Source organism: Chlorocebus sabaeus, chromosome 16, assembly GCF_047675955.1.
Source record: "Chlorocebus sabaeus isolate Y175 chromosome 16, mChlSab1.0.hap1, whole genome shotgun sequence".
In the NCBI taxonomy this organism is placed as follows: domain Eukaryota; kingdom Metazoa; phylum Chordata; class Mammalia; order Primates; family Cercopithecidae; genus Chlorocebus; species Chlorocebus sabaeus.
In genome coordinates, this window is record NC_132919.1 from 66,280,272 (window position 1) to 66,421,597 (window position 141,326).

Here is a 141,326-nt window from a genome sequence, read left to right on the forward strand (position 1 = left end):
GAAGCGTATTAGACAAGTACTGGGTCTCAGCCCACAGCTCAGACCTACTGAATCAGTGCCTGCAGTTTAAAAAGATGCCCAGGGCCAGGCATGGTGGCTCATGCCTGTAATCCCAGCACTTTGGGAGGCTGAGGCCGGCAGATCACTTGAGGTCAGTAGTTTGAGACCAGCCTGGCCAACATGGTGAAACCCTGTCTCTCCTAAAAATACAAAAATTAGCCAGACATGGTGGCAGGCACGTGTAATCCCAGTTACTAGGGAGGCTGAGGCAAGAGAATCACTTGAACCCGGAAAGGCAGAGGTTGCAGTGAGCTGAGATCATGTCATTGCATTCCAGCCTGGTTGACAAAAGCGAGACTCTGTCTAAATAAATAAATAATATTTCAGATAGTTTTTTGTGCCTATTCTGCTTATGTAAATAAAAAAAATTTTGAGACATGATCTCACCGTGTCACCCAGGCTGACATACCATACTGAATTCTCATATTACTTCCAGTAAAATCTTAGTTGATTCTCTTAGGCTTCTTTGGCTGTCTAACATTTATCATTTCATATGCAAATAATGATAGTTTTGTCTCTTCCTTTTCAATACTTATACTCTTTCCTTCCTTTTCTCTTTCCTTTCCTTTCCTTTCTTTGTTTTTCTTTCTTAGGGCCTTGTTGTCACCCAAGCTGGAGAACAATGGTGTAATCTAGCTCACTGTAACCTCAAACTCCTGGGTTTAAGGGACCCTCCTGCCTCAGCTTCCTGAGTGTCTGGGACTACAGGCAAGCAAATAATTAAAAAAAATTTTTTTGTAGAGATAAGGTCTCGCTATGCTGTCCAGGCTGGATTTTGTGCCTCTTTAGAGGAAGGACTCAGGTTTCCTTTTCTTCCTACTTTTAAGAGTTGTTTTTGTTTTTTTTTTTTAAATTGGGAATTGTCTGTTCAATGTTAGCTAAAACAGTCAATAAAAGGTATTAAATGCCAGCTGCATGAAAGACCCTAAGTTAGACACAGTCAGCCCTCTTCATGAGCAGGTCCACATCTTCAGATTCAACTGAATGAGGCTGAATATTTGAAAAAAGAAACAATAAAAATACAAATAGAAAGTACAGTATAACAACTGTCGCCATTGTACAATATCTATACATTTTATTAGTGATGACTTAAAGTACATAGGGCCAGGCACTTGTGCTCACACTTGTAATCCCAACACTTTGGGAGGTCAACCTGGGCAGCATAGTGAGACCTTGTCTTTATTAAAAATAAAAATTAAAAAAATTAGCCAGGTATGGTGGTATGCAGCTGTAGTCCCAGCTGCTCAAGAGGCTGAGGTGGGCAGATCACTGGAGCCCAGGAGGTTGAGGCTGCAGTGAGCTGTGATTGTGACACTGCACTCCTGCCTGAGCGACAGAGGGTGATCCTATCTCTAAGTAAGTAAATAAAGTATATGGGGGATGTGTGTTGGTTATATGCAAATACTGCACCATTATATGTAAGGGATTGAGCATCTACAGATTCTGGTAATGGTGTGGGGGCAGTATCCTAGAACGAGTGCCCCACAAGATAGCAAGGATGACTGAACTGTGGAAGAGTCAAAGCTCTGTTGAACAGCATACAATTCCTGTCTTCAAGAAAGTTATCTCATTAGGTAGATGAGACTTATAATGAATAAAAGGATTGAATACAGATTTGGAGATAGCGGTTGTTGTGATGGATAATCTTAATTGTGCTTTCTTCCAAAACAGATCCATTCTCATAGAAGGGCATCAGAGGAGGATAAAGAAGGACCCTCGGCCGGGCGCCATGGCTTACGCCTGTAATCCCAGCACTTTAGGAGGCCTAGGCAGGTGGATCACAAGGTCAGGAGTTAGAGACCAGCCTGACCAACATAGTGAAACCCCATCTCTACTAAAAATACAAAAATTAGCCAGGCGTGGTGGTGGGCACCTATAGTCCCAGCTACTCGGGAGGCTGCGCAGTGTGCCACTTCACTCCAGCCTGGGCGACAGAGTGAGATTCCATCCCCCACCACCACCACCCCCCCCCCACAAAAAAAAGAAGGATCCTCAGTGTCAGACATCTGAGCCCAAGCTAACTCCATCATAACCCCTGTGACCCACACATATACATGCTCCACTCCAACTAATCAATCGACCTTGTGACATTCTTTCCCTGGACAATGAGTCTCATGATCTCCCGACCCTGCATCTTGTGACCCCTCCCCTGCCCACAAGAGATAATCACCTTTAACTGTAATTTTCCACTGCCTACCCAAATCCTATAAAACTGCCCCATCCCATCTCCCTTTGCTGACTTTGTGGACTCAACCCACTTGCACCCAAGTGAAATAAACAGCCTTGTTGCTCACACAAAGCCTGTTGGTGGACTCTTTTCACATGAACACACATAACAGTTAGGAGTTCGAGACCAGCCTGACCAACGTGGTGAAACCCCATCTCTACTAAAAATACAAAATGAACCAGGCATGGTAGCACAGGTCTGTAATCCCAGCTACTTGGGAGTCTGAGGCAGAAGAATTGCTTAAACCCAGGAGGCAGAGGTTGCAGTGAGCCAAGATCGCGCCATTGCACTCCAGCCTGGGCAACAAGAGTGAAACTCCATCTCAAACAAAACAGAACAAACAAAAACCATGAAGCTGCACAACAAGGAGTCTTCCAACGAGGATGAGATCTTTAACAGGGACGCTGGGTAAACGACAGGGCCCTCAGGGTTCCCATCTAAAATGAGGAGGGAGTGAGAAGCTTAATTGCTCCTTTCAGGAATCAAAACCTTGGCATTGTTATTCTTATCCCAGGGACAGCGAAGGCCCAACAGAGAAGACCCCAACAGGAGAATCAGCTGCTGAGGGGGAGGAGAGTAACCCCAGTCCACCTCAGGGCTCCTGCAAAATTACATATTTTTCTTTTTTTCTTTCATAATTGAGATTTTATTGGTTGAGGATCAGTGTCACGCGCGTCCGTGTGAAGAGACCACCAAACAGGCTTTGTGTGAGCAACAAGCCTGTTTATCTCACCTGGGTGCAGGCGGGCTGAGTCCAAAAAGAGAGTCAGCAACGGGTGGTGGGATTATCATTAGTTCTTATAGGTTTTGGGATAGGCGGTGGAGTTAGGATCCAATGTTTTGTGGGCAGGGGGTGGATCTCACAAAGTACATTCTCAAGGGTGGGGAGAATTACAGAGAACCTTCTTAAGGGTGGGGGAGATGACAAAGTACATTGATCAGTTAGGGTGGGGCAGAAATAAATCGCAATGGTGGAATGTCATCAGTTAAGGTTATTTTCACTTCTTTTGTGGATCTTCAGTTGCTTCAGGCCACCTGGATGTTTACGTGCAGGTCACTGGGGATATGATGGCTTAGCTTGGGCTGGGAGGACTGACAGTACAGACATTTCAATTTGTACACAATTCTTATTATACGTAACGAAAATCTAAAAAGCCAGATATTGTAATTCTTTTTTAAAGTTCTTCCAGTGACTTTCCAGCTTAAAAATTGGAAGCAAATTTTCCTTAAGAGGCTATCAAGTACCAGTATCTTCACATGTTGATAAGCTGTTATATACGGCCCACAGTTCACAACTGAATAGCACATACACTACATATTCCAATTTTTAACCTTTCACATCACAGTAACAAAGTTATTAGGAAAACAGGACTACCACAGCCAAATATGTTACGGACTGCACACAATTCCGACAGGGAGAGTCATGATCAAGGAGTGGTTTTCTTTAGGAAACAATTCTACTAAAAAACAAGATGGGAATAGAAGTAATTTAAAATGGTCAAGACATTAAATGCAGGACTGACTCCATATTGCCGTTTAATATGCTTTGTATTCTAGGATATAAAAACTAACCCCCCATCTATAGAATGTTAAGCTGACACCTGAGACAGTCAAAGTCTCTCAGAATTCAATATCCTACACTATTTTCTGGTTGTACCAAAAAATAAATAACCAACAAATGATTTCGCCTTTTAAAAAAAAAGCATTTACACTTAAGAAATGGGATGAGGTGGGATTCCCTCCTTCTCAAAAATGTTTCTAGAGCTACTAAAAAAACCTGTATTTACAAAATAGTTGATGAAAATATTCCTCTGGATTGTACAAGAAGGGAGACAGGGACCACTGATAAGACATGGTATATGGTATTAATCAGACTTGGCTTCTTTCTCTCCTGCTTCATCAGAGGCTGGACTCTCCTCAGTTTTCATTTCCCCATTCATTTTCTGCAGGTAAATCTTTTTTCTTTTCTTTTTTTTTCTTTCTTTCTTTTTTTTTTTTTTTTTTTTTTTTGAGATGGAGTCTTGCTCTGTGGCCCAGGCTGGAGTGCAGTGAAGTGCAGTGAGGCGATCTCAGCTCACTGCAACCTCCGCCTCCCCGATTCACGCCATTCTCCTGCCTCAGCCTCCCGAGTAGCTGGGACTACAGGCGTCCGCCACCACACCCGGCTAATTTTATGTAATTTTAGTAGAGACGGGGTTTCACTGTGTTAGCCAGGATGGTCTCAATCTCCTGACCTGGTGATCTGCCCGCCTCGGCCTCCCAAAGTGCTGGGATTACAGGCGTGAGCCACCACGCCCGGCCACTGCAGGTAAATCTTTAGTTTCTTGGTTAGCCACTTTGGCCTGTTTTCCATTTGCTCCCTTTCCCTTTTGTTTGCACTTTTTTGTCTGAAGATTTACCCTTAGCTGCTGGCTTTTTCGGCTTTGCTTCCAGTTTTGCAGGAGGTTTAGCTGACAACCGCGCCTGTCTCCTCTTGGGCTATTCCTTGGCGGCCCCTTCAGCGGAGCTGACCTTCCTTTTGGGCATCTTGGCGGCGGGGAAGGCGCGTGCCAGGTGCCTTCGGGCCGCGGTGTGCCGAGAGCCGTCGAGAAGCTGGGCTACCTGACCACTGCCACTCCTTCGGCAGCCAAAGCTGCTTTTATTTTTCTTTTATCAAAGAATATATATAACTAATTATAGACATGCAGTAAGACATTAAATGTGTAGTTAAACATTTATGCATAAATAGCAAAAGCCATCAGAAAGAAAAGCAGGACTGAAGCCAGCGGCCCACACATCCACAGAGGCAGCGGGCAGAGGAAGCACAGGGCCTTGGTTCCCTCCCTTGTTTCCCAGTCTAATTAGTCACCCAGACCTGAAAACATATCCTCAGGGGGTGGAGATTTTACAATTAAATACCGTTGTTCTTGGTGCCCTCTCCCTTGGTTCATCAAGCACCAGTCATAAAATACCACATACTTGACCTCCTGCCCACAGGCGACCTCCCACCTCCTGGCCCCTCTCATGGGATCACCGGGCCTGCCTGCACTGTGGGGCCAAGCCCCGTCTTTTTCCCAAGCCCTCAAGCCCACGCATGAATGTTCATCCAGTCTTGGTGGGGGCTTTTCACCCTTACAAGATGGCAAAAGATTCACTTGGTTTTTTAAAAATTTGTTCTTTTTAAAAATCCCAACCTAGGCCGGGTGCGGTGACTCACGCCTGTAATCCCAGCTCTCAGGGAGGCAGAGGCAGGAGGATAGCTTGAGCCCAGGAGTTCAAGACCTGCCTGGGCAATATATCGAGACCCCGTTCTCCACAAAAAGGAAAAAAAAAAAGACAAAAAAAAAAATTCCCAACCCTTGGATAGCAGGGAGGTGCTGGAGGGGTAGGGTCAAAAGAGTGTGTGAGAGCAGTAATTTCCCAAGACTGCCCTCCGCGGGACTGTATTTCAGAAAACATACTCGGGGGACTACCTCTCCATTCACGTACTGCCCTAGCCTCTCCCCATCCCCCACGGATGCACATCCATAGCTGCACAGTTCCACAACGGCAGTAGAATGTTGCAGAAGGCGCAAGGATTCCTCCACTCCATCTTCAAGGAAAAAGTCACTAATAAATCACATTTGGTAGGTTAGTGAACATTAAATACATTATTGAGCAAAAGAAAATCAGAATGAACAAGAATTGGTAATCTACCTAACTGAACACAAATGAACTCAGGCAGTTGGTAATAGGAGGTAAAGAACGGCGCTAACTGCAGAACAGCTGCCCCCCACCTTCCCAGGAGCAGTGTGACTGGGAAGCAGCCCCGTCACACTGGGCTGTTCTTGCTGGTGTGCATGCATGCTGGTGGGATTTCTAAGCAAAGTGAGCCATCCATCAGTTCCGATGAGTTTGCTGATGTTGGACAAAAGACACCTGTTGTCTAGCTGCCTGCCCCAGTTATCTCCCAAAGTTCTTTACTGAGAATGAAAAGCATCTTTCTCTGTGTAGTGACTTCAGTGGGCCAACAAATATTTGAGTTTAAAGCACAAGACTAAATAGTCATAGGCAGAGCAGCAGCTAACAGTTACAATTTGGCTTCTTGATGCCAAACCCTGGGTTAGGCCTTTTACAGTCTTATATCATTTTGCCCAGCAATCCATGGAAGCATAGTTTTTTTTTTTTTTTTTTTTTTTTAGACGGAGTCTCGCTGTGTCGCCCAGGCTGGAGTGCAGTGGCGCGATCTCGGCTCACTGCAAGCTCCGCCTCCCGGGTTCACGCCATTCTCCCGCCTCAGCCTCCGAGTAGCTGGGACTACAGGCGCCCGCCACCACGCCCGGCTAGTTTTTTTGTATTTTTAGTAGAGACGGGGTTTCACCATGTTAGCCAGGATGGTCTCGATCTCCTGACCTCGTGATCCACCCGCCTCGGCCTCCCAAAGTGCTGGGATTACAGGCTTGAGCCACCGCGCCCGGCCGGAAGCATAGTTTTTAAAATCATCATCTGACTTAGGTGACCTGCCCAAGTGTCCAAGACCACACATCCAAATGACAAGTTAGGGTTTTAAGCCAGGACTGTTAGACTTCAAAGCCTCTTAACCATTCCACTGCCCTGCTGTAGGGCACAGGGAAATAGAGGGGGATAAGCCATGGTTGCCATCAAAGATTCAATAACGATAACATACGGATGGTGAGGATGATGGCAGCTGCTGTTTATTGGGCACCAGCTGTGGTCAGGTACAGTGCTGCGCACTTTAGTTCCACTGTTAAGTCACCAGGACAAAAACTCCCCACACCAGCTCTGTAATAGGGGTGAGTGTTGGACATAAGCAGGGAGCTGACAAGAAGCCAAGATCAGGCTGGGCATGGTGGCTCATGCCTGTAACCCCAGCACTTTGGGAGGCTGAGGTGGGTGGACCCAGGAGTTCAAGACCAGCCTGGCCAAGGTGGCGAAACCCTGTCTCTACTAAAAAATACAAAAATTAGCTGGGGGTGGTGATGCGTACCTGTAATCCCCGTTACTCAGGAGGCTGAGGCAGGGAGAATTGCTCGAACCCGGGAGGCGGAGGTTGCAGTGAGCCAAGATGGGGCCACTGCACACCAGCCTAGGCAACAGAGCGAGATTCCATCTCAAAAAAAAAAGAAGCCAAAATTAGAGATCCTTGCACTGCTAGGCTCCCAAAGTCTGGATTCTGAGCACCTCCAGGTTCCTATTTTGGCATATTTACATAATTTCACATTTTAATGCCTAGGTAATTTTTTTATATAACAAAACATTTTTTACGTATCTCAAATGTGTACCTTTTTCCTTTGAGATAGGTCTTGATCTGTCACCCAAGCTGGAGTGCAGTGGTGCATTCATAGCTCACTGCAGCCTCAAGTTCTAGGGCTCAAAAGATCCTCCTGCCTAAGCCTCCAGAGTAGCCGGGGGTCTACAGGTGTGTACCACCATGCCTGGCTACAATTATTATTCCCAAATGCTATCCCACCATATTTCTAAAAACTCCCAAAGTAAGATTCTACTTTGCCCAGTTTGTCCTTAATTGAGCAGTTTTGTCTAAGCCCAGAATTTCTGCTGGGCCAGCCTGTGTGGATGAGCTCTCTCTCCCAGGCGGGTGCCCATCCCTTTCTGTAGCCTGGGAGGGGGAGGGGCACCCAGGGTCACGTGGAACAAAACAAGACTGCCTAGGGCTACCTCTGTCTCCATCTCACTGACGGCAAACCACAGCTCAGAGGGCCAGCTCTTAAATGAGACCTGAGTGCCAGAGAGGTGGACACAAGGCCAGCAGCTACTAAATGAATTAAAATTCTGATTCCAATGAAACCTACTAGAAAAATAAAATATTTTTTAAAAGATGGTTAAATAAGGCGATATCTGATTAGGGCAAACTTGATGCAGACAGGAAATGCAGCGGTTCAGAGGAGGGAAGGTCAGGCCACCTGGGGAGAGTCCATGAAAAAGATGGAACGTGCCAGACGCTGTGCCTGGTGCTGGGAAAGAGTTGACTAGGACAGCATCCCTTTCCTCAAAGGGCTCCTAGACTCAGGGGAGGGCCGGACATCTGAACACATCCTGAGGAGACAGTGTGGGACGGCACGGTGGCAGTGGAGCCAGCCCTGGTTCTTCTCTTGGTTGGCTGGAAAGGAGTAGATGTAAGGGATGGCTTAGAAGAAGGGAAGTGGAAGAAAAGTTTTCTGAGCTGACAAGAGGAAGGAAAGGCCTTCTAGACAGGACACTACAAAGGCAGAGAAGCCCTAAGCAGAGTGAACACCAGACTCCACAGGTTAAGGGCTCAGTCACACAGGACCACCCCCACATCAGACCCCAGGTGCAAGGCCAAGCATCACCTATGCATCTGACCAGCTGGCTATAAACTAGAGGTCCCAACAGCTCCCTCCTCAGGTTTGAACATTTGCTAGAACAGCTCACAGAACCCAGGAAAACAGTTTTCTTACTATTGCTGATTTATTACAAAGGATATTTTAAAGGATACGAATGAACAGCCTGATGAAGAGATACACAGGGTGAGGTCTGGAAAGGTCCTTGTGGAGTTGGGGTGCACCACCCTCCCGGCACATGGATGCGTTCGCCAACCCAGAAGCTCTCCAAGCCCTGCCTTTCAAAGAATTTTCTGGAGACTTTATCACATAGTCATGATTGAGCTCCCGCTCCATTCCCTACCCCGGAGGCTGGGGAATTGGTCTGAAAGCACAAAGCTTCCACCCATAGTTAGGTCTTTCTGGTGACCAGACCCAAATAAAGAGCCCACCAAGAGTCACCTCATGAGAACAAAGGACGCTTCTATCACCCAGAAAATTCCAAGGGATTTAGGAGCTCTGTGTCAGGAACCAGGTTCAAAGACCAAATGTTAGAACAAAAGATATGCAACCATAAAAAAACAGCAAGATCATGTCTTTCGCAGGAACACGGATGGAGCTGGAGGCCATTATCCTCAGCAAACTAAGACAGGAACAGAAAACCAAACACTGCATGTTCTCAGTTATAAGTGGGAGCTAAATGATGAGAACTCATAAACAAGAGACACTGGGCCCTACCTGAGGGTGGAGGGTGGGAGGAGGGAGAGGAGTAGAAAAAACTATTGGGGACTAGGCTTAGTACCTGGGTGATGAAATAATCTGTGCAACAAACCCCCATAACACAAGTTTACCTATATAACGAACGTGCACATGTATCCCCTAACCTAAAATAAAAGTTTAAAAAGGAAAAAACACCTGGGAGAAAAGAAAAATGAAAAATTAACAACAAAAAAAGAAGACAATGCTCTTAGCGCCCCCATCATTCAGGAATTTCCAAAGGGTTTAGGAGCTTTGTGTTAGGAACTGGGGGCAGAGACTATATATATATATATGTCTTCTTATGTTACACTACCCCAGATAGGAAAACAGAAATTACTCTAGCTATTTCAAACAAAAAGGGGTTGTATATAGGCAATTAGTGCTTATCACTGGAGGGGCTAGAGGTGGTGAAGGTTGGGGAGGAGGAGGTTGCACCACTGGCTTTCAGGCTGCTTTACCACAGCTGATTTCCAGAGGATGGAAGAAGTCAGGAAACTCGGGAAACCACTGCTGAGGTCCTTGCAGCCCCAGGGTCCCCAGGCTGGTGACTGGTGGGGGAGTATGGAGTCCAGCTGACCAGAGCCTGCACATGTGCTGCTACGGAGGAGGAAAGGATGACTTCTACCTCCCTTCCACATTCCAAATCCCACGTGACTCCATTTTATTGGCAGCACCCCGCTGGCAAGGGAGCCTTGATGTGTGCTTCCTGGGCTTCCAGCAGCTGCACACAAAGGGGTGAAATGAGTGTCACGAGCAGCCACCACCCTGCAGCACACTTCCACATTCAGGCATGCTGGGGAACCCCACTTATAATTGGATGTGTCCTGGCACTCTACTCACTTTTGGTAGGTGTTTGGATGTCCGAGGCTTTGCAAAAGAAGAAGGCGGGGAGTCTACGGTGGAGTCACATGGTGGAGACCTAGCTAAGTCAGAGGCCTGGAGAGGTGTCACTCTAGCTGGGCAGCAGGTGACACACAATCATGCCCTGAGTTGATTGGAGAAACACCTGAGATTGACCTGGAGTTTGTTCTAGAATGTTTTCACTGGAATGAAAGCTAAGCAGTCTGCAGGCCATATAGTACTGGAGGAAACATAGCCCTCATCGAAAAAGGCTGCCAGAGAAAAGGTGTCCACAGGGAAATTCAGCGGTTTTGTTTGTCTGTTTGTTTTTTCTTTTTTTTTTTTTTTTTCAGATGGAGTTTTGCTCTTGTTGCTCAGTCTGGAATGCAATGGCACGATCTTGGCTCACTGTATCCTCCACCTCCTGGGTTCAAGCAAGTCTCCTGCCTCAGCCTCCCTAGTAGCTGGAGTTACAGGCATGCACCACCACGCCAGGCTAATTTTTATATTTTTAGTAGAGACGTGGTTTCACCATGTTGGTCAGGCTGGTCTTGAAGTCCTAACCTCAGGTGATCCACCCGCCCCAGCCTCCCAAACGGCTGGGATTACAGGTGCGAGCTGCCGCGCCCAGCTTGTTTTTTTGTTTGTTTGTTTGTTTGTTTGTTTTTTGAGACAGTCTCACTCTGTCACCCAGGCTGGAATGCAGTAGCATGATCTCGGTTGACTGCAACCTCTGCCGTCTGGGTTCAAGTGATTCTCCTGCCTCAGCCTCCTGAATAACTGGGATTTTTCTAAAAACAGATTCCACCATGTTGGCCAGGCTAGTCTTGAACTCCTGACATCAAGTGATCTGCTCACCTTGGCCTCCCAAAGTGCTGAGATTACAGGCACGAGTCACTGCGCCCCGCCAGCAAATTCAGTTTCTGAAAATACACCTGTGGATCTCTAGCCTTGAGCATCCTTGGATGCTGCTTTAAATGACTGATCCTCGATGCCTCCCTTCTAACTCACACGCGCACTCCCCTACATCAGTCTCCCAGAAAAAGGGACTTCTTTTATTTTATTATTATTATTTTTAGAGACGGGCCTCACTTTGTTGCTCAGGCTGGTTTTGAACTCCTGGCCTCAAGTGATCCTCCCGCCTTGGTCTCCCAATACTGAGATTACAGGCAGGAGTCCCTGCGCCCAGCAAATCCTATATTAAACCCTTTTATGTTCACTCTGCCTGCGGTACTGCAGAGAGGGCAGGGAGGAAGCAGAGGTGCCCCGGCGTCTTCAGCTGGAGGTGAGCAGGGCGCTGAGGGTGGGAGAGGCCGGGCGCCTGGGGATGGGAGGCGGGACCGCACCTTCACAGGAACGCTGCCACCCCTATCCCGGAGGTCAGGGCCTCTTGCCCAGCTCTGGCTCTGAGGTCCTGGAGGGAGGGAGATGCTGTTGCGACTCCGAAGACTGGGGGAGGGCCACCCCCATTCCAGAAGAGTGAAAAATCCTGGGCCTGAAGCAGAAGTGGAAGCGGTTGGAGCTGAGGCTTTAGAGAGTGGCTTTCGAAAGAGGGTCTGGCGCCGCCCTGTGGACTGTTTGGGCTCGCAGGGCTGAAGGCTCCGAAGACCCAGACTTGCGAACCGTGGGGAGGTTCCACGCGGATGGGGGCCACAGACCCCGCCGGAGCCCCCACACGAGCCCTGGACTTCTCCACCGACTTAAGACATGAGAGCTCAATAAGCTCCTTATTTAACGCACTGTTGTATCAGGTCCCTGTGGGAGCCACTTGCCCTATACCTAATAAAGGAGCGGGTGCACGCATTGGGTTGGTGAGCTACCGCCACAGCAACGCGTCCTAATCAACCATCGCAAACGGCGGCTGGAACAAGGTTCTAGCAGGCCTGTGCTTGGGCTTCAACGCTGGGCCGGCCGCTGCGCTCTGCGGCTCCCTGAAGGCCTGCGGATCGGCCAGGGGGCTCCGTTCCTTCTGGGCCGAGGCTGAAGAAGCAGCGGCTGCACCAGAGAAGGGTTTCTGGGTGAAGGTGGAAGCGCACGGGGCCCGCGGAACGGCCTAAGGCGTCTTCAGACGTGGGCTTGGAACTGGCAGGCTTTCGTTTCTGCTTCATTCCATGGCTAGTGCAAGCCACGTGGGCAAGCCCGAAGTCAGGGGGCGGGAAAGTACCCTCCACCCACAACGAAACTATGGCAAGCGGTGGGTGCAGGTAGGGCTGAGGAATTGGGGCTAATAGTCTATCTATCCTGGTGAGTGAGGAGACCTGCTTTGGGGGTTGCACAGCCTGGGTCTGCTTTTACAGTGGTGTCTGTCACTATGAAGACTCCACCACGGGTCGCCATCAGGTCAGGGACCCTGCAAGGCAAGAACTACATCTTCCTCTGCACACAACCCCACTCCCTTTCCCCCATACCTAACACCACACTCCCTTCCCCCCATGCCTAACCCCACACTCCCTTCCCCCCATGCCTAACCCCACACTCCCTTCCCCCCATGCCTAACACCACACTGCCTTCCCCCCATGCCTAACCCCACACTCCCTTCCCCCCATGCCTAACCCCACACTCCCTTCCCCCCATGCCTAACCCCACACTCCCTTCCCCCCATGCCTAACCCCACACTCTCTTCCCCCCATGCCTAACCCCACACTCTCTTCCCCCCGTGCCTAACCCCACACTCTCTTCCCCCCGTGCCTAACCCCACACTCTCTTCTCCCCGTGCCTAACACCAAGCCCCGCCCTGAGGGATGACTCAGGAATAGTACTGAGAGCATTTTAGGCCATTCCTGCGTTATCCCCATGTGACTTGTTATGAAATATAGACTGACTTCCTGAAGATCAGCAAATAGTGCGAAGTATTTGGCTTGTAATCTGTAAAGAGACTCTGCCATTTGGAGCTGGGATCTGTCCCCAGATCTGTCAGACACCAAATCCCATATCTACTGCCACCCAAAGGGAACTCCAGAAGAAAGGGGTTATACAGGGTCAAATACCAAGGCAAGTTAGTGAAATTTCTCTAGAGGCCATTTAAAGCTGGAGTCTCACCACCTGAATTGCCCTCAGAGGAAGACTGTCTAGGGCGCAAACCTAGTCAGGGGTCCACATGAACTTAAGGACAATGTTTTTGTTTTTGTTTTTGTTTTTGAGACAGTGTCATTCTGTCGTCCAGGCTCGAATGCGGTGGTGTGAACCCGGCTCACTGCAAGTCTCAACCTCCTGGGCTCAGGTGATCTTCCCACCTCAGCCTCCTGAGTAGCGGGGACCACAGGCTCATGCCATCATACCCAATTAATTTTCTTTTAAATTTTTTGTAGAGATAAGGTCACCCCGTGTTGCTCAGTCTAATCTTGAACTCCTGGACTCAAATGATCCTCCTGTCTCTGCTCCTTAAAGTCCTGGGACCACAGGTGTAAGCCAATGCACCTGGCCTTATTTATTTTTTTATTTATTTTTTTGAGACAGAGTCTTGACCTGTCGCCTAGGCTGGAGTGCAGAGTCGCCATTGCCATCTCGGCTCACTGCAAGCTCCGCCTCCTGGGTTCAGGCCATTCTCCTGCCTCAGCCTCCCGAGTAGCTGGGACTACAGGAGCCCACCACCACGCCCAGCTAGTTTTTTGTATTTGTAGTAGAGATGGGGTTTCACCGTGTTAGCCAGGATGGTCTTGATCTCCTGACCTCGTGATCCGCCTGCCTCGGCCTCCCAAAGTGCTGGGATTACAAGCGTGAGCCACCGCGCCTGGCCACCTGGCCTCTTAAGAATAATTTTGAAAACAATGAGGTTCACCGTCACAGCCCCTGCTGCTCTACTAAGTCCTTTGGCCCCTCTCTCAGGGCAAAAGCAAGCTCAGCCCCAGATGTTCTGCTTAATGGCCACCTTTCCCAGGAGACTTTGCTCTATGAAGGAGAACCACTTAGAGATATGAGCAACCTTAAAGAATGCCACCAGCACTACTGAATGCCTGGCATGGGCCACGTGGGTGGAGAGTATATTTTAGGGCAGTCATTCATGGTAAATTATTTCCGCCAGCCCCCAAAAGTGACTACTCAATATCCAACTATGTCAGGCCCAGGCTGATAAAAGTAGAGGCATGAGGAACCTAGGGTTGTTTTGATGTGCCTTGGTTATGGTATATGTGGAAGATTTTAGAGCTTGTTATAAAAAGGGATGACCCATGGCTCTCCAGGCTGGGTCTGGGATTGCCTTTGTGGATTACAAGAGGATATTATGCAGCAGTTTTTTTAAAAATGAGGCAGACTGGGACAATCTATCTCCAAGATACATAGGCGCTGTTAAGGGAGCAAAGCAAGATGTAGTAGGGCATGTATAGTATGCACTGTATGCTGTGTGCTATCTGCATAGAACTGTGAGGTCTGATACAGTAGCCACTAGCCACATATGGCTATTAACATAGAAATTTAGGTTGAGCCTGGTGGCTCACGCCTGTAATCCCAGCACTTTGGGAGGCCAAGTGGGAGGATAGCTTGAGGCCAATAGTTCGAGACCAGCCTGGGCAACATAGTGAAACCCCTTTTCTACGAAAAAAATTATTTATTTATTTATTTATTATTATTATTATTATTATTATTATTATTATTTTTGAGACAGGTCTCACTCTGTCACCCAGGCTGGAGTGCAGTGGCTCAGTCTCAGCTTATTACAACCTCTGCCTCCTGGGTTCAAGTGATTCTCATGCCTCAGCCTCCAAGTAGCTGGGTCTACAGGTGCGCACCACCATAGCCAGCTAATTTTTGTATTTTTGGTAGAGACAGGGTTTTGCCACGTTGGCCAGGCTGTTCTTGAACTCCTGACCTCAGGTGATCTGCCCGCCTCAGCCTCCCAAAGTGCTGAGATTACAGGCATGAGCCACTGCACCCGGCCAAAAAATTTAAAACTGTAAAAATTAGCCAAACGTGGTGTCTTGCATCTGTAGTCCCAGCAACTTAGGAGGCTGAGGTGGGAGGATTTCTTGAGCCCAGGAGGTCAAGGTTGCAGTGAGCTATGACTGCACTGCTGCAATCCAGCCTGGACAACAGAGTGAGGCCCTGTCTCAAAAAATAAATAAACAGGAATTTGAGGCCATGTTCACATATGGCTGCAGACCAGTCTGGTAAACAGAGCAAGACCCTGTGTCTTCAAAAAAAAAGAAATTTTTTTTTTAAAGTCAGCTCCTAAGACACACTGGCCACATATGAAGTGTTCAACTGCCCCGTGTGGCTAATGGCTACCAAACTGGGCAGCACGGGCGACCATTTTCATCACCAAAGTTCTGTTAGACAATCTCTGGAAGCACACACAAGAAACTGGTAATGGTGATTGCCTTCGGGGAGGGAAACTGGGAGGGTGCAGGGCTGTATGCCCTTTTGTACCTCTTGAATTTCATATCATGTATTTGTATTAGGTGTTTACAAATTATTTTAAAAACAAACTGGGAATTAGGAATCCCTATATGGAATCACTGCAGTGGGACAGTGGTTCCCAAAAAACTGCTTTGCAATTTGCCTAAAACAAATTAAGGTAATAGCTATCATGATTTCATATTTAATATTTTTTCACAGCTTAGAGTTTCTTAGCTCCTGTTGCTCTCTCTCTGCTCTTATGAGCTCACAGGGTGACAAAGTGAATTAGTAAGTAGCAGGATAACATTAAAGGAAAAATTCCTGGGAAACATGGCAAAACCCTGGCTCTACAAAAATACAAAACATTAGCCAGGCATAGTGGCACGCGCCTGTGGTCTTAGAGACTTGGGAGGCTGAGGTGGGAGGATCGCTTGAGCCTGGAAGGCAGTAACTCAATCCCAGCAGAATCCCAGGGAGCGAAGGTGACTTATCCCAAAAGAAAAACAAGAAGGAAATTTTATTACCAGAAGACAAAGGGATGAAATGAGGGATGGAGAATCAAAGACTGAAGCTACTAGGGTTTGTTTTTATTAATTTTTAATTTTTTCAGAGGCAAGGGCCTCACTATGTTGCCCAGGCTGGTCTTAAACTCCTGGCCTCAAGCTATCCTCCTGCCTGAGCCTTCCAAGTTGTTGCATTCAACATGAGCCGCTGCATTCAACTTTGGTTTTTGTTTGTTTGGTTAGTTTTGTTTTGTTTTTTTGACAGTTTTGCTGTGCCACCCAGGCTGGAGTGCAGTCAGTGACTCAGCCTCGGCTCACTGCAGCCTTGACCTCCTGACCTCAAGTGATCCTCCCGCCTCAGTGCCACCCCTCACCACCCTCCAATATCTGGGACTACAGGCGCGCGTGACCGTGCACAGCTAAGTTTTCAATTTTTTATAGAGATGGGGTTTCGCCATGTTGCTCAGGCAGGTCTCCAACTCCTGGACTAAGCGATCTGCCTACCTTGGCCTCCCAAATTGTGAGCCGCCGCACCCACCATTTAAGATTGAAGCTAGACCAAGCAAACCCTTAAGCCTAAACCAGTAACAGTTTTTCACAAGTTCATAGATGTGACTGTGATAAATAACACACAAATTCACTTAAAAGCAGGTGTGTCCACGTGGTAATTTTTGGTCCGTATTTTTATTTTTATTTTCAGTTAATGGATATTACAGATACAACTTTTTTTTTTTCTTTTTTTTGAGATAGGGTCTCACTCTGTCGCCCAGGCTGGAGTGCAGTGGCATGATCAGAGCTCATTGCAACCTCTGCCTCCTGGGTTCAAGAGATTCTCCTCCCTCAGCTTCCTGAGTAGCTGGGATTGCAGGTACATGCAACCACACCTGGCTAATTTTTGTACTTTTTGTAGAGACAGGGTTTTACCATGTTGCTCAGGCTGGTCTTGAACTCCTAAGTTCAAGTGATCCACCTGCCTCGGCCTCCCAAAGTGCTGGGATTACACATGTGAGCCACCATGCCTGGCCTAAAGATATAACTTCTATCATGAGGAGGTCCAAGAACTATTCTCTTTTTCTTTTTTTAATGTTAGAAAGGGATTCTTTTTTTTTTTTTTTTTGAGACGGAGTCTCGCTGTGTCACCCAGGCTGGAGTGCAGTGGCCCGATCTCGGCTCACTGTAAGCTCCGCCTCCCGGGTTTATGCCATTCTCCTGCCTCAGCCTCTGAGTAGCTGGGACTACAGGCGCCCGCCACCACGCCCGGCTAGTTTTTTGTATTTTTTAGTAGAGACGGGGTTTCACCATGTTAGCCAGGATGGTCTCAATCTCCTGACCTCGTGATCCACCCGCTTCGGCCTCCCAAAGTGCTGGGATTACAGGCTTGAGCCACCGCGCCCGGCCAAGGGATTCTTAACTGAGTATGTGCTGCAGCAAAGGCAGGGGAAATTAAGCAAGAAGAGAAGGGAGCCAGGAAATAAAGGCCCCAAAACAGGAAGCAGTTAAGCAAATTCCGGGATGACCACATGTGACAAGTTTAGGGGATAACTTGAGCACATGGAGGACAGAACTCGGAGAGGGCACTGTGGGCATGGGCCCCACCCACTCTGCCAGAGCACTGGAGGAGAACGAGGGCATGATAATGGTAGATGACACTGAAAGAAAAGGAGAGAGCATGAGGCACCCTTGGGGGAAGCAGCCATCATCAGAGTGTATTTTATTTTTATTTTATTTTATTTTGAGATGGAGTCTCACTCTGTTGCCCAGGCTGGAGTGCAGTGGCATGATCTCGGCTCACTGCAACCTCCGCCTCCCAGGTTCAAGTCATTCTCTGCCTCAGCCTCCCGAGTAGCTGGGACTACAGGGGGGCACCACCACGCCCGGCTAATTTTTGTATTTTTAGTAGAGACAGGGTTTCTCCATGTTGGTCAGGCTGGTCTTGAACTCCTGACCTCAGGTGATCCGCCTGCCTTGGCCTCCCAAAATGCTGGGATTATAGGCGTGAGCCACCGCGCCTGATCTCACAGCACATTATTAAGCTCTGTGGTGAATAATATTTATATAGTCACAATTCTGTAAACACTGTTAATTTTCTACAAATTGTGGCATAACCAAACCTCAAGAATGGACAGGGCTAGGGTGTCAAAGAGCTAAGGCCTTGCCTGGTTTACTAGGAAGGCAATAGATAGTGTCTAAAACTATGAGACAGCTGGGCACGGTGGCTCACGCCTGTAATCCCAGCACTTTGAGAGGCCAAGGCGGGTGGATCATGTGTGGTCAGAAGTTTGAGATCAGCCTTGACAACATGGTGAAACCCTGCGACTACTAAAAATACAAAATTAGCTGGGCGTGGTGGCATGTGCCTGTAATCCCAGCTAGTAGGGAGGCTGAGGCAGGAGCATTACTTGAATCCAGGAGGCGGAGGTTGCAGTGAGCCAAGATGGCGCCACAGAACTCCAGCCTGGGTGACAGAGCAAGACTGTGTCTCAAAAATAATAATAATAATAAAATAAAAACAATGAGACGTGTAGGAGATGCAGGGAGAAGCACCAGAAGATTCTGCTGAAAGCCTGCTCCCCCAGAAGGGTGGGGACAATGTACTGCTGTTTTTCGTTATGTTTCATCCCCATTCCGCTTCATTTGATTGAATTGTAAACCATGTGTATAATAACACTTTTTAATCAAATTTTTTTTTTTTTTTTTTTTTTTTTTTTTTTTTTTTGAGACGGAGTCTCGTTCTGTCACCCAGGCTGGAGTGCTGTGGCCGGATCTCAGCTCACTGCAAGCTCCACCTCCCAGGTTCCCGCCATTCTCCTGCCTCAGCCTCCTGAGTAGCCGGGACTACAGGCGCCCCACCTCGCCCGGCTAGTTTTTTGTATTTTTTAGTAGAGACGAGGTTTCACCGTGTTAGCCAGGATGGTCTCGATCTCCTGACCTCGTGATCCGCCCGTCTCAGCCTCCCAAAGTGCTGGGATTACAGGCTTGAGCCACCGCGCCCGGCTTTTAATCAAATTTTTTAAAAAGAGAGAGTGGAAAGAAACAGCTTCCTACAACAAAACTGAAGAGCACACCAGTGATTCCAGGGTCCAGAGAGGAGGGTGCATTAACGCTAGTTTTATGATTTCAATCAGATGCCAAGTAAGGATGTATCTGGGGTTCAGACAAGAAAGGCTCTCATTCAAGTGCTTAAAAGAGCAAAGGAAGGCAAGGACCTGCCCAACTGGCAGGGTGAAAGTTAGCCAGAACTGGAATAGTAACAGCTGTTTGTCTTTGAGCACTTAACTACAGGCCAGAACTTGCATTAAGGATATCAGCTTTTTCTTTTTTTTTTTCTTTTTTTTTTTTTTTGTTGGTGGTTGTTTTGGAACAGAGTCTCACTCTGTCATGGTGGCTGCAGTGCAGTAGGGCAATCTCAGCTCACTGCAACCTCCGCCTCCCGGGTTCAAGCGATTCTTGTGCCTCAGCCTCCCAAGTAGCTGGGACTACAGGCATGCACCACCATGCCTGGCTAATTTTTGTATCTTTGGTAGAGATGGGGTTTCACCATGTTGGTCAGGCTGGTTTCGAACTCCTGGCGGCCTCGAGCAATCCACCCACCTCAGCCTTCCAAAGTTATGGGATTACAGGCGTGAGCCACTGTGCCCAGCCAGGATAGCATCATATTTGATCCTCACATCAACTGACATTAGCCCCAGTTTACAAATGAGGAACTGAGGCTCAGAGAGGTTTTGGCACTTGCCTGAGGTCACACACTCTGGGCTCTCTGCTTGGGGCTGAGGGCCAAGGGGCGTTGTGACTTACTCCTCTCTCCTGAACATCAGTAAAATTCAATTTAGAAATTTCTGTCTTAAGTGCTATCTCAAGGGGCCTGTGAAAAATGCTGACTCTGTGGCAGCTGTCTTAGCCCCATACTCATTGGGATGCCCTGGGCCCCACACTGTTTTAAGGAAGTCCCAGCAAATAATATGGGGTAGAGTCAGATTCAAACCTAAGCAGCTCTGGCTCTAAAACCCACTGAACAAAGCTGCAACTAGAATCAGAAAGAACTAGGTAAGAATCCTACTTCTAGCACTTACTAGATCTGTGGCTATGGCCCCCCACAAGTTACTTAACCTCTTTTTTTTTGTTTTTCATTTTATCTTTTTAGAGACGAAGTCTCACTCTGTCACCAGGCTGGAGTGCAGTGGCGTGATCTTGGCTCACTGCAACCTCTGCCTCCTGGGTTCAAGCTATTCTCCTGCTTCAGCCTCCTGAGTAGCTGGGACTACAGGCATGTGCCACCACACCCAGCTAATTGTTTGTATTTTTAGTAGAGACAGGGTTTCACCATGTTGGCCAGGATGGCCTGGATCTCTTGATCTCATGATCCACCCACTCATGATCTCGGCCTCCCAAAGTGCTGGGATTATAGGCATGAGCCACCATGCCCGGCCACTTAACTTCTTTTAAACCTATTTTCTCATCCATACAATGGAGATAATGGTAGCACACACCTTTCAGGTGGCTGATAAGGAATATAAGGTGAACACAGGTGCCTAAGTGGGTTCCTCCATTTTCCATAAATGTTAATTCCCTTACCCCTCATCTCCTAGGTTAGTCCCGGAGGACAGACTTGAAGTTTGAAAACAGAAAGTAACTGCCAAAAGGGATTATTTAAGGCAGAGATTCCCCCCTTTTATTATCCTTTAGGTCCCCAGTGGTGAGGGCAGGGGACAAGAGAGGTGGGGTCAAGTCCAAATTCTTGGACCTCATCCTAGAGTGATTCTTTAGGGTTAGTGTGGGGTTAGGAATCTGCATTTTGGACCTGTCCCCAGGGCATTCTGATGCTTGCAGTTCTCCCGTCTGGCTTTGAGTAACTCTGGGTAGTGCTTTAAATCTAAGCTGACAGACCAGTGGGATGTGAACCGTCCTTGCAAATGTTTTGAGCCCTTCCTGCACTGGCCTCCAACTCTGCCTTGCTCAGTCTGTCTTCAGCTCCCCTTCCATTCCGGCCCTCTCCCCTTACCCTTTCCTTTCTCACTTGCTTTTATTTTTATTTTTTATTTTATTATTATTATTTTAAAAATTTTTTGAGACACGATCTCACTCTGTCACCCAGGCTGGAGTGCAGTGGCACTATCTTGGTTCACTGCAATCTCTGCCTCCCGGGTTCAAGCAATTCTCATACCTCAGCCTCCCTAGCAGCTGGGACTACAGGCACACACCACCACACCTGGCTAATTTTTGTATTTTTAGTAGAGATGGGTTTCACCATGTTGGCCAGGCTGGTCTTGAACTCCTGACCTCAAGTGATCCAACTGCCTCAGTCACCCAAAGTGCTGGAATTACAGGCATGACCCACCGCGCCCAGCCTCCTTTTCCACTTCCTACCTTCCTCCCCACCTCTGGGTGCACCCTCCCCTGAGCACAGCCTGTATTCCTGTCTGCTGGCCACTTACCAGCCAGGCTCTTCACCTGTGATGCCCTTTACTCACCTAGAAAGCTCACATCAAAAGTCGCCTCCTCTGGGATACCTCTCAAGTTCTCCTCTCTGGTCCCTTGGCCCTTTGCGGGTACCTTTTTTCTTGTGTAAGTCACATGATAATGTGAGGGGTTTTTTTTCCCCATCTGGAGTCTGCCTGGTGGGCTCATGGTCCATTTGTGGAAACATGCATTTCCCTCTTCTCCGCTCCCCCTCCTTCATGATCCATGCTTTATGCAGCTTCCCCAAGGCATGCAGAGCAAGCTGAGAGAAGGTAGACAAGCCTGCAGACCTTTCACAGAAGCGAGGTGGCTTGGGAAGTAAGAGAAGACGAGGAGATAGGGGTTCCTAAAAAGCAGACAAGACATTACCGAGGGGTTCCCCACAGCGCCAGCACACAGCCGCTGCACAAAAACGCAGTGGAATTACTGAGGGACATTATGTGCTTGATGGGGGACAGGGAGTGATTGTGCCAAGCCACCAAGGATCATGCTGTGCCAGTTGTATACTATCCTTTTGCCAAGGTGAAATGATTTCCCTACTAAATCCCTTACTTTCCACTTCGTTTAAAATGAGTTTAATACCAAGAGAGTAGTTTGTGTCTATGTCCTTATTTCTAATCTTCCTGCTCAACCATTAACCGCACTAAACACACTCAGACCCATCTAGTCTAAAATTGAGAAGGGGAGGTTCTCACTCCTGGAGAGAGGATTACTGAAAGGGTGGCCCTCATACAGTCCGGAGTCACACTCCCAAGTGCTGGTTTTATACTTGAAAGCAGACAGCAGGACTCTGACCTTTGCAGAGAAAGGAGGGACACCTTCCTACCCAGAGAAGCCAAAAGAGCACAGGACGCCCAGGCCGAGGGTAGTGAAGCTTGCTTCCAAGAACTGGTCCGTTCCCCAGCCAACCCCTGTGCCCACTTAGGACTGGCATGTAGCAGCACCTCTCCTCATCCACACTGAGGCCCTAGGCTCCCAATTGACCAAAGCCTGCAAGTATAAAGTGTCCAGAGCATGGGTCCCTGCCAACACTCCCTGCCCTGCTCTTCACTAGCTGTGGTCACCACTGATGACATTTTGTCCCTAGTTCATCTGAAAGAGCAATGTCACTTTTGTGTTAGAAAGGAGACATACAGGCCAGGTGTGGAGGTTCATGCCTGTAATCCCAGCGCTTTGGGAGGCCGAGTCATGAGGATCGCCTGAGGCCAGGAGTTGGAGACCAGGCTAGGCAACACAGTGAGACCCCGTCTCTACAAAATAAATAAAGTTTTTAAAATGAAAAAATTAGCTGGGCGTGGTGGTGCACGCCTGTAGTCCCAGCTACTTGGAGGCTGACGTGTGAGGTAGTGAGCCGCCACAGCACTCCAGTCTGGGCGACACAGTGAGACCCTGTCTCAAAAACAAAAACAGAAAGGAACAAAGAAATCCTCTACATGGCTAGAAGAGAATAACCGGGCCCCTAAGCTTCGTGCCAGGCGGTGCTAATGGGCGAGTTACACACGGGAGAGTGCCCAAGGGGACCTCAAGGCGTTCCCTTGGGATAAGGCATGGTCAAAACAGCTATGTTTATCCTGAAGCGAAAGGCGGAGGCTCCAGTTTGGGTCCCGGCTCCGCCCCACGGGCTGCACTGCTGCCCTCGGGGAGGCAAAGATAGGGCAGGCGTTGTTAGTCCCACTCACAAGTGGGAACTCTTCAACTGAGGGAGGCGAAGTGACAGCCCCAATGTTGCATAGATGGTTCTGAGGCCAAACGAGGTCAGGAACCCAGAAGCCAGGATCTAGTTTGACGTAGACCTGCGGGAGGCGGGCGGTAACAGACTCGTTCCCCCTGACACCGGTGCCTTCGCCTATTTGCGCCCCGCAGGCGCTCCCGGTTCCCCAGCCTCCTACACCTCGCATCTGCCCTGGAGCTCAGCTCCCAGGGACTTCCGGGAGCAGCTGGCCCCGCCCCAAGGCTCCTTCGGGCCGCGCGATTGGCACGGCGGGCCGGGGGCAGGGCCGGAGCGCCGAGCCAACGTGATGGCGTCAGGGGCCGCGGGCGCCGCTTCCTGTTGTCAGTGGCCGAGAGGCCGCATCGTCTGCTCCGAGTGCTGAGGAGCTGCTGCGGCCGGGAGCGTCCCCAGCCTCGCTCCTCGCTCCGCTTGGTGAGTTAGGGGGTCAAGATGCGAGGAGGGCGGCGGAGGGGCGCCGGGGCCGAGGCGCGAACGGGCGGTGGGCCTCCTGCTCCCTCCGCGATCCCCAGCGCCTGGTTACCCTGAGACTGCCCGGCTTCAGAGCCCTCAGCTCTGCCCAGCCCGCGCCCGCCCCGCTCCCACCCAGCCTTCCCCCTGCACCGCCGCTGTGGCCCCGTGCCCCACGTCTGTCCAGCCCCCAACCCGCGCCCGCATTCCTTCACCGGCGGTCTTGCTTAAATGCAGCTTCACTCGTGACCCCACTTTACCTTAGTTCCAACCCCGATCTCGGCCACGTCTCTTCGCCCCGCCCTGACACACCTCGTCGTCTCTCCCGAACCCTCTGGTAATCCCGATGCTCCTCGCTCACGTCCCCAAGACCCACCATTCAGGTTTCCCCTTCTCTGGCTCAGCTTTCTTATCCCAGTCACCCCTATCCCCTGTCCAGCTCCCCAAGATCTGCTCATCTCAAACACTCTACCTCTGCCTTCTCATCTAAGACCCACCCCCAAAGTAAGTGCCCTGTTGAGCTCACCGCTTTCTTCCGGATAACTCCGATCTCAGCCTTATTCCAAGTCTTAACTGTGTCTTCTCGTCCTTAGTCTCCTCGCCCTCTGTATACCTTCCTTTGCGTCTCCTGCCGTACTGAGGACACCCCATCCCTAAGTCTTTGCCAAACTATCCCTAACTCTTGCTGCCTCCTTTCCTACCACCCTCACCCAGTCTTGTTAAAAATGACATCTCCATGTCCTTTCACCCCCGCTGACCGACCGCAACTCTTCACCCCAACTCTGCGTCCATTCCTTCCCTGGACCCAACTCTCATTCAACCTGAGAACTTTAGTGCAGAGTCTCCTGCCAACTCCACCAGCTGCCCCTCAACAGCCAAATGTAGGTGTTCACTCAGACCCGCAGTTAGAGACTGAGCAGCATGATTGGCGGGTGTAGGGGCTCAGATGGTAAATAAGGGTGGAGGAACAGTGGGCTCTCCCCAACTCTTGGGTGGGGCCAGGGTTTTTCCTGGCATCTGGTCTCCTGTACCTGTCCTCAGGGACTGTGTTTCTGGCATTTATATTAAATGACTTGTGCTGGCTGCTGGAATGGTAGGTATCATTCAAATATCTGGAAGGTGAGAGATGGCCACTTACTCAGCTCACTTAGCACAGAATCATGGAAGCTGTCACTTCCTTCTGGCTGGTGGAGAGCCTCTGGGAAGTTCTGCGTGGTGTTGGCTGTGGTCACAGAACATTGTTCATGTTCCTTTTCCTGGCACTTGTCAGGGCCTCTCCCTGCCAGAGCTGATGGCAGATCAATCCTGATGCTGAATTCAGGGGATATGATGGGTGTCAGAGGCAGTGTTACCTGTTGTGAAGAGTATAGGTGAGTAGCTCCTGGGGAGGCTGAGGTCTAGGTGGGTACAGAGGCTCTTGAATCGCTTTCTTTTCTTGCAAGTGCTGGATCATTGACTTTTGGTCACTTAGGTTCCATGAACACAGGAACCACGTTATCTCAGAGTAGCTGAGGGAGAAGGACGTTCCAGAGGCACCCAAGTCTCATGCTCAGCGTTTATAGTTTCCAGGGGGCTTTTTGGTACACATTTTCTCTGAATCGCGAGGACCCGGCATCAGATGGGTGAGCCATTTGATTGCAGTTTCTTTCTTTCTTTCTTTCTTTTTTTTTTTGCAATGGAGTTTTACTCTTGTTGCCCAGGCTGGAGTGCAGTGGCACGATCTCGGCTCACCGCAACGTCTGCCTCCCAGGTTCAAGTGATTCTCCTGCCTCAGCCTCCCAAGTAGCTGGGATTACAGGCATACACCACCATGCCTGGCTAGTTTTGTATTTTTAGTAGAGATAGAGGTTTCTCTGTTGATGAGGCTGGTCTCCAACTCCCGACCTCAGGTGATCCACCCACCTCGGCCTCCCAAAGTGCTGTGATTGATTACAGGCGTGAGCCACGGTGTCTGGCTGATTGCAGTTTTAAAGGGCCCCAAAGAACATTGTCTCTGCTTGCCATTTATAGTCGTACTCCTTTGAAAAAGTGAATACTGTTTACCGTCAATGTCCTCCCATTAATATACAGTATATTTAAGTTGTTTTCAGCCTTATTGGCAGCTTGGCTTAATGACAGGAGCTCCACAGTTGCCCCAGCACTTAACAGTTGTTATACCCCAACTTCCCACATTGGGTGAAATCGAGATACCTGCCCTATGTCTTGTTTTTATTAATCAATTTATTCAACAGCTTATTTTTTGAGCACCAGTGTTTGCCAAGCACTGTTCTAGGTACTAGAAATACATTGGTGAATGGGTGAGGCAACAGTCCTGTTTTCATTCAGAGTTTGGTCCTTGTTAGAATCCTCTGGGATATGGGACAAGAATATAGGGAAGATGGGTGTTATTGGATGGAAGGAAGGAGGGAGGAAAGAAAGATAGCCAGTGTTCACTGACTCCACAATTCTGCCCTCATCCACTAGCCCTGAGTCTGGGAATCACAAGCTAGAAGTTTCTCACCTTTCATCTGGTATTTAATTGCTTCAAAGCTCCGACCCCCACCACCCCACCCATCACAGAAATCCAGCTTTCCTCAGGTGGACAGGGGTGCAGTTTCCTCAGTCAGCACTCACATGCCTGAAAGATCAGCTGCCTTTCTGAATCAGAGGATAACTTTGTCATTCTTTTCCAATTGAAAAAACATGACTCATCAATTGGTACAGCAGTTGGATGGCTTAAAGCCAGGCTGTGGCTCTGAACAGCCAGTTACACAATTCAGGCAGTGGAGAGAAGGCCTTGGGGGAGTGGCTGAGAAGTCCCTCGAGAGAAGAGGTTGCTGTTCACTGATGGTGGAGTGTTTTGAGAGTGGTGAAACCAAGTTATACCTTTCTTCTTTTAATGTAAGTCTCATCCAAGTCATTCTCTTTTTTTGCTTCCTTGATCTCTGGAGGAAGTGAAATTGGACATATAGAGAAGGCCAGGTAGTATAATGCAGGAAACCAACCGGAACTGTTCCTTCCTAACTATGTTGGAACATTTAAGAAAGTATAGCTCTGAGACTTCAGGAGCATTGGTAGGACCTGGGCTCAGCTGGTTGGGGCTATAAATCTGATTGACAGAACTGTTTCTTTTTGGTTTTAGACCTTCTGTGATGAAATGGAGCTTCCGAGTACCTCTGAAGAATAAATAATAGTTTGCCTGAACTTGAGCCAAAGACCTGAGGCCTTTTGGTCCAGGGAAAGATGCAGGAGTTGGGATGAAGAAACCAGAGAGTTCTGTCCTTTACCCGAGACCCATTGCTACTGAGCCTCAGTTTTGTCTTCTGTAAAATAGGGATAATTACTCTTTCACGGGATTGCTGTAAGAATTAAATGAGGTTAGAGAGGAACATCAGAGAAGCCTGCTTTCTGCACTCTGGAGAGCTATGTGAGGGTGAATCAATACATAGGGTGGCAGTAAACTTGGTGTGGTTTGGGACTTCCTAAATGGCACCAGTCACCTTTCCCCTGCTAAGCTTTCACCGGTCATGTTCAAGGGCCCTTGGGTAGTGTTGCCCAACTTTGCCTTACTCCCTTCAGGTAGGTCTCCTTGAAGCCACGCCTCTCTTCACTTTGGTTCTTGGTGTCAATGAAGAGCATTTTGAGGACAGAAAGTGGAACCAGTTCCATAGGATGGTAGATTCAGAGTCTGGGCCACCAGGGTGGGTGACGCAGTGCTGTCCCCACAGTCAAGAGACACAAAGCCTCCTTCCGATCCCGCCATGAGTTCTTATGTCACTGACCATCTGAGCCCTGCCTCCCTGAGCATGATGGAACAGACACGGATAGGTAGGGTGCTATGACTGCCTACAAACAGAGGTGTCCTGCATTGTGGGCGGAACCCCAGAGGCTCAGTCCTATCTTGTGAATTTTCAAGTGGCTCTTCTGCTGGATTTATCTGAGCTCTTGTCAGTCATTTTGTGGCATTTCTGACTCTGTTTTAGGCCAAGTGACCCTTCTCTTGTCTGGCCCTGTCTCTCTTAGCTTCAGTTTATTTTATTATTTATTTATTTAGAGAAATAATTTATTTATTTATTTATTCTTGCTTTGCTGCCCAGGCAGGAGTGCAGTGGCACAATCTCGACTCACTGCAACCTCTGCCTCCTGGGTTCAAGCGGTTCTCCTGCCTCAGCCTCCCGAGTAGCTGGTATTACAGGCATGGGCCACCATGCCCGGCTAATTTGACCTCAAGTGATCTTCCTGCCTCGGCCTCCCAAAGTGCTGGGATTACAGGTGTGGGCCATGGCAACTGGCCTACGGCACCTGGCCTATTTTGTTTTCTTAGCATACAGTTACTTGGCCAGAGCACCCACTTACCAATGGCCTGTCCCTCCCAGTGAATACTCTGTGAATACTCTATTATTCTCAGCTAATTAGTTAATGAGGTTGTAATGGGCCTGGGCTATTATTCAAATTATTGGGTTTAGGCCCTTAGGGTCCCGCCCTGTAGCTGGCTAAGGGAAGGGCAACTTTGGGGCTTTGGGCTCTGTCTAGAAGGGTGGGCCTGAGGGCCTTAGACCATTGGAATTGTGGACTGGGATTGGAGCCCAGGGTTTTGGAGCCAGAGAAGCTGGATGTGGCCTGCTGAGCTGCACAACGGTGGCCTTGACAGAGCCTGACCTCAAGACCAGGCCTGTTTCTGGAAGTGACCTTAGATGCAGAGTCACCATAGCATACAACCCCCTTTTCCTGTCACCCCGTGGCCAGAATGGGGAACTGGTCTCCGGAGGAGGGCCCTGAGAATCCCTGGGTAGCTGGGAGCAGACCATGGTGAAGGGTGAGGCAGTCAGAGGGGGCTGTAGTCAGGACTGAGGGCTCTTCTGGCCGTCTGCAGCGCCTGGCCCGTTACTGGGTCTGCAGGAACCGTCCTCCACACACGCCTGCTTCCTCCTAAGGGACCTGACTTAGGGAGGTTGGCTCTGGGTCCTGACTCCCTGTGTCCTGTTTGCCCTCTGCTATCCCCAGAGGCCAGAGATCCAATCAGAGCACCTTCCACCATTTAGGGCCAGCCTGCCTGTCTGCTTTCCAAACCTCATGCTGCTCCAGCGCTGTCCAGGAAACCTTTCCCGCCACACTGGCCTTAATGTCCCCCTGCACCCCCTGTTCCCGGCCTCCAGCGAAGGGGTCTTCCCAGACTACCCCTGGAATCCTAGCTCTGAGGTGATGGCACTGTTGATGAAAAAGCCAAACTCCGTTAAATATTGGAAGAGGTTTATTCTGAGCCAAATGTGAGGACCATGACCCGTGACATAGTCCTGGGAGGCCCTGAGAACATGTGCCCAAGGTGATTGGGTTACAGCTTGATTTTTATCCAAGTTACAGGCAAAGACATAAATTAATACATGTAAGGTATACATTGGTGGGGGCAGGGTAAAGTGGATTAAAAGATTTCCTGATTGGCAACTGGTTGAAAGAGTTGAACTTTGCCTAAAGAGTTAAAGTCAGCAGAAAGAAAAGCTTGGGGTTAAGATAAGGTGGGTTGTGGAAGCCAAGGTTCATGTTATGTAGATGAAGCCTTCAAGAGAATAGATGGTAAATGTCTCTAAGGTGTCAGACTCTTAGTTAAATCTCTCCTAGATCAGGAAAAGGCCGAGAAAGGGAAGGGAATCTCTGCAGGATATAAATTTTCCCCACAAGAGATGGCTTTGCAGGGCCATTCCAAAATATATCAAAGAAATACACTTGGTGGTAAAATACTTTGATTTCCTTTAGGGCCTGTTATCTCCCATGTGTTGTTAGACCAGAGTCAGGTTGGAGTTGGTATCTTAATTGCTGAGAGTCTGCTCTGTCAGTCTTAGTCTGTTTTAATGTTAATGCTGCTCAGTTGTGTCTAAGCTCCAAAAGGGAGAGGCTAGGCTGAGGCATGGCCCACGCCCCACTTCCTGTCATGGCCTGAACTCAGTTTTTAGGTTTCTTCGAAATCCCTTTGGCCAAGGGGGGCCCATTCAGGCAGTTTGGGGGCTTAGAATTTTAGTTTTGGTTTACAGCACTCACTCAGCAATCTGGTTTTCCTAGGGCTGGGGTTGACCTCCTTCTGGAGGCTGGTGGTAGAGTCAGGCCGCTTATCAGCCCTGGGACCTCAGGAATGTTCTTGACCTGGGTCAGCTGCCATTTCCTTATCTGTCAGGTGGAGACAATAAAACAGCACTCCTAGGGTGCTTAGGAGGACCATAAATTAGGCAATATATGTAAAGAGAATCGAGCCCATTTAACTTTTCTTGGTTTTGTTAACTTCTTTGTGCGGTGATTGTTTGAGAGCCGAGACAGCTGTGATATCACCTTCCCCAGCGTTCCCCTGATGCTCAGCCGGGCGTTCACTAGAGATTTGTTTACGTGTGAATGTGCCTGCCTAGCCCAAGTCTGTCCAAGTTTCTGGGGTGGGGCCAAGCCAGCCAGCAGCCCCCTCAGGCTCAGGCCCTACCCCACCCTACCCCACCCACTCCCAGGAGGAATCTGGCAGCCCTGAGGGATTTAACCACTTACTGACTTCAACTCTTCCTGCATACTCATTTAGGCGATGACATTCTTGGTCTGTAGGTTTAGGTGGCCATATCCACTGGGATGACAGATACCAGGTACAACATATCAGGTACAGGTACGTATCAGGCCCCGTGACAGGCGTTTACACATTCTCCATCTGAGAGGTCTGCGCATGCCTACCTGGTTAGTGGCAAATTGCGATGAGACCTTGTGGTTGTCCTGATTAGACAAGTCCCTGTCTGTGCTGCTCACACCAGACCCTCGAAGTCCTGTTGAGAAGCAGAAGTGTAGCAAGGGAGCCCTTCCCTTTTGAAGCCATTACAGTTGTACTTTTTACTGCTGAGCTGGCAGACGTTGGACTGGAACAAGGAGTGAGGGGTGGGGGCAGGGTGTTGCAGGACCCAGCCCCTGAATGTGAGCCCCTGCTTCCTGGTCCCAGTGGGTTCCTGCCACTTTCAGCTGCAGCCTTCGCCTCAAACCCGCAGCTCCGCATCCGAATCAGCCTGTCATTCCCTGCCTACAGGTTTCGATCCTACAGAGCCCTGGCTTTCTGGGCAGCATTTGATGTGAAGCGCCCTTACCACCCACTCCTTGGGGTGGACCCACCCCCGGCACCCAGGACTCCTTGCCTCCCAAGGACTGAGCCCCCTGGACTTTCCTTCCTCACTTCCTTCCTTCAAATCCATTATCAGTTTTAACTTTTGTGCTCTTCAAAGGCCTTTCGGCTGTGGTTTGAGTAAGAGAGGCTGACTTCCTGCTGCTTGCTGGGAAAGGACTCTGGCTGGGGGATAGTTGCCTGCCCATTCATCTGGCTGCCATCTGTCTCTTCAGGTGCCATGTGATTCTCCGAGGGAGCAGCTGCGTGAGTGGAGATGCTCTCGGTGGAGAATGGACTGGACCCCCAGGCTGCCATCCCGGTAGGTGGGCGAGGGAGGATCAAGGGTAGGGAAGGGCTGCAGGGGAAGGTCATTTCATCTGCTTGGCTCACTTCAAAATGAAGGGCACTGTCCTGCAAGAGAGGCCAGGCTGAGAAGAAGTTACAGCACAAGCAGGCTCCAAGGAGACCCTGTCCTTTCTAGATCACCTTATTGGTGATGAGATGGAGATTTACAAAAAGCAGTGGGAATTTAAGATCAGTAACCTGAAGACCAAGGATTTCCATTCAGCCCTTCAGGCCTCTGCCCTTAGGCCATGATTTGGTCACAGTCTGGCCAAAGCACTGAATTGGTGGGAAACAGGTATTCCCAGGCACTGGTTTGTTGTTTTAGTAATGGGGGTAAATTGGTAACTTACATGTATCTGAATGAACACTTACCATTTTCTAGGATATTCTAAATGTAATTATTTTTGAGCAGTTCACTGGAGCCCCCTAGGACCTTTTCTTGGAGAGCCCTTTGCACCCTCCTGGGCTGTCTTGGGTACTCTGGATGGAGCTCTCTGTTCCCTTGGAAAGGCAGGAAGTCAGATAGCTTTGGGGCTGGTCCCTTAGCAGCATCTTGAGGTGGCTTTTGGGGAGAAGCCAGGATTTCCCTTTCCTCCCTACTGCTGCTTCCCAGCTCAGAGAACTCTCTGCTTGAAAGAAACTATAGCCCTCAGAGATGTGCCTTTCCCCGTCCTGGCCACAGGAGAGTCCAGTTCCACCTGTTTCCCAGCTGGCTTTCATGCAGAGGCTCTTCCCTCCCCTCTGCACCCCCACTCTCCCACCCCTGGCCGAATCCCACCCCAGGACCCTTCAGAGCTAGGGCAGAACCCTGGCCAACTCAGCCTTCTAACAGCTGCATAAATTGACTCCATGAGGGTATGCGTTTCTTGAGGGTATGCCTTACTTCTCCCTGTATACCCTAACCCAACACCTAGTAGGTGCTCAGTTGAACGAAGTGTGTATGTGCTTTTTAAATATAATATACTAATAACATCTTGCATTTAAAAGAACATTTAAAATTAAACTATTTCAAGATTAAAAACTTTTGAGCTTCAAAGGATACTATCGAGAAAATGAAAAGACAACCCACAGAATGGGAGAAAATATTTGCAAATCAAATATCTGATAAGGTTCTAGTATCGAGAACATATAAAGAACACTTATAACTCAACAATAAAGAGACAAATAATCCAGTTATAAAATGAGTAAAGGATTTGAATAGACACTTCTCCAAAGAAGATACACACATGGCCAGGAAAGATGCTCATTATCATTAGACATCAGGGAAATGCACATCGAAACCACAGTGAGATACTACTTCACACCCCCTAGGATGGCGGTAATAAAAAAAGCGACAACTAGTGTTGACAAAAATGTGGAGAGGTTGGAACTCAGATATTGCTGGTGGGAATGTAAAATAGTGCAGCCACTTTGGCAAATAGTTTGGCAGTTCCTTGATAAGTTAAACATAGAATTATGTATACAATTCCACTCCTAGATATATACCCAAGAGAACTAAAAATATAAGTCCACTCAAAAACTTGTACATGGATGTTCATAGCAGCATTATTGATAATAGCAAAAGAGTAGAAACAACCCAAATGTCTATTAACTGATGAATGGATGAATAAAATGTGGTAAAATTCTGGCAATGAAAAGGGATGAAGTCCTGATACATGCTACAACATGGTGGAAAATATTATGCTAAGTGAAAGAAGTCAGATTCAAAGGGTCATATGTTGTGTTCATATCTATTCATGTGAGATGTACAAAATACGAAAAACCACAGAAACAGAAAATAGGTTAGTGACTTCATTCACTTCCTATTCCCCTTTCTCCCAGCCCCTGGCAATCACTAATATATCAGTATTTCTTTTTGGGGTGATGAAAATCTTTTTTCTTTTTCTTTTCTTTTTTTTTTTTTCCAGTCTCACTCTGCCGCCCAGGCTGGAGTGCAGTGGCACAATCTTGACTCACCACGAACTCCACCTCCCGAGTTCAAGCGATTCTCATGCCTCAGCCTCCCAAGTAGCTGGGATTATGGGTGCACACCACCACGCCTGGCTAATTTTTGTATTTTTAGTAGAGACAGGGTTTCACCATGTTGGCCAGGCTGGTCTCGAACTCCTGACCTCAGGTGATCCACTTGTCTTGGCCTCCTGAAGTGCTGGGATTACAGACGTGAACCACCATGCCCAGCCAGAAAAATCTTCTAAAATTAGATAGTGATGATGGTTGCACAATTGTGTTAATAGACTAGAAGCAATTGAACTGTACACTTTAAATGGGTGTATTTTATGGTATATGAATTATATCTCATTAAAGCTGTTATATTTTTTCAAATTTAACTTTTCAAAGAATGTTAACATAGTTTTGACTGAAATCAAAATAAAAGATTAAAATATGTATCCATAATCCTATCACCCAACAATTCAAACCAGTTTTTCTTTAATCCCTTCCAGTCCTTTTCCAAACACTTATGTGATTTTCACATACTTATAATTATGCTCAGTTTTTACTGTATATTTCCAAAAGACTATGTACATTTTGTGGTGTCTTCATTTAACAAACATTTATTATTTCTATGTGCCAGGCACAGTGCCAAGTGTTGACACAAGGATGAATAAAACACTAGTCTTAGTGCCACACTCAGCTTATATATATATATATATATTTTTTTTTTTTTTTTTTTTTGAGATGGAGTCTCACTCTGCCACCCAGGCTGTAGTGTAGTGGTACGATTTTGGCTCACTACAACCTCCGCCTCCTGGGTTTAAGTGATTCTCCTGCCTCAGCCTCCTAAGTAGCTGGGATTACAGGCGCTCATCACCACACCTGGCTAATTTTTGCATTTTTAGTAGAGACAGGGTTTCACCATGTTTGCCAGGCTGATCTCAAACTCCTCACCTCAAGTGATCCATCTGCCTTGGCCTCCCAAAGTGTTGGGATTACAGGCGTGAGCCACCGCACCCAGCCTCTTTTTAGAATTTATCTAGTAGGCGTTCTGGTTTTTACCAGAAACCACTTCCCTGAAAGAAAAAAAAAAGGTAGTCCTGTCCTCAGGAGAATCCTCATATTACTATAGATCAGAAAGTATTATTTCCACTTTAACAGATGAGGAAATTGGGGCTCAAAGAAGTTAAGTGGAAGGTCTAAGGAGGCCCGTCTGGTTACTGACAGCTAGGACTGAGCTTTGTCCTCTGGCTTCCAGGCCCAGGATCTTTCTTTTTTTTTTTTCTTTCTTTTTTTGAGACAAGGTCTTGCTGTGTCGCCCAGGCTGGAGTACAGTGGTGTGATCATAGTTCACTGCAGCCTTGAACTCCTGGACTCAAGCAGTCCTCCTGCCTCTGACCTCCCAAAGTTCTAGGATTACGGGCTTGAGCCACCACGCCCAGCCTAGGATCTTTCTTAACGTAAACCATGCTCCTGTTCTCATGTTTTTATTACTCTAAAGCAGTGTGGGTGTTTTTTGTTTGTTTGTTTGTTTTTGCCTCTTGGCTTATTGATTCTCTCTTTTTTTTTTTTTTAACTTTCTTTTTTTTTTTTTTTTTTGAGACGGAGTCTTGCTCTGTCACCCAGGCTGGAGTGCAGTGGCCGGATCTCAGCTCACTGCAAGCTCCGTCTCCTGGGTTTATGCCATTCTCCTGCCTCAGCCTCCCGAGTAGCTGGGACTACAGGCGCCCGCCACCTCGCCCGGCTAGTTTTTTTTTTTTTTTTTGTATTTTTTAGTAGAGACGGGGTTTCACCGTATTAGCCAGGATGGTCTCGATCTCCTGACCTCGGGATCCGCCCGTCTCAGCCTCCCAAAGTGCTGGGATTACAGGCTTGAGCCACCGCGCCCAGCTTAACTTCCTTTTTTTTTTTTTTTTTTTTTTTTTGGGACGGAGTCTCGCTCTGTCGCCCAGGCTGGAGTGCAGTGGCCAGATCTCGGCTCACTGCAAGCTCCGCCTCCCGGGTTCACGCCATTCTCCTGCCTCAGCCTCCCAAGTAGCTGGGACTACAGGCGCCCACCACCTCGCCCAGCTAGTTTTTTTTGTATTTTTTTAGTAGAGATGGGGTTTCACCGTGTTAGCCAGGATGGTCTCGATCTCCTGACCTCGTGATCCACCCGTCTCGGCCTCGCAAAGTGCTGGGATTACAGGCTTGAGCCACCACGCCCGGCCGGCTTATTGATTCTCTACAGAAACTTGTCCATGTGAAAAAGGTGGGAAGCCCCACCCTTGTTCTAGATGGATTTACCCAAGCTCCCATCACTGCAGCTATGATGGGGCCAATATTTAAACACAAGATTATGTGACTCTAAGTTCACTTAAGTTTGGTCTAAAAAACAAAGTTGTCTGCACTGAAGGACATGCAAAACCAACAATAGCAGTGATTATCTCTGGGTAGTGTGTGATTTTCCTTTTCTTCTCTATGCTTTATCTTTCTTTGCTATAGTTAACAATGTGCTAATTTTACAGAAGAAATCTACAGACACACCCATAGATGTGTGTGCATGTGGTTGCACATGTATTTGGCATCAGGCAAAGGATTACACTCTAGGGACTCTCCATAGCATTTTCCGCTAAAGGCCTGTGTTCTGTGTGATGCTGCCCAGGTCATCAAGAAGAAGCTGGTGGGATCCGTGAAGGCCTTGCAGAAGCAGTACGTGTCCCTGGACACAGTGGTCACTAGTGAAGACGGAGATGCCAACACCATGTGCAGCGCCCTGGAGGCTGTGTTTATCCATGGACTGCACGCCAAGCACATCCGAGCTGAGGCTGGAGGAAAAAGGAAGAAAAGTGCCCACCAGAAGCCTCTGCCCCAGCCTGTCTTCTGGCCCCTCCTGAAAGCTGTCACCCACAAGTGAGATTTAGCTGGAGAGGTTTTGCTTTGGGGAGGAGCAGCAGAGTATGGGACACTTAGCTTTTCCTCCCCAGCTGTTCAGGAAGCCAACAGAAGTGCCCTGTGTTCTAGCATAGAGATAGGGTGAGGTAGGGGTTGAAAGTGTTTTCTAGAGAGGCTTATCTCTAGACCAAGCTTCCCAGCCAGCGTGCCAGCAGATCTTGAGACCCTCAGCACTCAGGCAAGAGCCTGTGGTTGCTTTGAGCCCTGGGACTGGTCGCCTTTAGCAGGAACAGCCTTTTTTGCCACACCGGGGCAGAGTTATATAGTTACAACAGAGGTTGTGTGCCCTGCAAAGCCTAAAGTATTTACTATCTGGCCCTTTACAGAAAATGTTTGCTGACCTTGCCTTAGATTATTCGAACATCTGAGTTGTAAATCTGTTTTTTTTTTTTTTTTTTTGGGACGGAGTTTCACTCTGTTACCCAGGCTGGAGTGCAATGGTGCGATCTCGGCTCACTGGCACCTCTGCCTCCCAGGTTGAATAAATTCTCCTGCCTCAGCCTCCTGAGTGGCTGGGATTACAGGCACGCACCACCATGCCCAGCTAATTTTTTCATTTTTAGTAGAGACGGGGGTTTCACTATGTTGATCAGGCTGGTCTCGAACTCCTGACCTTATGATCCGCCCACCTCGGCCTCCGAAAATGCTGGGATTATAGGCGTGAGCCACCGCACCCGGCCATAAATGTTATCTCTTAAGGAGGTATGGGGTTATTTTTATTAAAGAGTGGAATCAGGAAGAGCATATGAATATTCACCCTGAGACACTTATCTCTTGTGTCTGGACTTTTGAGCAAGTAGCTGGCACTGTGCCTCTAAGGACTACTAAATGTCACCTTCAGCCCAAAGAAGCCTTGTCAGTCTCTGATCTTCCTTTCCATGCCGACTGCCACTGCCCTGTCTCACGTTTTTACTTCTTTCCTGGGTGACGCTGGCTTTCTATTTGTCCCCCTTACCTCACTCTGTCTTTCCTTGAGTCCGTCATCTGGTCAACATTTACTGAGGTGAAGCTCCCTGGAGCTTACTCACTGAGCCTAGTAGAATGCGATCTGCATTCCCATGGGGGAGATAAACCCACGCTAGGTACTGTGGTAGCTCAGAGGAGGGGCATGTACATCAGACCGAGGCATTCTGGGACTGAGTCTGGTACACCTGGGGTCTGATCTCCTTATGCAGAACATCTACCCTGCAGTCTGCATGATTGTGGTCAAGTCACTTTTCTAAACAAAGATCTGTAGCCCACAGGCTCCCAGATGCCAGCCTGGAGACTGATTCACTAGGTTGAGGCCCCAGAACTTGTATCCTGCTCAAGTTCCCCAGGGGATTCTGGTGCATGGCTGGGTGTGGAGCCATTGCCCCGTGTTGCCTTATTGGTTTGATATTCAAGACTCTCTTTCCTGGCCTTGCAACCAAACTACCCACTCTTCCGCCACATGCTGTAATTGGAGCTCTCCCCAGTCATCTTACAGGGTTGTTGATTTCCTGCCCTTTATGCCTTTTTTCATCAGTCCCTTGTGCCTGAGGGCAGGGACCATGTCTTTACCCTGCATCTTTACTGCTGCAAGGACTTTGCACTTAGGGAGCTCTGACAGCATGCCTTGGATGAGCAGATGATGTCAGGGGCCCAGTGGTAGTCGGAATGAACTTGGAAATTATCTTTCACGATTCCAATCTCAAAAGGTTGGGGGTTATAGCTTAATATTTCCTTTAAACACTTTTCCTTTAAAACTATATATATATCCTAGGCTGGAGCAGTGGTGCAATCTTGGCTCATTGCAACTTCTGCTTCCCAGACTCAAGCTATCCTCCCACCTCAACCTCCTGAGTAGCGGGGTAGCTTGGACTACATCTACAAGCCACCACATCTGGCTATGTTGTTGTTGTTGTTGTTGTTGTAGAGACGGAGTTTCGTCCTGTTGCCCAGGCTGGTCTCGAACTCCTGAGCTCAAGTGATCCGCCTGCCTTGGCCTCCCAAGTGTTGGGATTACAGGCCTGAGCCACCACATCTGGCCTAAAACACTATTACCAAATATTTTTGCATGCCTTTATCTATTTGCAGTGGTTATTCCTGGTTCCTGCTAACCAGTGGATAAAAGCACATCTCTGTGATTTGGGGTGGTTTCTTGAAACGTGTCTGTTCTCCCTTCCCAGACACATCATCTCAGAGTTGGAGCACCTGACGTTTGTTAACACAGATGTGGGCCGCTGCCGGGCATGGCTGCGGCTGGCCCTGAACGACGGCCTGATGGAGTGCTATCTGAAGCTGCTGCTGCAGGAGCAGGCCCGCCTGCGCGAGTACTACCAGCCCACCGCCCTGCTCCGGGATGCCGAGGAGGGCGAGTTCCTCCTTAGCTTCCTGCAGGGCCTCACGTCCTTGTCCTTCGAACTCTCCTACAAGTCTGCCATCTTAAATGAATGGACGCTAACCCCACTGGCCCTGTCTGGGCTTTGCCCGCTCTCTGAGCTGGACCCTCTCTCTACCTCTGGTGCAGAACTACAGCGGAAGGAGTCTCTAGATTCCATTTCCCATTCCTCAGGCTCTGAGGACATCGAAGTCCATCACTCGGGCCATAAGATCCGGAGGAACCAGAAGCTGACTGCCTCCTCCCTCAGCCTGGACACGGCCAGTTCATCCCAGCTGTCCTGCAGCCTAAACTCTGATAGCTGCTTACTCCAAGAGAATGGCTCCAAGAGTCCGGACCATTGCGAGGAGCCCATGTCCTACGACTCAGACCTGGGCACAGCAAATGCTGAGGACTCAGACCGGTCTCTGCAAGAGTGAGTACCCTGCCCCCACTCCTTCCCATTTTCTCTCCTCCCTCCTTTCTTTCCTCTCCTCCTCCCTTTCTTCCTATGGCATGTGATTGCCTGTTACTGAACTCTATTAGTAATTAAAGAAAGCCAAGGGAGACATCGACTTCTCCAGGGACTGGAATCACTGGGAGCTGTAGCAGGCAATACAGGCATAGTGGAGAAAGTGGACTTAGAACAGCTTAGAGCTGGTTTGGGCTCCAGCTCTGCCCTGGTGACAGGGCTGGGTGCGGTTCATGCCTGAAATCCCAGCACTTGGGAGGTTGCGGCAGGAGGATTGCTTGAGCCCAGGAGTTCAAGGCCAGCCTGGGCAATGTAGCAAGATCCCACCTCTAAATTAAAAAAAAAAAAAAACTAAAACTAAAAACAAACAACAACAACAAACCAAGTTACTTAGTCTCTACAAGGCACAGTGTAAAATATTGTTGTCTTCATCTAGAAGGAAGGAAACTAATAGATCAGAGCACATTTAAAACTTCCAACAAATAGATGAAACATAATGCATAAGGGTGTGACTTCACAGAAGACCTCCTGGGGGACACAGGACCTGAGTGCTGCATGCAGGAGGTGGTGGACAGCTGGGGACAGACAGATGTGTGGAAGAGTATGTGGGGCAGATGAACTTGGCTAGAGAGAGAGCTGAGCAAAGCCTTCTTCACACAACCTTTCAAAAAATTTTTGCAGCCAGGTGTGGTGGCTCACGCTTGTAATCCCAGCACTTTGGGAGGCCAAGGCAGGCAGGACGAGGTCAGGAGATTGAGACCATACTGACTAACATGGTGAAACCCCGTCTCTACTAAAAATACAAAAAATTAGACGGGCATGGTGGCGGGCGCCTATAGTCCCAGCTACATGGGAGGCTGAGGCAGGAGAATGGCATGAACCAGGGAGGTGGAGTTTGCAGTGAGCCGAGACCGCGCCACTGCACTCCAGCCTGGGTGACAGAGCAAGACTCTGTCTCCAAAAAAAAAAAAAAAAATTTTTTGCGTAATCTTTTTATGGTTAAAAAAAGTCTAAAACATATACAGTGAAAGCCTTTCCCATTCCTGTTCTCCCTCTACCCTGTTCTTTCCTCCCACCCCTACAACCATAATAATTAATTTCCTGTATATTCTTCCAAATTTCTAAATTCATCTACAACAAATACCAGTATAAAGATTTTTAGCTGGGTGCAGTGGCTCACGCCTATAATCCCAGCACTTCAGGAGGCCAAGGTGGGCGGATCACAAGGTCAGGAGATCAAGACCATTCTGGCTAACACAGTGAAACCCTGTCTGTACTAAAAATACAAAAAATTAGCTGGGCATGGTGGCAGGCACCTGTAGTCTCAGCTACTCGGAAGGCTGAGGCAGGAGAATGGTGTGGCCCCAGGAGGCGGAGCTTGCAGTGAGCCGAGATTGTGCCACTGCACTCCAGCCTGGGCAACAGAGCAAGACTCCATCTCAAAAAAAAAAAAGATTTTAAAAATTTACTCCTTATTTATTACTTTCTCCCCTACAAAGGCAGTATATACACACTGTTCTATATCTTGTCTTGGAGAAGATCTTTTCATATCAGAGCTATTTCATTCTTTTATTTTTATTTTTTATAGAAATGGGGGTCTCACTGTGTTGCCCAGGCTGGTCTTGAACTCCTGGGCTCAAGAGATCCTCCTGCCTTGGGCTCCCAAAGTGCTGGGATTATAGGCCTGAGCCACCCCGCCCAGCCTCATTCTTTTTTTTTCTATTGCATATTGTTCCAGTGTATGAATGTACCTTAGTTTACTTAATCAGCCCAGTATTTAATGGATGCTAGGGCCCGTGTGTTCATAAATAACCTTGTGTATGTGGTCTTTTAGTTCTGCATAACTATCTCTGTTCAGTAAACTCCCAGAAGCAAAATTGCTGAGCAAAAGGACAGACTAATATATTCACAGATTATTGCCCATTTACACTCCACCAGGAATGTCCTTGTTTCTTAGCCTTGCCAACTGATGGTATTAGCGAACTTTTGGATATTTGCTCATCTGATAGGTGGAAAATGGGAAATTCTTATTAAAAGCCTCCTTCAGTTGGACCCATGTTCCATCAGCTGAAAAGAAGATCCCATGTGTTTGGGACCTTCTTTCCACCCATCCTATGCCCTTGCCTTGGTTCAGGTCCCTCTAGGGTTCTCATCCAGCATAGGAAGAGCACCAGCATTGGGTGGTGTTGCGGACTGGGCTTGGAGCAGACCTAGTTTCAAGTCCTGTTCCACCACTTACAAGCCCAGGAATGTCAGGCACATTGCTTATTAGTCAAACGCATATAGGAAATTCTCTCGTAGGCCCAGAAATAGCTTCTGAGCACATTAGATGGAGTTTTCAAATGTTAAATGGAGGAATTTAGATAGAATACATTGGGGAGGAACAGTCTCTGTCTCCCATGACCACTGGGACCGTGGTGTGACAGGCCTGCAGTGTGACCCGGGCACAGGGCATGACCTAGGCTCACTTACCTGTCTTAGCCCTTCTTGTGTGTCTGCCTCCTCTGCAGACCAGCCAGCCATCCCCTTGTGATATGTCTTGCTTTTGTCTCATGTGTCTTGTGATTGGAAAATTCCAGCTTAAGGTCACTGAATCAGTAACCATTCTCTCTGTGCAGGAAGTGTTGTCCCGGCTAGTATGGGGAAACTGGAGGGGCAAGGGTCAGGATGTATAGACGAATGCCAGACGGTGGTGTGAGGAACTGGCAATCTAAGACATACAGATGCATAAACACACAGCCAGCACCAGCATTCGTAGAGCTGGGCCTTGAAGTTAGTCCTTGAGCATCCACAGAGACCAGCATTTCTTGAAGTGTATATTTCTATTTTTTTTTTTTTTTTTTTTTTTGGAGACGGAGTCTCGCTCTGTCGCCCAGGCTGGAGTGCAGTGGCGCGATCTCGGCTCACTGCAAGCTCCGCCCCCCGGGTTCACGCCATTCTCCTGCCTCAGCCTCTCGAGTAGCTGGGACTACAGGCGCCGCCACCTCGCCCGGCTAGTTTTTTGTATTTTTTAGTAGAGACGGGGTTTCACCGTGTTAGTTAACCAGGATGGTCTCGATCTCCTGACCTCGTGATCCGCCCGTCTCGGCCTCCCAAAGTGCTGGGATTACAGGCTTGCGCCACCGCGCCCGGCCTGAAGTGTATATTTCAAGGGTAAAATGTTCTCACCGACACTTAGAGTTCATCAAAGTTATTACATTATTTAAATATTTGTAACTTTAAATTAGACATAAATTCCTTGTGCTTATCATTACACGTATAAAATCAAAACATCCACAAATTAAACATAAAAGCATAAAAGACACAACATTCGAAATGAAATTTATTAATATAAAGCGGTTCTGTTTGGCAGAAACCAAATTGCAGTTGGGCTAGTGAATTGACTGTCCTGAATAGCTCCTTCCGTGTAGACTGGATCTGTATTATAATGATCACTGAGTGGCATAGGTATCATCTGGAGGGTTTAAGTACTTAGATTTAAGTACTTAGAATGGTCCCTGGCACATAGGCATCAGTAGTGCTCAAATGATGGTATTGTTGTATTTTATTTTATTCTATATTTTATTTATTTTTTGAAATAGAGTCTTGCTCTGTCCCCCACGCTGGAGTGCAGTGGCGCGATCTTGGCTCACTGCAACCTTCACCTCCTGGGTTCAAGCGATTCTCCATCCTCAGCCTCCCTAGTAGCTGGGATTGTAGGGGCCCGCCACCACACCCAGCTTATTTTTGTACTTATTGTAGAGAAAGGGTTTCACTATGTTGGCCAGGTGAACTCCTGACCTCAGGTGGTCTGCCCGCCTCAGCCTCTCATGCCCAGCCTGGGTAGACATATGTTTTTAATTCTCTTAGTTATATACCTAGGGGTGGAATTGCTGGGTCATATGTAACTCTATGTTTAACTTTTTGAGGAACTACCAAATTGTCTTCTGCAGTAGTTGTGTCATTTTACATCCCCACCACTAATATATACGAGCTTTAATTTCTCTACATCTTTGCCTACCCTCGTTATTTTCTTTTTTATTATAACCAACCCAGTGGGTATAAAGTGGTATCTCATTGTAGTTGTGATTTGCATTTCTCTGATGGTTAATGATGTTGAGTATCTTTTCATGTGCTTTTTTTTTTTTTTTTTTTTTTTGAGACGGAGTCTCGCTGTCTCCCAGGCTGGAGTGCAGTGGCCGGATCTCAGCTCACTGCAAGCTCCGCCTCCCGGGTTTACGCCATTCTCCTGCCTCAGCCTCCCGAGTAGCTGGGACTACAGGCACCCGCCACCTCGCCCGGCTAATTTTTTGTATTTTTAGTAGAGACGGGGTTTCACCGTGTTCGCCAGGATGGTCTCGATCTCCTGACCTCGTGATCCGCCCGTCTCGGCCTCCCAAAGTGCTGGGATTACAGGCTTGAGCCACCGCGCCCGGCTTCATGTGCTTATTGAACATTTGGATATCTTCTTTGGAGAAATGTCTGTTCAGATCCTTTGCCCTTTTAACAATTTGGTTATTTGTCTTTTTATTGTGGATTTGTGAGTGTTCTATATATATTCTGGATAATACGCCCTTCTATATAATTTAAAAATATTTCCCCCCATTCTTTGAGTTGTCTTTTTAGTTTCTTGATAGTATCCTTTAAAACACAAACGTTTTGGCTGGGCGCGGTGGCTCATGCCTGTAGTCCTAGCACTTTGGGAGACTGAGACGGGAGGATCACAAGGTCAGGAGATCGAGACCATCCTGGCTAATATGGTGAAACCCCATCTCTACCAAAAAAAAAAAAAATACAAAAAATTAGCCAGGCGTTATGGCGGGCGCCTGTAGTCCCAGCTAATCGGGAGGCTGAGGCAGGAGAATGGTGTGAACCTGGGAAGCAGAGCTTGCAGTGAGCCGAGATGGCGCCACTGCACTCCAGCCTGGGCGACAGAGCGAGACTCCATGTCAAATAAACAAAAAACAAAACAAAACAAAAAACCACAAACGTTTTTTATTTTTGTTTTTTGAAACAGAGTCTCACTCTGTCGCCCAGGCTGGAGTGCAGTGGTGTGATCTCGGCTCACTGCAGCCTCCCGCTCCCAGGTTCCAGTGATTCTCCTGCCTCAGCCCCCCAAGTAGCTGGGATTACAGGTGCGCACCACCACGCCCAGCTAATTTTTGTATTTTTGTTAGAGACAGGGTTTCACCATGTTGGCCAGGCTGATCTCGAACTCCTGGCCTCAGGTGATCCACCTGCCTTGGCCTCCAAAGTGCTGGGATTACAATTTGTTTTTCATTGCTTGCTCACGCTGTAGATCTCACGTCTAAGAAACCATTGCCTAATCCAAAGACATGAAGTTTATACCTCTCTTTCCTTCTGAGAGTTAGTTTTAGCTCTTACCTTTAGGTTTTTAATCCATTTTGAGTTAATTTTTGTATACAAAGTGAGATAGCAGTCCAGCTTTTTTGTTTTGCATGTAATTATCCACTTACCTCAGCACAATTGTTGAAAAGACTATTCCTTCCCCATTAAAGTGTGTTGGTGTCTATGTTGAAAATCATTTACTTTTTTTTTTTTTTTTTTTGAGATGGAGTCTCACTCTTTTACCCAGGCTGGAGTGCAGTGGCGCAATCTTGGCTCACTGCAACCTCCACCTCCCGGGTTCAAGCAATTCTCTGCCTCAGTCTCCTGAGTAGCTGGGATTACAGGCACCTGCCACCAAGCCCGGCTAATTTTTGTATTTTTTTTTTTTTTTTTTTTTTTTTTTGAGATGGAGTCTCGCTCTGTCGCCCAGGTTGGAGTGCAGTGGCGCGATCTCGGCTCACTGCAAGCTCCGCCCCCCGGGTTCACGCCATTCTCCTGCCTCAGCCTCCCGAGTAGCTGGGACTACAGGCGCTGCCACCTCGCCCGGCTAGTTTTTTGTATTTTTTTTTTTTAGTAGAGACGGGGTTTCACCGTGTTAGCCAGGATGGTCTCGATCTCCTGACCTCGTGATCCGCCCGTCTCGGCCTCCCAAAGTGCTGGGATTACAGGCTTGCGCCACCGCGCCCGGCCAATTTTTGTATTTTTAGTAGAGACAGGGTTTCGCCATCTTGGCCATGCTAGTCTTGAACTACTGACGTTGTAATTCTACCCGCCTCAAACTTCTAAAGTGCTGGGATTACAGACATGAGCCACTACACCCAGCCAAAATCAGTTACTTATATATGGATTGGCCACCTATTCTTGGCTATACTGTCTTGAAATGTTGTTTGGGGTTAAGATGGTGCAGAGCTCACGGGAAGACAATCAGGTAAGCAACTTGAATTCTAAAATCCTCATTTCCATAAGCCCAAATAAGCTGAGCTTCATGTATCTTCTGGATCCAGTACAAGCTGTCAGGGCAGATGCATGGAGGCTTTGGGGCCTTAGACAGCCTGTGGCCATCTGAACCTGCCTTTGCCCATGACATGCTATCTCTTATAAGCAGAAGAGATAGCAAACGGGTTTATTTTCGAAATGGAGCTTGGATCCTCAGAAGCCTCAGGAGAGAGAGGAGCAGTTGCTAGTCAGTGCACATTCCAGAGGGCCCAGGACATGTTTCTGTGCACTGTGTATGTGTGAGTGTGTGTGTGCACACACATGTACCAAGACAGTAACATTTGCTCCCTGTGGCCCCAGGAAGCAGCACGGAAGAGACAGGGAGTGGCAGTCGCACCATGGAGAGTGAACAGGGGCACATCTCATGTGTACTCATATCCACCCTCACACACCTGGTGTACATTGAGCTCCAGAAGCACTTTCTGGGGATGTGACGCTTTGCTGTCTCCACACCCAGTCCAGCTCTGAGGGGACCAGCCCTTGCACCTCCCCCAGCCCTGCTGTCCCAGTGCCTGCCCAGGAACAAAATGTGACCTCACTCAGGAAACCTGTTTAGCCCTTGCTGCTCCTAGTCCCTGCCCCGGGGCACAGAGTCCTGGCACCTCAACTCTCTGTGCTGAGGAGGAGGCCTGTTCTGAGACACTGTCCTTGGAGGCTCTGCTGCACACCATATTTGGGAAAACGATTGCCCACACAACTGTGTGTTTGGCTGAGCAAGCTCTCCAGGCCCACAGCTAGCCTGCTCAGAATGCCAGTAAGTCCTCATTCATACCAAGTCCTCTTTCTCTGCTGTGGGAGCTTTTTCACCTGAGATCCCAGGCTCCACAAATCACCTGCCTACCCAGTCTGCCTAAATCCTGGCCAGGAAGAACGTGGTGGGAGTGTCAGAGGAGGACTGTGTGATGGGGAGTGCAGTGGATAATTAAGAAGGTGTGGGTTGTTTTAAATCATAAAACAGTTTTGCATTCTTCCCTCTGCCCCAATAGCCTTGGGCATTGTGGCAGACAACCTGTCACACAGGTTTCTTTGTTTAAAACTTCTAGGGTATTGTTGGAATTCAGCAAAGCCCAGGTAAACTCTGTGCCAACCAACGGACTGAGCCAAGAAACGGAGAGCCCCACACCACAGGCCTTGCTCTCCCTCCATGGCCTCAACACCAGCACACACCTGCACTATGAGGCGCCTGCAGAGCCCCTTCCTGCCCAGGCAGCCTCTGGAACGCAAGATGGTGTCCACATGCAGGAGCCGCGTCCCCGGGCGCCCAGCGCCCTGGACTTACAGCAGCGTGTAGAGACCACCTCAGGCCAGCAGCCTTCTAGTACCATCAGCAAGACAGCCAGAGAAGTGGGCCAAGGGAATGGCCCACAGAAGGCCCAGGCTCATGACGGAGCTGGTCTGAAGCTGGTAGTTTCCTCACCCACCAGTCCGGTGAGTGGTGCAAGCTGTTCAGGGGGCAGTCTTGGGAAATGTCAGCTGACGCAGGGTTTCCCCAGCTAGTGACCCTGAGTGGTCTCTGCCTTCTCTCTGTTAGCCTTCCTCTCCCTGCATGGTGATAGTGTTAATAGCATCGTGATGATGGGGTTCATGTTTCTTGGTGTGTGAGCTGTAGATATAAGCCAGGCACTGTGCTGCTCACTTCCCGTGTGTATCTCCTGTCATTTTCACGTCACTCTGTGAAGGTCGTTCTCATCTGACTGCAGTCTCAGCTCTTTAACCACTACCACTCACTAGCTAAGGCCTTGGGTAAGTCACTTCAGCTCTCTGAACCTTTATTTTCTCCTTAGTACTTGTTATTATTAAATTAATATTTTTTGATTTTTGGTTTTTTGGTTTTTTTCAGATGGAATCTTGCTCTGTTGCCCAGGCTGGAGTGCAGTGGCACAATCTCTGCTCACTGCCACCTTCGCCTCCTGGGTTCAAGTGATTCTCCTGCCTCAGCCTCCTAAGTAGCTGGGATTACAGGTGCCCACCACCATGCCCAGCTAATTTTTGTATTTTTAGTAAAGATGGGGTTTCACCATGTTGACCAGGCTGGTCTCGATCTGCTTGCCTCGGCCTCCCAAAGTGCTGGGATTACAGGCATGAGCCAGTACGCTCAGCCTATTAAATTAATATTTTTAGAAAATACTAGGCCTTGAACATACTCACTTTGCAACATGACCCAGGTTTTAGAGCTGTGCTGTCCAATATGGCAGCTACCAGCCACGTGTGGCTGTTGAACACTTAAAATGTGGCACGTCCAAATGGAGATGTGCCATGTGAAATAAGCACTGGATTTCAACAACTTAGTATGATTAAAAAAATAGAAAATCTCATTTTTATGGATTACAAGTTAAAATGAAAATATTTGGGGGCTGAGCATGGTGGCTCACACCTGTAATCCCAGCACTTTGGAAAGCCAAGGAGGGAGGATTGCTTGAGACCAGGAGTTGGAGACCAACCTGGGCAACAAAGTGAGACCCCATCTCTACAAAAAATACAAAAATTAGCTGGGCATGGTAGTGTGTGGCTGTAGTCCCAGTTACTAGGGAGGTGGGAAGATGGCCTGAGCCCAGAAGGTTGAGGCTGCAATGAGCTGTGATTACATCACTGTACTCCAGCCTGGGTGACAGAGGGAGACCTTGTCTGGAAAAAAAAAGAAAAAAAAAAGAAAGAGAAAAAAAGATTTTGGATATATTGTATTAAATAAGATATATTATTAAAATTAATTTCACCTATTTCTTTCTACTTTAAAAAAAAATTTATGTTTAAACCATGGCCTATTAACACAGCCCTAGGAGATCTTGAGAACATGTGCCATACTTTTTAAAAATGTGGCTGCTAGAACATTTAAAATTATATATGTGGCTCATACTATATTTCTATTGGACAGTGCTGTTCTAGAATAAGCCAATCCAGCCATGTGCAGTGACACAAGCCAGTGGTCCCAGCTAGTTGGGAGGCTGAGGCAGGAGGATTCCTTGAGCCCAAAAGTTCGAGGCCAGGGTCAACATAGTCCCTGAGGGAAGCCAGCCCTGGGCATCTCCTTGAGAGAACCAAGTGAATAGAGAGGCTTGAGAACTACTGGCCCAATGAAGCACCAGCCAAAGGCTGTGAATTTGAGCTCTTTTGTCTTTTCCATTTGTTCTTGTTTGGCCTTTGTGGTTTTCCAAAGTTATTGATGTTTACTGAGTGTGGGTAGGAAAAAGATGTGTGTGCTATCTGCCCCTGCTGCAGTTCAAGCCCCAGCAGCCTAGCCAGCAGGGTGAGGGAAAGCAATTGCTCTTGAATGCTGGGGGCAGGCTCCAGAGAAAGTCCACAAGAGAGGAAAGAGACAGTGCGGGTAGGGCTGGTGCTGCAGTGATGGGAGGGAGAGTAAATACCTTTATAGGCTTAGGTGCCTCTGACTACTTCTTTTTCTAAGCTTCACAGTTGTTTTTATTTTGTTTTGTTTTTTTCTTGAGACAAGGCCTTGCTCTGTAACCCAGGCTGGAGTGCGGTAGTGCAATCACAGCTGACTGCAGCCTCGACCTCCCATGCTCAAGCAATCCTCTCACTTCAGCCTCTAGAGTAGCTAGAACCACAGGTGGCACCAACTTGCCCAGCTAATTCTTTTTTTTTTTAATGGAGACGGGGTTTCATTATGTTGCTTAGCCTTGAGTGATCCTCCCACCTCAGCCTCCCGAAGTGCTAGGATTACAGGCATGAGTCACCATGCCCAACCTGGCTTCATATTTAAACCACACCATGGAGGGCAAGATAGGGTCATGGAAAGCAGAGGCAGGGATTTGTATGCTTGTGCGTACATGGACACAAAGCTGGGAGTATATCCCTGCCATGGTCTGGGGCTCAGGGTGAAGTCTAGTCTTGCATTTTCAGCTCTATTCGTGCTCTTCTCTTTGGGTAGTAGCTTCTAGATCAGGAGTGTCCGATCTTTTGGCTTCCCTGGGCCACATTGGAAGGAGAAGAATTGTCTTGGGTCACATATAAAATACAGTAACACTAATGATAGCTGATGAGCTTCAAAAAAATCACAAAAATAATCTCATTATGTTTTTTGTTTTCTGTTTGTTTTTTGAGATAATGTCTCTCTCTGTCACCCAGGCTGGAGCGCAGTGGTGTGATCTCGGCTCACTGCAACCTCCACCTCCCTGGTTCAAGTGATTCTTCTGCCTCAGCCTCCCGAGTAGCTGGGATTACAGGCGCCCACCACCATGACCAGCTAATTCTTGTATTTTTCATAGAGACGGGGTTTTGCCATGTTGGCCAGGCTGGTTTTGAACTCCCAACCTTAAATGATCCACCCGCCTCGGCCTCCCAAAGTGCTGGGATTATAGGCATGAGTCACCACACCCAGCCAAAAATCTCATAATGTTTTAAGACAATTTATGAATTTGTGTTGGGCCACATTGAAAGCTGTCCTGGGCTGCATGTGGCCTATGGGCTGTGGGTTGGACAAACTTCCTCTAAGTCATATGACTCAGGATGGGGCCAGGGCCATGGAATAGACAAGCAGAGGCACCTCCCCCCCGCCTTTTTTTTAAACAGCTTTATCGAGATAGAATTAAAATACATACAATTCACCTGTTTAAAGTATAATACTGTGTTTTTAGTATATTCATAGGGTTGTGTAATCATCACCACAGTCTAATTGTAGAACACTTCTATCCCCTATGGAAGAAACCTTCTGCCTATTAGCAATCACTCCCCATCTCTCTCCATTCAACCCCTGGCCACCACTAATTTACTTTCTATCTTGATAGATTTGTCCATTCTTGCCATTTTATATAAATGAGGTCATGTAGTGTGTGACCTTTTGTGTCTGGCTTCCTTCATGTAGCATGTGTTTTTAACATTCATCCATGTTGTTATGTGTATGAATACTTCATTCCTTTTTATTGCTGAGTAATACCCCACTGTATATTCCACTGTATGGCTAAGTCACTTTTTATGTAAGGTTTCATCAATTGATGGATGTTTGGGTTATTTCCACTTAGGGCTATTATAAATAATGCTGCTGCAAATATTCGTGTATAAGTTTTTGTGTGGACATATGTTTTTAATTCTCCTGGATGCATAGCTAGGAGTAGAATTTTTCAGATCATATGATAACTATGTTTAACCTTTTGAGGAACTGCCAAACTGTTTTCCAAAGCAGCCTGCCCCATTTTATATTCGCCACATCCCCACCAACAGTTGTTACTGTCTAGTTTTTTTTTTTTTTTTTTGAGACGGAGTCTCGCTCTGTCGCCCAGGCTGGAGTGCAGTGGCGCGATCTCAGCTCACTGCAAGCTCCGCCTCCCGGGTTCACGCCATTCTCCTGCCTCAGCCTCCTGAGCAGCTGGGACTACAGGCGCCCGCCACCTCGCCCGGCTAGTTTTTTTGTATTTTTTAGTAGAGACGGGGTTTCACCGGGTTAGCAAGGATGGTTTCGATCTCCTGACCTCGTGATCCGCCCGTCTCGGCCTCCCAAAGTGCTAGGATTACAGGCTTGAGCCACCGCGCCCGGCCTACTGTCTAGTTTTTAAAAAAATTATTATGATAGCCATCACAGTGCGTAAGAAGTGGGAGCTCATTGTGGTTCTGATTTATGTTTCCCTGACAGCTAATGAAGTTGAACATCTTTCCATGTGCTTATTGGCCACTTGTGTATCTTCTTTGGAGAAATGTCTATTCCAAAACTTTGGCCTTTCTAGAGTGCAGTGGTGTGATCACAGCTCACTGCAACCTCAACCTCCCAACCTCAAGTGATTATCCCACCTCAGCCTCCCAAGTAGCTGGGACTATAGGCATGCGCCACCATGACCAGCTAATTTTTTGTATTTTTTGTAGTGATGGGGTTTTGCGATGTTGCCAGGCTGCCCTCAAATTCCTGGACTCAAGCAATTCTTCCACCTCAACCTCTCAAAGTGCCGGGATTACAGGCATGAGCCACCACATTCAGCCTACCTTTGCCCATTTTTAAATTATGTTTTTGGTTTTTTTGAGATGAAGTCTCGCTCTTGGCCCCCGGGCTGGAGTGCGATGGCACGATCTTGGCTCACTGCAACCTCTGCCTCCTGGGTTCAAGCGATTCTCCTGCCTCAGCCTCATGAGTAGCAGGGATTACAGGTGCCTGCCACCATACCTGGCTAATTTTTGTATTTTTGTAGAGACGGGATTTTAGCATGTTGGCCAGGCTGCTCTTGAACGCCTGACCTCAGGTGATCCACCTGCCTTGGCCTCCCAAAGTGCTGGGATTACAGGTGTGAGCCACTGCACCCAGCCAAATTATGTTATCTTCTAATTATTGAGTTATAATAGTACTTTTTTCTTTCTTTCTTTTTCTTTTTCTTTTTTTTTTTTTTGAGACAGAGTCTTGCTCTGTCTCAAGGCTGGAGTGGAGTGGCGTGATCTCAGCTCACTGCAGCCTCAACTTCCTGGGCTCAGGTGATCCTCCCGCCGTAGCCTCCTGAGTAGCTGGAACTATAGCCTCACACCACCATGCCCAGCTAGTTGTTTTGTGTTTTTTATAGAGTAGAGGTTTCACCATGTTGCCCAGGCTAGTTCTTTAAACCGTGTATATTCTGGATACTAGACCTTTACCAGATACATGATTTACAAATATTTTCTCCCATTCTGCAGGTTGTCTGTTCACTCTTTTGATGGTATTTTTGGCAGCATAAAAGCTTTACTTTTGATGTAGTCCAATTTATCTAATTGTGCTTTTGGTGTTCTATCTAAGTATCCATTACCTAATCCAAGGTCACAAAGATTTACTTCCATGATTTCTTCTAAGAATGTTATCAGTTTAGCTCTTACAAGTGAGTCTGTGGTCCATCTTGAGTTAACTTTTGTGTATGAAGGATGTAGACACCCAGTGGAGCCAGCACCATTTGTTGAAAAGGCCATCCTTTCCCCATTGAACTGCCCCACTTTCTCCTTTAAAATTTTTTTGAGGAATGATGTATCTGAAGTACCAGATCTTCAGGGTCCAAGTGTCCACCTTGGTGAGTATTTACATATGATGTGCACCCTGTGACCACCATCTAGATCAAGATACAGAATGTGTCTAGCCCTCTAGCCCACCAGAGGCTCTTGCGTACCTTCTCCCAGTCATTGCGCACCTTGAAATCCACCATTCTGACTTCTAGCGTGGTGCGTTAGTTTTTCCTGTTGTAGAACTTCACGCCTATAAATGGAATCATGCAGTATGTATTCTTTTGTGTCTGGTTTCTTTTGCTGAACACTACATCTGTGAGCTGCAACTGTACATAGAGCATGAAGCTGCAGTTCGTTCTTTTCCATTGTTCTGTAGTAGTACTCCATTGTAAAAATACATCGCCCCCTATTTTCCATTCTGTTAATGGACATTTGGGTTGTTTCCAGGTTTTGACTATTATGAAGACAGCTGTAGTGAACATTCTTGTACATGCTTTTGGAGAACCTCGGTGCTTATTTCTGTGGATATATATATCTGGGAATGGAATTGCTAGGTCCTTCGGTGGCATATGTTTAACTTTAATAGATACCACCACCAAACAGTTTCCTAAAGTGTCTGTGCTAATTTTTACTCATATTGGCAACAAATGAGCCTTCTAGTTGCTCTTTATCCTGGCCAATGGTGTTACCAATCTTTTTAATTTTAGCCACTCTGGTAGATGTGTAGTGGTTTAATTTTCATTTCCCTGATGACTAAAGATGATACCTTTTCATTTGCTTATTGGTCAGTCAATCCTCTTTTATAGAATGTCTGTCCAAGTTGTCATCCTGGTCTTAAATTGAGTTGTATGTGTATGTGTTGATTTGTAGGAGCTCTTTATATATTACAGATATAAGTCTTTTATTGGAGAAAAACAGTATCTATATCAAGTATCTTTTTCTAGTCTATAGGGCTTGACTTTTAAACCTCCTAATGGTATGTTTATTGAACAGAGATTCTTTCAATGATGTGCAGTTTATCAGTCTTTTTGTTTATGGTTTGCTTGGTTTTTGTCCCATTTAAGAGATATTCATCTCCCCCAAGGATCTGAAGGTATTTGCCTATATTATCTTCTAGAAGCTTTAGTGATTTATCTTTCACAATTAGGTTTATGATCTTTCTGGGATTAATTTTTGTGTGTGGTATGAGTTAGAAGTCAAAGCTCTTATTTTTCCATATGGCTATCTGATTGGCCTCACTCTGTTCCCTGAATATGACCATGTAAATCACAAAACTGTCAGTGTGGGTCAGATTCTTCGTATTTGCTGTTCTGAAGATGCTTCAGTACATCCTGAAGATTTATTTCCTGAAAATGAATGCTCTAGGACCCTGAAGGTTGCGACTATGCACCTGCCAACTCAAGCTAAAGGCTGAAGAGGAAAGCTCTGCAGCCCCTGCCTCGAGCTGGAGGCAGAGTGACGTCTGCTGGGGATGCAGGCTGTGCGCCCCACAGGGCTCCAGAGTGTCACTAACCATGTTGAGTTCACTCCTGCCCAGGATCCAGCTTCTGCTTTGCTGGCTCAGGCATCTTATTTTGCCAGGGCCTCAAAGCTGATGGGACAGGATAGCATCTTTGCTCACTAAGCTCTGACCCACCGGCCTCCTTGCAGCTCTGTAGTCTAAGCGAGCTAGCATCTTTGCTCACTAAGCTCTGACCCACTGGCCTCCTTGCAGCTCTGTAGTCCAAGAGAGCTAGCATCTTTGCTCACTAAGCTCTGACCCACTGGCCTCCTTGCAGCTCTGTAGTCCAAGCGAGCTCCTTCCAACATCAGGCTTCTTTAAAAAAAAATTTTTTTTTGAGGCAGAGTCTCACTCTGTCACCCAGGCTGAAGTACAGTGGTGCAGTCTCAGCTCACTGAAACCTCCGCCTCCCAGAGAACTCACACTGCCCTCTGGGAGTTAAACTGAAACGAATTCACAAACCCCAGATTCTCCTGCCTCAGCCTCCCAAGTAGCTGGGATTACAGATGCCTACTACCACGCCCAGCTAATGTTTGTATTTTTAGTAGAGATAGGGTTTCACCATGTTGGCCAGGCTGGTCTCGAACTCCTGACCTCAAGTGATCTGCCCACCTTGGCCTCTCAAAGTGCTGGGATTACAGGCAGGAGCCACTGTGCCTGGCCCAGCCTCAGGCTTTTACATTTGCTGTTCCTTCTTTCCTAACTCACTTCATTATTGTCTCAACCTTCCCTGACTGGACCCCTGTAGCTCAAAAGCACTATCCCCAGTGACTCTCTGTCCCATTCATCTGCTTGACTTCACTTATAACACTCATCACTATGTGCAATTACAATATATTATCTCTTGGTCTCCTTGTTTATTTTCTATCTTCCGTACTGGAATATTAGCTCTATGATACAGAGCACCAGGCCTGTTCACTTCTGTATTGTCAGCACCAAGCACTGTACCTGGGAGAGAGTAGGCATCAGTGAATAGTTCTTGAACTCACAAGAGACTCTTGAGATGCCAACTCCTAAGTTTATTTTGTTCTCCCATCCTACCTATAAGGCTGTTTGGAATGGTTCTTTTTCTTGGTATCTCCAGCAAGTACCTGGCCCAGAATCATGAGTGAATAAATCATGACCATCCCAATGTCTTTAATATAAAATAACAAAGGTGGGTCAAGGGGACTGGAAGGAAGGAGACATGTGAAATTATTGACATTCAGGCTGGGCATGATAGCTCACGCCTCTAATCCTAGCACTTTGGGAGGCCAAAGCGGGTCATCGAAGTGTACCATCGAGTGGACAGGGTGGTCAGGTTGGTGTGATCATGGCAGGCTCTGCTTCTGTGCCAGCTACAGGGGACTCTGATCGCTGGAAGGTTGCTTAGGACATCTGAGCGCTTGGTGCTGAGTCTGATGTGAGAATCTCAGATCCTGGCCCCATCCTGTGTCTGTCTCACAGGGAATTCATTGGATTGTGGATTCATTCACTGCTCATTCAGTAGGTAGTCACCAGGCACCAGTCGCTGGCACCACCAGTCACCCAGCTCGCGTGGGCCTGCTGGGCTCCTGGCCTGTGGACTGTGCCAGGCTGTGCCCTGTATGTCTGCCCCTGTGGTCCTCATCTTTCTATGCTTCTATCAATTAGCCACATGCTTTTTATTTGATGTTATTTTGGGGGAGATATTGAGGCCACTATCAAGTTTTGTAGTGTAGAGACCCATTCAGTCTTTCTTTTAAAAACATTTATTTTTAATTCATTGAACCCAAACCACCTACTATAAGCCAAGCACCATGTTAGGTGGTAGGGGTGGAGTGATACAACAGGACAGACAAAGGCCCTTCGGGGACAGACATTAGATTAGACAAATGATTATCCACATCATAATTACACTTGTGCTAAGCACTGGGAAGGAGAGGTGCAGGGAATGGGGGGCTCTCAAGGGTGACGCATGTCTGGGATCTGGGGGTTATGAGTTCATTTCAGTTTAACTTCCAGAGGGCAGTGTGAGTTCTAGGACTTGGCCTTAATCACTGTCTCCATGGACCACCTGCCCATGGTATGTGGTTCCCCTCCCACAGTTATGAGTACAGGCAGTTCATTTGCCTGGCATAATGAGGACAGGCTGGACAAAGTCTCATCCTTCTGAAAGTGGCCCAGGGACCTTGCGTCTCACTCCTCAGCCACACTCCTCACGGGGATTCAGCTATTGTATATGGTGTCGTGAACCCTTTAGTAATGCAAGGTGGCATTCCTCTGTCTTGGGTCCCTGGTGGCAGTTGCAGCTCTGGCATAGATCCTTAGTCGGTGATGGTTTCCTTCCACTGTAAAGGGCAGGGTGCTGGCCAGACATGGACCCTGCCTGAGTGAGCAGGTTGTAGGATGGTGGTGGGAAAAAGGGAGAGAAGGGGGCCAGGTGCAGTGGCTCACGCCTGTAATCCCAGCATTTTGGGAGGCTGAGGCAGGTGGATCACCTGAGGTCAGGAGTTTGAGACCAGCCTGACCAATATAGTGAAACCCCATCTGTACTAAAAATACAAAAATTAGCCGGGCATGATGGCGTGAGCCTGTTATCCCAGCTACTCAGGAGGCTGAGGCAGGAGAATCACTTGAACCTGAGAGGCAAAGGTTGCAGCGAGCTGAGATCATACCACTGCGACCCAGCCTGGGCGACAGAGTAAGACTCCATCTCTGAAAGAAAAAAAGGAGAGAAGAGAGAAACAGTAGTGTTCGTGCGTGCACTCTCTCTCACACCCTCTCCCCTCTCCCCACCCACCTGGGGCCAGGAGCACACAGCCTCAGAGCTCTGTCCAGGCCCATGTGCAGAAATTCTGAGGAACCTACGTTTCCACTGTTTTTCCCAGTTGCTTAAGAGAGTAAAAGGTGTTCCCTAGTTTCATTTCCTGGCAGCTGTGCTCAGTGGACTGTATCTGAACATTTCCTAGCAGTTTCTTTCCTCAAAGGAGAGAGAAGCCCTCCCCAGTGAATGTCCATAAACCTTTTTTTTTTTTTTGAGACAGACTCTTGCTCTGTTGCCCAGGTGGGAGTGCAATAGCTCTATCCATCTCGGCTCACTGCAACCCCTGCCTCCAAGGCTCAAGCAATTCTTGTGCCTCAGCCTCCCGAGTAGCTAAGATTACAGGCATGCACCACAATGCCCAGCTAATTTTTGTATTTTTAGTAGAGACAAGGTTTTGCCATGTTGGCCAGGCTGGTCTCGTCTCAAGCATTTTTCCCACCTCAGCCTCCCAAAGTGCTGGGATTACAGGCGTGATCTATCACGCCCATCCTGAATGTCCACAATCTTAAAATTTACATTTGTCTCCTTCCTTCCAGTCCACTTGACCCACCTTTGTTATTTTATGTTAAAGACATTGGGATGGTCATTATTTATACCCTCATCTTGTATGACTCTGGGCCAGGCACTTGCTGGAGATATCAAGAAAACCATTCCAAACAGCCTTATAGGTGCTAGAATGAGGGTAAGCACAGAATATTGTGGGATCCCCTAACCCAGCTAGGGGGTGGGAAGGGGTGGAGGCTGGGGAAGGGTGAGAGAAGCTTCCGGGTGGAGGTGATGGATGTCTCCTGAGCTGAGTCTTCAGGGACAGTGCCCTCTCCCACCAGAGGCTGGAGATCACACAACTTCCCAGGTATATGTGAGGCTGCCAGGACAGCCACATGGTTGCCGGGGAGCTGTTTCTTCCACCCGTTTTCCTCAGGGAGGTCCCCCAGGTCTTGATGACCTAGGCAGGCTTTGCTCAGAATCTAGTGTTGTGGATGGTACCCAGTGGCCGCCCTGACTGACACATCGTCTGTCACTGGCAGGGGGAAGCACCTGCCAGTTCTGAAGGCCCCATGGAGGAGTCTCTGGGGACCTAGTTCTGTGAGCCACCCCCCAAGTCGCCTGAGTCAAAACTTGCCACCCTTGGCTTGAGGAGTTGTATAGCATCTGAGTGGATCCAACTGTCCAAAGCAACCCTTCCCTGTTTACAAAGCAGGGAGCGCAATCTGGATTCAGGGACCGGAAATAGCGATGTCAGGGTGAGGTTAGTGGCACTTAACAAAACAGTGGGGCTGGTCCCACTGTGTGACTCATTTCCTCTGTGTACACTGACGCTTAGGGTGGCCCAGCCAGCTTCCTTGCCTCTGCCCTTCCATGTTGAGGCACAGAAAGCCAGGGAGGACTTGAAGTACTGGAGAAAAGAAACTGGAATCCACTCCCACAAGCCTACTCACCCCAGATGCTCCCCGCAACACCATCTCCCCCAGCCAGTGAGCAGCGTCAGATTCAAAAGAGAACAACGAAGGGAAGGGGCAGGACCTGGCTGCCTGGGGTCGCAGGGGCCTGCACAGAAGTGGGCGGCAGAGGCAGAGGTGGCCAATGAGGACCCTGAGGCCTGCTCGCCAGGCCTCCCTCATCTCAACCCAAAAGCAGGACTGACAAACCCTAAAGCAGGGCTGAGAAACCCTACGTGCTGGGACAGCTGGATACCCACATGCAAAATAATAACGCTCCTTCCTAACACCTTACACAAAACTAACCCGAAATGGATCAGAAACCTAAATGTAAGAGCTAAAACTATACAGCTCTTGGCAGAAAACACAGAAGTAAATCTTTGTGATACTTAGGCAATGATTTTTTAAGATACAACACCAGAAGCATAAACAACAACAAAAATAGATAAACTAGACTTCATCAAAACTAACAACTTATGTGCTCCAGAGGGCACACCATCCAGAAAATGAAATGACACCTCACAGAATGGGAGAAATTATTTGCAAATCATAAATCTGATAAGGGTCTCATATTCAGAATATATAAAGCACCTTACAACTTGTATTAGTTCCTAGGGCCGCCATAACAAAGTACTATACACAGGATGGTTTAAAACAACAGACATTGCTGGGCAGGTGGCTCATGCCTGTGACCTCAGCACTTTGAGAGGCAAAGGTGGGCGGATCACTTGAGTCCAGGAGTTCAAGACCAGCCTGGCCAACATAGTGAAACCCCATCTCTACTAAAAATATAACAAATTTGCTGGATGTGCTGGTGCTTGCCTGTAGTCTCAGCTACTCAGTGGGGCTAAAGCAGGAGGATTGCTTGAGCCTGGGCCATCAAGGCTGCAGTGAGCCCTGATTGTGCCACTGTACTCCAGCCTGGGCAAAGAGTGAGACCCTGCCTCAAAACAAAACAGGCCAGGCACGGTGGCTCATGCCTGTAATCCCAGCACTTTGGAAGGTGGATCACCTGAGGTCAGGAGTTCAAGACCAGCCTGGCCAACATGGCGAAACCTTGTCTCTACTAGAAATACAAAAATTAGCTGGACGTGGTGGCGGGCGCCTGTAATCCCAGCTACTCATGAGGGCGAGGCAGGAGAATTGCTTGAACCTGGGAGGCGGAGGTTGCAGTGAGCTGAGATTGCACCACTGCACTCCAGCCTGGGTGACAGAGTGAGGCTCTGTCTCAAAAACAAAAAAAACCTGATATTTATTCTCTGATAGTTCTGGAGGCTCCTTCTGGAGAGTCTAAGGAAGAATCTGTTCCCGCCTTTCTTCTGGGTGTTGGCGTTGCGGGCGCTCATTTGCATTCCTTGGTTTGTAGACATGTCACTCCGGTCTCCCCTCTGCTGTCACACACGCTCATCCTCTGTATCTCTGTCTCCACTTGGTGTTCTCCTCTCTTCATGTATCTTTTCTCCTCCTCTTATAAGGACATCAGTCATACGAGATGAACAGCCCATTCTACTACAACATGACCTCATCTTAACTAATTACTTCTGCAAAGACTCTATTTCCAAAAAAGGTCACATTCTGAGGTACTGGGGGGTAGGGTTTCAACATGTCCTTTTGTGGGGGGTCACAATTCAACCCACAACACAACAACAAAAAGACAGCCCCATTTTAAGACAATGGATTTGAGTAGATTTTAATGGATTTGAATATATTTCTCAAGGAGAGAAACTGGAACCCTCATACATTGCTGGTGGGAATATAAAATGGTGCAGCCACTTTGGAAAACAGCTTGGTAGTTCCTCAAGAAGGGAAACATAGAGTTACATATGACCCAGCAAGTCTACTCCTAAGTATATGCCCAAGACAATGAAACATGTCGACACAAAAACTTGTGTATAAGTGATCATAGCAGCACTATTCATAATAGACAAAAAGTAGAAACAACCCAAATGTCTATCAGCCGATGAGTGGATAAGCCAAATGAGTGGATCCAGACAATGGAATATTATTTGGCAATAAAAAGGAATGAACACTTATACATGCTTATATAACATGGATGCACCTTGAAAACCTTCCACTAAGAGAAAGAAGCCAGGCACAAAAGGTCACGTGTCGCAGGTTCCATCTATATGAGATGTCCAGAACAGGCAGATGTGTAGGGCCTGAAAGTAGATGAGTGGGTGCCTAGAGCTGAGAGTGGCCAGGGGAAATGGGGATGACGGCTAATGGGTATGGGGTTTCCTTTTTGGGTGAGGAAAATTTGCTAAACTTAGATGGTGGCGATGATTGCACAACTCTGTGACTAAGCCAAAATGATTGAATTGGACACTTTTTAATTTTTTTTTTTTAGAGATGGGGTCTCATTCTGTTGCCTAGGCTGCGACCAGGCTGCATGGCTCACTGCAGCCTTGACTTCCCCAGCTCAAGTGATTCTCCTGCTTCAGCCTCCTCAGTAGCTGAGACTACAAGTGTATGCCATCACACCCAGCTAGTTATTTTTTGTAGAGATAGGTTCTCACTATGTTGCCCAGGTTGGTCTCAAACTCCTGGGCTCAGGTGATCCTCTCACCTCGGCCTCCCAAAGTGCTGCGGTTACAGGTATGAGCCACCATGGCTGGCCGAATTACATACTTTAAGCGGGTTAATTTTATGATATATGAGCCATATCTAGACAAAGACTTAAAAAAAAAAAAACAAAAAAAAACTTCAGGCTGGGCATGGTGGCTCATGCCTGTAATCCCAGCACTTTGGGAGGCTGAGGCAGGTGGCTCACCTGAAGTCAGGAGTTCTAGATCAGCCTGGCCAACATGGTGAAACCCTGTCTCTACTAAAAATACAAAAATTAGCTGGGCATGGTGGTGGGCGCCTGTAATCCCAGCTACTCAGGAGGCTGAGGCAGGAGAATCGCTTGAACCCAGGAGCCAGAGGTTGCAGTGAGCCGAGGTTGCGCCATTGCACTCCAGCCTGGGCAACACAGCGAGACCCCGTCTCAAAATTAAAAAAACAAAAAAACTTTAAAACAAACAACTGCTGTCTTCTTTCCCAACAGAAAAACAAGAGCTGGATCTCAGAAGATGACTTTTACCGGCCTTCCCAGGAGCAACCCCTGGAGATTGCTTCAGACCACCCAATAGCTTCTTCCAGGGGGACTCCAGAGTCAAGGCCTGGTCTCCACAGGCATTTTTCCCAAGGACCAAGAAAAAGCTGCTCTCTAGGGGCATTAGACCAAGCGTGTGTACCTTCCCCAGGAAGAAGGCAAGCCCAGGCAGCCCCATCCCAGGGGCATAAGAGCTTCCGGGTGGTACACCGGAGACAGATGGGTAGGTTACTAGGAGGGTCCCGGGTGGGTCCCATCTGCAGGGACCAGGTCTTTCAGAAGGCAGCTCTGAAGTCCTGTTTTCCATTGCTAAAGAGGTAGTGTGTTCCCACAAGTATTATAAAACCTCATTCCAGAATGCCATCATAATCGTGCTCATTCAGGGAAGCATTTCAGGAAAAGTACTATATTGTCTCAAAACTGCCTACAGAGGACAAAAATGCTGTTTCACCAGTCAAATAGGAAAATATTTTCCCTGAAAACTATGCAATTTATGATTATAGAAAACTCTTGATTCCACCTATAGCTCAGAGCACATCCAGCTCCATGAAGACCCAGGTGTTTTAACTGGTCCTTCCAAAGCTGTTTACCCTCAGTAGTTGGTTTATGTAACAGCTCTGGGGGAGCTTAATCAAATCTGCTATTTGTTTTGTTTGTTTATTTGTTTTGAGATGGAGTCTCCCTTTGTCACCCAGGCTGGAGTGCAGTGGCGTGATCTCTGCTCACTGCAACCTCAGCCTCCTGGCTTCAAGCAATTCTCCTGTCTCAGCCTCCCAAGTAGCTGGAATTACAGGCACCTGCCACCATGCCCGGCTAATTTTTGCATTTTTGTGTTTTGTTTGAGGCAGAGTTTCGCTCTTGTTACCCAGGCTGGAGTGCAATGATGCGATCTCAGCTCACCACAACCTCCACTTCCCAGGTTCAAGCAATTCTTCTGCCTCAGCCACCCGAGTAGCTGAGATTACAGGCATGAGCCACCACGCCTGGCTCATTTTGTATTTTTAGTAGAGATGGGGTTTCTCCGTGTTGGTCAGGCTGGTCTTGAACTCCTGACCTCCGGTGATCTGCCTGCCTCGGCCTCCTAAAATGCTGGGATTACAGGCGTGAGCCCCTGCGCCCGGCCAATTTTTGCAATTTTAATAGAGATGGTGTTTCACTATGTTGGCCAGGCTGGAGGATCTGCTATTTGTTTAAGGTCCTCCAGTGCTTCCTTTTTTTTTTTTTCTTTGAGACGGAGTCTCACTCTGTCGCCCAGGCTGGAGTGCAGTAGCACGATCTCGGCTCACTACAACCTCCGCCTCCTGGGTTCAAGCTATTTTCCTGCCTCAGCCTCCCAAGTAGCTGGGACTACAGGCACCCACCACCACACCTGGCTAATTTTTGTGGAGATGAGAGGTGTTTCTAAAGATGGGAGAAATGACAGCGTGCATGTGTGCCAATGGGAGTCACCCAATAGAGAAGCAAGGAAACAGCAACAGAGGAGAGAGGGACTGCTCCTTGTCCTTGAGTAGGTTGTGGAAGGAGAGACCTCCTGCACAAATGGAGAGTTTGGCCTCATACAGAAAGAAGCACACTTGGTTCATCCCTGGCAACAGAAGGGAGGGCGTGGGTGTAGGGAACAGGGCGTGTGGAGGTGATCTTTTGGGTGCTTTTATTTTCTCAGTGAAATACAGGTCGCAAGAGCAGCAGTGGAGGTGTGAATGGAGATGTTCCTATCCAGCTTTCAGGGTCCCATGTGATAGTGCCCCATGGCTGGCCTGTGTTCTGGGGACAGTCACTGTCCACACACACTGCAGGGCATCAGGCAGCAGATGCTGCCTTGGGCAGGACAGAGACAGGCCCACCAACTAATGTGCTTTTTGCCTCTGCCTCCAGGACTGTCCAACCCGTTCCGGGGTCTCATGAAGCTAGGTACCGTGGAGCGGCGGGGGGCAATGGGCATCTGGAAGGAGCTCTTCTGTGAGCTCTCCCCGCTGGAGTTCCGCCTCTACCTGAGCAACGAGGAGCGCACCTGTGTGGAGAACTGCTCCCTGCTGCGCTGTGAGTCTGTGGGGCCGGCCCACAGTGACGGGCGCTTCGAGCTGGTCTTCTCTGGCAAGAAGCTGGCCCTGCGCGCCTCCTCCCAGGATGAAGCCGAGGACTGGCTGGACCGGGTGCGGGAGGCCCTGCAGAAGGTCCGGCCTCAGCAGGAGGATGAGTGGGTGAACGTGCAATACCCAGATCAGCCTGAGGACCCCCCCGAGGCGCCCCAGGGCTGCCCCTCTCCCTCAGACCTGCTGTCGGAGCCCGCGGCCCTCCAGGGCACGCAGTTTGACTGGTCGTCCGCCCAGGTTCCAGAGCCAGATGCCATTAAGGAGTCCCTGCTGTACTTGTACATGGACAGGACCTGGATGCCCTATATCTTTTCCCTGTCCTTGGAGGCTCTGAAATGTTTCCGCATCAGGAACAATGAGAAGATGCTGAGTGACAGCCATGGCGTGGAGACCATCCGGGACATCCTGCCAGACACGAGCCTTGGGGGCCCGTCCTTTTTCAAAATCATCACGGCCAAGGCCGTCCTGAAGCTGCAGGCCGGGAACGCGGAGGAGGCCGCCCTGTGGAGGGACCTGGTCCGCAAAGTCCTGGCATCCTACTTGGAGACGGCTGAGGAGGCAGTGACCCTGGGCGGGAGCCTGGATGAAAACTGTCAGGAGGTTCTGAAATTTGCCACCCGGGAAAACGGCTTCCTGCTGCAGTACCTGGTGGCCATCCCCATGGAGAAAGGCCTTGACTCCCAAGGCTGCTTCTGCGCAGGTGCCGACTTGCTCTGCTGCCACCCCCAGCCTGCCAGCCTCACTCCGCCTCCTGCGGATTCCTGATTTAGGCTCCCCACCCTTCTGCCTCCCTGCAAATGCCCCCATCCTTCCCCTAGGGATGAGGCCACAGATCAGGCTTGCCCTGCAGCTTCTGCTCCTCCCCAGCCCCCGCGGGGGCCAGTGCTCTGCTCATAGGTGGTTGGCCCTGCTCACCCATCCCTCTCCTGCCACCTCCCACTGATGGGCGGCAGGCTGGCTGCTCACTGCGCTGCTCAGGGAGTCCCAGCCCGCTTCATTTTCTTCTGACTTTACTATCCTGTTTTTCAGAGCAGGGGCATGGTATGCTTCCACGTATTTCTGCTGCTTTTATAAGTGTACACCCTTTTTTTTTTAATTACAAAAATGGGCTGGTGCTATTCAGTGCTGTCCAGTAGAACTTTCTGTGATGATGAAAATTTCCTGGATCTGTGTGTCCAGTGCCATAGCTGTGAGACACATGGTGCTACCGGGTGCTTAAAGTATGGCTAGTGTGGTTAAGCCATTGAATTTTCCATTTAAATTCATTTACATTTAAAGGGGGCACATGGGGCTCTTGGCTGCTGTGATGAACGCTGGATATATTGTTCTGCAACTTGGTTTTTTCCTACACTGTGGATGTTATTCCAAGTCAGTACATCTGCTATGTCTTCCTCATCATCAAATCTAATACTTCTGTGCTGGGTACTGGGCCAGCTGCTTTATTTGGATTATCTCATTTAAGTCTCACAACAACCCTGTAGAGATAGGTGCTACTATTATCATCTCTTTTGACAGGGGAGGATAGTGAAGCACAGAGCTGGTAAGTACCTGGTTGGTGTCTGCCACTAAGTTCAGACAGCTAGTAAGTGGCAGAGGCAGAATTTTCCTTTTTTGTTTGTTTGTTCGTTTTAGTAGAGATGGAGTCTCCCCATGTTGCTCAAGCTGGTCTTGAACTCCTAGGCTCAAGTGATCCTCCTGCTTCAGCCTCCCAAAGTGCTGGGATTACAGGTGTCAGCAACCATGCCTGGCCAGAGGCAGAATTGGGACCTTGACGGTCAGGCCCCAGAGCCTGTGCTCATAGGCAGGACCCTAGAGGGCATCCCTCTAGGGTATTATTCAGGGGTGCATGACATCCCCCTGCCCACATTCCATTGTTAGCTCCTCCCACTCCCCCCACCATCCAGGGGCAGATGATGTCCCATCACCATGGGACCCTCAGGTGACCTGTGAGGGGGTTGCCCTGCTGCAGAAGGCCAGAGCAAGAAGCTGAGCCTTGGTTTGGGAGCTGTCCTGCTGGCGCGGACTGGAGGGAAGCCTGCTTCAAGCTTCTGAAAGGAAGTGGTCTGCGGTTGGCCCCGGGAGGATGGGAGAAGCTAGGCAGAACAGAGCTTCCTGCAGAAAACACCTGCAAGCCTCACTTGGCCTCCCCCCTCCTGCCCCAGCACTCACACTTTGCTCTTCAGCCTGTGTGGCCAGGCTCTGAGGGGGCCGGGACTCCAGGGCTTGCGAGAAAGGGTTTCTCGCCTGCGGGTGTGAATGCTGCGGGGGTAACTCTCACCATAGCTGCCACCCACCAGTAGGTGGGACTGTGCCACCAGGGAGTTTGGGTTTCCTTTCTACCCAGCAGGCACGGCTCAGTGGCAGACACCAACCACTGGCATCTGGGTTGTATTTCATAATTTGCAGGGTACTTGCAGAACCTTGTCTCATTTAAGCTTTGTAATAACCCCACAAAATAGCTGGTAGTAACTGAATTTTACAGTCACTCAAATGGAACTTTGAGAAATTAGATGAAGATCAGGGTGAGGCAGCTGGTGAGCAGCACAGCCCGCCCTATGGTCTCAAGGCCCTGGGGACCCTTCTGCCTGCCCCTGGAGGAGTCGACACATGTTCAGAATTTGAGTCAGGGCCTCTGCTTTTTGCCCAGGGCACACCCCACTCCCATTCCCACTGGCCCCAGCTGTGGAGACGCCTCGAACAAGGGGGCCGAAGCCAGTCCTGCCCCACAGTCCCGAGGCATCCAACACTGTGCGGACTCCCCTGCCCCCTGCTGGCTGCCCATCCACTCCCTGTTGCCATCCCCGACCCCAGTCCCTGCCCCCCAGCTACTTCGCTGCTCGCCACAGCCCTTACTCTGCTGCTTCCATTCTGGGGCCCGAGTGGAGGGGTGGACCTAGAGGATGCTGGCATTGCCAAGCCAGCAGTGGGGACACTGGACACAGGCAGCAAGGAGTAATGGAGCAGAACGCAGGCTCTGGAAACAGTCAAACCCAGATCTGAATGCCAGCCACGCCACTTCATCACTATGTGACCAGACAGATTTCCTAACCTCTCTGAGCATCCATTTCTTCAGCTGTAAAATAATGATAGTTCTTACAGTGTGTTGTTGTAAAGATTAATTAGTAGGGGAGTTCTGAGTGGTGGAAATACGAGTGGTTATTCTTGTGTTTGTACCTACCTGTAAAAACAAAATTAGCAGATCCTTTCCACCACAGCAGCTCCCAAGTTACTAGGAGCTGACTCTGGCCACACCACTCACTCTCTACCCATCTCCCCAGGCTGCTCCCGGCAGATCGGCTTCTCCTTTGTACGACCCAAGCTCTGTGCCTTCTCTGGCCTCTATTACTGTGACATCTGCCACCAAGACGATGCCTCAGTGATTCCGGCCAGGATCATCCACAACTGGGACCTCACCAAGCGCCCGGTAAGTCTCAAGCCCAGCCTGTCAGAGCCACTCAGGGCTGCTGAGGGACAGAGGGGTGTTCACTCCTCTTTGCTGCTGCTGTTCATCTGTTTAGAGAAGTTTGGCTCCTCTAAACAAGGGAAACCGGGGTCACTGGTTCAGGCACTGATGTAGGGGAGCTAACCAAGAGAAAAGCTTGGTGCTTGTCCACAGCCCTGGGCAGAGCTCCGTCGGTGGCTGTCTTGGTCCCCAGGAGGGAGTCTGAGGATGGTTTCCTGCAGCAACAAACATAACTGCTTAAGGTACCAGCAGATAAATGTTAGATAAACAGATAGATAGATAGATAGATAGATAGATAGATAGATAGATAGATAGATAGAATAGATTAGATAGGTAGACGGATGCATGGCTAGGGTGGGCAGGTAGGTAGGTGGATGAGCAGGTGGCTACATGGATGGGTAGGTGAATGGTGGATGGGTTGATGGGCAGGTAGTTGGGTAGATTGGTGAATGGGTGGATAGGTAGGTGGATGAGTGGATGGGTTGGTGGGTAGGTGAATGGGTAGATGGGTAGACAGTGGGTATATGGCTGGGTGGATGGGTGAATACGTAGGTGGATAGGTAGATGGGCTGGCCAGCGAGCTGGCTATACCTTGGAGCAGTCATCCTTGCCTTTGCCAACCCTATGAGGCCCAGATGACTGCACCCCCCCGCCCCCCCGCAGGCTCTGCATGGGCATATTTATTTCATGTTTTGAAAAGTACTTTTTCTGTGGCTCCCCCCATTATTAAGATAATACATGGTTATTGTTTAACATTTTAAAATTACAGAAAAGCCCAAAGACCAATCAAAATTCTGTGCCGTAACCCAGAGGTCACCATTATTAACATTTTGGGGTATACCCTTTTCTGTGCATTTATTGACATATGCATCTATTTTTTATAAAGTTGGGATCAGACAGGACTCATACCGCTTTATAAGAAGCTTGGGGCCGGGCGCGGTGGCTCAAGCCTGTAATCCCAGCACTTAGGGAGGCCGAGACGGGCGGATCACGAGGTCAGGAGATCGAGACCATCCTGGCTAACACGGTGAAACCCCGTCTCTACTAAAAAAATACAAAAAACTAGCCGGGCGAGGTGGCGGGCGCCTGTAGTCCCAGCTACTCGGGAGGCTGAGGCAGGAGAATGGCGTGAACCCGGGAGGCGGAGCTTGCAGTGAGCTGAGATCCGGCCACTGTACTCCAGCCCGGGCTACAGAGCAAGACTCCGTCTCAAAAAAAAAAAAAAAAAAAAAGAAGCTTGGTTCACTTAATATTATACCTTGGGTATAATACTAATTTTTTATGTTCACCAAATGCTTTTGAATAAGATGTACCCTAAAGTCTTTCAGAATTTTCCTTTTCTCCAGCTGAACTTAGCCACTTTCCTAGCTATGTCACCATGAGCAAATTAGCTTCAGTTTCCTCATCTGTAAAAGGAGGATTAACAACAGTGTCTGTGGCGGGGCTGTTGGGAGGGCAGGTGTGGCAGTGTGTGCCTGTCAGTTAGAACAGTGTCCTTTCTCTCCCTGGGGCCTATCACACCTCCTGCCTATTCACCCACCCATCTACCTAATTCACTTGGTCAGTGTCTGCCTCAAGGGTTGCAAATTTGGTTTTCTTCCAAAGGCACAGATTTCTACTGAGATAGACACAAACACAAGGAAGAAGCTGTTTGCTTCTCTGGAGAGTCAGGGCCTGCCAGCTATGTAGTCCTGATGTGTGGCTGTGTCTTCATCATAGTGCAGGGAAGGTGACTCTCAGTCAGTTCTACCTCAGCCTCCACCTCCCTGGGATGGGGAAACCCCACAGAAGTTGGCTTCATTTTGATTTTTTTGTAGTTTGCCTTGTCCCCACCCCTGCTCTCAGTGTTAAATATCTAACCATATAGAGGAAATTAAACCTCAAAATCACCAAAAAATGCAAACAGCCCTTTGATCATAAAATGCATTCACTATTTACAGGACCCTGATACTTCCATTGAGCCATCTCCTTATTCACTGCCCTCATCCTTGTGCCACTTCCTTTTCTAACTAGAAAAGTACAGTCCTTCTCTAGGCATATCTGAGATCAGGAAATCTTCAGCTTGCTCTCCCTCTCAAAAATTGCTGGCCTAGGAAAGACAGGGAAATTCAAGATAGAAAGTGGCTGTCCCACGGGTTTGGGGCCTTATTGTTCACCGATGCTGTTCTGGCTGACCCACTTGTGCTGAGGCCTGGCTGGCACTGACAGGATGTCAGCCCAAGGGTGAGGCTTCTCTCTGTCTGTCTCCTCCATTCCCACAGGATAGGAACAGTCGCTGGGGAGCACAAAGCCCCTGCCCATCTGCAGTGCTTGGCAGTGTTCCGCACACATTCCTGTGTGTGATTTCATCAGAGCCTCACCCAAGGCCTGGGGCCAAATAATGGGAAGAACTGAGTAAGGGTTAGAGAACAGCAGCTTGACCCAAGTCACCAGGAGTTTGCTATTGGGCTCTCCCTAGGTTGGGGGGCTGGTACCTCAGGGCCCCAGGCTACGGGAAAATAAGAGGTTGTCCATTGCTGGGGGAGGTGAGAGATGCTGGCGGAGCTGGGAGACAAGACATCAGAGGTCCCCTCAGCCCCCAGATACAGGGGCAGGTCTCCTGAGGGCCAGTTTCATCCCCCAGCCCTCAAGGGGACAACAGGGCCACACCAGGCACTCACACAGCAACTGATAGCAGCTCACATTTACTGGGGATGTGCCACCTGCCAGGCCCCGTGCCAGGAGCTCTCCTGGAATACCTCTTAATCTGAATTCAAAATAATCCCATGAGAAAGAAGCCTCAGTCCTGGACTGACATCCTGCCGAGTGCCGGGCCTCAGCACTAAAGCAGCAGCAGCGAACGAAAAGGCCCCAAACCAGTGAGCCTTAGTTGCTCTCATTTTCCCCATTTTACAGAAGAGGAAACTGAGTCACAGAGCGGGATAAGTTTCACCAGGTCATATAGGTATAAAGTCGTGGAGGCAGGATTCAATTCTGTTCTGACTCCGAAGCCAGACTTTTTTTTGCCTACACAATTTATTAGAATTTGAAAACGTTGCTGGATACGACAGTCAAATAAATCAATTTCATTTCTATATATCAGCAAACAAATTACTATTTTAAAAGATAATCATTTATAATAGTATCAAAAACAAAGCCACCAGACATAAAATATGTAATGAAAGGACTAGTTAAGAGGTTAAAGATCTGAGCCGGGCCAAAGCCAGACTTCTAACCACTATGCACTTGTCGGCTGTGGAGAACAGCTCCTCCGTCCTTACAAGGCAGCGAGGCCACTGCAGGGAGGGGGCTTCTGGTTAGTACAGCAGCCTGGTGTTCAGAGATGACACCTCAGCTCAGACCTGACAGGTTCTGGGGGCAGGTTGTATAAGCCACGTTAGCTCCTCTAAGCCTCCATTTCCTCATCTAGAAAACGGGGACAGGGACACCCTCCCTAACGGGTTGTTCTGAGGATGAAGGGAGAATGTGGTCAAGTTCCTGGCCCAGTGTTTTGCAAATAGTAGGTGCTTGATTACTGGCATTGGTATTAGGATCAGGGCCAAGGGTAGAACCTTCAACACCCTGTCAGCCGGGAGAGACTGAGACGGATCACTCAGCTGCACACGGAGCCCCGGTGCTGCTGCTGGTGTGAGCCGAGGGAGCTCAGGGAAGCCTGTTGGTGAGCTGTGTCTGATCTGTAGCTTCCTGTGGCTGGAGCCTGACTCAGCCCGTCACCGGGTTCCTGAGTCAGGGCACAGAGGGGATTGCCTGTTTCCTTTAGTGGGGGGAAATAGGGGCCGGGAGGACAGGAAAGAGTGGGAAGGATCTGTGAGGCCCAGAGGGAGGGGGCGTTACCAGAGCAGTCCCTCCCTCATCTCAGCATGGTTGGGGAGGGGCAGCGACCCTTGCCATTAAAGGGAGAGCGGGTTTGGGAGTCAGATAAACTGGGTTCAGAGCTTGACTGTACCATTTACAAGCTGGGTGACCCTAGCCAAATCTCCTGATCTCCTTGAGCCTCCATTTCCCATCTGTAAAATGAAGATAGCCTCTCAGGTAAGTGAGCAGGTCATGTGGCACCTGGCCAGGCAGTGCTCACTGAACAGCCATTCCTTCCCATCCCCAATGCCTGGTGGCATCCCCAGATCTGCAGGCAGGCCCTGAAGTTTCTGACACAGATCCGGGCCCAGCCCCTCATCAACCTGCAGATGGTGAACGCGTCTCTGTACGAGCATGTGGAGCGGATGCACCTCATTGGCAGGAGCCGGGAGCAGCTGAAGCTCCTGGGGGATTACCTGGGCCTGTGCCGGAGCGGCGCCCTGAAGGAGCTCAGCAAGAGGTGAGCAACCTCTACGTGCATGCGTGTGTGTGCACATAAACACACATACATATATGTACATGTACACACAGACAAACGTGCACACACAAATGTACACACAAATGCATAGACATGCACACACATGCACATGTGCACAAATGTACACACATGCAGGCACTCGTGCACATGCACACACGCAGGGGCAGAGCCCAGGGCAAGGCGTCCACCTGGAGGAAACCTGGGCAGAGATCTTCCCACTGGGCCTGGGAAATAATCACATCTTTTGGGGGTGATTTTGGGGTTTTGTTCATGTAACCATTTGTTTACTCAAAAACATGGACTGAGAACATGCTAAGCACTGCACACCTGGCGAGGCATGTGGGCTCCAACACTGAGCAGGGCAGAGCCAGGGCCGACCCACCGGAAGCCTCCGGCCTGACAGGGAAGACTGGTGGGAAAGTCAGCAACTCCATCCGGGGGTGAGGGTGAGAGGCAGGATGTCCTGGAACCACAGAGGCTTGACATCCAGCCCAGATGAGAGGAGGACAAAGCAGAAAAGACTTCCTGGAGGAAGTGACTTCTAAGGTGAGACCTGAAAAATTAGGAAGAATTAGAAAGGAGAAGCAAAGGGGGAAAGAGCGTTCCAGACCGAAGGAATAGCACGCACAGGCCATGAACAAAGGCACCGTCGGTGGAAAGCCCAGGGAGAACTTTGGCTATGGTGAGGAGGGAAGTGGGGAGTGTGGCAAGAGGCAGGCGAGGGCCAGATGTTCCCACCTCTTCCCCATCCCAGCCAGTCATCTGGCCCATGCCAGCTTCCCTCCTGAAATTCTCCAAAGAAGACGTGATCGGGGCAGGGCCCTCAGGATGCCCTTCAGGAAGCTTCTCTCGCCAAGGGCCTGGGGCCTTTGGTGCTCAGGAATGGGATGTGATGCTGGGCTTCAACAGGGACTCAGGTCTCTCCATTCTTGTCATAAATGCTTCCTAGTCCTCAGGTCACAGCCCAGGCCACAGTCTTCCCAGGGCTGTGCTCTCCCGGCACCCTCAGGAGGGCAGACCTCATGTGGAGCAGGCTGCCAGTGCCTACTGCCCAGCATGGGCTTCGAGTCCGCCTCTTCTGAATTTCTGGAGGCAGGGACCAGCTCACAAGCCCCTCCAGGTTCCTCCGTCTGGCCTTCCCTCGCCACAGGGCCGACCTAGAGAGCGCCTCTCTGAAGACTGCCTCTTCCATCCTGGCTGCAGTGCTCCCAGAGCTGGGCCTCCTCAGGACCAGGGTGTGCCCCGAGCAGGTCCCCAGGGGCTCTCAAGGGGTGCTGCAGGGTGCTCTCCCCTAGGCAAAGAGGAGAATCTGGCCCCACAGCTGCCAGCTGAGCCTTGGTCTCCTCTGCAGGGCCTGAAAGAACAGAAAACCCTCCGGGGACCACCATGTGGGACCCTAGACCCTAGAAGGCTTCACCCCTGGAGGCTCTGCCCATCCCAAGCATCCACGGGTGACTGGGTCTCCACCTCTTGGCAAGCGCTGACTCTCCCTACCTCTGAGAGTCCAGAGAGACTGTCCTCCTGCCCATCTAACCAGGTGGTGAAATCTCTGGGGTTGGGTGGGGCCTCATCACCCTCCTTGGTCAAGGAGCCAGGTACCTGCACAGGCCTGCAGACCTGTGTAGACCAGGTGCCTGTGGGGTGGGTTGTGGGCCCCATTCACCCGTCCCCACCCTGCTGAGAGAGTTTGTTCATCGGCTTTACTGACCTGTCTCTGCGGGCACCAGGGGCAGCCCTGTCTCTCTCCCTAGCCCTCCTGCTCCGTCCCTGGGCAGCAGCGCTGTACTCCTGCTATGTGTCCAGCCTGCTTCCCGTGCCTGTGGAAGTCCCATGGAAACAGCGTGGGGCAGGGGAAACAGTATGGGAGCCCCTCAGCCACTGTGCGTCAGGAAAGTTGCTTCACTTCTCTGGGTCCAGCTTTCCCATCTATAAAATGGGCCAGTGATTCCTCCATTCCTGTGGCCTCCTGAACAGTGGTGAGGGCTGCGTGAGGGACCTAGAGTCTGGGCCACAGATGGCCCTGGGTTAGCATCATGTGTGCCCTGAGGGCACCTGATCCAGCCTTGGCAGGGGCCAAAGGAGCTTCCAGAGGAGATGGCATCTGAGCTGAGGGCACGCAGAGTTCTTTTCCTTTTTTCTTCTAAAATGTTTTTCTTCTTTACAAAGGTCAGTGTTTCAAGCAAGGGGCATTTATGAAAGGGAATAAAGCAGACCGTTCAGTCAGCCCTTCTCAGAGCCCACCACCACCTGCTTCTGCACCTCACTCCATCCACACACACGTGTTGCCACAACAGCAGTGGCATTGTGTGTCTGTTGAACTGGGGTTTAGAAAAATGAGGAAAGAGTAGAAAGGGCAGGGGAGAACCTGGCTTTCCTGGCTAAGGGACCGGTAGCAAGAGGCTGGCCAGAGCACAGCTCACTGATGCCCTTGAGGGGCTCTGGGCAGCTGGACTTCGGGTACAGGGGCCAGAACTCAAAGGGCCCTTGAGGCCTTTGGATTTGATCTGCTACTTGTGGGGAACCACTGAAGGGTTTTGAGCACGGGGCTGTCACTTCTGATCAACGGTTTAGAAAAGACCACTCTGAAAAGACCAGGTGCAGTGGCTCACGCCTGTAATCCCAGCACTTTGGGAGGCTGAGGCGGGTGGATCACCTGAGGTCAGGAGTTTGAGACCAGCCTGGCCAACATAGCGAAACCTCGTCTCTACTAAAAATACTAAATTAGCCGGGCGTGGTGGCAGGTGCCTGTAATCCCAGCTACTAGGGAGGGTGAGGCAGGAGAATCACTTGAACCCAGGAGGCAGAGGTTGCAGTGAGCCAAGATCATGCCACTGCACTCCAGGCTGGGAGACAGAGTGAGACTCCGTCTCCAAAACAAACACACAAAAAGACCATTCTGGCCCCAGCAGAGTGCAGTTGGTGAAGGGGACAGCCCTAGGTGGCAGCTAGTGTTAGTAATTAACTCCAGGGAGCTGGGCCTGGACCAAGTCAGCCAGAGGGAAGGTTGAGAGGAGAAGAGGGCTGAGGCATGGGCAGGTCTTGGATGTCAGGGAGTTAGGGAGGAGCTGTCCTGCACTAATGGCAGCTGCCTGGCCGGATTCTCTCCTGCAGACCTAGGACCTGACTCCCAAGAGCCAGAGAAGCCCCTGAGAGTGTCCTCTCCAGTCTTGGGAGGAAGCCATCACAGAAATGCCCCACACCCTGTCCACCCACCGGACCTCAGTGTCCCTCCCGACAGCAGGGAGGGGTGGGCAGAGGAGGAGTCGGGGCTCAGGAGACAGGTGGCACCCAGGCCCCCACCCATGTCCCCCCGATCTTCCAGCCCTTGCCTGGCCCTCTCCTTCCCCATCACTTCATCGGTTCCAGGAGCTAAGATTTGACCTCTCCCCTCATTTTCCTGTCTCCTAGAGAGCCCTCCAGATTCCTGTGGTCTCTTCCCCAGCCTCACGCCAGAGGACAAAGAGGGTTCTCCTCATTGTGTGGGTGAAGAAACTGAGGCCCCAAGTAGGCCTGGCTGTGCTCCGGTGCACGAGAATTTCTTTCCTGGAGGCCAGGAGGGGAAGTGGCCTCTCACCCCTGGGCCAGCACCCTCTCTCCTCTGGCCTTGACTGAGCACTGCGGAGAAGCCAGTTGCAAGTCCTTGCTGAGAGGGTGACGGGCCCAGGGCACAGGGGCTCCTAGAGCTTCCACGACTGTGGTCAGAGGACGGATGGCAAAGCTAATTCTCCATCCAGATCAGCCCACGCTCCTGCTAGCTCAGGGCTAACCTGTGTCCCCCCAGCCTGCTGTATCCCATGTTTTCTTGGTGACAAATGGCAGCTTCCCTTCCTAGAGTGCAGGAAGTTTACTGGGGACACCAGCTTGCTAAACTGAGGGGCCAGTTGGCATCTTGGCCTATATGGCTGCTTGGTGGGACTTACTGTCTCCACCCCGGTTTGGGCTCCCCTGGACCACAGCTGAGGCCACCAGCTGGGACAAGGCCAAGCCCCCATTCCAGATGCTCCACAGCTTGCACCCGGGAGGCCCAGACCCAGGGCTGGCACCATCCTGTCCCCAGATGTCTGGGGCATCCTGGGGCAGGTTCCCAAGCATCCTCTGACTTGGAGTAACCTCCCACCGCCAGTACCCATGCAGACACACACAGCCAGGCCAGGCAGGTTTTGTACCAGGGGACTTTCTGCAGGTGTTTCCTCTCTATCTCTCAGGATGGGGCCCCCTGGATCCCTCCCGTTGGTGTAGTGGAAACTAGAGCTGCATTGGCGGCTGAGCCCTTGTTCTCTGCTGCCCCGGCCACCTCTGAAATGGGATCTGCTGTACTTAGGACACGTCTCAGTTGCTCTCGTGTAGCACGGAAACCAGACACTTTAATGTCTGTCCCTCAGCCAAACCAGGGGCCAAACAGGAGGGCAGAGGCCATATCCTGTGCATTACTGTCCCCAGCACTGTCCCTGGTATGTAATGGTGGCAATAATGACAACAGCCTGCATCTCTAGGCATTTGCCAGGTAGACAGGGGTGCAGGCTCTGGAGCCAGGCCCCTATGTTCAAACTCCAGCTCTCCCGCCTACTAGCTGTGTGACCTCAGGCAAGTGATTTAACCTATTTCCTCTTCTCAGTTGGGATTGTGATAGTTCCAGCCTCAGAGGATTATTGTGAGAATCAAATGAATGAATGCGTATGAAGCTCTTAGCCCAGTTCCAGGTCCCAAGTGTCTGCACCCATCCTCCTCCTTATGATTAATTACGTGTTTACTGTGAGCTCGGCACCAAGTCAAATGCTTTAAATAAGTTACTTAATCCAGACAACTCCATTTCCCAGACAGGGGAACCCAAGGTTCAGAGAGGTTGAGTAACTTGCCCAAGATCCAACCAGCTAGTTACCTTGAAGACCAGGCCCCAAGCCCAGGCAGGCCGAATTACGCTCCTAGGCCCTGCCCCGCCCAGGCGGCAGGTGTCTGTCTGGTGAGCAGCGCCAGGGGAATGAAAACAAACAACATAGGTTGGCCCGGGTCTTGGAAACCTCTCTAAAGAATCACTTGTGTTTTGTTTGAAGGCTCAACCACAGGGATTATCTCTTGGAGTCTCCACATAGGTTCAGTGTTGCTGACCTCCAGCAGGTGAGAGTGTCATGCTTCCCCCGCCCAGATCTCCAGAGACCTCATTCCCGGAGAAGTCAGCAGGGAAGATGGGAGGGGTGTCTGTAGTTTACTGAAGATAGCAGTCTGCAGCTTTTCTGCAGCTCAGGGTGGGTTGCCCTGCTGCCCCAGCTTCCTGGGCAGGGACGGATACCCCCAGCACCCTGGAATAAGCAAGCACTCCAGCAACCCCAGGATCACAAGAAGAGAGTTTGGAATACTCCTTTCTCCAGGGGGAGGGTACAGTGGAGTTGGGTCTCATCTGTGAGTCCCATTAGCCCTGAGTGACCTCAGTGCCCACGGGCTGGACGCTGGCACTGCTCAGTCTGACTCAGGGAGGTTTTCTTTTCTTGCCCACGTGGAAACTGGGGGTAGAAGTTCTCCAGGCAGGGTGCCATGGCGCCTCAGTGCAGGTGCTTGAAAGGCCTGGGGCCTCAGTTTACCAGCCCCCCACAGATCGCAGACAGGGTGTATGAAGGATTCCTACTTGCCCTCCGCAGATTGCAGACGGGGTGTATGAAGGATTCCTCAAGGCCCTGATCGAATTCGCCTCCCAGCACGTCTACCACTGCGACCTGTGCACCCAGCGCGGCTTCATCTGCCAGATCTGCCGGCACCACGACATCATCTTCCCCTTTGAGTTTGACACCACAGTCAGGTATGTGGGACACCCAGCCAGCCGTCTCCCAGCCCCACCCTTCCCCACACCCACAGCCTGGCCCAAGCACTCGGGGCAGCAGGCCTCGTTCTATGGGCAGGAGCGTATTGAACATCGGCTTTGTGCCGTGCCAAGGGATGGTGCAGTTGTTTGGGATGGCCCATGCCCTGGGCAGTCATGGCCAGCTCCGGTCCAGCTCAGGAGACAAGACAAGCTTTCCCAGGACTCCTCTGCCTCTACAGAACCATCTGTCTTCCTAGAGGTGGCTGCCGGCTCTCTGAGTGGAGCCTGCTGGAGCCACAGTGTATGCCTGGGTTGAGGAGGATTGTATGAGTTACTGCCCTGCGCTGCTGGCATGAGACCAGGCACAAAGTGGGCACCTGGTGGGTGGTACCTGCCGCTCCCACTGCATCTGTTGCTGAAATGATCACTCTTGTTCCAGTTATTGCTCATTATCAGCAACCTCTCAATGGAAAAATTTGTCCAGACTTCCTGCAACCCACATGGGAGTGGAAAACTGAAGTGGCAACATTAGTTCTTTTTCTGTCGGTGTCCACTGGCCAGGATTCAGCCCTGAATGGGCCTGGGGCTGAGTTTTTAAAATTATACCATCTTGGCTGGGCGTGGTGGCTCACGCCTGTAATCTGAGCACTTTGGGAGGCCAAGGCAGGTGAATCCCTTGAGGTCAGGAGTTCGAGACCAGCCTGGCCAACATGGTGAAACCTCATCTCCACTAAAAACACAAAAATAAGCCAGGTGTGGTGGTGGGCACCTGTAATCCCAGCTACTTGGGAGGCTGAGGCAGGGGAATCACTTAAATCTGGGAGGCAGAGGTTGCAGTGAGCCGATTTCATGCCACTACACTCCAGCCTGGGCAACAGAGCAAGACTCTGAAAAATAAATAAAATAAGCACATGTTTTTTAAATACAGGCAAGAAATCTTTAATGACTCTCAAGCAGCATTTATAAAAAAATGCAGTAGGACAGAGAATATCAGTGTGCATTGTGTGACATATCAGTAAGCACTGTTTCGAGAATCGCCTGTTCCGGAATGGAGAGGTACAGTGTGCGTGCATGGGTTACACAGTACGTCACAGCCGTATCATGGGTTCTGGTCAAAAGCGCTGGCCAGCGTGGCCACAGGGCAACCTCCAGCCCAGCCAGCACCAGCAGGTGTGCTGCTCTCTCCCCAGGTGTGCCGAGTGCAAGACCGTCTTCCACCAGAGCTGCCAGGCTGTGGTGAAGAAGGGCTGCCCCCGCTGTGCCCGCCGGCGCAAGTACCAGGAACAGAATGTTTTCGCCTGAGGCCCATCTGCTGACCCCGTTCTGAAGGCCGGGGGTGAGTGCGGCTCAGCCATCCCAGCTGGGTTTGCCATCAGCCCAGGAGACTTACCGTGTCACAGCTGTGTCCCCTTGTCAGGAAGACCCTCAGATGTGACCAGAGCACCGGCCTTCCAGAGAAAGCCCAGGAAGCCCCCGTGATGTCCCCTGGCCCCCTCACCACCCCTCTGCTGCAGGAGGCGTGGCCACCACCAGATGCTCCCTGTCTCCGGGCAGACAGGGCCTTTCACTTACCAGGCCCTGGCTCACCAGCGTCCCGGCACCTCTGTTAGGGCTGCCCAAACACTGTGGAAAGGAGGCTTGGGGAGCATTTTCAATTCCACATTCCTGATTAAAAGGTCTAGTTTTTTAAGGTGGGTTTTTCCCATTCATATTTCAACAGAAAGTATTTTTTTATTCTTGATCCTACGCGAGTCACCCAAGAAACCAAGACATTCTCACCCCCAGTGGGTGCACAGGAGCCACTCAGGCCTGGCCTAGAGGCAGCGGGTGGCTGGCGGGCAGGCCACTGCTGGGACAGGGCCTGTGGGCCCACCCAGTGCCTTTCCTTGGCCCTCACTACCAGTGCCAAACCGCCCCTTAGCAGGGCAGGGCCAGTCCTGGTGACCCCGCTTCCTCTCCGTCTCCTCTTTACTCCTCACCCCAGTGCGTCTCGCCTGCTGAGCACACCCCTTTCTCAGCGTCAGAGCCCCTAGCTCTTCTCTAGCCCGGGGCCTTGGCCCCATTAGGAGAAGGAGAAATGACTGGAAACCAGCACTGTCAGCACTTTGAGCCCTCCTTGGTTTAGGGAGGGTCACCGTCTTGCCCACCCCCTATCCCCGTGCCCTCCTCACCCCTCTACAGATAGGGGCGCTGCTGCAGATGCTCCAGGCCCACCTTGGTGGGTGCCTGGGGTCACACTCTGCCTGACTAACCCCTGCCAGGGCACAGATAGGCAGGACTCCAGAGAGGGCAGGCAGCCATGCCCTGCATTGTGGAGAAGTGACCTGGTCCTTTGCCCTAAGCTGTGCGGGGCGTGCCGCGGAGCTGCCCTGTGGATGCAGCCGCAGCCTCACAAAGCCATGAATTCCCACAGCATCACTGAATTTGCCCAGCCAGGACACTGGAGACTGAAGAACTTCCCCGGAGCAGGACTGCCTTTGAAAGGGCCTTGAGGCTGGGGTGGGAGCCTGGAATTGTTTTCAAAGCGATGTTCAGACCCTCCAGGCTTTGGGGAAATGTGGGTTTGCTGGTCTCTCTGTCGCCATCCTCCACCTCTCCTGGACCCAGCAGGCCCTCAGTCCTAGCTGTCTTACCTGCGCTCAGCTTGGAGTCTGAGGCCTCAGGTGGAGATCCGCATGTCACTGTCAGAGATGAGCCCACCTCCACCCTTCCCTGGGGGCGATCAGCTGCTGAGTCACCCACCCAGCCTTGGAGCTGGATCCCTGTGCATCAGAACAGAGGCGGTGGTGGCAGGCAGGTGGAGGCTGCGCACAGCTTCTCCCGGTCATGGCGCACACCTGTGCCCGGACGCCAACGCCTCCTAAGCCAGGAGCTGGGTTTATGCACTGCCATGGCCCACATTAACGCTCCACCACAAGCCCGGCCTAGTCAGAGCCCTCATTGCCCCATCCCTGAGTGGGCAGGAGCCTGGCCTGAGGAGGGCTTGGGCCTGTGAGGATTCTCTCTGAAGGTGCCCTTGGAGGCAGCAGGGTTGAGGCCCTGAGGGGCCCATTCCCCAGAAGCCGCCAGTGCTTTCTGATGCGTTGACTCTTCCTGCCTCCCCTCCCGCAGAAAGGTAGTGCCCACACTATTTTTAAAATGTTATTTTATGCAATACACTGTTCCTAGTGAGCGGGGCTCTGGCCCTGAGGAGTCTTTGCAATGTATTGAAGGAATTGCTGCCGTGTGAGTTTTGAATGATTTTGCAGTAAAGACCTGATCTTTCTCATCACTGGTCTGGCTTCTGAATTCTAACACTGCCACTGCCGGGGAGGAGACCACCAGCCATCGTTACCATCTGTCAGGGGCCCCCACCCTCCTGTTAGTCCCTGGCACAGGGGAAGGCTTGGGAGGTCCGTGACAAACACTTGTAGGCAGAGGGCTTGCATGCCAGGAGTGGGCAGGGAGAAGAGAGTAAGAAAGCCACCTTGCCAAGCCCAGCAGTCAGGGTCTCTGGGGAGGTGTACTCACACTTGTATAACAACTCAAGCTGATCCCATGCCGGTGGCTTCTTTTCCTGTGACTTAAATGTCAAAGCACAGACCCTTGACACTGGATCATGTGAAACCTCAGGATACAGGGGACATTTCTCAGAGGAGAAATAAATAAAGGAGAGTCGGGGCTCAGGAAAGATGGGTTATTTAAGCAGAGTCCCCGATTCAGGGCTCATGGTTTTAGGGCTCAAAATGACTTTTACTTGGCTGCTGACCTTCCTCAGAAGTTCCAGGAGAAGCCCAGGGGATCCCTCCAAGGGGAGGCCCACACTGCTGTCCATTTTAAGAACAGGAGCAGGAAACAGACTAATTCTCAGGGAAATCAGGTTGCAGTAAAATGGGATGGAAACAGACAACATTCAGGTCTGTGATTTCCTGTCCTTGAAGGTCCTTCTCAGATTACAAGGTGGCACCCTCTGCCCATCTAGGTGCCCTACCTTCCCCCAAGGGCCTCACCTCCCTCCAGGACGGTAGATGGTAGGCCCAGAGAAGAGAAGAGAAACTGGGGGAGGGAGGCCCAGTGGAGGGCCATGGCATGTGACCTGGTGCTGCCCTGCCAGTGGGCTCAGGCCCTCTCCAGCCTCAGCAAAGCGCCTCTGAGGGTACCTGTATCCCTTTCTCCCCTCCTTTTTTTTTTTTTTTCTGATACAGAGTCTCACTCTGATGCCCAGGCTGGAGTGCAGTGGCGTGATCTTGGCTCACTGCAACCTCCACTTCCTGGGTTCAAGCAATGCTCCTGCCTCAGCCTCCTGAGTAGCTGGGACTTCCCCTTCTCCTCTTCTGCCTGAAGGAGGATGGGTGGTTTGGAGATTCCAATCCAACCCCCAAGAGTTTATCACATAATATAAGTAGTCATAATAGCTGATATAGCCGGGCATGGTGGCTCACACCTGTAATCCCAGCATTTTGGGAGGCTGAGGAGGTTGGATCATCCAAGGTCAGGAGTTCAAGACCAGCCTGGCCAACATGGTGAAACCCCGTCTCTACAAAAATACAAAAATTAGCTGGGCATGATGGTGCATACCTGTAATCCCAGCTACTGAGGAAGCTGAGGCAGGAAAACCACTTGAACCCGGAGGCGGAGGTTGCAGTGAGCGGAGATCGCACTGCTGCACTCCAGCCTGGGCGTCGGTGAGACTCCGTCTTAAAAAAAAAATAGCTGATATATTGTGTGCGCTGGGCATGTGGTAAGCACTGCTTAGTGGACCTCATTTAATCCTCCCAATAATCCAGCGAAGTGGGTGTTACTATCCCGTTGATAGGAAAGAAAGCTGAGCTGCAGAGATAAGGCAGAGCTCCCAAGGCCTACCAGCCGCCAAGCAGCAGAGTGGGGCATCATACCAGCCTGACCCCACCAAAGACCATCGCCAGTGCCAGCGCTGCCTGGCTGTGCTGCAGGTAGGGAGGCACCTAAAAGGTAGGGAGGGAGAGAAGATATTTTCTAAGCATGTCAGACACCAAAGACCAACGCCAAGTTCTGCTGTGTGCCTACCCTGGAGGGTCCCAAGGTGCCACCAAGCCTCAGACACACTGAGATTCTCAGAGGAAGTGGGGACTCACGGGTGGGCAATGCCTAGCAGAGGCAAAGATATAGAGGTAAGGGAGTTCCAGAATGAGCCTGGCCAGATTCAGCTTCCCACCCAACCCTGGACCCCCAGGAGGTGGCGTCAAGAGGGGCCATGGCCTGGGGTGCGGGCCCCTCTTCCTCCCAGAACACTGGCCTGAATCAGCCAGCTCCTGGCACACACAGCCAGGTCCACAGGCACAACTGTTCCTTGGGGCCCCTGAGGGCGGGGGATCTGCTGGGGCTGTGGCTTGTAACGTCTGGAGTAAGTGCAGGCTCAGCTCAGGGCGAGGCTGCTTGTCCAGAGAGGCAGAAAATTCCCAAACAGAAAACCCCCAAGGCGGAGGACCCTGGGGCTGGACTCCTGGAGGTTGTTCTGAGCTTACCCTGTGGACGGATTGGAGGGTGGCCCCCCTAACCCACAAGGATCAAGAGGGGGTGGGGGATGGTGGGAGGGCAATCTGGCCAGGAGAAGCTACGGGGGAGGCTCCCGCCCTCCCCAGTCCCACCGTCTCAGCCCCGCGGCCTCTTCCTCCCTGGAGACAGCCAGGTGTGGCCCAGGATCCCGGGAAGTGCAGGGGAGGGGATGGCGTCTTGGCTCAGTCAGGCGCTTGCCCGGCCCAGAGGGGACAGGAAGCCAGGACACCGGGGATTGTCTCTCGCAACCGCAGCCCAGCCCCAGTCCGGGAGGAAGTTCTGCCGGGCGCTCTCCGCCGGTGCCTCCCTGGTTATATTGTTGAACAGGAAACCCGGCAGCGCGGGAGTCGCGCGGTCGAGGAGGGAGCGCGGGACGCCGAGCCCACGCGTGCCTGCCGGGGCAAGTGGAGGCGAGGCCGGCGAGCGGACGCCCCGAGGTGCCCGGGCAAGCAGGGTCAGGAGTGGGGAGCCAAGCGGGGTTTGGGGTGGGAGGTGGGGTGGGGGTAGGGAAAGGGGCAGGGTGGGGGAGGGAAGGGTGCGGCAGGTGGCAGGTCCGCACCCGGGAGCTCCGCGCGCCTGCTCCCCTTGTCTCCGTGCTGGGGCGGGAGCTGCGCGGGCCGCATCCCACGGGGAGGAGAAGGTAGGCGAAGGGCTGCCCTCCATCTGGGGGCGGGAGGGGAGCAGGCCCAGGCTCCCAGCACCGACCCAGGCGTTGACGCCGCTGTAGCTTGGGCAGTGGATGCAGGGGACCTCCTGGCGCCTGGTGCGCTCTCGCGCTCCAGGGATCCTCCCTGCTCCCCCAATCCCTCCCCTTCTCTGTGTTTCCCCAGGGTCGGGGAAGGAACCGAGGCCGGGTCCCCTTCTTATCCAGCCCGAGACACTGAGCTCCAGTGGGCGTCCCTGTGCTGGGAATCCCGCTCGGAGTTTTTCCAGGCCTGGCCGGGCTGCGTCGGGAAAGGCCCTGGTGAGGGAGGAGGTGGGCCCGGAGCGGGCGGGTCTGCAATCCTGTTGGAAGGGCTCGCAGTGGGTGATTAGGGTGCAAATGACCTCCCCGGGGACGGCAACGCCCGCACGAGACAACCAGCCCCAGCCTGGCATTCCCAGAGCCGCGCACGGGAGGGACGCAAGGACTCCGAGACAGCAATCTGGGGGGGGAGGGGGGAGGGGGAAGGCGGAGCAGGGGCGGTCCCACCCTCCTTGGGCTCCACTCGCGACCCGCCAGTGCCCCTTTAGACGCAGCCGTCGCGGCTCTGGGTCCCGGCCTTCTGCTCTGGGCCTCGTCCCAATGCCCCCCGAGGTCCCCAGCAGAGGCATTCAGGCTCCTCCTCGCCCCGCCCAGACACGGCTGCTTTGGGTATCGGTGACAGCACTCCTGAGCGTCCCTGTCCCTCTTTGCTCCATTTGCCAGCTCCGGTTCCGCGCAGCCTCTCCGGCCTCGCCCCTGGAAACCCCGCCCAGGGCGATGGTAGGGGCCTAACCTGCTGCCACCGCCGGCTCCGCCCACCCAGCCCATGGGCTCCCTGAGGCCCGCCCAGCCGACGTGAGTGCGCTGCGGGGTCCAGGGGGAAGGGGCGCTGGGGGAATGTCCTCCTTGGGGTTTGTTGGCTCAGCTCTGGGCAGCTCGATGACCCCGCCTCCAGGGCCCAATTAGCTTAGTGACTCAGTTTACTCCCTTTCCTCGTCGAGGAACGCTTGACAAAGTGGCGGGGGAGCCCTGCAGAGGCCCCGGTTGGACCCTGCTCCTTCGGTCCCTCTGCCTCGGCAAGCGGCGGTCTCCTGGCCCCGGGTCCCGGCCAGCTTAGGGGGCAGGAGGAAGTGTGGTCAGTGTGGGAGTTTGGAGGGGCCATGCACTTCCGGAGAAGACCACCGACTCATGGCTTTGGTGGAGGGGCGCAGGCAGATTTAGTTAGGCTCTCCCCCATCCCTGACACCCGGGAGCCGGGGCGGGAGCGGGGCATGTGCCCACCACTTCGGAGAGCTTTGGGGGGCCCTGCTCTGGGACTCCGCACTGATAGTCACTGTCTCAGAGTGCATTCTCCAGGAGCCACTCTCGTGGGGACACTGTAGAGGTCACAGGGCATGTGGGCAGGCCGCAGGGGCAGGGCCTTTCTCAGGAGGCGGCGTGAGAGCCAGAGAGGAGGGGGCGGTGCGGGCCGGGCTGGGCGGTGCGGGCCGGGCTGGGCGGGCCGGGCTCGGGCTCACGTCTGTGGTGATGCAGCTGGGGAAGGAAAGAGAAACCGAGAGAACCGGTTCCCCCGCATTGGCAGCAGAGGCCTCTACATCAAGGCCCTTGGACTAAGCGGGGCAGGGACAGCTCCCAGGTAGAGCTGTTGGCTGGGCCCCCTGCAGAGCCCGCATCCCAACTCTGACCAGGGGGTCGGGGCGCAAGCTCCTGGAGGGAGGCAGTGCTACCAGACCCTCTGCGGATTCTCTGAGGGCGGGAGGCGTCCAGGTGGGACAGGGCCGGGTAGCGGCAGTAAATGGGGTGTTCTTCCTACTTAACTGACGGGAAAAATAAGGCTCAGTCAACTATTAAGCAAGCGTGGTGTCAACCTTAGAGCAGACAATCACCCCTTGTTTTAAAGCCAAGGCTTCCCTCGTAGTCGATTTGGACCAAGACTACTCACAATCTCCCCACGGCAGGACTGAAGCAAGGGCCAAATCTTATAATCAACCCCACGGAACGAAGGGGTTGTCCTAATTCCAGCACTGAGTGTAAGAATGGAAGCCTTAGATGTGATTTTATGCAAGTTGCCATTTTAGAGATGGGAAAACTGAGGCCCGAAGGCGAACGGCGAGTGCAGGATCGGGACTCGAACCTAAGTCTGTCCCCGAGTGCGGGGCTATCCCGGGCTAGGTGGTCTTGACCTCCGCGGCCCTCCTTCTTGTTGCCTGCAGGAAAACGCCGCGGCCGCGATGGCGGCGGACGTGGAGGGGGACGTGTACGTGCTGGTGGAGCACCCCTTCGAGTACACCGGCAAGGACGGGCGCCGCGTGGCCATCCGGCCCAATGAGCGCTACCGGCTGCTGCGGCGCAGCACCGAGCACTGGTGGCACGTGCGGCGTGAGCCTGGTGGCCGCCCCTTCTACCTGCCCGCGCAGTACGTGCGCGAGCTGCCCGCGCTGGGCAACCCTGCCGCCGCCCCGCCGCCAGGTCCCCACCCAGGCCCCGCGGCTCCCGAGCCGCTGGCCTATGACTACCGGTTTGTGAGCGCAGCAGCGGCCGCGGGCCCCGACGGCGCCCCCGCGGAGCCCCGAGGCCGAGCCAGTTCCTTGTGCGGCCCTGCGCAACGCGGCGCCGCGACCCAGCGCAGCAGCCTGGCGCCCGGCCTCCCCGCCTGCCTGTACCTGCGGCCCGCGGCGCCCGTGCGGCCCGCGCAGTCCCTGGACGACCTGGCGCGCGCCGCCGTCTCGCCTCCCTGCGGCCTCCTAGGAAGCAGCGGCAGCTTCAAGGCCTGCAGCGTGGCGGGCTCCTGGGTATGCCCGCGGCCCCTGGCGCGCAGCGACTCAGAGAACGTCTACGAGGTCATCCAGGACGTGCACGGCCCGCCGCGGGAGGAGAGCGCGGAGCAGGTACCACCCCGGGAGCGGGGACGGGGGGACTCGGAGGCAGGGACGCGCGCTGGCGACCGTGTCCGCACGGAGCCGGGGCGCGAGGAGACCCGCTCCGCTCAGCGTCGGGCAGGACGCCCACCTCTGTCTGAAGACTGCGGATGAGCGCCCTCTCCCCAACCGCGAAAGGAGCGGTGCAGACCCCAGTCCCTCATCAGCAATTCCCAAAGTTCCCTGGAAGCCCAGAGGTTTTTCGTAATCCGATTGGTGGCAAAATTGCGCTTGAACTGATGTGAGGCTGCTGATGGTCTTTATTTATCGCACTTGTGTAAATATTCATGTTTCGCTGCAGAAAAGGAAATGAGCTCGATGGTCTGCTGCTGCCCCAAGCCCTGCTGGGAGGTTATGTAACCTATAGCAGGTGTGTGCCCCATATTATCTTTCCAAGTCCCAGCTGTTGCGTATTCCGAAGCGCATCTGGGCACAGAACGGGGGGTTGCTGGCCTGCCCCTGCTCAACCGCGTTGCCAGTCTCCCAGGATCCTGGGGTCAGATGAGAGGGTGGATGTGAAAGTCAGGCGTCTGCTTCCCTTTCAGGGTGCTTCCAGCATTTCAGTTCCTTTTTTTAAAGAACTCTTGATGCGTTTGTTTCAGAGAGACGTCCGGTTAAGTGAGGTTGTTTTTTCCCCCCTCTTCAGAGTCCAGTTGTGTTAATCCGGGAAATCGAAAATAGAGCACGTCTTACATCCTCAGAACACTCTGGGGGACCCTGACATTTTGAACTTTAGGAACTTTTCAGGGAGGGGCAGCTCGAGGGGAAAAAAGGATGCTCAGAACCGTTCTGCCATCTGCCACCGGCCGTGTGATGATCTAGAGGCAGTTCCCTTCCTCTCTCAGGGTCTCGGTTTGTTCTTCAGCCCAAAGGGAGGGGGTGGACAGATGGCCTCTGAACCTTGGGAGCCCCTGATTTTTCTTTCGCTGTACCTGATGTCATTACCATGAACATTGATGCCCACCGTGTGCCAGGACTGAGTCTGGGATGCCCAGACGAAGGAGACACCCCTCCGTAGGCCCGCTGCTGGGTCTTCCCTCTGCCCCTCTGGTTACAATGCAGAGCTCAGGTTTTGAGACTAGGGAAAGGGGAACTGGACTCTGCTGGGTCACCTGCCAGCTGCTGACAGCCACTTACACGCGAGGACGCTCCCCCAGGCCCAGCGTCCTCTGGTGTAAGCACAATACTTAAGGATTAGGGTTGTGAGCCTTAAACGAGGTAAGGCTTCGAAGCGCTTGGCAGCAGCAGGGAGTCCACCCAGACTGGGTCGTCCTCGTTTGGCTTCCCTGGATCTCCGCCGCCTTCCCTTGGGCTTCTGCAGCGGCAGCCCGCCGCCTTGTGGCCAGAGTGGAGAACGGCACCCGGCGGGCGGGGCTGGGCACCGCGGCGGGTTCCTGTCTCGCGCCCCTGCCAGCCGGCCAGGCAGCTTCTCTGGGATGGGTGGTTGGATCCCAGCGCTCTTCCCTCGCAGCACCCCTCCGTTTCCTGCGCAGGCTCCCGGTGGCGCACTTCCGGGCCTCTCCACATTCTCTGTCCTGGTGACGGTGGGAGGGTGCCTGCCCATCTGAACGGAGTCCCTGGAGGTGGGGGAATGGCCTTGCTCTTTGAACCTCGCATCTGGCCCAGGGTCTGGCTCAGACAGAGTGCACAGAGAGTGTGTGTTGAGGAGGTCAGAGGTGTGGCAGCCCTTTACCTATGAGCCAGGGCTCTATAGGTCCGCCCAAGGGCCAACACCCAAGGCCCCAGGACAAAAGAGGAAGGAGACTGCCCAGGTCCTGACATCTCCTGAGAAGACGGATCACCCCGGCTGCCAGAGCGCCTGCCAGGTGGCTCCTCTGCCCATCCTTCCTCCAGCTCCCAGCAGGTTCCCAGTTGCAGTAGCATCTGGGGGGAGGGGCACCAGTGATGGGGGTAGGGGACTTACCCAGGGGGGAGCTAGGACATTGGCCAGAGACAGGCAGCTCCCTGGCCCCGCTTGTGGCCCTAATTCACTGTGTGACCTCCACAAGTCACTTTGCATCTCTGGTCCTGTTTCCTCCCCTGTGCGATGGGTGCAATAAAACCACATTCCCTGCATGGAGCTTTATTCAAGAGGCAGCTGTGGGTCTCCCTGGTGCTCCACCCCCATCAAAGTCCAGGGTAGGGAGTTGCTCCTGCCCTCCAAGGGAACCCCACCCCTGCTCTTAGTTGTCCCAGGTGGCATTTACTCACCATGACCCTCCAGGCCCATTCACTTGTTCATTAGGCGTGAACTAGCTAAATACCTGCCAAGCCCTGGTGAGCCTTTGGATCTAGAGAGGACTGAGGCACAGCCACGGTCCTAGGGGACTCACCCACTTGGATACGAGGCCAGCAAGAGAAGACATGGGGCCAGGGCTCAGAGTGGAGCATGGGGTTGAGAGTGGGTACCCAGCCGGGCAGGGCCTCATGGGCGCTTGCCAGGAATGTGCATGTTATCCTGCAGCCGCTGTGAGGCTTTTAGCAGAGACAGGAGTGGGACTGAGAAAAAAATCCCTGTGGCCAGGGCTTCAAGAATGGCCAAAGATCTTGGTGGTCTCGTGGGCATGTGGTGGTAACAGAGGTTTGGGAGGTGGATGGGCAGGGCCTGGGGGCCGAGGGAGGTGGGAGGGAAATCGGGTTGAGTTCTAGATTCCCAGCTGGCACTCGTGGGCAGACAGTGGTGCTGCTTACTGAGGGGGGGATGACTTGGGGAGGAGCGGGGTGGAGAAAAGATGGGGCTGCCTGGATTTAGGTGCCAGACAAAGGGAAGAGAAGCGTGAGAGTGCTGGCTCAGAGGCCAAGAAGTGTCCAGAAGAAGGACACACAGGAAGGTCATGTGAGAGAAAGGCCATATGACATTTATCCGAAGTGGCCACTAGAAGCTCAGCTGGTCGGGGGGTGCTGAAGGCAGAGGGCAGTGGTCAAGAGAGAAGTGAGTGTGCAATTTGAGCGTGTGGACAACGGGCAGGAGGAGAGACACAGTGTGGCCAGAGGGGGTGTAGGTCATGGATGGAAACATGGTCCCCAGGTTCAGCTGGGGGGCAGGAGATGGGGAGGCTGAAGATGGGGAGGAGGTCGTTGCTGAGAAGGGATCTCAGAAGAAAGTGGGTGCAGAACAGAGGGGGCAGGATGTGGGGATGGCATGGCATGGGGGCACTGGGGAGTGTGTGGGGACTCCCGTCTGTCAGGCAGCAGCTCAGAGCTTAGGGCAGGCTACCGGGCAGGGCCAGGGACCCCCAGAACAGAGGAGCTCCTGCTGTGGATGGTGTTTTACAGCCTCGTCACTCCCCATGCACTCTAGTCGCACATATTGAGCACTTGGGGTGGGCTGGTCACTGTTCTGGACACTGGGGACAAAGTGTGGCAAGACGCAGTCCCAAAGGGGCTAAGAATCCTGTGGCCTCTTGCTCAAAGGCTTATACCCAAGGTTAAGCTCCCAGCAGCTTGGAAGGCAGGCATGGACACCTCCATTTGCCCTGAGTACAGAGGTTCAGGGAGGTTTAGTGACAGGATGAAGCTCACACAGCCAGGAAGTGGCTGTGTCCAGGACAGTTCCAGGCCCCCTGACCCAAAGCCCCACCCTGGCCACCAGGTTCAGTTTCAGCCTGGTGGCCTTTAGGATTGGCCACCATGTTCCCCTCGGCAAGAACAGTACAAGCCGAAGGCAGGCATGTGCTCTTTCTTCTGAGCATCCTGTGTGCCCAGTCCTGCTGTGGAAGAGTTGATGTCCCAGGAGAGGGGCATCTCCTGTTCTCTTGCTGCCCAGGAGAGGGCAGAAGCAAACCCTTCTGAGAGGGGAGAGAGGGAGACAGGGGGAGGTAAGCAGGGGTGACTCCTCCCCTCCCCCAAAGAGGCCACTCAGGGAGCCCTGGGAAGCCAGGCCAAAGCCAGTGCAATAAAGGGGACTCTGAAACTCTTCCCGTAGCTGTGATCCTGACTCTGGGACTCTTCCCGTGGCTGTGGTCCTGACTCTGGGATTTCAGGGTGTGGTCACCAGCCCAGCCCAGGGTGGGAAGGCCCAGGCAGGTGGAGCTGGCCTGGAGCCCGCCCCTGTTGCTGGAGCATTGGCCGCTAGGAGGGAAGTTCCAGCCAGGCCGCTGCACCTTCTTATACAAGCAGCCCTGGAGGCGCCGCACCTGAGCTGGCAGCCCGGACTGGAAGGAGCCTGGGGCCTTCATTCCTCCTCCTCTGCTGGGAACTGTGAGTGAGCCCTCGCCCCTGGGGGACTAGACGGCGGCCACAGCAGTTTCCCCACTCTCCCCTCCCTTTCCCGAATCCTAAAACCCACCTGCGGGGGCCTCCTCTCTGGATCCAGGCCCCGCACCCACTTCCTAGGACAAACTCCGAGGGCAGCCGGAGCCACTGTGATTGAGAGAAAGGAACTGGCCTTGGGACAGGCCCACCTGTCCCCCTTCGGGGCCAGCTAGGTGGCCTTTGGCAAGGGGAGTTGGTAACAGCAGGAAGCTGAGGCCAAGTTGAGGGGACTCCAGCTAGCTCCTTGATCGCACTCCCTCCTCCAGCAACCCCCACCCCCACCCCCCAGCTGGGGCAGCCACCCTGGGGTGGCTCTGCCGGTTTCCTTACACCTGACCCAGTTCCCTCCCAGTGGCTCACCTGCAGCCCCGGGCTGTCCCAGGAGCCCTCTGCCTAGGACCTGACGTAGGAGACAGCAGCTTCTTGGGTTCCCCTCCCACCCTCACCCCACATTGCTGTTCCCCCAGAGATCTCCCTGCCCACCACCCTCACCCTGCCCCCGGCTCCCCTGCAGGCCCCCTGATCTCTTGGGGTCTCGCTGGAGCCTGTGCCTGGTTCTTACTTCTTAGTCCCTGGCTCCCTTCAGCCCCCAGGGGCCTGAGATGGGCCCCAGGACAAGCCCACCTGCCCCTCACTTCCTTCCCAAGACTCATCAGTTGGCCTCACTCTAGACCTATCTTTTGTAATGTTTATTTCAATGGTTTTGGGGAGCAGCTGGTGTTTGGTTACATGGATAAGTTCTTTAGTGGCGATTTCTGAGATTTTGGTGCACCCGTCACCCGAGTGGTGTGCACTGTACCCAATGTGTAGTCTTTTACCCGTCACCCCCCTCCCACCCTTTCCCTCACCCCCAAGTCCCCAAAGTCCATTATATCATTCTTAGGCCTTTGCGTCCTCATAGCTTAGCTCCATAGACCTATTTTCTCTGCCCCTCTTAGAGCTGACTGTGTCCAGTACAGGGAGGGGTGGGCATCGTACTGAATGCCAACCTGGATGGGTGGTCAGTGCCAGGCCCTGGATAATGGGAAGGTTCATGATCATGACCAGAGGGCAGCTGCTAACCAGGAATGTGGCCAGGGCTCCATGCCTGAATGATGGGGAGATTCGGAGCTGGATCTGTGCCAGGGAGTGAGAGGTCAGCGGCTATTGGTTCATATTGAAGGGGAAACAGGGCTGCCAGGACTAGGGCTCTGGGGCACAGGGGCACAGGTGCTCCTGCTAAAATTTGGGAAGCTGTGTTTCCAGATTGCAGAAGGATTCTGGTGTTGAGGGAACTTCCAGAGCTGTTGCCTGGGCCTGCAGGATCTTTCTGTCCAGCCCAGGCTCCTGCAGGTGCCCACCCTGCCTCCTTGCCTTCTCCTGGCTGGGGGTCCCCTGTGAGGCATGAAGGGATGGGGGCAGGGGCCCCTGTCCAGGCCTCTATGTCTGTCTAGGGACTGAGCCAGAGAGAGGAAGCAGAGGTAGCAGAAGGGCCTGCCTGCAGAATCCTCCCAGCCTCCCCCTTCCTTTCTACTCTTTGGCCCAGTTAAATGTGTAAATTACTATTCCCTCCCTATAAAAATCGCTTAACTCCATTACAAATATTTGAATAATAGGAGGAAATCTCAATCGAATGACTGTTAGCATGTTGGTTTCTTCCCGTTTATTCTGCCTTCTTATGAGTATGTCGGGCAGCTCCTGTAGAGACATCACAGAGTAATGACGATTGTGCCTTCTGCTTTTTCATTTACAGTATTCACCTAGTCAGTGAATGCCAGCTGCTGTACTGGTGACTAGGGAGCAATGAAAAATAAAGGATGGTTCCTGCCCTCAGGTAGCTTACTGTCCAGGAGAAATTGAATAGCAGATCCAGTTATGATATGGTATGGCATGGCAGTTATGGTATGGCAGATATGATATGATATGACGCGTCTGCAAAGAGCTGTTGGGGGCATGTTGGAGGAGCCGCCCTCCCAGAATCTAGTTGGCAAGAGAGAAATCCAGGAGTGCTTCCTGGAGGAGGAAGGTGTTGGCAGAGATGAATTCAAAAGGTTTCTACAGTTCCCTCTCATGAAACCCTCTGGACCTGGTGCCTTTTTCAGTGGCAGATTTTTTTTCTCATCAGTGGTAATTAGTTTAAGTTTCTACTCACCTTCTGGTTAATTTTGGCCATTTTATATTTTACTAGGAAAGCATTCATTTTCTCCAGATGTGTAAACTCTCCACTTTTAAAATTTATTATTAATTTCTTTGTGACCAAGTAAATGATTTTTCTAAGTTTTTCATAGACATATAAGAAAAATGCATATTTTCTTTTTTAATTTTAATTTTATTTTTCTGAGATGGAGTCTTACTCTGCTGCCCAGGCTGGAGTGCAGTGGCATGGTCTCAGCTCACCATAACCTCCACCTCCTGGGTTCAAGCAATTCTCTTGCCTCAGCCTATGAGTAGCTGGGATTATCGGTATGTGCCACCATGCCTGGCTAATTTTTGTATTTTTAGTAGAGAGGGGATTTTGCCATGTTGGCCAGGTTGGTCTGGAACTCCTGACCTCAAGTGATCCACCCGCCTCAGCCTCCCAAAGTGCTGGGATTACAGGTGTGCGCCACCACGCCTGGCTGGAAAAATGCATATTTTCTATTTAAGGGATATAAGGTACTATCTGCATTAAATCAAGTTTATTTATTATATTATTCAAACTTTCATTTCCTTTGTATCCTTTGCTTGGGGGCAGGGGTCTTTTACTCTAATTCTGATAGAGATGTGTTTTCTTAAACTTTCCTCTCAAATTTTCTCTATAAAGCTCTTCTGGTGCTTTTCCTAGTTTTTGCTTTTTATATTTAACTACAGTGCTGTCGGGAGCATGCAGATTTAAAGTGTTCTGTCGGTACAAATTGTGCTTTTCTATCATTACACAGTGTCCCTCTTTATCCTATTATAGTGCTTAGCCTTAAATTTCGCCCTTCTATTGTTAATATGACCACTTCTTATTTTACTTTATCCTTTTTTTGCACTTGCTTAGCATTATTTTATTTTCTACCGTTATCATTTTTTGAAACTACTAATTCCTTGCATATGTCACATCACTGTTTTGTTTTGTCTGAGACAGGGTCTGCCTCTGTTGCCCAGGCTGGAGTGCAGTGGTGTGATCATGGCTCCCTGCAGCGTCAACCTCCCTAGCTGAGGCAATTCTCCTGCCTCAGCACCCTGAGAACCTGGGACCACAGGCTGGCATGCCACCATGCCCAGCTAATTTTTTTTGTTTGTTTGGTATTTTTTGTAGAGATAGAGTTTCTTCATATTGCCCATCACCATTGTATTTTTGTTATTTTCATGGTTTTTTTGTTTGTATGTTTTTTGAGATGGAGTCTTCCTCTGTCACTCAGCCTGGCGTGCAGTGGTACGATCTCAGCTCACTGCAGCCTCCACCTCCTAGGTTCAAGTGATTCTCCTGCCTTCACCTCCTGATTAACTGGGATTACAGGCACACGCCACCACATCCAACTAATTTTTGTATTTTTAGTAGAGACAGGGTTTCACCACATTGGTCAGGCTGGTCTCAAACTCCTGACCTCAGGTGATCCACCTGCCTCACCCTCCCAAAGTACTGGGATTACAGGTGTGAGCCACGGCGCCCAGCCTATCACTGCATTTTTAAACCCAAGCTGACTCTTTGTCTTTTAGTGGGAGAATTCAATCTGTTCACATTTTGTTTAACAATTGATCTACTGTACTTGATTTGATTACCTTTGGCTTGTTTTACATTTATTGGTTTACCTTGCAGTTTTTTCCCTCTGATCTGGTTATCCATTTCCTTTTTCTTCCTGTTACACTTTGCATTTCATTACTGGCAGCTGTCTCTTCTCTGGGGTTCCTAATCAAACACATATTCTTTAGCACATGCCTCGATGGGGATTCTTTTCTCAGCACCCTCATCTGAAAGTTACAGAACCTGTCATTCTGTAGACTCCGGTCTTTTTTCAGCTTAGGAACATCTATTTGTTGCTTGATTTGATTCTTGTTTCTTTATTTTTTATTTTTTTGAGACAGGGTCTTACTCTGCCACTCAGGCTGGAGTGCTGTGGCACCATCACGGTTCACTGCAGCCTCGACCTCCTGGGTTCAAGTGATCCTTCCACCTCAGCCTTCTGAGAAGCTGGGAATACAGGCGCCCGCCACCACGCCCAGCTAATTTTGTTTGTAGTTTTTGGAGAGACAAAGTTTCACCACGTTGCCCGGGCTGGTCTTAAATTTCTGGACTCAAGCAGTCTGCCTGCCTCCGCCTCCCAAAGTTCTGGGATTACAGGCGTGAGCCACTGCGCCCGTCCTGTTGCTTGATTATTGTTTCTTTCACCACCTTTTCTTTCCTTTGCATATGAGCACTCCTGACTGGGTCCCCCCATTTATCTTTGGCCTCTTTATTTCATTCTTGGTGTACTTTTTGCTCCGAGGTTTGATATTTCTTCTTGACCTTCCAGGCTGCAAATTTGAATCTCAATAGTGAATTTCTTCTCCTTCAACTAGTACAATGACATATTTTAAATTCTAAAAATCAGTCTTTTTTTTTTTTTTTTTTTTTAGATGGAGTCTTGCTTTGTGGCCCAAGCTGAGCTGCAGTGGTGCGATCTCTGCTCACTGCAAGCTCCACCTCCCAGGTTCAGGCCATTCTCCTGCCTCAGCCTCCCGAGTAGCTGGGACTACAGGCGCCCGCTACCACGCCCAGCTAATTTTTTGTATTTTTAGTAGAGACGGGGTTTCACCGTGTTAGCCAGGATGGTCTCAATCTCCTGACCTCGTGATCCGCCCGCCTCAGCCTCCCAAAGTGCTGGGATTACAGGTGTGAGCCACCGCACCCGGCCAAAATCAGTCCTTTTTAAAAACTCTGCTTGATTTGAGTCTCCTTAAGAGTTTGTATTCAAGTTGTAATTGCATTCTCCGGCCCCTCTGTTTTGCCAATAGCCTTGAATTTATTTTACTAGGTAGTATATTTACAGATATTTTTTAAGTCAAAACAATATTTTAAAGTCTATAGTAAAAATCTCACGTGTACCCTGTTTCCCTGCTCTGTTCTCCCTCAACTCAAAAGTCACCCCTTTCATTCATTCTTTCTTAATTCTTCCAAAGTTTCTGAGTACAAACGAGTACAACTACGACTCTGATTACTTAATTTTCTCTCTCTTAAGCAATACCGTCCTGTGTGTAAAACAAGGTAAAAAAACAAAACAAACAAAAAAAAAACCAAAAAACCCACAACACAACAAAACAAAAAACAAACTTGTTTACTTTTTGTTTTATTTATTTCTTTGACAATGTATCTTGGAGACTGTGCCTAGAGAGGTTGTGCCTCCTTCCATACAACTACAAATAATCCGTTTTACCAGTCTCCTGTTTACAGGCACGTGGAATGTTTCCTATTTTTTACTGTTACAGCAATGCCATAATGAATACCCTTTTACATACGTACAGGTAGAAGTAGGAAAAATTCCAGAAGTGGGATTTTGGGGTCAAAAGGTAAATAATAGTTATTTGATGGGTATGTCCCATGAGGCGTGTACCAGTTTGCCCTCACCAACACAAATTAGAGTGTCTAGTCCCCAAAGCCTTGCCAACTGACTGTTGTCGAACTTTTGTTTTCTGCCAACCTGACCATAAAATGTATTATCTTATGGTACTTTAAATTTGCATTTCTCTTTTCAGCAAGATTATCTTTTCATATATTTAAGGGCTGTTTGTCCCCCCCCTTTTTTTTTTTCTGTGCCTTTTTTTTTTCTGTGAATGGTCTATTTATATCCTTTGCCTGTTTCTGTATTGGGTTGTTGGGTTTTTTTCTTATTGAGTTATAGTACCTTTTTCTATACTAGGGAAAATAGCCCTTTGTCTGTTATTACCAGTCATAATTCCCTCCCCCACCCTGATTGTCTTTTGACTCTGTTAATAGCATTATTTTGCCATGCAAGTTTTCTTAAAGTATACTTATGTAGTCTGATGTATCACTCGTTTATTTTATGGCTTTTATATTTTGAGTCTTTGTTACAAAGTCTTTTATAGATATATACATACAGCGTATTTAAGTCTTTTATATATATACAGACAGAGCATAGTTTATATTATATATATTTATATATACATACAGCATATTGAAGTCTTTTATATATAGACATAAAATATATAGGCTTATATATATGTATATACATACAGCATATTAGATTTTGTTTCCTTCTTTGATTATATTTATGGCTTCATTTTTAAAAATTTAAATCTTTAATCCTTTGAGGGTTATTGTGGATGGACAGAGTGAGATGTGGACCCTCCCTTATTTATATACGTGTTTATTTATTTGTTTATCTCTGGATGGGCAGTCAGTTGTCCTGTGGCCTTTCACTGACAAGTTTGTCTTTCCCCATGATCTGTGATGGCATCTTTAGTGCGTCCTGGGTCCGGGCTGTGCTGGGGTCTGGTGGCGGCGGCCGGTTTAGTGCGTCCTGGGTCCCGGTTGTGCTGAGGTCTGGTGGCGGCGGCTGGTTTAGTGCGCCCTGGGTCCCGGCTGTGCTGGGGTCTGGTGGCGGCAGCTGGTTTGGTGGTTCTGTCTGTTCCCCCTGCTGAGCTGTCACAGAGTGAGTTTATATATCTTTGCTCCCCAGAGCTGGGGTCGAGCTGCAGGAGTACCCCACTTGGTGGGGGGAGCCCTAGAGTGGAGAAGGCATGGTGGTCTCTGCCAGTGGGCCTTGGGCATGGGACGTCTGTGATGTCAAAACACCAGCAGGAATTCTCCCTGTCTCCTTGGGGCCCTGGCCTTACAGGTAGAGACTACCTGGCCCACCTGTTTGGACCCCTGAGCTCCTGGGCACAAGGATACAAGAACCACCCTGCCTTCTGCCTGGGGTCCCATGATGGGCCAGCCTGCCCCAGGGTTCCCCTGGGAGCCTCCACCTCAGACACAGCCTTTCACCTGTGCCAGCCAGGTCCTACCCACCCGCTGCCCCAGCCTCTGCTTGACTTAGGCAGTAGCAGGTCGCAGTTGGGAGCAGAGGGGAACAGGGCATGTTGAAGTGGCCTTATTCCCAGAATGCCGGCTCCAGAGCTGTGTCTAAAAGCGAGAGGAACTACTTTGTAACACATCGGGAGCAGGGGAAGCTGAAGGGCAAGTCTATTTCCAGGTGAGAAATAATGAACAACTTTTTTTCTTTTCTTTTTTGAGACCTGGTCTCGCTCTGTCACCCAGGCTGGAGTGCAGTGGTGCGATCATGGCTCACTGCAGCCTCAATCTCCTGGGCTCAAGCAGTCCTCCCACTTCGTCCTCCCAAATAGCGGAGAGCACAGGCTTATATGGTAGCGACAGTGAGGATGGAGAATAGTAAAAAAGTTTGAAGGAATTTTTTTTTTTTTTACTTTTTATTATGAAAATGTCCAAATAGGCTGGGCCTGGTGGCTCCTGCCTATAATCCTAGCACTTTGGGAGGCCGAAGCGGGAGGATTGCTTGAACTCAGGAGTTCAAGACCAGCCTGAAAAACACAGTGAGACCTTGCCTCGATATTAAAAATAAGTAAATACATTTTAAATTTAAAACTAAATAAAAGAAAATGTCTAACATGAAGAAAAGTAAAAATAATTTTTTTTTTTTTTTTTTTGAGACAGAATCTTGCTCTGTCACTCAGGCTAGAGGGCTATGGCACAATCTCAGCTCACTGCAATCTCTACCTTCCAGGTTCAAGCGATTCTCATGTCTCAGCCTCCCGAGTAGCTGGAATTACAGGCACGCGCCACCACGCCTGGCTAATTTTCGTATTCTTAGTAGAGACGGGGTTTCAGCATGTTGGCCAGGCTGGTCTCGAACTCCTGATCTCAGGTGATCCACCTACCTCTGCCTCCCAAGGTGCTGGGATTACAGGTGTGAGCCACCATGCCTGGACAAAAAGAATTTTTGTTGTTGTTTTTGTTTGTTTGTTTTTTGAGACCAAGTCTTGCTCTGTTGCCCAGCCTGGAGTGCAATGGCACAATCTCGTCTTATTGCAACCTCTGCCTCCCGGGTTCGAGTGATACTCCTGCCTGAGCCTCCCAAGTAGCTGGGATTACATGCATATGCCACCATGCCCCACTAATTTTTCTATTTTTAGTAGAGAAGGGTTTTTGCCATGTTGGCCAGGCTGGTCTCAAATGTCTGATATCAGGTGATCCGTCTACCTCGGCCTCCCGAAGTGCTAGGATTACAGGCATAAGACACCACGCCCAGCCAAAAATAATTTTTTTTTTTTTTTTTGAGACAGAGTTTCACTTTTGTTGCCCAGGCTACAGTGCAATGGCTTGATCTCGGCTCACTGCAACCTCTACCTCCTGGGTTCAAGCGATTCCCCAGTCTCCTGAGTAGCTGGGATTACAAGTGTGGGCCACCATGCCCGGCTAATTTTTTTGTATTTTTAGTAGAGACGAGGTTTATCCATGTTGGTCAGGCTAGTCTCAAACTCGCGACCTCAGGTGATCCGCCCACCTTGGCCTCCCAAAGTGCTGGGATTACAGGCGTGAGCCACCTCACCCAGCCAATAATATTTTTAAAAAATGAATACGGGCTGGGCTCAGTGGCTCACGCCTGTAATCCCAGCACTTTGGGAGGCTGAGGCAGGCGGATCACAAGGTCGGGAGTTTGAGACCAGCCTGCCCAAGATTGTGAAACCCTGTCTCTACTAAAAATACAAAAAATTAGCTGGGCATGGTGGTGGGTGCCTGTAATCCCAGCTACTCAGGAGGCAGAGGCAGAGAATTGCTTGAACCTGGGAGGCAGAGGTTGCAGTGAGCCGAGATCGCGCCACTGCACTCTAGCCTGGGCGACAAAGCTAGACTCTGTCTCAAAAAATAAAAAATAAAAAAAAGAATACAATTACCTATTGCCTAGATTTAACAATAGCAAGGAGCCAGCATCTTGCTGGCTGCTGTACTAGAAGAAAAAAAAAGAGAGAAAAGAGAAAAAACAATATTTGCCATGTTTATTTTTATTTATTTATTGCTGATGAATTATAAATTCTAGATATATTTCACCCTTGAAAACTTCACCATGCATCTCTGAAAAGTGTTGTCTTTCTCCATAAACACCCTATCATTAATATATCTGACAAAATTAACAATAATTCCTTAGTGTCATCTATGACCTAAGCCATCATCAGATTTCTGCCTTATCCTAAAACATTTCTCTCACAGCTGGTTTGTTTGGTTCAGGATCCCGTCCAAGGCCAAGCCTTGCATCTGGCTGTCTCTTCAATCTCCGTTGAAGAGCCCCGCCCTTTCCTTCTGCCTGGACACTGACTCATTGCCCTGCCTGCAAGGTGTCTGCTTCCTTGCAGCAGTGTTTCCGTCTTCCTCTAACCCTGGTGTTACCTGAGAACTGGTAGGTAGGTCTGCAAGGCTTAGGCTGGTTGGATCAATGGGGCTCAGCGTCAGATGAGGCAAAGCCAGCAGGAGGCAAGGATGATTCTACCTTGAGTGACAGAGGTAGATGTCACTCAGATGCTGAGATGGGGGAAGGAGGAGGGAGAGGACAAATTTGATTTGGGGCACACAGCTTTTGACATGTACAAAGGACATCCAGATGGCAGTGGGATATGTGAGCCTGGAGACTTTGCTGCGAGTTGTTCCTCTACAGCCGGTGGGGCTGGGCTCTCCCAAGGCAGTGGAGTGAGAAGCCAGGTGAGACACCAAGCATGAGGCCGTGGCAGACGAGGTGGAGCTTGGGGCCCAATTGCTGAGCAGTAGCAGAAAAAAAGAAGGAAAACCAGGAGGCCTGGCCTGAGGAAGCCCAAGAAGGAGAGGATTTTAAAGAGCCAACACTGGAGAGAAGTCAGGCCAGAGAAGGACCAGGTCTGTCATCAAGGAAGTGGTGGAAGGCCAGCAGTTAGCTGGCTGTCTAAGTGAGGGGACAGAGAAGTTGGCTCAAAAAGGAGGAAGGAAAAAGGAATTAGTTGTTAAAAGGGGATGCAGAGCTGGGTCCAGGGAACAAACTTTTTTTTTTTTTGAGATGAACTCTCTCTCTGTCACCCAGGCTGGAGAGCAACGGTGTGATCTCTACTCACTGCAACCTCTGGGGTTCAAGTGGTTTTCCTGCTTCAGCCTCCCAAGCAGCTGGGACTATAGGCGCCCGCCACCACACCTGGCTATTTTGTGTGTGCGTGTGTGTGTATTTTTAGTAGAGATGGGGTTTCACCATGTTGGCCAGGCTGGTCTTGAACTCCTGACCTGAAGTGATCCACCTGCCTCAGCCTCCCAAAGTGCTGGGATTACAGGAGTGAGCCGCTGTGCCCGGCCAACATTTTCTTTTTATGATGGAGAGACCAACTGGGTGCAGTGGCTCATGCCTGTAATCCCAGCACTTTGGGAGGCTGAGGTGGGAGGATTTCTTGAGCCCAAGGATCTCAAGGATTTCTTGAGATCAACACCAGCCTAGGCAACATAGTGAGACCGTCTCTAAAAAAAAAAAGCTGGGCATGGTGGTGTGGGCCAGTACTGCCAGCTACTTGGGAGGCTGAAGCAGAAGGATTGCTTGAGTCCAAGAAGTCAAAGCTGCAGTGAACCGTGATCGTGCCACTGCCCTCCAGCCTGGGCGACAGAGGAAGACGCTGTCTTAAAAAAAAAAAAAAAAAAAAAAAAAAAAAGAGTGAGGCTTTGAGTTTGTTGAAATGAGAAAGGGACAAAGGTAGTCAGAAGGGAAGGGTTGGAGATTTGAGGTGAGGCCACTTCCGAACAAGTGGGAGCCTATGGAGTCCTTCAGGCCTGGGCTGGGGAGGTTGGCTTGGATGGCAGGACCCTGTGCCTTCCACTGGGGGAGGGCGAAGGAATGGGGGGTACAAACACAGATACGTTTGAGGGGGTGGGCAGAAGGTGACTACTCTTTGGTCTCATTTTCCCACCTCCCTAGCCTGGCTCATCCCTACAGGCTTCGCTCGCTGGGAGGTTCCCTCATGGACCATTTATTTTATTTATTTTTTTTTGAGACGGAGTCTCGCTCTGTCACCCAGGCTGGAGTGCAGTGGTGTGATCTTGGTTCACTGCAACCTCTGCCTCCCAGGTTCAAGCAATTCTCCTGCCTCAGCCTCCTGAGTAGCTGGAATTACAGGTGCATGCCACCACGCCCAGCTAATTTTTGTATTTTTAGTAGAGACGGGGTTTCACTATGTTGGCCAGGCTGGTCTGAAACTTCTCACCTCAAGTGATCCTCCTGCCTCAGCCTTCCAAAGTGCTGGGATTACAGGCCTGAGCCACCGCGCCCGGCCCCTCATGGACCGTTTCTGATCCCTCCTGGCCCCAGAAGCCCTACTGGGTCTCTGCCAGCCTCACTTAGAGCACAGGCAGTGTGAGCTCTGAGGAGGCCCCACCCCAGCTCCCACCCTGCCTTGGAGGAGCAGGCCAGGCAGGCAGCCCCATGAGGTCACCCAGAGACTGGGGACAGAGTCCACAGCTGAGGGCACCCAACTGAAACCAGAAGCCAGAAAAGCAGAAGTGCAGGCCTGCTTTCCCCCAATCCCCATGGGTGTGGGAACCCAGGACCCGCGCAGCTCTTTCACAGAACCAGCCCTGTGACAGGGTAGGGTTGACAGCTCTGTTCTACACATGAAGAAGCTGAGGCCAGAAATTCAAGCGGCTGCTCGGCGGGCAGCTGAAGTAGAGTTCTAGACAAGAGCCCAAGTCTCTGGACTCCAGCTCCACTCTTTTTCCGTTTGAATCAATGGAAGCTTCTGCCCCAAGCCCAAGAAAAGGGTCTCACCTGAAACTGTTAGGTTTGGAATCTCCCCCTACATCCATGCAATAAGATTACACTAAGCCAGCTGGGCTGCTCATGTCTGTAATCCCAGCACTTTGGGAGACCAAGGCGGCGGATCACTTGAGGTCAGGAGTTTGAGACCAGCCTGGCCAACATGATGAAACCCCGTCTCTACTAAAAGTACAAAAAGTAGCTGGGCATGGTGACAGGCACCTGTAATCCCAGCTACTCAGGAAGCTGAGGCAGGAGAATCACTTGAGCCTGGGAGGCAGAGATTGCAGTGAGCTGAGATCGAGCCACTGCACTCCAGCCTCGGTAACAGAGTAAGACTCCATATTAAAAAAAAGAAAAAAAAAAAAAGATTATACTGAGCTGTGGTGCCTCACCTGGGAGGCACAGTCAAATCACCCGAGGAGGCTTCAAATTAAACACTTTCCCCAGGTCCCAGTCCAAACCACTTCCATCAGAATCTCAGAGGGCTGGGCTAGGCACGGCTCCCCAACGCCTAATGAGGCCTGAGGCCCAGGACCCTGTGGGGTCACCCCCAGCTCCCCCGATCCTGCCCCTGGACATGTAGCTCTGGGTCAGGACGGGATGGTTAAGGGGAGACCCAGTTTCTGTCCTGGAGAACATGTGTCTGGGGGAGGGACCTGTCATGTGGACACAGCTGAGCTCCTTGAGGCAAAGATCACCATTCTTTCCAGCTCCCCCTCCACCTGGCCTGGGTGGCACAGAGCACATTCACTGAGTCAACAAAGGACACCGTGTCCCCTCACCAGCCCCTGAGTCAGTTCCTGGACCAAGTCCTGGTTTGGAGGCATTCATTTTGCTTCTAGCCCCAGAGGACTGGGTCTTCCTAGTGCACCTGCTCCTGCCCCAGCACTTCCTATGAGGGTTTGGGAGGGAAGAGTGAGGTCAGAGCGGGGGGAGGAGGGGTGTTGTGCACCTGGTTTGTTCTAGAACCTCCCCTGATCCTCCCCCTTGTGCCTCTCAGAGACATGAGGGTGTGGTGGAGGGAGGCAGACCCCACTGGGGAGTCACTGTGGTCATCACCTCCTCTCGCTGGGGGAAGGGAAGCCCAGACAGGGCCTGAGAGCCAACTTCTGTGGCTAAGAGCAGGCAGGAACTATGTGAGTTTGTTCAGTCCCTATAGTTTGGGGCTGGAGCTCCCTGGGAGACCCCCATCATGGGGGCCCAGCTTCCTACTGGGGAAGAGAAGCAGGTGAGATGCCAGGTGAGTTGCTGGCTGCCCATTCTGTAGTCCCAGCCCTGACACTGACACTCCTGGCCCCAGGCACAGGGAGTCCCTGCCCCCCATTCTACCTGCAGGGCAGTGCTGAGGGCCTGAGTTCCACACCTGTCCTCCTCTCTCCCCTCCCCACCCAGCTCCTCCCTGGTGGCTCAGAGTTTCTGGCCTCTCTGGAATTTACAGAGGCTCTTCCTGTCTCTGGAACCTGGTTGCATATCCCTTGGTGACCTGTCATATGCACGCACACGTGTGTGTGGTGTGTGTGTGTATGTGTGTGTGAGTCCGCATCCCTGGCCTCAGGGTGGGGACAGAGAAGTGGGTCAGGTGTGTGATAAGCATGAGGCCTCCAACCTTCTGTGATTCCTGCTGTCCTCCGCCCTGGTAGGGAGGATGGGATTAGTCTACCCCTGGGGTCTGGGCTTCTGAGTCAGGCACAGGGAATGGGACACTGGTACGAGAGCTTTTGCGGGCAGAGCAGGTCATGGGGCCCAGTCTTGCTCCTAGTGTGATCTCTCCAAGTGTCTCATGCCCCACATTCGCACTGTGCCTGGCTCTGCTTGGAGTCCTTGTCCCCAGCCCACAATGGGTACAGGAGAGGAGGGGCTGAGGGACACGGCAGGGGAGAAAAACAGAGCCAGGGTGGGGGCCGGAGGAGGAAGAATGGGCCTAGAGTGGGAGGGCGGGGGTCAGAGCCTGACCTGGAAGGGAGGTGGCCTTCAGCAGGGGTGGGCTGGTGGCCTTAGTGCTGCCTGACCCTTAAGCCTGGAGAGGAAGCACTTCTAAGGGAGGAGGGAAGACAAGATGGGCCTATGGGCTCAGAGGAGGGGCTGCGACTTCTCACTCAGGCCATGCGGCTGGGGTCTAACCCCCCACACGAAGGGGTGAAGGGAAGAGAGGCCAGGAGGAAGATCTAGTCTTCCTCCTGGGAGAAGCTGGTGCCTGGCCCTCTTCTCTGGGTCCTTAGAGAAGAGGGGACAGGCACGGGCATACTTGCACATGTATGTGGACACGCAAGTGGGAGTGGCCCATGTGGGCATGCTGGCAGGGGAGGGCACGTGCATCTTGGTGACCGGGTCTGGAGGAGACAGACCCAGGTGGTCAGGCGGGCAGATGGTGGTGTGGTCAGAATCCTTCCTGTCCTCCTCGGGGCTGGCACAGTCCAGACACCAGCTCCCTGTGATATCACATCTGCCCAGACCCCTTCCTCTTTGGGAACCCTTCCCCTCCCCCCACAAGCTTCCTCTTTCCCATCACACCCTCCCTGGGCCTAGAGGGAGTGGACAACCACTCATTGTCCTGTTTCCGCCCCAGGAGCCACTCCAGGCCAGCCCAGGCCCCCAGCACTCAGCACCCGCTCTGCCCGCCCTGTCTGTGCAGTGCGCCCCTCCCCCACAAGCTCAGCCGTGATTCTCTCTGTGCAGTTTGTGCTGTGCCTGGGTCTGGCCGTGATATTCCCCTGTGCAGCCCACACCATGGCTATGTCTGGGCCTGGGATGCGGCTCACTGGTCATTAGAGCACTGAGTGGGGCAGCCAGTGGTGTTTCTAGAAGCATAAAAATACCCCCAACCTGAGGCCCCTCCACCCGACCCGCCCCAACACAGGCAGCACTTCCGCAGCCCTGACAGGAAATGGGCTGGAGTCTCAGCCTCCCGCCATCTCGAGGCAACTTCTTGTTTCCCTGTTGCCCTGTGCCAGCACTGGGGTAGTGCCCCCTGGGCTCCACCCCCAAAACCTTCCCAGGGCTCTCTGTCCCTGCAGCTCGGAGGGGCCAGGATGGTGGACATGATCGCCAAAGTGACTAGGAGGCAGAGTCAAGCCTTGCGGGCACAGGTAGGGGACGCTGGGGTCAAGGGGTGCCCCATGGGCCTCTACCCCAAGCCCTGTTAGGAGCTGGGCGAGCTGGGGCTCGGAGCAGGGAGCCTCTTGGAAGTTGGGGCTCGTACTTCCTTTTCTCTTTCCTTCTTAGAGGCCCTGCCCATCCAAGAGGTGGTCAGCTTGGGGCAAGAGTGGCAGAGCTGCCACCTGCTTGTGGACAGGGGAGGGAACTGGAGACAAGGGGTGAACCACTGTAAGGAAGTGCCAGGGGGCTGGGCAGCCTGGAGCTTGACAGCCAGGTCCCTCTTGGCTCCTCCTCTGGCCTGGGGTGGGAAGGCCACTTCTTATCTCTAGGATGTGGCCCAAGAGCCTTTGGCTCTGTGGTCAGGCCCCTGCTTATGAGCTGCATCTGGGTCTTGTCTGGGCCTCCACGCACAGGAGCAAGGAGGAGGGTAGGGGCGGCAGGCGCTGCTGTAACTCCTTGAAAGCCAGAGGATGTGGAGGGCGTGACTGCACCTGGCCCCAGGAGCTGGTCAGAACCCAGCTGAGGCTCTGCCAGGAGAGGAGGCATCTCTAGCTCAGCACTGCACGGGGTCTGCAGAGAGTTCTAGAGTTCGAAGGGGCCTGAAGGATGCTGCAGTTCAACGCCCACCACAGGACTGTGGCTTCCCTAACGGGGAGTAGACTGACTCTGCTCAGTCACCTCCAGCGAGGGTCCCCCACTACCTCCAGAAGGAGCCTGTGTCTCTGGCAGCCCCAGTCCTCAGAATACTTCCTTTAGAGGAATGCTGCTCTGCCCCTGCAGCGTGATACCACATCTTCTCTTCCTTGTGACAGCCCTGTCATGCTGGGGACCTAAACTTCTACCTCCCAAATCTCTTCTGTACCTGCTGGGGATGTTCCTTTGTGTGAAGACCCCATCAACCTCACTGGCCTAGGACTCCTTGGGGACTCAGCCACGGCCCACAGCCTGCCAAGTAGAAACTCCTGCTTCAAAGAGCCTGTTCCTTATCGGCTCATCCACCCCTGGTGGGGTCTTTCAACCCCTGCTCCAGTGGGTTCAGCTGGGAGGATGGCAGGTGTGTCTGGTTCCTCTGCCTTCCTCTCCCCGCTGCTTCCATCCTGCCTTCCGCAGGAATCTCCTGGTTTCTGTGGCTCCGACCTTCCTCCTCAGAAAACTCAGCTCATTCCAGGCTCTCCTGCCATGTCAGGCATGTTTGCTGCTGAAACTTGGCATGGGTTAGACTTGTGTACTCAAGTAGTAAGTGTTTGTGGCAGACCTGCTGCGTGCTTCAGGGCATTGGCCCAGCTGCTGGGCGGCAAATGAAATCAGCCACATTATCCTTAGTCTTGCTCTCAAGAAAATCCTGCCTTTTGGGGCAGAGGAGGTGGGCAGATGGCTGGACAACTGGCTGCCCACCAAGGCAGAACGCCATTGGGCCCCACCAGAGCAGTGAGCAGAGTGCCGGCAGGTTTGGCCTCTCCCTGGAGAGGCTTGTCAGCTAAGCACCGTGAGAGAGCAGGATTTGGGTAGGCAGAGAACCAGAGAAGGGAATTCCAGGCTGAGGGAACGGCTGGAGCAAAGGCATGGAGGTGGGAGGATGCCTTTTCTGTTGGGGGCCAGTGACAGTCCTGTTGTGGTTGGACTACAGGATGCCACATCAGGGCTGTGGTGGGGGTAGAGAAAGGAGAAGTGGGCTGGCGGGTCCCCTCTCAGCCACATAGGAGCCTAGAGGAAGGGGAGAGGAGCGAAGAACTGATGGGCTGGGATCCCCAGCTCTCCCTGATCCCTGGGCACCTGGGGACCAGCACCCTGTCTAAAACTGTAACATCCTCTTCTTTGACAGTGTTTTCCTTTCTTGCTTAGCAGTGATCAGCACTGACATGCTGTCCATTTACTCATCACCCCGCCATTTACACACAGGTGCACTTGAGGGCCAGCTCTGCCGGGGAGGGACTTGTGTCCCTTTTTCGCTGCTGCATTCCCCGTGCCTTGAACAGTGCCTGGCGCAGAGCAGGCAAATCTTTGTTGGGTGAACGAATGTTCTTCTTTTCCTTATTCTTTTTGTTGTTTTGGCTTGCTTTGCTTTTTTAGCATCAGTTTGGTGAAAAATGCATTTTTTTTTTTTTTTTTTTTTTTTGGGCATCTGCCTAAGGCTCAGGGAGAGGCCACCTTGAACAGGTGCTTCCTCTTTCGAGGAGTTTACAGCTTAGTGACGGTGTCACAGTCAGCAGAGGAACTTCTGTGATTTTTTGAAAGTTTTGTAGTACAAAATTTTGAGGCTGCAGGAAAGTTCAAAGAAAACAAAACAAAAATAAACCCCTATAATCACAGTGCTCAGAGGGGACCTCTGTTAGCATTTTGGAAAGTTTCTGAAAACAAAAACTGAAATGTAGAAATCCGCTTTCCCCTAAAGTTTTGCGTATGCTTAGAAAATAGTAATCGGCCGGGTGCGGTGGCTCATGCCTGTAATCCCAGCACTTTGGGAGGCCGAGGTGGGCGGATCACCTGAGGTCAGGAGTTCAAGACCAGCCTGGCCAACAGGGCAAAACCCCATCTCTACTAAAAATACAAAAATTAGCCAGGTGTGGCGGCGCACGCCTGTAATCCCAGCTACTCGGGAGGCTGAGGCATGAGAATCACTTGAACCTGGGAAGCAGAGGTTGTAGTGAGCCGAGATCACACCACTCTACTCCAGTCTGGATGACAGAGAGAGACTTTGTCTCAAAAAAAAAAGGAAAAAGAAAAGAAAATAGTAGTAATGCCATGCTGCTGCCTGGGTTCGAGAATGTAGTCGTCTGTCCCTCTGTGGGACTGAGAGTGCTGGGCTGAATGTAGGGGCACGGGGATGGGGGGAATCTCGGGAAAAGGCTGGAACCTGGCACCTGAGCTGAGTCCTGATGAAGGAATTGGAGTCAGCCAGGCATAAAAAGGGGTGGAGATGGGCCTGGGCAGGCTGCAAATGAGCCTAGGCCTGGAGGAAACACAGCAGGGAAGGTGGGGACCTCTAGCAACTGGTGCTACTGGAGCGTAAAGTTCAAGGCAAGGGGCAAGGAGTGGCAGGAAATAATAGTGGAAGCACAGGCCGGTGAGGGGACTGTCTCTTGTGCCTGGTTAAGGGCTTAGACTTTGCCCTGCAGCCAGCAGGGAGCTCTGAGGTGTGAATCAAGAGAGCCTCTGTTCTGGGAGGCTTAAGCACGGCTAGGTTTATGTTCTATGTGATTGAACCCCCAGCTGCCCTCACTCTCCTTTGGGGTGTGGGAAAATGATTCACCTCTCTTTGCTCCTCCATTCTCCAGCCCATCTGGCTGTCCTCTCTCCCTCTCTTGTCTGGAATTGGTTCTGACACCTGCAAACTTCACCTTGAAAAGTTCAGTCCCCAAATCCAGACATGGTACTGAGTCCAGTCCCAGAGCTTTCTGGGCTGGGAGGGAGGTGGTGTGGGAACTCTTAATGGGGCTTTAAGAACGCAGCTTGAACCCGGGAGGCAGCTGTTATAGTGAGCTGAGATTGCACCACCACACTCCAGCCTGGGCGACAGAGCAAGACCCCATCTCCAAAAAACAAAGAATGCAGCAGGGCCCTGAATGGGCACCACAAACAGGGGCATGCCCCAGGCCACTTCTCAGTTCCTGCCCAACCTCTGACTTGCCTCTGTGAGTACACAGTTGTGAGAACTGGGTTATCAATGTTTTATTATTATTGATAAATATAGTTAATGTAATTGACCCACCCATCTGGGGCACTGAGTACTTTACAAAGCACTTTCAAGAGCATTTCCGCATTCACTCTTCACTGCAGTTTCCAGAATGGGCAGAGCATACATGTTACACCCAGGAAACTGAGGCAGAGAGGTAGTGTGACTTTTCAAAGGTCGCCCAAGGGGCTAAAGCTCAGGGAGAGGCCACTTCAAACAGGCGCTTCCCCTTTCAGGGAGTTTACATATTAGTGATGTTGTCACAGTCAACAGAAGAACCTCTGTGATTTTTAAAAAGCTTCGTTGTACAAAATTTTGAGGCTGCAGAAAAGTTTAAAGAAAATAAAACAAAAACAAACCCCTATAATCGCACTGCCCAGAGGGGACCTCTGTTAGCATTTTGGAAGGTTTCTGAAAACACAAAATTCCTCCTTTTTCCTCCCACAGGTGGACGACCCCCCGGAGCCCGTGTACGCGAACATAGAGAGGCAGCCCCGGGCCACTTCGCCAAGCGCCACTGCGGTCCCCCTCCCCAGCCCAGTGTGGGAGACGCACACGGACGCGGGCACCGGGCGCCCCTACTACTACAATCCAGACACGGGAGTTACCACCTGGGAGTCGCCCTTTGAGGCTGCCGCCAGCCCAGCCACCTCCCCTGCCTCGGTGGACAGCCACGTGAGCCTCGAGACCGAGTGGGGCCAGTACTGGGATGAGGAGAGCCGCAGAGTGTTCTTCTACAACCCGCTGACGGGCGAGACGGCCTGGGAGGACGAGGCCGAGAACGAGCCCGAGGAGGAGTTCGAGATGCAGCCGGGCCTGAGCCCTGGCAGCCCCGGGGACCCGCGGGTGAGGGGCAGGGCCAGAGTGGGCGGGTCTACCTCTGAGCTCCTCTGATCCTGCCTCCTGCTCCCAGAGGCCCAGGGACACACGGGTGAGGGGTGGTGATGGGTGGGCAGGGCTACCTCTGAGAGCCTTTGACTCCTCCTCCTGCTCCCACAGACCCAGGGACCCCAGGGTGAAGGGCGTGGCTGGAGTGGATGGGGCTACCTCTAAGCACTTCTGATCCCGCCTCCTGTTTTATAGACCCAGGGAGCACAGGGTTGGGGCAGGGCTGGAGTGGGCGGGGCTACCTCTGAGTGCCTCTGACGCCTTCTGCTCCCACAGCCCCAGGGACCAGAGGGTGAGGGGCGGGGCTGGAGTGGGCGGAGCTACCTCTGAGTATCTCTGACTCTACCTCCTGCTCCCACAGCCCCAGGGACGAGAGGGCAAGGGGGTGGGCCTGGTCCAAAACGGCAGGGCTAGCCGGCAGTACTGGCAATCAGAGCCTCTGATTCTACCTTCTGTTCCCCACAGCCCCCCACCCCGGAGACGGACTACCCCGAATCACTGACCAGTTACCCAGAGGAGGACTATTCTCCCGTGGGCTCCTTTGGTGAGCCCGGCCCCACCTCTCCCTTGACCACACCCCCCGGCTGGTCTTGTCATATCAGCCAGGACAAGCAGACGCTCTACACCAACCACTTCACCCAGGAGCAGGTAGGCGAAGCGGGCAGATGGACCCGGCCAGCCTCGGAGTCCTCCCCACAACCTTCCTCACTAATAGGTCGCCTGAGTGCTCTAAACTGTAGCTCCCACACAGAGCCTAAACCCGTCAAACGTATCACCTGCACCTGCCCCTCCAGACTCCCTGGTGCTGTCTTGGAACCTGTTTGGAGGGGACCTTTTCCTCCCTTCTCATGAGCGGGGCGGGAGGCCCTGACCGTTCCTCTCCCCACAGTGGGTGAGGCTGGAGGACCCCCACGGGAAGCCATACTTCTACAATCCAGAGGACTCCTCCGTTCGATGGGAGCTGCCCCAGGTAACAACCTGGGGAAAGGGGGGTGCTGGGGAGAGAGGAAGAGATCACATACGACTGTGTCTTTCTCCCCAGGTCCCTGTCCCTGCCCCTCGAAGCATCCATAAATCCAGCCAGGATGATGACACCCCAGCCCAGGCCAGCCCTCCAGAGGAGAAGGTAGGGGAGGAGCCATTGAGGTCCTGGCAGGACCACCACAGTAGCACTGGGGGGCTTCTGGAGGTCCTGGGAGGAGGGACTGGGCAGGACATATCTGTCTTCTCCATAGGTCTCTGCAGAGCTGGATGAGGTTGGGAGCTGGGAGGAAGTCTCTCCTGCCACAGCTGCTGTGAGGGTAGGCATCACCCCCTACCCCCAGCCAGGTGGTGGCGCTGGCGAGGAGGGTTCAGTGGGGCCATGGGCCCAGACCATAGAGAGTGGCAGCTCAGCAGGTGACCAGCTTCTCCTCCCCATAGCTCACCCCTTAACTACCCACTCTTGTACCTTCTCTCTCTTTTCTCTCTTAGACCAAGACGTTGGACAAAGCAGGGGTGCTCCATCGCACCAAGACGGCGGAAAAGGGAAAGCGGCTCCGGTGAGAGCCCATCTACACCCAGGCCGGGGCAGGGTGGGCCTTGGTGATGATGTTCACTGAGCACTTCCTATACGCGAGGCTCTTATTAATGCTCACAACAACTTCGTGAGTGGTCCTCTGTGGACACTGAGACACTGCGAGATAAAGTGACTTGCTCCAGGTCCCTTGGCTGCTAGGTGTTAGAGTCAGGATTTCAGCCCTCATAGTGGGGTGCCCTAGCCTGTGTTCCTAAGCTCTGACTTGTTCCTGGGGTAGGAGGGGCCCTCAACCCAGGACCAAATCTAAGTCCTGCCACCCCTACTTCCCCACCCCTACCTAGAAAGAAGCACTGGAGTGCCTCCTGGACTGTGCTGGAGGGTGGCGTCCTGACATTCTTCAAGGACTCAAAGACCTCAGCTGCAGGCGGCCTGGTAAGGCCAGGCCCTCAGGGCAGGGACCACCCCATCTGCTTTTATTTATTTATTTATTTATTTATTTATATTTCTTTATTTATTTTTGAGACAGAGTCTCGCTATGTCGCCCAGGCTGGAGTGCAGTGGTGTAATCTCGACTCACTGCAACTTCTTCCTCCTGAGTTCTCCTGCCTTAGCCTCTTGAGTAGCTAGGACTACAGGCATGTGCCACCATGCCCGGCTAATTTTTGTGTTTTCAGTAGAGATGGGGTTTCACTATGTTGGCCAATCTGGTCTTGGACTCTTGACTTCAGGTGATCCGCCCAACTCGGCATCCCAAAGTGCTGGGATTACAGACGTGAGCCACTGTGCCCAGCCCCCGTCTGCTCTATCTAATCTGGCTTGGAGATGACAAGGTCTGAGAAAGTGGTCCATGAGTGTCAGAGGAGCTGGGCCTTGGCAGGAAGGGGGTGATGCTGGCAGCTTCACTCCAAGACAAGTAGTTTTAGCCCGCTGGAGATGGGGAACAGTCTTCAGGGTGGCCAGCTCCAGCCTGGAGGGCAGGGAGGCTGGGGGCGGGCATATCTGCTTGCAGGGATGCAGACTGCACTCCTTTCTGTCCTCTACCGGACGGGTGGACAGCAGTGGACAGGCCAGCCAGCCGGCTCTGTGGTTAGGAAGCATCAGGGTCTGGGTTCAGGAACCCTCGGGGCTCTTTTCCCCAGAGTCGTTTCCTGGCCACGCCAGTGACCCCATCCTATTCCTAGGGTCAGAGGGCCACAGCAGACACATCTGGGCTGAGGGCTCCCTGTGACCTTCCTCCCTCTCCCACAGAGGCAGCCTTCCAAATTTTCCACCCCTGAGTACACAGTGGAGCTGAGGGGGGCCACTCTCTCCTGGGCCCCCAAAGACAAATCCAGTAGGAAGAATGTGCTGGAGGTAAGTAGCTGGGGTGGGGAGAAGGAGGGAAGGGGCTTAGTGATGCCTGCTGACCCTCTGACAACTGTTGACCTGGAAATGACCTGGGGGTTTTTGATCCTTAATTCCCTATGAGCCAACACTGTGTGCAGCTTTTGGCTGTATTAATAGAGGTGGGAATCCAGAGCCAGAGAGGTGATACTGGTGCAGTTGTTGGCAGTGCTCTGGGACCCTTACTGTAGGCAAGCTCCAAGAAGGAGGACCTGGGAGGAATTGGGGCTACCATTCTCGGGGCTCAAGGCCAATGCTGCCCCCCAACCCCAGGGGACCTGTCCTGTGTTTCTAACATCACAGATTCTGCAGTTCCCTCCCCAGGAGTTGAGTTAATAATAATCCTTGCCCTGGAGGGTGGTGAGGAGTACGGCCTCTGGGAGAGGAAATTCTCATGCCTAGAATGGCAGCCCTCATCCCAGCCTGAGAGAGACAGGAGGCTCTGTGTCCTTGGCTGCTTACTGTGACAGGCCTGGTTGGGAAACCTCTTTCTCCCCAGGTCCCCTTCCCTGCCCCTGAGCCAGAGCCCCATTTCTGACTGGACTGCATCCCCAGTGAGTAAACCAGGGCAGTGGAGAAGACTAACATGCTACCCCCTGAGGAAGGGAGAGAAGACGCAGGAAGGGTACTCCCAATGCCACACCCTTCACTGTCCACATGTTGTCTTGTTTTTAAACTACTCTTACCCTGACCTCAGTCCCTAGAAGGTTTGAGGCAGTTCACAACAGAAACACGTGTGGTGAACTGGCAAATTCACTGAAAAGCCAGGACCACAAAAAACAAGAGATGGGACTCAAGATGGAGAGGAATTAGGGGGAGATGATGTACTAAGGTGGTGGTTACTGAAGAAAATTTAGCTCTGACTTTGCTGCTAGGGGAGATGAAAAGAGAAGGGCTGTCAGGTGCATGTCTCTTTGTTGTTGAAAAAATAATAAAACCCACCCAGATGTTGAGGGAATCAAAGCTTTTTCCTAAGCCTTCACTCTTAAATTTCTTGTGTGTAGCTCCATGAACATGGGTTCTAGAAGCACGCGGCAGGTACCTTGCAAAACAGCTCCAGGGAGGTTTAATTCAGGATCTGGGGCTGCTTCAGGTAGCATCATTATGATAAGGCCAAGAGCGTGACCTCATGTCTGAGCTCAGAAAAAGCAATTCTGCAAGGAACCTGAGTGCATCGTTTCCTGATTATTCACCAAGCTCCATTCAGTTCTAGAGCCAGGATATCTACAAAGCAAAGTTGGAAAACTGGTTTCATCTCATGAGCTACTCTGATGAGTAAGTCTGGAGTCTTGTGGGGTTTTATTTTTGTTTTTATTTTTTGTTTTTGTTTTTAGAGACAAGGTCTTGCTCTGTTGCCCAGCCTGAAGTGCAGTGGTATAGTCATAGCTCACTAAAGCCACAAGCCCATGGGCTCAAGTGATCCTCCCACCTAAGGCTTCCAAGTAACTAGGACTACAGGCGCATTCCATCACATCTGGCTAATTTTAGTCTTTATAGAGGTGGGGTCTCACTATGTTGTCCAGGCAGGTCTCAAACTTATGGCCTCAAGTGATCCTCCAGCCTCAGCCTCCCAAAGCGTTGGGATTACAGGTGTGAGCCATGGTGCCCAGCCTGGAGCCTTCCTTTTTTTTTTTTTTTTTTTTTTTTTGAGACGGAGTCTTGCTCTGTCACCCAGGCTGGAGTGCAGTGGCACCATCTCGGCTCACTGCAAGCTCCGCCTCTTGAGCTCATGCCATTCTCCTGCCTCAGCCTCCCAAGTAGCTGGGACTACAGGTGCTGGCCACCATGCCCAGCTAATTTTTTGTATTTTCAGTAGAGTTGAGGTTTCACCATGTTAGCTAGAATGGTCTCGATCTCCTGACCTCGTGATCCACCCGCCTCAGCTTCCCAAAGTGCTGGGATTACAGGCATGAGCCACCGCACCCAGCCGCCTGGAACCTTCTTGAGAAGAATTCTGAAGCCTTCTCTGGGCTTGGCAGGGTAGAGTTCTGTGATCAACTAACAATATCTGCCATGGTGTTAAATTGAGGAGTGACATCGCCATTATTATTGTTGTTATTATTATTATTATTATTTGAGACAGAGTGTCACTCTGTTGCCCAGGCTGGAGTGCAGTGGCGCAGTCTTGGCTCACTGCAACCTCTGCCTCTTGGGTTCAGGTGATTCTCCTGCCTCAGCCTCCCGAGTAGCTGAGACTACAGGCACCTGCCACCACACCCAGATAATTTTTTTGTATTTAGTAAAGACAGGGTTTCACCATGTTGGCCAGGATGGTCTCAAACTACTGGCCTCAGGTGATCTACCCGCCTTGGCTTCCCAAAATGTTGGGATTACAGGCATGAGCCACCATGCCCGGTCTGAGACATCACCTTTGCTAGGCATGTTTCTCCCCTTACTTTGAGGGATAGGGATATCCTTCAAACAGTTCTCGATGAAGGTCATCACTGATGGGCTTTCGATGAAAGTTTCAGAATAGGGCTTTCTGAGTTGTCTTTGCTGGCAAGGACTGGAAGGCAGGTGCTGCTCAGGCCAGTGGGAAGGTGGGCAGGCCTGAGTGGAAATCATGAGCCCCTGCCTCCTGGTTGACTGCTGGCCATCCTCCCTCCATGCAGGGTGGCCTGTAGGCAGCTCCAGGGTTTTCCTCAAGAGATAGCCCCAAATTTTATATCATTCAGGATGGACGGCTTTGTTGGACCCAGGAAATTTTCACAGCAGGTCTTGCTAGTCACCCCAAAGTTAGAGAAAACTTCAGCAACAGTCCCCCGAAAGCTGCTAGCATTTGCCTGTGCAGTCAGCGGGATAAATATTTTGTTCATTTGTTTGTTCTTAGAGATAGGGTCTTACTGTGTTGCCCAGGCTGGAGTGCAGTGGCCTGATCGTAGCTCACTGCAGCTTCCAACTCCTGGGCTCAAGTGATGCTGCCGCTTCAGCCTCTTGAGTAGCTGGAAGTACAGGTGCACACCAGCATGCCTGGCTAATTTTTAAATTTTTTTCTAGACATAGGGTCTCATTATATCGCCCAGGCTTGAACTCCTGGTTTCAGGGACTCCTCCCACCTTGCCCTTCCAAAGCACTAGGATTATGGGCATGGCTGGGGGCGAATATTTTGTGAAATACATTGCTATGTAATGATACAGCTTTGCCTTCTATATGAAACTTGCAAATGTGAACTGATTATGTTTTGAGAGAGCTGCCAAAAATCACGGCTGTTGTTTTAGAAGTGTTGTCAAGCCATTCTCTGGGATAATCTTGAGCAGGGCTCTTGTCTGCTTTGATTAGAGTGAGGCTGTGTTATCTGCCTCTTGAAGGTTCTCCATCCTTTGCAGGGGAGGGCTAGGGGATGCGATATGCCATTTTCTTTTCTTTTCTTTCTTTCTTTTTTTTTTTTGAGACAGAGTCTTGCTCTGTCGCCCTGGCTGGAGTGCAGTGGCACAATCTCGGCTCATTGCAACCTCTGCCTCCCGGGTTCAAATGATTCTCCTGCCTCAGCCTCCTGAGTAGCTGGGACTACAAGTGCATGCCACCAGGCCCAGCTACTTTTTTGTATTTTTGGTAGAGGCAGGGTTTCACCGTGTTAGCCAGGATGGTCTCAATCTCCTGACCTCATGATCCGCCCGCCTCAGCCTCCCAAAGTACTGGGATTACAGGCATGAGCCACTGTGCCTAGCCTCTTTTCATTTTAAAAAGCAGTTTAAATAGTCTTCAAGTATAAGTTTTAAAGGACAGCCAAAGACAGTCCACTCTAATTCTAGAAGTTGTGTCCTGGGGTCTGAGACAGTTTCTGTTGTCTCTGACTCTCACTGAACCGAAAGGGCAGGATTGGTGTGAGCTGTTGCAGCTAAACATTCACATTAACCTGGAACACTGGGTCCTCAGAGCCAGAGGCTGATGAGGGATCCATCTAAGCTGCCGTCCAACCCAGAGAGGGCTTTGAGCATCAGTCCTGCGGTGGCAAGTTTCCATCTGGTGTTTTGTTTAATTTATTCTTCATGGTGAAGTGGGCTAACAGAAGATGTGCTGCCCAGGCTGGAGTGTGGGAGGTGGTGGGAACTCCTGGCTGCAGAAGGTGGGACAACGTTTCTGAGTCCTCCGTGTGTGTATGGGGAGGGGCAAGGGGAGACCTTGCTTTCTCTGGGATCAGCCATGATCTGCTTTCAAATCCTTGCTCCCTATTTTCACTGTTGCTTCTAGTAGACAGGGGTCTCAACCTAGGAAGTTTCTGGGTTTTTTTTGTTTTTGTTTTTGTTTTTGAGATGGAGTCTTGCTGTGTCGCCCGGGCTGAAGTGCAGTGGCGTGATCTCAGCTCACTGCAACCTCCACCTCCTGGGTTCAAGCAATTCTTCTGCCTCAGTCTCCCAAGTAGCTGGAATTACAGGAGCCCACCACCATGCCTGGCTAATTTTTGTATTTTTGGTAAAGATGGGGTTTCACCATGTTGGCCAGGCTGGTTTTGAACTCCAGACCTCAGGTGATCAGCCTGCCTCGGCCTCCCAAAGTGCTGGGATTACAGGTGTGAGCCACCACGCCTGGCCTCACATAGGAATTTTCTTTCACCTAGTTTGCAGGCCAGTGCTGTGCATGAGGCCTGTCATGTTCTGTGGTTTGCAGGGAGGCAAGATGGGGGGGGGGAAGTGTACCAGACAATTGAGCCATGCAGCTCTGTGCTCATCACTCGCTAGCTGTGTGCCCATGAGGAAGCAGCTAAAACTTGCTGAGTCTCAGTTTGCTCATCTGTAACACAGAGATGCTGTCACCCACTGCTTTAAGTGAGGCAGAAGATCCAACACTTGGCCTGGGGTGAGGCCCTTGCTCCATTAAGCTCTACCCCCAGGGCAGACCCAGGGTACCAGAGATGACCCAGTGACTTGTGTCCCTCCAGCTGCAGAGCCGAGATGGCTCGGAGTACCTGATTCAGCATGACTCGGAGGCTATCATCAGCACCTGGCATAAGGCCATTGCTCAGGGCATCCAGGAGCTGGTAAGCAGAGCCCAGAGCCTCTAGGGGTGGTGGGGAGGTGGTGGCCATTATGAATGGGGCCCTCTGCTCAGGCTCAGGGAGCTCTAAGGTACCAGTGGGTAACATAAATGCATTCCCCCACTAATGGCTGGGATGGCAGGGTAGGCTGCTGAAGAAACTGCCTTCTGTAAGTCTGTGAATCCAGCCCTGGGGTTGGCGCTGCAGGAAGACTCTCCAGGTGATGGTAGGGGCACATTCTAAAGGAATTTCCCATTTCACGGGAAGCAGAAGGCCAAATAAATACTCTGCAAGCCAACCAACGGCGGGCTGAAACTAGCAGATAAAATTTTAAAGGATTGATTTTAATAGTCGACCATTTTTTTAAGGCTCAAAATACCAATTGCACAAGTAGAGCTAGGACAGGGGCTCTCTGACAACTACTGACCCGGAAATGACCTGGGGCTTTTTGACCCTTAATTCTCTATGAGCCAACATTGAGTGCAGCTTTTGGTTGTATTAATAGAGGTAGGAATCCAGAGCCAGAGAGGTGATACTGGTACAGTTGTTGGCAGTGCTCCAGCCACAGCTGGAGGTGCAGGCTCAGAACTGGGAGCCACGTATTGAGGAATGCTGACCTAGTTAGAGAAACTGAGGAAAACAGAGGAAGAAGGCTCCAGGTGGGTAGAGGTTGCCAGGATAGGAAGGGGTGTGGGAGAACAGGATGGCTGTCTCTGCACCTTAAGGGCTTCATGCAGCTAAGGGAGGTGAATGTTCTCAGGCTCACTGGTGGAGGTAAGGAGAGTTAACCTGGTTAAGGGAAGAGAGGACTCTTCGCTGAGGGTCTCCAGGCCATGCCTGTTGGGAGTGCGTTTCGGGTCCCTTGCCCCATCCTGGAAGGACCCGCAGCTGGCTCAAGGCCCCACCTTTCTGAGGCTATGGGAATCCAGTCCGCAGAGCTGCCCCCAGAGGAGGAGAGCGAGAGCAGCAGAGTGAACTTCGGGGCAAGTGAGCGCCTGGGAAGCTGGCAGGAGAAAGAGGAGGACGCGCGGCCGAATGCAGGTGTGCGCAAGGCAGGATGGGCTGGGGGCTCCCAGGAGACCTCTCCTGGGGAATGGTGATTGCTGGGGCCTGCCTGGCCTGCCCCGGCGCTGCTTCCTGACTCAGTCCTGCCTTCCCCCGCGGCAGCCGCGCCTGCCCTGGGCCCCGGGGTCCTGGAGAGCGACTTGAGCAAGGTCCGGTACAAGCTCCGCAAGTTCCTCCAGAGGCGGCCCACACTGCAGTCGCTGCGGGAGAAGGGCTACATCAAAGGTATCCGAGGCCTGCGGGGAGCAGGGACCCGGGCACTGGGACGGGGCGCAGGCTGGACGGGAACTGACGAGCCTCTCCCCTAGACCAGGTGTTCGGCTGCGCGCTGGCCGCGCTGTGTGAGCGCGAGAGGAGCCGGGTGCCACGCTTTGTGCAGCAGTGCATCCGCGCCGTCGAGGCCCGCGGTACGTGCGCTGTGGGGGTGAGGGAGGCAGGCATTGGGGTGCCCGCAGGTCTCCTGCCAGGACCGCAGGCTGGAGACCACTGGATGGAAGCAGGGTCCAGGGGGAAAGTACGGGAGGCCCCGACTGGGAATCATAGCAGGGACCCATAGCCCCACCCTACCCCCACCCCCGAAACCCGGGATCAGCGCCTCCCTCTGCCCCAGGGCTGGACATCGATGGGCTGTACCGCATCAGTGGAAACCTGGCCACCATCCAGAAGCTGCGCTATAAGGTGGACCATGGTGAGGCCCGTCCCCACCCCCTGCCCCAGAGCCTGAAGGCGCGAGGGGTACTGACCTCCCTTCCATCCTCCTCCCTTCCTCTGGCACAGATGAGCGCCTTGACCTGGACGACGGGCGCTGGGAGGACGTCCACGTTATCACTGGTGCCCTGAAGCTCTTCTTTCGGGAGCTGCCCGAGCCCCTCTTCCCCTTCTCGCACTTCCGCCAGTTTATTGCGGCCATCAGTGAGCACCTGGGGCAGTTGGGGCGGATGGGGTAAGGGGCGTGGCGGGCCACCCCTTTAGCAGGCTCCCCTCGCCCAGCCGACACCCCCTACCTCCAGTTCCGACTCCCTCCCTCTAAACCTTCCTTCACCCAGAGTTGCAGGACCAGGCCCAGCGCAGCCGCTGTGTGCGCGACCTGGTGCGCTCGCTGCCGGCCCCCAACCATGACACTCTGCGGATGCTCTTCCAGCACCTGTGCCGGTGAGCTGGCAGTGCCGCGCGGGAAGGGGGAGGCAGGTCCCGGCTGGAGCCCCCCGCGCCTCCCTGCAGTTCGGAGCCCTGATCCCACCCACCCCTGCCGCAGGGTGATCGAGCACGGCGAGCAGAACCGCATGTCGGTGCAGAGCGTGGCCATTGTGTTCGGACCCACGCTGCTGCGGCCCGAGGTGGAAGAGACCAGCATGCCCATGACCATGGTGTTCCAGAACCAGGTGGTGGAGCTCATCCTGCAGCAGTGCGCGGACATCTTCCCGCCGCACTGACTGCGGGCCTGTGACTGGGACGGCGGCCGAGGGCCTGCCACACAAGCTGGGCGGCGGAGGCCACGTGGCCCGGCCTTCTCTCTGGGACCTTCCACCAGTGCACAGCCGCAGGCAGGTGTGACTTCTGCACCCTCGGTTCTGAGGGTACGGTGACCCCTAGTGGGCGGTTTGCAAAATGTGATTCCTTCCCCCAACTCCCCATCACCCCCGCCACCCCTCTCCCCTCCCCCCCTCCCCCCCCCCCCACCCATCACGTCCTATTTGGGGGTTAATTAGGTTTTTTCTCTATTCCATCGCTCCTACTGTGCGTGCGCGATAGTGTGTGTGGGGGTGACAGTTGGAATTTCTGGAATGGTGGATGCTGGGGGGAGGAGTTTGATGGGGGGCTTCCTGGCTGCTTCTGGCCCTCACCTCGTGGAGGCCTTCACAGAGACCCTGTGGACCCTGTGCCGGCACAGTCATGAAGCAGCTGTAACCACTTCCCTACTGTGGAAACAGGACTGACCCAGTGTGGGCGGCTGAAGCTGTCCTCCTCAGGCCTCAGGGATGACCTCCTGCCTGAGCCTCTCGCAGGCTGGCTGTGCGCCAGTTTCATCCGCTTTCCTGTTGGGGGTCCCGGGCCTCTGCTGTCCCCGACCCACTGATATTCTGTGCCAGGCTTCTTCCTATTCACCAAGTACACACCTCACATCTGCCACTCGGCATGCACCAGTTCCACACGCAATCCCATTTTACAGACGAGGATGCTGAGGCCTGCAGCGGCAATGTGACTTGCTCAAGGTCCAGTGAGTGACCTCACTGCCCAGAAAAGGCTCCTCCCACACTGGAGCACAGCCTGGGTAGGGGGGAAATCAGTCCTTTCAGCTACCACCCTCCAACCTTTGGGCCTATGCGAAAGGAAAGGAACTAAACTGGGTGTGTTCTGTCTGGACCTGGGGAGGCCCCTGAAGGCAAAGAGGGAACCTGCCCCAGCTATTCTGTCCTAGAGGAGGGGGACATAGCCCTAGCAGGAGCTTGCAGCCCCTTTTGGCACTCTGACACACAAGTATGCCCATCTGGGGCCCACTTTGCCATGAAGAGCTGGGCAGGCCTGCAGGGTATGGGGAAGGAGGACACAACCTCAAGAAAGGAAACATGAATCCCAGGGAACAGCGGGTCCCTTCCTTCCTCAGACACAAGCCACCTCAGCTTGTGGCTCTTGGCCCCCAGCCCCTCCCACCCACCTGTTCATTTATTCAACAGACAATGACAGCTCATATTTATTGGACATTAGCACCATGCCAAGCATTTGGCTTGGATTATCCCATTTGTTTCTCACAGCCGGTATTTATTGTCCGCTCTTCTGTGCCAGGTGCTGTGCTCTGGGCACGGGCACTGCACAGGCTGCCTGCCCTGGTGGAGCTTGTGGTCTGACAGGTGAGGCTGACCCAAGCCCACCTCACTGCCAGCAGGGCCAGGGCGAGGGTACACACGGGGGCGTCACACCATATGTCTAAATATTTAAAAGTTATCGATCAAGCTAACAACTGTTAAATAAAATATGTTCTATTCTCCTACTTTGACAAAAGTGTCTTGATAATGACCTGGAAGGCCACGTTCTAATTTAAACGTCTTTGACTTTTCCAAGTTCCATGCCCAAATGTGGTGGTAGGAGAAGGCCAGGCCCTGGGCTCAGCCTTCCCTTTCATCTTCCCACCCACAGAGCCCTCCTCCCCCAAGCAGAGACTCACGGGCACATACGTGGACATTGTAGTCTGTGTGTGCAAACTGCCCATAACCCCTGCAGCCAGCTGCCACTTGGCTACCCCACTGGTGACTTAGTCCACCCTTGAGGGGATGGGCTTGGAGCTATTTGGGGAGGGCATGCTGGGGCCCCATGTATCAGAAGCATGTTCTAAAGGGAGGGTCCAGGAATCAAGAGGGCCCCCCAGATTCCTCATCCTGTGGGGAGGGCCACAGGCACAGGAGCCTTCTGCAGAGGACCCATGGCAGGGACCCCTCTCATTTGAGTCCAAGGGTGAAACTAGACAGACAGTAAGTAGCTAATCACTCGGTTACCACATTTGTACAAGAGCTAGCAGAAGTGTAGGGTGCTCGGAAGGAGTGTCATGGGGTGTGAATGTTGCCCAGGGACCCAGGCGGTCTGGGGTCAGGCAGAAGGAGGTCCCTGTGGGCCTGGGGTTCCCCATCAGAGGGCAGATCTGGGCTCAGGCCACTTTTTGGCTAATATGAATAATGCTGCCATGAACACTCACGTACAAGTTTTTCTGTGGACATATCATTTCAGTCAGCTAGGGCTACCATAACAAAATACCATAGACTGGGTGGTTAAAACAACAGAGATTTATTTCTCACAATTTTGGAGGCTGGAAGTTCGAGTAAGGTGCCAGTACAGTCAGGTTCTGATGAGGGCTCTCTTCCTGGCTTGCAGACAGCCGCCTTCTCACTGTGTCCTCATATGGCACAAAGAGAGTAAGCTCCAGTCACTTCCATTTATTACAAGGACACTAATCTCAACTTTATGGTCTCACATGAACCTAATCACCTCCCAAAGGCCCCATCGATACCATCACATTGAGGGTTAGGGTTTCAACACATTAATGGGGTGGGAGGCACAAACACTCAGTCTATGACTCATGTTTTAATTCTCCTGTGGAATTTCCAGGAGTTTGCTGGATTAAATTGCTGGATTAAAAGGTAACTCTACCTTTAACCTTTTGAGGAACCATCAAATTGTTTTCTATAGCTGCACAATCTCCCACCAGTTGTGTTTGAGGGTTTCTGCTCCCTCTCGCCTTCTGCAACAATTGCTTCGGATCTTCATTCCCTCCAACTCCTGGCCCTCTTAGCCTTCGCTCTCTTATCAGGTGACCCACCTCCACCTCACGGAATAGTGGACACACTCCTCTCTCACTAAGGCCTCCCTGGCCTCCTTTCCTCGGTACCTCAGAGCAGACGTTTCTCCAGGGTACAGCTCACCTGTTTTTTCAGAAAATATCCACAATCGCTGGCCCCTCTTCTTGCTATTTAGCTGCTGTCTCAGGTTGAATGTCCCAGGAAACAGAGACGTTGGCAGGGGGCTTGCTGGGTCTGATCTCGTGACCAATGCCTGAGGGGCGGAGCCAGCAGGAGCCGCTGAGGGAGAAGCTGGGCTGGGGCACAGGCCCATTTAAGGCCTCAGCCACCCTATGGGAAGCTGTGGAGCTGGGACAGCCTCAGCCTTGTGCCCCATTGTGGCCAGGGGGCCGGGCCACTGGATGTGGGCTGCCTTGTAAGGTGGGAGAAGGGAGGGCATGGATTTGGGCAGAGCAGTTGTCTTCAGCCCAGGACACATCCTGGAGAGAGGCTCAGATGAGCACTATTGGCCACTGACCCTCCCTGTCCTTTGGGAAATCCTTGCTCAGTCCTGGAGGAGGGCATCTGAGAGGCAACCATGGTATCCACTACGTCAACTGGCCGCTTCCCCTCGCCACGGGAACATGCTAAAGTGCCTCTCTCTGAAACGCCCCCCAACCCCACATCTCTCTGCAGCTGTCACCATCCTCCTCCTCCTCCCCTTTGCAGCCAAACTTCTCAGAAGTCGTCTACACTCATGGTATCAATCCACTTCTCTTGTTCGCTCCTCAACCCCACTCCCCACACATCAGAGCACTTTTTTTCCCCTAAACTCACTGATTTCCCATTGATAGCTGCTGGATATTTGGGAGTCTGTGTATTAATTGCCTTTTGGGGGGCACCCTATCCCTGATGACCACCCCATCCCTGGAAATGTTCCCTTTCTCTTGGCTTGCACATTCCCCCTCGTTTTCCTCCCACCTCTGGCCATGCATCTCATTCTCTGCTGCACAGCCAGTACAGGCAGAGTCCTTGGGGCCCACCCCTCCCTGGATGAAACCGTCTACACCCATGGCATCAGCGACTCACTGATCCATAGTATCAGGCCTGACTGCTCTCTAAGCTCCCAATCCTGGTGTCCTCTGACAACCTGACATCTGCTCTGGGACGGTCCCCAGCCCAAGACTGGATTTGTGATTTTCCCCAAACCTTGTACTCCTCCAGGGTTTTACCTGTCCCAGGCAAAGGCTCCATCATGCCCTGAGTCAGGTGAGCCAGAAACCTGGGAATGTGGCCTACTCCCTCCATCTCATCTCTCTCTCCCACCTCCATACCCGATCTGTGTCTTGTCAGTCCTTCCTCTCTTATCCACCGCTTTCCATCACTAGGGCCCCTTCCTGGTCTAAGGGGCTAATATCTTCTGCCTGGACCCGGCAGCTCCCAGCCCCCTTTCCCATCCCATGTCCTCACTGCCCCCACCGCATCCAGCCTTATTTCAAAACACATGCCTGATTATATTATCACCCTGCATGAAAACCTTTCCACTCACCTAAGGAAAAGACGAAGCTTCAGCATGGCCTGCCTGGGGCTTGAACCTGCCCACCCCTCAGCCTTCTCTCGTGAACCAGTGTGAGACAGTGGTTCAGCGCCTGGGCTCTCGAGTCAGGCTGCCTGGATTCAAATGTGAGCTCCACATTGCCCCTGCCAGATGGTTTTGGATTATTGACTCATTCCTTTGTGCCCATTTTTTCATCTGGAGAATGGGGATGCAATAGCAGCACCAACCTCACAGGTGGTTGTGAAGATGCCACGAGATGATACAAGGCTCTGAGAACACAGTCTGGATGCAGTAAACACTTGCTGGGTCCTGTGCCTTACATGCTATTTGGTTTACAGACTGCAGCTACACTGGCTTCCCATCTATTTCACAAATGTTTCACACTCCCCTCTGCCCCAGGACCTTTGCATGTGCTGTGCTCTCTTTGTAGTTCTCTTCTCCCTTTGCTTAGTCATCTTTTAGCACTGTGCTCAGGTAACTTCCTCAGGCAGCTCTTTCCAATGCCCGGCTAGGTCAGTGTTCTTTGTTACACACCATCAAAGACCCATATGTGCCGGGCGTGGTGGCTCACACCTGTAATCCCAGCACTTTGGGAGGCCGAGGCAGGCGGATCACAAGGTCAGGAGATCAAGACCACAGTGAAACCCCATCTCTACTAAAAATACAAAAAATTATTTTTAGTATTTTTATGGTGGTGGGCACCTGTAGTCCCAGCTACTCAGGAGGCTGAGGCAGGAGAATGGTGTGAACCCAGGAAGCGGAGCTTGCAGCGAGCCAAGATTGCGCCACTGCACTGCAGCCTGGGCAACAGAGCGAGACTCCATCTCAAAAAAAAAAAAAAAAAGGAAAGAAAAAAAAAAGACCCATATGCTTCTCTCCTCTAAATTTGTCATTTTGCACTCATATATTATGATTATTTATTGCTGTCTGAACCTCCTCGCCATGACACTATAAGCCCAGGACGGTGGGGACTCTGTCGTTGCTCACCATCGCATGCACAGGGCCTGGCACTTAAAAGGTGTTTAAGAGGCTGGGCGCGGTGGCTCACGCCTGTAATCCCAGCACTTTGGGAGGCAGAGGAAGGCGGATCATGAGGTCAGGAGATCAAGACCATCCTGGCTAACACGGTGAAACCCTGTCTCTAGTAAAAATACAAAAAATTAGCCGGGTGTGGTGGTGGGCGCTTGTAGTCCCAGCTACTCAGGAGGCTGAGGCAGGAGAATGGTGTGAACCCGGGAGGCAGAGCTTGCAGTGAGCCGAGGTCACGCCACTGCACTCCAGCCTGGGTGGCAGAGCAAGACTCCCTAAAAAAAAAAAAAAGGTGTTTAAGAGATACCCATTAACAAACTGATACGTGAAAAGGAAGACAGCTGGAGTTCAGTCCCCAGCTCTGCCATTTCCTATCAAGTGATCTTGGGCAAGGGGTTCACTTCAGTGTGCTCATCTATAAAGTCAGGACATTCACGCCTACCTCAGACACTTCTCACCATTATAAAATGACATGTGCAACACGCATGGCCCAGCACCTGGTGGTGGAACATTTGCACCTGGAGCACTTGCAAAGTCTTGGTAGTCTTTGCTTCTCAGGCCCAAGGACAGTCCCGTGTCCGGGGGTGAGACAGCCTCTGCGGTGGGACCAGACGTGGAAGGGCTGTAGAGGACCCCTGGGGTGCAGCCAGACGCCTGGTGGACAGTAGGGCACACTGAGCCAGTGCCTCTTTGGCTTCCAGGGCACTGGAGCTGTCCTTTTTCAAGTTTTCAGTTCAGCAGTGTTGTAGGGAAAGGTACTTTTGTCTGGTTTGGGCAAGAGTATCAGGAGCAGGAGACTGTCCCCTCAGGCCAGTACAGGAGGGGACCCACTGGTACCAACAAGAGAGACCCTGCCAGGTAGAACGGGAGCCATGAGTGAGGTCCAGCCCCCTGTGTCCTGCAAGAGTCCTGTGTCCTCCGAGAGTGGATATTCTTGTTTTGTTGCCAGTCTCAGAGCAGGGCTAGGTATATTAAGGGAGATGGCAAATGTCATTCCAGAAGAAAGGGCCAGTCCATGAAGGGCTCCTGTGCCCTGCTGGGAGAATGAACTTCATCCTTTATGGCCCACTGGATGCCACTAGTTGATGACCAGGTGGACAATATAGCCAGGGATGCATTTCCCTTTTTATCAGCTTTTTATTTTGAAAGAATTATTGACTCACAAGAAGTTACATAAATAGTACAGCGAGGTCTGGTGCAGCCAGCACCTGACTTCCCCGATGGTGCCATCTTACATAACCATTGTGCCTTATCAAAACCAGGAAAGCGATGTAACTAACTATAGACCTTGTTTCATTTCGCCATTCTTTGCATGTACTCATTTTTGTTTTTCTTTGTGTATAATTCCATGACATTTTATCACATGCATAGATTCGTATAGCCAGCACTGCAGCAACCAAGATACAGAATGTTCCATCATCTCAAAAGAAACTCCTTATGCTTCCCCTTTCCACTGACATCCTCCCGCTCCTTCCCTAATCCCTGGCAACCTTGTCTTTATCCATCTCTATAATTTGCTTCTTTTGAGAACGTTAATGGATGGAAATATACAGTAGGCAACCTTGCAAGGCTGGCTTTTTGCACGCAGCATAATGCCCTTAGGATCCATTCAAGTCATTGCTGGGTATCAATAGTTCATTACTTGTTACTCCTGAGTGGTATCCTACAAATATGCTTTTAAACAGAGTTGTGGCTGAAGGAGGGAGTAAGGGGACCAATTAGGAAGCTGTTGGTGTTCAAGTAAATATCACAAGACTTCCATCCTGGCCCAGCCCCCACACCACCTCTCTGCAGCCTGGAATTGGCCCTAGATGTGTTCAGGCTGGACCTCGCTTCAGACAGGGTTGAAGCAGAAGAGGGATTGGGAGTCTTGAAGCTGAGCTGCCAGTAGGGAGCGCCAGAGGCCTTTTGCCTAAGGGGCGATTCCGAGGCAGGAACAGCAGGGAGTGTTAGAGGGAGACTTTGGGCTGCTATGCACGGGGCCAAGAGAATCCTGATGTCTTGGCCCTCTCTTAACCCCAGCCACCATGTTTCCAGCCAATCCTGAGCTTCGAGGCTGGGGGATGAGGCTGATGACATATAGTCGAGGAGGTGAAGGTGAGGTGAGGCTTGGACCAGGAAGAGGCAGTCTGGGGTCAGGCAGAGGGAGGAGGTCCCTGTGGGCCTGGGGTTCCCCATCAGAGGGCAGATCTGGGCTCAGGCCACCTGGCCGGACATTGGCACCTCTGCCTTGCCCACCTTTCCCATCCTCAGCATCCAAAGATTCTCCCAAAAGAATCCTTCTCCCAAGAGAAGTCTCCCCAGACCCTGGAGCATGGGCTAGCCCCTCTTTGCTCCTGGGCTCTATACCCGGCTCTTGCCTCCCTCAAGATGCCTTTCCAGATGCCCCACTGCCCCCCACTCAGTGCCTTACCCGGCATACTCTGGGCCGCGTGGATCCCGCACTTGTGCAGGGCACAGAGTAGGCGCTTACTGAGCTCTGGCACCTGCTAACTGCTGGGGATCCAGGAAGAAATGCCCTGACCCCAGTATCCCAGGGGCCTTGGCCTTCAGCCGCCTCTGACTCCTGTCTGCTTGGTGGATCATTCCTGAGCAGGTAGTCTCCTCAAAACCCGCACGGGTCTCCCATGCCTTTCAGAGCTCAGCTCGCTCTCCCTGTGCGATCTTTGCCCCATCCTCGGCCCCTTTTCCTCTGGCTGACTCTGCTCTCACGCCTATGCCCAGCCTTCCGGGATGCCTCCGCTGTCTGTGCAAGCCCTGTGGGCCTCGCCGCCACGCCCTCATCCCCATTCTCTGCCTCCTGCCCCACCACCGCGAAGCCTTCCCCAGGGCCTTGAACATATCAGGCTTAAAAAAATGTGAGCCCCCATCCTCTGTGCCCCCACAATGTGTGGGCATGTGGACTTTGTAATAGAATCTCCCTAATGTGGCCTGGTCTCGTCACTGGCACACAACACACCTGTCACCTCCAGAGGCTTCTCATTCATTTCTGATCACCCAGAGCCTGGCACACATAAGGGGTCAAGTGAAGTTAGAGTGAATAAATGAATGAATGTGCCAGTTGGCGTATCTTTGAACTCTCCTCCTGTGACCGGCTGCCCCTCTGATTGCTCCTTGGTGGTTTTCCTTGTGGGCACTCCTTCCCCTGCGGCCTGTAAACGCTGGCAGGCCGCCGTCCCCTCTGCTCAGCTCACTCTGCCCCCTCCCTAGGCAAGCTCACCCACCCAGCCAGCTGTAACTGCTGCCCTTCTGCTGCCAGACCCCAAATCCACTCCACAGCCCGGAGCCCTGAGCCCCAGGCATACCTCCCACCACTTCCTCTTTATTTGCTTGTCTTTATCTGTCCTTCCCCCTGTCTGTCTTTTGCACAAATGTTAAGCTCCATTAGAGCAGGAATTTTGTCTGTCTGGTATACGGCTGCACCCCTGGTGCCAGCATATGCTCGATAAATATGAATGAATGAATGAATGAATGAATCTCCCTCTGGGGTCCTGTAAACACTTCCAATTCAACGTATCCCAGATTGATTTTGTCATCTCCTCTCTCCCCACAATTTCCTTCTCCTGTCTTTGCTACCTCTCTCCTCCTGGTCCCCCCGTTTAGAAATCCCAGTGTTGGCCGGGCATGGTGGCTCATGCCTATAATCCCAGCACTTTGGGAGGCCAACGCGGGCAGATCATGAGGTCAGGAGATCGAGACCATCCTGGCTAACATGATGAAACCCTGTCTCTACTAAAAATACAAAAAATTAGCCAGGACTGGTGACAGGTACCTGTAGTCCCAGCTACTCGGGAGGCTGAGGCAGGAGAATGATGTGAACCCTGTAGGTGGAGCTTGCAGTGAGCGGAGATCGCCCCACTGCACTCTAGCCTGGGCGACAGAGTGGGACTCCATCTCAAAAAAATAAAAAATAAAAGAAATCCCAGTGTCACTTAACACATCAACCCATCAACCAGTCACTGCTTTTCCAGATTCTACCTCCAGTCTTTCCCACCCCACCCCACCCCACCCCAGCCCCTGGCTCACTCCTGACTTAGACCCTCCCCATTTGCCACCTGGATCTCCTCAACTGCTCCTCCCTTGGGCTCCCCTCCTCCACCTTTGCTTCTGTGCTCATTGCCACTTGATTTCTCTAGAACACCACTCTTATTATGTCAATCCCGGCTTAATAACCTCATTGCATCCACATCCCATACCGTTGTGTTTCCCTAAGTGGAGGACTCACAAAGTGAGTGGCACATGGCATGATTCTAGGAGGTTCCAGGACCTCCATACCATGTACCAGAGGTGCACTGCAGTGATCTTTAGTAGTTGCAAGATGAGGAACTTGTTTCTTCTCTAACTCTGTCCAGCCTTTTGAGTACACCAAGGAGAGTCTCCCTATTATCCTTCACATCTGTTTTTCTCTTGCTAATCTCTCATTTTTGCAGGGATCAGGATCCCAGCCACAGCCACCAGCAGCAAGATATCAAGCTAGAATGGAAAGATAGCAAGGTCTTAATTTTATTTATTTTACAGTTACCTACTATATGTGACATGTGATATTGGGTCTTTAGTTATGGTAGTAATGTTCCCTAAAAATAAATTTATTTGGGAGACAATATGCAAATTGCATATCTATCAAAGAAATAACATCTGGAATATGTCAAGAACTCTTGGCGGGGCACAGTGGCTCAGCACTTTGGGAGGCTGAGGCTGACAGATCACTTGAGGCCAAGAGTTCGAGACTAGGCTGGCCAACATGGCAAAACCTGTCCCTACTAAAGATGCAAAAATTAGCTGGGCATGGTGGTGCATGCCTGTAATTCCAGCTACTCAGGAGGCTGAGGCACGAGAATTGCTTGAGCCCAGGAGGCGAAGGTTGCAGTGAGCCAAGACTGCGCCACTATACTCCAGCCTGGGCAACAGAGTGAAACCCTGTATCAAAAAACAAAACAAAACAAAACAAGACCAAAAAACCACAAACAAACAATAAAAAAACTCTTATCAATTTAAAAAATCAATGGAAATAAAAATGGGCCCAAAACTTAACAAAAGAGGATATGTGAGTGGCCGATAAACATGAAAAGTGATCAATTTCATTAGTCATCAGAGATATGCAAAACCACAGCATGATATCACTATACACCCACAGGGCTAAAGTGAAAAAGACAGTATCAAATGTTGGCAGGGGTGTGGAACAATTGGAAGTCTGATTTACTTCTAGTGAAGATACAAACTGTAACAACTACTTTGGAAACTGGTCATATCTACTGAAGCTAAACATATTTACACTACCCTATAACCCAGGAATTCAATGCCTAGGTATAATTCCAAAGGAAATGAGTACATGGCATTTACCAAAGTCATGCACAAGCATGTTCATAGCAGCTTTATTCATCACAGCCCAAAATGAAAAATAACCTGTATGTTCATCAGCAGAATGGGTAACATGTGGTATATTCACATAACAGAATACTGTATAAAGTGAAAATGAATTAAGCCACACAAATGTTGAGCAAAAGAAGCCAGGCACAAAAAAGAACAGTTGTTATGGTTCCATTTATATAAAATTCAAAAGCAGGCAAAATTAATCTATGCCTCCCAAAGCGCTGGGATTACAGGCGTGAGCCACCACAACCAGCGCTTTATTTAAAACTTTTATAAGTCATCAACAGGTGCAGGGGGAAGAGAGGGGCATCTTGTTCTGGTATGACTTTGTGTGTGACTGAGTCCACAGTTCCCTCCGTGGTTTGATAAATTGAGTCATATTCCTTTATAGGTGAGGAGGCTGATGCTCAGAGAGGCTGGGTGACTTGCCTAGAGCCCACAGCCAGTGGCACAGCTCAGATTCAAAGTCAAGTTTGTCAGCTTCACAAATCTGTGCTCTTTTTTTTAAGCTCACAGGAAAGTGGCTACCCTGTGGAATTGTTCCTGGGAGGGGGCTGCTGAAGACTTATAATATTGTTTTTGACCTGGGTGAAAAATTACTGTGTTCTTACATAAATGAAAAGTGATTGATTTGTGTACTCTTTCATATATACATTATGCATCAAGAAAAAATTACTTAAATTTTTTTGAGACAGAGTCTTGCTCGTGGTCCAGGCTGGAGTGCAGTGGTGCTATCACAGCTCATTGCAACCTTGACCTCCTGAGTTCAGGCGATCCTTGACCTCCTGAGCTCAGGTGATCCTCCTGGCCCAGCCTCCTATATAGCTGGCACCAGACGCGCACATCACCATACCCGGCAAATTATGTGATTCTGTGTAGAGACAGGAGTCTCACTTTGTTGCCCAGGCTGGTCTTGAACTCCTGGCCTCAAGTGGTCCCCCCGCCTCGGCCTCCCAAAGTTCTGGGTTTGCCACGGTGGTAAGCCACCGTGACCAACCAAAATTACTTAAATATAAGGGTTTTTGTTTTCTTGTTTTTTATCTTTTAACGTGAAACATTTAAAGACAAACATTAAGAAAATGAGGCTGGGTGCGGTGGCTCACGCCTGTAATCCCAGCACTCTGGAAGGCCAAGGCAGGCGGATCACCTGAGGTCAGGAGTTCAAGACCAAGCTGCCCAACATGGCGAAACCCCGTCTCTACTAAAAATACAAAAAAAAAAAAAAAAAAAAAAAAAAAAAAAAAAAAAATAGCCGGGTGGTGGCAGGTGCCTATAATCCCAGCTACTTGGGAGACTGAGGCAGGAGAATTGCTTGAACCAGCGAGGTGAGCTGAGATTGCACCACTGCACTCAGCCTGGAGCAACAAGAATGAAACTCTGTCTCAAAACAAAAAAAAAAAGAAAGAAAGAAAGAAAGAAAGAAAGAAAGAAAGAAAGAAAGAAAGAAAGAAAGGAAGAAAAAAATGACAGTTCTAGGCTCTGACAGCTTTAACTTGAAGGTACAGTGCAAATGGCAGGTATTTGGGGGAACTTTGCCTTGGATCAAGTCCAAATTGCCATGCCTGGCTTATGAGGTCCTGCATCATATTACAAAGGCAGTTCTGCATGGTAGTTAAGAGCACAGATTTGGGAAAGGGGAGCTTAAAAAAAAGAGCACAGATTTGTGAAGCTGACAAACTTGACTTCGAATCTGAGCTGTGCCACGGGCTGTGGGCTCTAGGCAAGTTACCCAGCCTCTCTAAGCATCAGCCTCCTCACCTATAAATCCCCTTAGAGGATGATGAGCTTGCTCAGTGGGATGAAGAGGCCCAGCACTAAACACACTGGGTGAGTGGGATAACTGCAGCCACACGCAGCTGCCTGCTGCTCCCTGAACCAGCCCTGCTATTTCACACAGACCTCTTTGCACCCCCAGGTGTTTGCACATGCCGTTCCTCTGGAATGCCTTTCCACCGGCAATCACACTGCTCATCCTTCCATGCCTAGCTCAAGCACCTCCTCCCATGTGATGCCAGCCCGAGGTGGGGGCTGCCTCACCCTCTCTGCATCATTCCACCCATGACATGTGCACGTCCAATGCTAATTATATCCTATTTGGGCTATTTATATGGTTTGCCATTCCTGTAGCAGTTGGCACCGTATTCGGCTCCTAGGACTCCTCCTACTTTCAGTACCTACTTACTAACCAAATGAAAGAATGGACAACTCTTTAAATGATTCTAATTTCCCTGCAGCTTCCTGGCAGGGAGGGCCTGGTTCCTTTTGCGTGCTCATAAGAACATCAGACGTGCAGCCCTGTGTTAGGGACCTTATCCATCTTACGGAGAACTGGCACCACGAGATGTGTTGTGGGTGAGTGGTTATCACCATGACGTCAGCCTCAAAGGTTAGGGATGTCCCCAAGTCATCCCAGTTCCCTTTAGCGCCCTATATGGATAGGTCACCCATAATAGCACCTCCAACTTCTACTTCATTGCAGAAGAGTAACAGGTTCCCTAAGCCAGGCACTTGCTGCATAAGAAAGGGATGCTTATTTTTTTTATTGTTTTATTTTTTGAGATGGAATCTTGTTCTGTCACCCCAGCTGGAGTTCGATGGTACAATCTCGGCTCACTGAAACCTCCGCTTTCCAGGTTCAAGCCATTCTCCTGGTTCAGCCTCCTGGGACTACAGGTGTGCATCACCACACCCAGCAATTTTTGTATTTTTAGTAGAGACGGGGTTTCACCATATTGGCCAGGCTGGTCTCAAACTCCTGACCTCCAAGTGATTCTCCCACCTCGGCCTCCGAAAGAGCTGGGATTACAGGTGTGAGTCACCACACCCAGCGCTTTATTTTAAACTTTTATAAGTCATCAGCAGGTGCAGGGGGAAGAGAGGGGCGTCTTGTTCTGATATGACTTTGTGTGTGACTGAGTCCACGGTTCCCTTCGTGGTTTGATAAATTGAGTCATATTCCTTTAACAAGAAAATTGCCATAGAACCCCTTTGAAACCTGTGCTGCCCTCCAAGATCTGGCAAGACAATGAGCATCTCACTTCACCCCACTCCCCTGCACTCCTTGCTCTCCCCAGATATGCAGGCACTTACACAGCACCTGGCTGTGACTATGCCCGTCCCTCAGCCCCACCTTTTCCACAGTTGGAACTCAACCCACAGGTACAGTTACCACCAAGTGCTGGCCTTGTGCTGGTCAGAATAAGTTGGAAATGGCAAGAACCCTGGTCTTCTTATCTCCCATGTGGAGTCAGATACAGATGGAAATTCACACTACAGGATGGTGCGTGTCGTGGGGGAGGGGCATGGGACCTGAGGGAGACCAGAGATTTGGGGACAGGGGTAGCGAAGGCTTCCTGGAGGAGGTTGACGTTTTGATTACGGTGAGTTTGCTCTGTCCCACCAGAATGTGAGCTCCATGAGGGCAGGGCCCTCCACCTTGTCCTCCGCTGTTTCCCCAATTATGAATGCTCAGGACCATGGTGAGCATACAGGAGATGTTTAATCAACAACTGCAAAGGAATCAGGCAATTGCTGAGCTAGCTTGGGAGGGCTCTGTGAAAGCTGGCCCTTCTGAAGGCATTCTAGGAGGGTGGTCTTTAGTGAGCAGAGGCCTGGCACGGAGAACCAGCAGTATGTGTGAGGGGGATGGGATGCAGTTGGAGTAGACAGGCAGAGGCTGGAGTGCCTGGCAGGCAGGGCAGGGCAGGGCCGGGCAGTGGGAGCCCTCGCCCTCCCTCACCCCCTTCCTATTGTGAGATCCCACTGCCCCTAGCTCTTTGTGTACACTTCCTACACACCCTAAATCCTGCCTCATGTGACCCAAGTTCATTTATCAGCACTTATTGAGCACCTATTGTGTGCCAGGTGTGGTGCCAGGGCAAAACACCTACCATGTGCAGCTTGAGGCAGTTTCCAGAGTGATTTCCCATCCAGTGCCAGCATCCCTAGAGAAAGGGATCCATCCATCCACACATCCCTTTATTCATGCAATCAATGACAGGCAGGGAACACAGCAGTTACAAAGGTCCTGGGTGGGACAGTGCTCAGGCACTGGAGGAGGAGAGGAAGATGGTCAGTGTCTATGGAGAACGGGAATGTTTGATGGGGGTGAAGTGGGAAGTGGAAAGTTTGAGGTAGGAGCCAGCAGCCAGACTGGGGAAGGCTTGTAGACATCTGGATTAATTCTGCAGTGAGATGCAAATCCACGGAAAGCGTCTGCAGAGGTGAGGGATGCATTCTGGTTGACATTTTAACAAGACCATGGGGCCAAGCTAGAGTTAGAGGATGTGGAAAGGCTGGCATTAGCTTAGGGTCTATGCAGGAGGTAAAACTGTGGAACCAACTGCGGAAGCCATTGTTTCTCTTCCACACCTCTTTCTTCCCATCATTTCAGAAAATGGTACCACTAGAACCCTATTGCCCCAGCCAGAAATTTCTAATTTTTGCATCCTTTCTCTCTTTCACCTCTTACATTCGATCAGCTCTGTCAGTGTCCATGCAGAAAGTGGAACAGTTTCCAGGCAGTGCTATGCATGCATTTCAGGTTAATGTGCACCATCAGGAAGCCTGGCTATGGGATGGGCTCAGCAACTTTGGCTTCCCTGGTGTAGCTGGGGGAAAAGTGCACAGTTGGCTTTGCCACAGTGAGGTTCTGCCGGCTGAAGATGACAAGGGGAGCAGGAAACAACCACTGGGGCTGTTGCAAGACAATAATCAACATGGTAGACATGGACCCCCCAAGGTGGGAAAGGAGGGAAAGAAGGGGGGATGGCCGGAGAGAAAGTAGAACTTTAGAGGGAGCCTGCCCCAGAGAAAGTGAGCTGGAAGGATAAGAGGTGTGGTCAGGGTAGAAATTCAGGGATGGTGCTGTGAGAAAAGGGGACAAGGTCTAGGGTGTGAACGTGGGAGCAGAAAGCTGGGTGCAGTGGATAAAGTAATGTTTGGAGGCGAGGAGGTCAGGATGCAGACGAGGCACCGTGTGGATGTTAGAGTCATTTTGAATGAGGTTGGGTGGACCATAGGCAGTGAGCCAGGAGCTAAAGGTGCCCCAGTGAGGGGGACTGGCTGGGAGGTGGTAGGCACCAGCACTGGCAGGGGCATGGGTGGTTGGTGTGTTCAGAGGAACCGAGGGGCTGGGTGAGGTGGCTTACACCTGTAATCCAGGCACTTTGAGAGGTGGAGGTGGAAGGATCGCTTGAGGCAGAAGTTCAAGACCAGTCTTGGCTACATAGTAAGACCCCCATCTCTACACACAGTTTAAAAATTAGCAGTAGGCCAGGCGTGGTGGCTCCCGCCTGTAATCCAAACACTTTGGGAGGCTGAGGCAGGCAGATCACGAGGTCAGGAGATCGGGACCATCCCGGCTAATACGTTGAAACCCTGTCTCTACTAAGAATACAAAAATTAGCCAGGCTTGGTGGCAGGTACCTGTAGTCCCAGCTACTCGGGAGGCTGAGGCAGGAGAATCGCTTGAATCTGGGAGGTTGAGGTTGCAATGAGCCGAGATCGCGCCATTGTACGCCAACCTGGGCGACACAGCGAGACTCCATCTCAAAAAAAAAAAAAAAAAAAATTAGGTGAGTATGGTGGCATGTGCCTGTATTCTTAGCTATGCAGGAGGCTGAGGTAGGAGGATTGCTTGAGCGCAGGAGTTCAAGGCTGCAGTGAGCTTTGATCACCCCACTGTACTCCAGCCTGGGTGGCAGAGCAAGACACTGCCTCTTAAAAAAAAAATTTAAAAAAAAAAAGCAGCAGCAGCCAAGGGTTGAAGGAAGAAGGGTCTGGAATTGGCCTACCTCCACGTCCTGGCAATGAGGTGCTTCCTCTGAACAGTGCTGCTGGAACGCTTTCCCCCAGGGCCAGGAGTGGGAGGTGGGGGTAAGAGAAGGATGTGGGGATGGTGGGTTGTAGGTGGCAGACAACACTGGAGGGAGGGAGGGTCCCAAGGAGGGTGAAAAGTTAACTAGCTGTTAGCACAGGCTAGCTTTTCTAGGACAGCCTTGAACTCCCAAACTGCTCAAATTGAGTTTTGCCCAGGTCTTTCCAGGCCAACAACACTAGTCTCCCCCAGTTCACTCCCTTCCTTCACACTCCGAGGCAGACCACAGCGGGCAGGCCCCATCCCTTCAGCCCTGTTCCTTTGTAGACAATCTCTGCAGGCATCAGAGAGGCGCCACCTAACGGCACAGAAACTGCTCTTCGACCATCAGGAGGGTTGGGGGAGCCTGGGGCTCTGTATTAACCACCAGGACCCCCTCATTCTCTGCTCTGTTTGAAGAGAAAGCCTCCCAGAGGGCCACCACTACCTTGTCTGTGTGTGCAGGTGGGGCCTGTTTAACATCAGCATTTCCTTTGTCTTGATAGGCTCGGCATGAGATTCCTACCTTCTGGGCAGGAAATGGGAAGACATTGGCCCATGAGCCACTGTCTTGGCTCTTGCTCTTGCTCTCCTCTCCCCTCCCTTCCCCTCCACTCCCTTCCCCTCCCCTCCCCTCACCTCCTCTCTTTTCTTTCTTTCTTCCTTCTTATCAGGTCATCTCAGGGGACTCTCTGAACAACTCATTGTCCATTTTCCAGTGCTGGGCAGAGTGGGGATAGACCCTGGGATAAAGGGGATGAGACCTAGTCCTGAAACTCCAGGATTTCAGCAAGTGATCAGTGGGCCAGAGTGGAACTGGGGTACAAACCGGGAGGGAGTATGGGATCTCCAAGAAAGCTCACAGGTTGGGTGTCTTCATGGAGTCTGGGCCAGGGGCAACAGGAAGCCTGGATTTCCAGATGAAGGGACTCGCCTAGTGGCCCTGTGACAACTGAGAAACCCAACACTCCCAGTAATCCCCATCTGAGCATTAGCAACATATTAGGTCACCCTTTCCAGTGACCTCACCACACCCCGATGGATAGGCAGTGCCACAGCTTCCATTTCACAGAGGAGAGAGCAGTGCCCAGTCTACAGCTGGTTTTGGCCCCACAGTAATGGGCATGTTATTCATCCATTCACTTATGCATTCAGGGAATGTTTATTAAGCGCTGTTGTAGGCATTGAGGATGCAGCAGATTACAATGCAAAGAACCCTCCCTGCCTTCATGGAGCTCACACTCTACTGGGAAGAGAGCTAAATAGTAAAAAGAGCTGACGTGGTTTAAAATCACAGACCACCAGGTGCAGTGGCTCATGCCTGTAATCCCAGCACTTTGGGGGATTGAGGCAAGAGGATCGCTTGAGTTCAGAAGTTCAAGACCAGCCTGGGTAACATAGTGAGACACCCCGCAATCTCTACCAAAAAAAAATTTAAAAATTAACTGGATATGGTTACGCACACCTGTAGTCCCAGCTCCTCCGGAGGCTGAGGTGGGAGGATCCCTTGAGCCCAGGAGTTCCAGGCTACAGTGAGCTGTGATCCTGCCACTGCACTCTAGCCTGGGTAACAGAACAAGACCCTGTCTCAAAATAAATATAAATAGGCCGGGCACAGTGGTTCACCCCTATAACCCCAGTACTTTGGGAGGCCAAGTTGGTCAGATCACTTGAGGTCAGGAGTTCAAGACCAGCCTGGCCAACATAGCAAAAACCCATCTCTCAAAAAGTACAAAAATTAGCCAAGCATGGTGGTGCACGCCTGTAATCCCAGCTTCTTAGGAGGCTGAGGCAGGAGAATGCCTTGAACCCAGGAGGCAGGGGTTGCAGTGAGCTGAGATTGTACCACTGCACTCCAGCCTGGGCAACAGAGCGAGACTGTCTCAAAAAACAAAGACAAAAACAACAATAAGAAAAATCAATCCATAAATAATCTAAATAAATAAATAAATGTCTTCCTGAAGTGAAAATATCCAAAGATACTGATTAAAATATAAATACAACTCCCATGTAACTGCCAAATCCACAAAATAAATAAATAAGATGACTCCACAAATGCTGACAGCCCTAAGGGAGTCTGAGGGCTTATAAAAAGCAAAGGGTTTGGGATTGAAGAGCCAGATAGACTCAGAAGAAAAGGCCTTGTGCCGGCCTTGAGGTAAAAAGACATAGACCTCAGTTCTTTTTTATTTTTATAATTATTTTTTTGAGACAAAGTCTTACTCTATTACCCAGGCTGGAGTGGAATGGTGTGATCTTGGCTCACTGCCAACCTCTGCCTCCCAGGTTCAAGTGATTCTCCTACCTCAGCCTCCTGAGTAGCTGGGATTACAGGCACATGTTACCATACCCAGCTGGTTTTTGTATTTTTAGTTGAGATGGGGTTTCAACATGTTGGCCAGGCTGGTCTCAAACTCCTGACCTCAAGTGATCTGCCCGCCTCGGCCTCCCAAAGTGCTGGGATGACAGCAGTGAGCCACTGTGCCCAGCCAGACTTCAGTTCTTGATGGGAGGAGTGCCAGATAATCTGCAGACATTTAGAACTGCCAAATAGCTAGGAGTGGTGGCATCAGAAGGTGAATGTGGTGTGTCTGATGACAGAGTCTACACGCTAGGACTCCACATGCTGCCAGGCTGCAGGGAAAGAGAGGAGAGGGTCTCTGTTAAGGTGGTGGTTGTGTTGATGGGGATGGAACAGAGAGGAGACATGCTAGGAAGGTCAAAGTGTTGTCCTGTCTGGCACGGACACCCCAGCTTGGGCATGCAGAGGCTGGAGCGCTGCTGGGTTGGAAGGGGGGCTCTGTGGGCTGGAGATGTACGTGCTCAGGAGGCCCCTTCTCCCCTGCTGGGGGCCTGGATCAATCCCTGGGGCCAGGGAGAAGGGAGAAGGAGGGTCCTGCATTCAGTGAGCCCCGTGGGGTTTTGCAAGGAACTGGTGAGGGAGCACTGGGGATGCCGCTGCCCAGAGTGTAGCCACTACAGCCCTTGGGAAGTGAAACTTGTCCAAGGCCAGCTTTCTCATTTGTTTGAGGTTGATGTTCAGTGGCTCTCCTGCTCAGGCAGGCAGACAGAGGCCTGGTGGCCCCAGCCTAGGGCCTGAAACACACTGAAACTTGCATGGGGGATGTGGGAGAAAGGAGGCCTCCCAGATGACCCCCCCTCCCGATGGGGATTCCCAGTTGGGTAGTGGGGAGGGCTGTGAACTCCCAGGGCCTGAATTCATTGGGTCCTTCTCCTTTAACACCATCCCCAGGGGGTAGGGGTGGGGGTGGGGCAGGGACTCTGGACTGGCTTTTGGTGGCTGCTCCCCCAGGAAAGATTTCTGTGAGTTTCATAGGCCACCTCTCTCCTGAGTACTCAGTTTTCTCATCCACACAATATCAGGTCAGGTGATCTTGAAGGTCCTCTGCTCCCCTGGCATCAGCAGAGAGATTATTCACCCCAAGCTCTTTCTCGTAGCCCCCAACAACGGTCTGCTGGCTGGACGAATGCCCAGGACGTGTTCTTAAAGATGCGGGTGGGGTCGGCCCGGATCCACCACGACCTCCGGCTGGGCCTGTCCACAGCTAGACCTGCCACCTCCCCACTTGCTCCATTCACAAGCGAAATGGGGAGAGAATGTGGGTGGCTTGGGGTGGGCTCAGGCCCCCTTCGTTTCTTGTTTTTTTTTTTTTTTTTTGAGACAGAATCTTGCTCTGTCGCCCAGGCTGGAGTGCAGTGTCACGATCTTGGCTCACTGGAACCTCTGCCTCCCAGGTTCAAGTGATTCTCCCGTCTCAGCCTCCAGAGTAGCTGGGATTACAGGCACGCGCCACCACACCTGGCTAATTTTTGTATTTTTAGTAGAGACGGGGTTTCACCATGTTGGCCAGGCTCGTCTCAAACTCCTGACCTCAAGTGATCCACCGGCCTTGGCCTCCGAAAATGCTGGGATTACAGGTGTGACCCACCACGCCTGGCTGAGGGTATCATTACTATGCCCGTTTATGGATGCGGGAACTGAGGCACAGAAGGGCTAGGTAACCTGCCCAAGGTCACACAGCTGAAAAGTGGCCAAACCAAGGCTAGGGCCTGGGGAGCTGGAGCCCTGAGTCTGGGCTTAGTCACTGAGATTTCTTGTCTCCCAACAACTGCCCGTAAGTGGTAGGCACTGGGCCCGGCTCTGCGACCAAAGAGGGGAAAGGTCGTTTGCCAAGAAGGATGATGTCTTTGGCTGTAGTGGACAAGGAGAGCTTCCCAGAGGAAGGACAGGAGAGGGAGTGGGACAGACAGGGTGGGCAGAGCCTTGGGCAGCCCTGTGAGGAAGACAGGAACTCGGGCTTAGACCCACTGGCTTGTTCTCGGCTGTGACTTGACCTCTCTGAGCCTGGGCTACTCTGTAAAATGAGTATAACACAGACCCACAGGTTCTTACTTAAAATCTTGGGGCCAGATGTGCTTTGGAATTCCAAATTATTTAGATTTTAGAAACAAAATTTGGTGCGTGTATAGATGGCACCCTCAGGGTACCTGGGACCGCATTCTTGTAATCAAACATGTACTTTTTTCTCTCTTTTTTTTCCCCCTCAGCAAACATATAAGTATTCACGTGCAGCCGGGTAAGTAAAACTGCAACTTAATCTCAGGTTGGTTCAGGTCAGACTTCGCCATCCTGTAAGCTCGGTTTTCAGGCATGTGGGGATTCTGGAACTGAGGAGAGGTGGACGTGGTTCCTTAGGAGATCAGGCCTGCGAATCCCCGCGCAGAGAGAGAGGGCGCTTCGTTCCCAGGCTTCCCTGCCTGCTGGGGGCCAGGGAGGAGACCAGCTTGTTGGAAGCGGAGGCGTCTAAGGAGTTTCCAAATAGGAAAACCAGCGGCTGCAGGCCTCAGGACGTGGCCGGGCGAGCCGCAGCCTCATCCCGCGAGCGGGCGTTCCTGGGCTGCCTGCACCGTGAGTCACCGGGGTGGCCGCGGGCAGCGCGCAGGAATGCGGCCCGGCCAATCGGCGGGGAACGGGTGGGCGGCGGGCAGGCGAGGGCACCTCCCGGCTGAGCAGGGACCCCCTGCGCGGGCGAGCCGGCTGCTGCCCTGCGGGGAA

At 51.2% G+C, this 141,326-nt stretch overlaps 2 protein-coding genes and 1 pseudogene across 7 annotated transcripts; 2 read left to right on the forward strand and 1 right to left on the reverse strand.

The window, feature by feature from the left end:
* Positions 1–4,041: 4,041 nt before the first annotated feature.
* Positions 4,042–4,813, reverse strand: LOC140708783 (non-histone chromosomal protein HMG-14-like; annotated as a pseudogene).
* Positions 4,814–23,493: 18,680 nt separating this feature from the next.
* Positions 23,494–79,748, forward strand: PLEKHM1 (pleckstrin homology and RUN domain containing M1). Its single transcript, XM_008012309.3, has 12 exons — positions 23,494–23,598; positions 30,964–31,049; positions 35,652–35,899; positions 38,092–38,718; positions 46,122–46,506; positions 60,750–61,020; positions 62,673–63,590; positions 66,169–66,314; positions 70,475–70,668; positions 75,738–75,801; positions 76,320–76,477; positions 77,671–79,748. Exons 2-12 carry the CDS (start codon positions 31,005–31,007, stop codon positions 77,780–77,782), a joined length of 3,168 nt encoding a protein of 1,055 aa, XP_008010500.1. The 5' UTR covers positions 23,494–23,598; positions 30,964–31,004; the 3' UTR covers positions 77,783–79,748.
* Positions 79,749–82,055: 2,307 nt separating this feature from the next.
* On the forward strand, positions 82,056–119,832 carry ARHGAP27 (Rho GTPase activating protein 27). Of its 6 annotated transcripts, none has more exons than XM_037993437.2 (20): positions 82,057–82,448; positions 82,825–82,958; positions 83,403–83,534; positions 84,893–85,567; positions 108,785–109,183; positions 109,691–109,873; positions 110,115–110,195; positions 110,268–110,351; positions 110,461–110,526; positions 110,699–110,766; positions 111,086–111,176; positions 111,993–112,097; positions 117,007–117,105; positions 118,032–118,143; positions 118,270–118,392; positions 118,476–118,574; positions 118,778–118,855; positions 118,945–119,079; positions 119,214–119,319; positions 119,423–119,832. In XM_037993437.2, exons 4-20 carry the CDS (start codon positions 84,911–84,913, stop codon positions 119,598–119,600), a joined length of 2,664 nt encoding a protein of 887 aa, XP_037849365.1. In that variant the 5' UTR covers positions 82,057–82,448; positions 82,825–82,958; positions 83,403–83,534; positions 84,893–84,910; the 3' UTR covers positions 119,601–119,832. The 6 variants fall into 6 exon arrangements, with proteins under 6 accessions (XP_037849369.1, XP_037849365.1, XP_037849366.1 ...); XM_037993438.2 differs by having other exon boundaries at positions 82,057–82,431; XM_037993441.2 differs by lacking the exon at positions 110,461–110,526 and having other exon boundaries at positions 82,056–82,448.
* The last annotated feature ends 21,494 nt before the right edge of the window (positions 119,833–141,326 follow it).

Coding starts and splice junctions, on each gene's coding strand:
- PLEKHM1 (XM_008012309.3), top strand. CDS start 31,005: ATGCTCTCGGTGGAGAATGGACTGGACCCCCAGGCTGCCATCCCG. Junction 61,021..62,672: donor GGTACACCGGAGACAGATGG/GTAGGTTACTAG, acceptor CTCTGCCTCCAG/GACTGTCCAACCCGTTCCGG. Junction 66,315..70,474: donor GGGACCTCACCAAGCGCCCG/GTAAGTCTCAAG, acceptor TGGCATCCCCAG/ATCTGCAGGCAGGCCCTGAA.
- ARHGAP27 (XM_037993437.2), top strand. CDS start 84,911: ATGGCGGCGGACGTGGAGGGGGACGTGTACGTGCTGGTGGAGCACCCC. Junction 111,177..111,992: donor CCTCAGCTGCAGGCGGCCTG/GTAAGGCCAGGC, acceptor CCTCTCCCACAG/AGGCAGCCTTCCAAATTTTC. Junction 118,575..118,777: donor CCGCGCCGTCGAGGCCCGCG/GTACGTGCGCTG, acceptor CCTCTGCCCCAG/GGCTGGACATCGATGGGCTG.